The sequence below is a fragment of the Herpailurus yagouaroundi genome, unplaced genomic scaffold, assembly GCF_014898765.1.
Source record: "Herpailurus yagouaroundi ecotype Mexico unplaced genomic scaffold, PumYag 181, whole genome shotgun sequence".
Taxonomy (NCBI): domain Eukaryota; kingdom Metazoa; phylum Chordata; class Mammalia; order Carnivora; family Felidae; genus Herpailurus; species Herpailurus yagouaroundi.
Window position 1 is genome coordinate 26,476,541 of NW_024412412.1, and position 144,179 is coordinate 26,620,719.

General features: G+C 44.9%; 2 long non-coding RNA genes across 2 annotated transcripts; one reads left to right on the top strand and one right to left on the bottom strand.

Annotated features, from left to right (window-relative positions):
- Positions 1-10,577: 10,577 nt before the first annotated feature.
- LOC121039776 (uncharacterized) lies at positions 10,578-106,670 on the top strand. The gene is made up of 4 exons (XR_005794978.1): positions 10,578-10,871; positions 19,202-19,308; positions 61,871-62,018; positions 106,312-106,670. It is a non-coding gene; the product is annotated as an uncharacterized LOC121039776 (long non-coding RNA).
- LOC121039777 (uncharacterized) lies at positions 45,996-57,413 on the bottom strand. Its single transcript, XR_005794979.1, has 2 exons — positions 56,952-57,413; positions 45,996-46,906 (listed from the first exon to the last, which is right to left on the bottom strand). It is a non-coding gene; the product is annotated as an uncharacterized LOC121039777 (long non-coding RNA).
- Positions 106,671-144,179: the final 37,509 nt, after the last annotated feature.

Genomic DNA, 144,179 nt, shown 5'->3' on the forward strand with positions numbered 1-144,179 from the left:
AAAAAACACAGTATATATATATGGTTTGGTACTATGTATGCTGTCAGGCATCCACTGGGGGTCCTGTAATATATCTCCCATGGATAAGGGGAAACTACGTAACTGTATTTTGATTGGCTAGGCAATAACCTGCTTAGCCAATCAGATTGAGCCCCTCTGGGGCAACTCCAGACTAGCCGGAAACCAAACCTCACGATGGGCAAAATTCACGCTGTCAGTGTATCTTGTAGCTAAGGAGGTATCCTGACTACAATTTCTGGCAGGAGCTAATAATGGAAGTGCTTGCTAACAGCGTCATTGATAACGTGCCCCAAGTGAGACTGCTCTTCCATCCGTTAGGGCCAATCTTGCTTCTTCTGTGGCAAAGTAAACTAACTGCCTGGGGCTGATAATCTAAGGAGTGATATCACCTGCCAATATGGCCAAGGGCACAAAAATTTTAAGACTCTCAGTCTAATCCTCTAAGGTATAAGTAGTGATTTGTTTAATGTGGCTCGTGTTCTTACAGCTTAAAATGTCCTGCTCCCGGGGATTCGACAGGAGTTGCTGTTAACACCAGTCTTATTAAATCACTATATGTATACGTGTGTGTGTGTGTGTGTGTGTGTATGTATATATATATATATATATATATATATATATATACATGTATATCTTAATGCATATACTTGAAAAGTTAATAATAGTATGTTAATTCTACTCTTATTATATACAATATAAAATCTATATTACATATAATAGGCAGGACATTTTTAAAGTTGATATCAATGTACATTTATTTATTTAAAAAATAAATATCCCAACTTGAAAACTGAGAGGTTCAACAGTAGTGTCTGCTGATGCCCGTCTGAAACATGTTTCCCCCAGGTGTCTCCATGGCTCACTCTCCAACTTCTTCAGGTTTTCACTCAAAGATCACTTTCTCCCTGATCACACAATCTAAAATTTGAAAGCTTCCCCCACCGCCCAGATTTCATGTTATAGTTATTTCTCATTAGCAGTTAATACTAGTGTCCGGTCCATTTTAAGCGTGTTTTACTGTCTGTCTTTACCCGCTAGACTACAAACTCCACAAGGACAGGGATTTTGTGTAGCTGACATATAGCAGGCAGTCAATAAACATTTGCTCAGGGAACAGAACAGTCCTGTGTTTATTGAAGGTGTGCCATGTTCAAGGCCCCATGCTCTTTTCAATGGAAGATTCAAAGGCCTCTAAGACAGTCTGTGGCTTCCAGGACCTCACTCACCAGTTTGCAAGGAAATGAGAGCTGATGGTATAAAACAGTTACGGCAAGCACCAAACGAATATTCCGGATAGTAATATGAGCAGACTGCAGAGGAGAGAGAGGAGACCAGGAAGGGCGTATGTGGTAAGGGAGGGCACTGTGGGCAAGAGTAGGCCTTGAACTTGACCTAAGAGAAGAGGAAGGTGATAGATAAGGGTAGAAGTGGAAGGGTGTTTTAGGTGGGAACTACCTCCTTCAGTAACTTTGCAGAGAAGACACTCAGCTTTGTGAGTGCAAAAGCCACGAGGGTGGCTCTGATTCATATCCCAGCCATATCTTGGGCTTGTTGCCATCTGGCCATCCTCAAGAAGGTGCACATGCGCCTTACAAGTGTCCTGGTCACCTCCAGGCTAGGCAAGTTATGTAACCGCTTCTTAAAAAAATTTTTTTTTAAATGTTTATTTATTTTTGAGAGAGAGAGACAGAGTGCAAGCAGGGGAGGGGCAGAGAGACAGGGAGACCCGAAATCTGAAACAGGCTCCAGGCTCTGAGCTGTCAGCACAGAGCCTGACACGGGGCTCGAACTCACAAACCATGAGATGATGGCCTGAGCTGAAGCTGGACGCTTAACCCACTGAGCTTAACCCAGGCGTCCCGTGTAACTACTTCTTTTGTCACCAAGGAGAACACTCATGCTTCCCCAGTGCTGGCCTCCTCTGGAGTGAGTGTATTTTAGGATATGGGCGGTCTAATTTAGATAAGCAGTATATACAACACAGGCCAATTAATCCTGAGACTTTATCTCTATTAATGAGTTAAGAATATCTCATTTAAAGGCATTTCTTGGTAGTGAGAAATTCAGCATCATTAAAATTTACAGATAACTAGAGTCTGTTGTTTTTAAAACCAAAGCTTAAAAACCTACTGGGTGCATCACTTGTGGAACTGAATTATAAAAATACAGAGGTGTCCTCAGGGGATAAAGGCTAGTTGGTGAGTGAGTTACTTACTAAATGCCCCCTGGGCTCTGTGAGTTTCTTAGTTGTACTCATTTTAATAGCTTTTTTTTTTTTTTTGTCTCTATCATCATTTTTGGCCTCTGAGGTATCATTTGTTGTGATCAGCTTTTGTTTCTGGTTACTTGTGGACTGGGAATCCAAATGAAATCAGTTATCTTAACTATTATTTTAAAAGAACACAGGCATTGATCGAGGGGCTTGGGAGCTCTTCTCTGAGCAAAACACCTGCCCTTCAGTGCCCAGGTTGTGAGTCATCTCTGTTTTCCATTCAACCCCCATCTCCTCCTCTACAGTAGTCACCCAGAAGCCCCTTTCCTTACATTCTGACTTTGAGCTGTGATCAAGATGAGTGAGATTGTCAGGTGGCTAATTTCTGGACATGTGAACTATTACTATGGTTTGAATCCAAAACACCACAAGGAAATAAGATTGATCCTTTACTGTAACAGCGCTGTCTTCCGTGCCACGTGCCAACTAAGAAATAGATTTGAACAGACAGTTGGTATTGTATGTCTGCTCCTTGGACCTCTAGCATTTCCTATAGTTAATTACCTTATCTACAATATTCTGCAAAAATGATAAGAATTGATCCATCCTAAGGTAACCACTTACCTCGAAGTTACTCTTAGGGAGAGATGGGCTGTGGTCAGGCAGTGGAAGTGAGGTTGGTGGCTGAGCATCCAAGGCCTTTTATAAAAGCACTAAAGAAGATTCTAGCAGCACGGAAGGAGTGAGACCCAAGAGACGCTGTGGTAAGCCAATCATCATAGACACAGGGAGCTTCAGGACGATAGGACGTTCGTACGGACAATGGTTTGGTGAAAGAAGTTGCCACTGGTCAGGTGGCATCCCACAGGACGGCTGCTGCATCCTGGAAGAAGGGAAAATAAAGGCACCATGGGTGTCGGTTATACGTGGTTATCAGCGGGCACAGAGAACGAGTGACCTTGACGCTAGGTTTCCTTCCTGCTGACTTCAGCCAGTTTTGCAAATGGACAGGGAGACAAAGACACGTAGACTTATTTTACAAGGGTTCATGAGAGTTGTCACCCCATCATCGCTATGGAGCATTACCTGACATGACTGCTGTTGAGGTGCGTGCTCAGTGCTTCTGTGCCAACAGTTAAGTAGAGGGGAGGCGTGATTCCAGTCTTCAGAGGGCCCACAGTCAGGAACAGTGACACGGAGATAGAGCCCCCTACTGAGAAAACAACGATAAGGTTGTTGACAAAAAGTCCCATTGTTGATCAGCTTTGGATTTAACTTCTAAAGACTAGCACCCAAATTATTAGCATCAGAATAAATCGTTTTAACAAGGAGACCCAAAATATAATGGCTCAGTTAAGATAAAAGTCGGTTTCTTTTTTCACCTCACAGTCCAGGATGGGTGCTCTAGGTCAGCAAGAATCTTTGTCCATGTGGTGGCTCAGGGACCCAGGTTGCTTCTATCTTACTCTCCATCATCTAAACCATTTGCTTGTCTCTATGTGTTCCAAGTTCAGATTGCAGCCAGCAGGAAGTGGGAAGAATGTGGAGAGGCGTGCTTGCCAGATGTTACAGGCTTGTCTGGAAATGGCACACTTCCTTCTATTGGCCAGAATGTGGTCACATGACCACCCTCCCCTCCAAGGGGCCATACAAGATGCAGTGGCTCCCCGGGCTGCACACCAGCCTCCACTCATCACTGTGAAAACAAGTGGAAGTGGATTCTGGTGAACAACCACCCCATTCTGCTTCACCCTGCATGTTGATCTGGTGGTTCTTTTTCTCTCAACTCTACAATATGTTTGTAGATTTCAACCATTTCCTATCCGTTTATGGTGGTTGTGTATTAACTTTGTTTAGTTTTCTGAAACTTCCTTATATTTTCTTTCTCAAATCCCTCACTATGCCCCGTTTGAAAACATTAAAAAAGTATTTTATGGTCAAGCTTAAAAAAAATGATTTAGACTTTTGTTTTTAGAGCAGTTTTAGGTCATGGCAAAATTGTGGGAAAGGTAGAGATTTCTCATATCACCTTGCATCACCCCCACCCTCCTCTATTACCAATACCCTTCACCAGAGTGATATATTTAAAAAGTCTTTTTAATGTTTTGTTTTGTTTTGTTTTTGAGAGAGAGAAAGAGAGCGTGCCCGCATGCGTGTGGGGCAGGGCAGAGAGAGAGGGAGACAGAATATCCAGAGCAGGCTCTGTGTTGCCATCAAAGCCTGATGTGGGGCTTGAACCCATGAACCATGAGCTCATGATGTGAACCAGTTGGATGCTCAACTGACTGAGCCACCCAGGTGCCCCAAGAGTGTTATATGTTTTACAACTGATGAACTTACATTGACACATAATTACCCACAGTTGATAGTTTACCTGAGGGTTAACTGCTGGTGTTTAGCATTCTATAGATTTGGACAAATGTATAATGACATGTATCCATCATGATGGTGTGTTTCAAGGTAATTTTCACTGCTCAGAAGCCTTGTGTGCTCTACCTACTCATCCCTTCCCTCCCCACCTCCTTCACCCCTGTCAACCACTGACCTTTCTCCTGTCTCCATCGTTTTACCCTTTACAGAACATCATGCAGCCAGCATCATACGGCCTTTTCGGATTGTCTTCTTTCCCTTAGTCATATCCACTGAAGATTCTACCATATTTTTCCATGGCCTGATAGCTGGCCTCCTAGAATGGGTTAGGAATACTTCTTTTTTAGGATTTCCATCTCTGCTTATGTTGCCCACATGTTCTCGCATGCCATCTACTCTACCCATTAAAGCTCTTAGCATATTAATCACATTTAAATTCTCCGTCTGATATTTCCAACATCCCTGCCATGTCTGGTTCTGATGCTTGTTTTGTCTCAATTGGCTTGTCATTTCTTCTTTTTTTTTTAATGTTTATTTTTGAGAGAAGGGGAGCAGGAGTGGGGCAGGGGCAGAGACAGGGGAACAGACGGTCTGAAGTAGGCTCTACGCTGACAGCAGTGAGCCCATGTGGGGCTCGAACTCACGGACCGCGAGATCATGACTTGAGCCGAAGTCGGACGCTCAGCCGACTGAGCCACCCAGGCGCCCCTAGGTCTCAGTCTGTTACTGAGCCTGTGCTAAATTCAAACTGTGCAAGTGTTTTTGGATTTTTTTCTCTTCATCCCCCTATGCCTTAGGGGGGATTGTCTGGAGTGGGCTGCAGTTGGGTATTTTCTTTCTTTCCCTCATGGTTGTTCAGCTCTGATGATATCCCAGTAAGTTAGGCTTTGGTTAACTAGTTTCCCCCTCAGGGCAGGTCTTGTTAAGGAGAACAGAATGCTCTTGCATATTTGAGAATGGTTTTGTTCCCTTTCCACCTTGCAAGAAGCACAAGGGGGTTTTCCCCTGATATTTACTGTGGGAACCTGACCGCGCTGCTTGAGTTAAATTTCATAATTTTGTGAGGGCTCCCCTATGACTCGGTCCCCTGGAGTTTTTAACTTTCCTGTGTTGTCTGCACTGAGTCTCCAGCAACTCCTCCATTTCAGTTCAGGTTTTCCTATCCTGATACTGGTCCCCAGGGCACTTTCTGCTGGCAAGTTTCTGCTCCCGAAAGCCATGACCCCCTGTATTCTCCTGTCTGTCTCCCCAATCTTGGGGGGCAGTGGTTTGCCCTGTGTCCTTCCATGTCTAGCAGATCCAATAAGAGTTGTTAATTTTTCAGTCTGCTCAGCTCTCCAGTTGGTAGAGTGGGGTGGAAACTCCCAAGCTCCTTACAAACAGACCTGGAAACCAGAGAGAGACTGCTTCCGATTTTTAAGAGAGAAAATACACTTTTTAAACTTTAATTTGAATACAGCAGTATTCCTGGGAGAATATTCCAACATTTCTTGAGATACTCGGTGTTGCCAATCCAGGGTTGGAGTTGTCAAGTTTCAAGACTTGGGTAAGAAAAGAGTGACCTATAGAAAAGGAAGAAATTCTAGAGGAGGGAGAGAGGGAAGATTGAGAAGGGAGGGGAATACACAGGGAAAGTATATGAACTCCCCACAAAATAGGATCTCTACAAGAATTTGAGTTTTTATTCTCTAAAAATATTTTTACACTAAAAAATGTATTTATTTATTTTTGAGAGAGAGAGAGAGAGGGAGAGAGAGAGAGAGAGTGAGCATGAGTAAGAGAGGGGCGGAGAGAGAGGAGACACAGAATCTGAAGCAGGCTCCAGGCTCCGAGCCTGACACAGGGCTCAGGCTCGTGAACTGCAAGATCATGATCTGAGCCAAAGTCAGACCCTTACCAATTAAGCCACCCAGGCACCCCTAAAAATTTTTTTAATTGAGACACAGTTGACATATAACATTGTACTGGTTTTAGACGTGCAACATAAGGATTTGATATATGTATATATTGTGAAATGATCAGCACAGTAAGTCTAATTAACATCCATCTTGTTACATACATAGTTATTAAGTGTGTGTTAGGAGATCTTTCAAGATCTCCTCTCATAGCAACTGTCAAATATACAATGTTGCTAATATAGGCATTATGCTGTACATTACATCCCTAGAACTTGTTTATCTTCTGTGGGGAAGTTTGTACCTTCTGATCAGTTTCACCCATTTCACCCACCTTCCCACCTGCCTCTGGGCAACTACCAATTTATTCTCTGTATCTTTCAGTTCATTTTTCAAAATATTCCAGGTAAAAGGAGATCACATAGTATTTGTCTTTCTCTGACCAATTTCACTTAGCATAGTGCCCTCAAGGTCTATCTATGTTGCAGGATTTCCTACCTTTCCTTGGCTGAATAATCCATTCCATTAATCTGTCAGGGCACACTTAGATTGTTTCCACCCCTTGACTATTATAAATAATGCTGCAATCAACACAGAGGTATCTTTTTGAAGTAGTGTTTTTGTTTATTTCAGATAAATATCCAGAAGTGGGGCTGTGGGATGGTGTGGGAGTTCTATTTCCATTTATTTATTTATTTATTTATTTATTTATTTATTTATTTATTTATTTATTTAGAGAGAAAGAAGGAGAGCATGAGCAGGCGAAAAGGGCAGAGAGAGAGAGAGAGAGAGAGAGAGAGAGAGAGAGAGAGAGAGAATTCCAAGCAGGCTCCACACTCAGCATGGAGTCAGATGGGAGTGGGTGGAGGGGGCCTTGATGTCATGACCCTGGGATCATGACCTGGGCCAAAATCAAGATTCGGACACTCAACAGACTGAGCCACCCAGGCACCCCATTTTTAATTTTTTGAGCTTCCCTCTTGCTGCTTCTGCTGCATAACTTACATTATGACCCACAGTACAAAAGGGTTTCCTTTTCTCCACAGCCTTGCCAACACTTGTTATTTTTTGTCTTTTTGATAATAGTCATTCTAACAGGTGTAAGGTAGTATCTCCTTATGGTTTTGGCTTGCATTTCCCTGGTGTTTTGTAATGCTGAGCACCTCTTCATGTGCCTGTTGGCCACTTGTATGTCTTCCTTGGGAAAATGTACATGCAGTTTCTCTGCCTAGTTTTAAATCAGATTGCTTTCTTCCCCCAGTGAGTTGCATGAGTTCCTTACATATTTTGGATATTAACCCCTTACCAGATATGCAAATAGTTTCTCCCATTCGGTAGGTTGCCTTTTCGTTTTTGTTGGTTTCCTTTGCTGTACAGGTTTTTTGATATAATCCCACTTGTTTATTTTTGCTTTGGTTGCCTTGTGTTTTTTTTTTTTTTTTAATTTTAGTTTTCAAAATTTTTTTGATGTTTTTAAAATTTTTATCATTATTTTTTTTTTACATTTGAGAGAGAGAAAGAGAGCGAGCAGGGGAGGGGCAGAGAGATGGAGACAGAATCCGAAGCAGGCTCCAGGCTCTGAGCTGTCAGCATGGAGCCCGACGCAGAGTTGGAACTCACAAGCAGTGAGATTGTGACCGGAGGCAAAGTCAGATGCTTAACTGACTGAGCCACCCAGGCGCCCCTTGTTGCCTTGTTATTATTCTTTTGTCTGCTCGTGCCCCATCTTGGCTGACTCTTCCTTTGTCCTAAAGGCAGGGCACTAGCTGCTTTATTAGCAAAGTAAGATCCATAACACAAATTCAGCAGAAGAATCACGAGGAAAACTGCTTCAGTTTAGGGTTAGAACCACCGTAGTAGTGCTCCTTTTCAGTTTCAACAGAACCCACGTTAATATCATGACAGATATTTAGAAGGATAAGATGACGGTGGGAGATTCCTCCCATATAAACCCAACCTCCCCAAGATTTGGAATCTCAGTTAGAAAAAGGAGATTTCAAAAAACCGGTTTCCCAAAATATTTGCATTCCTAGGTGACAGAGACTGCCTTATTCTCTTCTTTTTTTCTAGGCTCTGACCCCTTGGGAAGAAAAGTATCTTATTTGGAGACTGTTAGTCCTACAGTCCCAAAGGTCCTTGCTCTCTTCTTTGATGGGCTCTTAGAAGCCTTTGGGTTACTTGAATCTTCAAATTAACCCATGTTGTGAGATGTGTAATCAATCAGGGAGATTTTTCAGCGAAGATGCCTTTATGGGAATTGGTTTATCCTTTTTTCCTTTGTCATGCAGCACAATTCAACAGTTCCATTCAGACCTCGCCTAACATACACTCTCACATACGCAGTTCCAAATCAGCCATTTGCCATTTAGCAAGTGTTTTTTTTTTTTTTAATTTTTTTTTCAACGTTTTTATTTATTTTTGGGACAGAGAGAGACAGAGCATGAACGGGGGAGGGGCAGAGAGAGAGGGAGACACAGAATCGGAAACAGGCTCCAGGCTCCGAGCCATCAGCCCAGAGCCCGACGCGGGGCTCGAACTCACAGACCGTGAGATCGTGACCTGGCTGAAGTCGGACGCTTAACCGACTGTGCCACCCAGGCGCCCCAGCAAGTGTTTTGTCCTATCCTTTGATTTGCTTCAGTTACATTTAAAATAGGCTCTACGCTTGCTCAGAAGGTGTGACCAAGTTTCAAGCTCAGCCCCCCTTGGCCTGCTCACAAGGGAAGTTTTGCCGTAAAAGATGAATTGCAAAGTAATAGCTGGGCAGAGCCAAAATAGTCAATGCAATTACCCTTTGGTGCATTTGGGGAGGCTAATGATATTTAAATCAATTTGAGTGAAAAAGAAAAATAAATGTCAAACCAAATACCAAAGTGTGAGTAACCTACTGCGGGATTACTAGAATTACAAGCAGTTCCCTGTGCTCTAAGATTGCTCTGAGAACCATGTCAATATGCTAGTCCCATGGTAATTAAAAAAATCTAAAAAGCCAATACTTATTTTGTCAAAGGCACAAATGTAAATCCAACTTGGACTATGAAAAAATTAACACAAAGTTCTGATTTTGTTCAAACTGTGACAGCAATTATTCTTAAAATAATATTTCTATAAAGAACTTTTTTCTAAAATTCAAAATACTAGACAATCATAATGGAAAGGACTTGAGAAACTATCTAATTCCTTTATTTTAGAGATTTGGAAGCTGTGGCTCATTAAATGGCCAGCCTATGCCTCTTAACTAGCCAATGATATTTAACTTTGCCTCTCTTGATGTCTTTGTCTTAGATATTGTCCCAATTCTCTCTCCTCCATTCTGTTGTAAAAGAGCACGTCCCTCAAAAATTACTGTCAATTTTGGAGAAGGAGGAAGTCTTAAATTTTCTGTATCGTTATGTAAATAAATGTTGAATAAAAGTCCCCTTGGATTAATCACAAAAATGAGTCAACTGAATTCTGCAGAGACATCCAGGCCATAGCATCCGGCCTTTCAGGGAGGCCGGATTGGCAGAAGGACTCCTGTAGGAACTTGCTAAGGGTTCACAAAATATGCAAAAAGACAATCCAACATTGGTGGCCTTAAATACAAGAATACCACAGCCTATAGTATAGGAAGAAAACAAACCAAGAAAAAATAGTATCTACCGTCCTTTAAATAAGAAAGTCAGACCCATACCAGAGAACAGAGATGGAAGAAATTGGAATCCAAAGACAGGAAAATGAGGAAGGACACCAGAAAAATGGATAAGGGAGGTGACATCAAAGATGGCTGGATATTGTCAACAGGCTGGGAGTGAATCAGGCACCGGATCCCAAACTGTCTGAGTCAATGGAGTGGGCCAGCTGGTAAACCTTTTAACCTTTAAGACTACATAGGGAGTAATAGAAATATCTTGGTCTCAAAGTGGAATCCCACCTCTGGCCCTGATTTGTCTTGCTCATTGTATTTGTGTAATATTTATGAACACACTGTGTGCCAGACATAGCTTTAGGTACTAGGCGATAAGGCAATGAATAAGACAGACATAGTGCTTGTTTTCGCCGTCTATCAAGGAGACAGATACCAAACAAATTACTACACAGACAATTAGTTGTGTTTGTGGCGAAAGTCGTGAAAGGAAAACACAGCATACAATGAACATTTATTAAAGGGGCACCTCACTTTGCTTGAAGACAAGGGGGAAATTGTGGTATCGGTTTTTAAAATGGAAACAAAGATCGAGTGGCGGTTGGCTAATTTGCATTTTGCATCTATAGCTGCACCAGCTGTTACTGTTTGGTGATTCAGAGAACATGTAGACCTGACTGTGTGCCCTGGGACCCAGAGATGAGGTTGCCAGAGGTTCCTCAGGGGAAGCCAGAGAACATAGGAGAAGGTGAGCATTTGATGCTTTTGGACAACAAGCAAAGATGAGGCTCCTTCTCACTTCCACTTACAGGCTGTGAGGAAATAGGTTGCTGAATTGGAATCAGGCTGCAATTCATCATGCAGTCAGTGTCTGTCTGACCTCAGTGTTCCCGTTCTGATTCCTGACCTGCATTTTGGTTTCTCTGGTACTGAGGACTGCTGTGCACCCCAGTGTCCTAATTCTCAGATCTGAGAACCCAGTTTCTCCAGACTGTTCCTAGACTTCTGGATATTGCTCACTTGTGTGTTGGATCTTTGCTAGAAAGGATCTGGACTGGACAACGTCTGGGGCTCTTATGAGGTAATAAGCATGTCTTGCTTATCACAAACATGTAGAGTGACCCTTCAGGCTTTGACTTATTTTTGGATTCACGTTCCCATGGTCAACCCTATAGCTCTGCACAATTCCCGACGATGCCCACACCTGTAAGATCAAATGCTAAAGCACCAGCCCTGGCCACCTGAACTGGATTCCTTAGGACCATGACTATGTATGACTTGGCCCATAGTCCTCCAGCCCTGCCCCTAGAATGAGGTCCTGACGAGGCCCCTGCTATGGGTAAAGGCTGGAACATCAGAACTGGTTGACCAGAGTCCACAGGATGCATGTGGAACCATTTCTGTGGTGTCGAATTTCCCTAAAATGTTCCTTGACTCTGAGATACCTATGTATGCAGGCGAGGGTGTTGAAAGACTGAGGCATTCCATCGGATGGTAAGCACAGCAACAGACATCTGAGGCACATGGTCGTCCATATGCTTGCACCGCCTTAAGAGAAATACAGAATGAGGGATGGTATCTCCACACTGTGTGAAACACTGTTTACAACATATCAGATCCTACGTGGAGTGTTGTTCACCATTTTGAGCACGGCATTGAAAAAGGGATTTAGACAGACTGGAAAATGTAATCAGATTAGCAAAAGGGCCCAAGATTATCCCTGCGAACGTAGCTGAGGCTGAAGGAAGTAGGAGGTTGGCCTGAAGGAGAGGAAATAGAGCTGCTTTTCCATGTTAAAAGGCCTTGAACTGTCACGAGGGTGAGCAGAAAAGCAAAAGGAAGACAGATCCTCCAATCAATACAGGCCAAGTTTTCTAATAGTCTAGTTTGACTAGATCTTTGCAGAGATGGGAGCTTCTGCAAGGGGAAGAGCCTCCCCATTGCTGCAGGTGTTCGAGCTCAGAAGGGGCAGTGGTGGGATGGAGTAGAGAGGGTCCAGGCAATGGATGGGACCTTGGATTAGACGATCTTCAAGACTCCTAGTAGCCCTGGGATTCTGATTCTTGACTCTTCTGGTCCGACCCAACAAACTGCCACTCAAACCCTGATTCCAATGTTTTCCTGGGCGTTCCTGACAATCTAGCCAAGGGAGTTTGCCTCTAGAGAAAGTCATGGGCTCTAGAGATACCACGAGCTGAGAGTACAGTGTGAGGGCTGCCCAGGCTCCGGGATGTGCAGTCCAGCCTCCTCTGCTGATGGACCCTGGTCTCCAGGGCCCACACTGAACACCAGAGACTCGTTTGTCATTGGTCCTTTGGATTAAACCCAAATGGACACACACTTTAGGTGTTATTTTTTTTTTTCTTGTATAGGTGTTATTTCTAAATGAGGACTTGTATTCTGTAGAGACTGACACTCTACCCTGTTGAAGTACCTGTCTCCAGCTGAGAAGAGCCACTGTCTACTCTCTTGAAGCGGAAAATATATTTTCTTAAAGGTCATGAGAAGTGGCCTCACATGTGCTGTGCTTCAAATGTGTGTGCAAATTACTGAATCTCTTTAGGCTCACTTTCCTCATCTATAAAATGTTTATTTATTTTCATAGTGGACCCATATTTTTTTTTCCCCCAGGGGTCAGGTTCTGAAATGAGCAAGTAAGCAGAGAACGAAGATAGTTAGGTGTGTCCTTGATGAATTCACTTGAAGCCTGTACTGCATGTCAGAGACCTTTCTCCAAAGGTGATCAAGATAGGCAAAGTCACTGCTTTAATGGGGCCAGCTATTTGGCAGAGGGGGACAGTCCTCACCCTTCTGTGAACATTAAGCATTACTCGCAGACTTAGGAGTAAGAGGGAATGATGAGGAAAGGCCCCTCCAACAGCACCAACAGCACAGCATTTCAGCGGGGATCTGAGTGATAAGAAGGAGCCTCCACGTGAAGATTAAAGGAAAGAGCATCCAGGCAGAGGGGACAGCCGGGATAAAGCTCCTAAGGAGAGAATGAGCCAGAGTAAAGCAGGCTAAGGGGAGGTTGTCCAAACTAAAGCCGGGCGGTTAAGGTGGGGAATTACATCATTCCGGGCTCATTTGTTTTCCAAGTGTGCCAGGAGGGTTCTGAGCAGGGGCAGGATGTGACCGGTACCCTTTTTCAAGCTCTCTCTGGCAGCTGCATGGAGAGGGATGGCAGCGTGGGAGGAAGGAAACACGAAGACCGGGGAGGAAATTTGTAGCAGTGAAGGCAGGAGATGCTGGGAGCTCGGACTTGGGGCGGTGGCGGGGATGGGGGGGTAGCGACAGATGAGTTTATGCTTTGGAGGGCGAGTTGATGGGGGTAACTGAGGGGTTGGATGGGGTGTGGAAGAAAGAAAGGAATCAAGAATAAGTCAAAGATAACCATTATTTGCCACTAAATCCAACGCAGTTGTTTTTTCCTCCAGTGTCCATAATGTTTCTTTAATGGAACACCTGGTGAAGTAGTTGTCTTCTAATTGGGGGCCATATTGTATGGGGGGAAATTTGTATCTCCAAACACTAGAATCCCTCACAGCCTAGGGAGCTGCTCACACTCTGAGAGGCCCCCAGGACATGAGACCAGTGATTTCATGCTTCCTTCATTTCACGCACTGTGGGGCACATGGGCCGTTAAGTGGGATGGCAGGGGTCCCACGGTATCCATGGTATGTAGATTTATTTAAGTTTTCTTTCAGTCTCTCTCTTTCTCTCATTTTAAATTAAGATCAGTTAAATGTGCCTGATGAATATACAGTGACTCCACCATAATGAGGATCACACCTTATGTTCGATCATGTCTTCATTAGGACTCTGAAATCCTTGCTTGGCACATATGTGTTCCTTTCCTTCTTTCCTCACCCTCACCCACCTCTTCCCACCTGCCCCAACCACACTTACCTATTTAAGCATTCGTTGTCTCAGAAATCTGCTCTCAGGTGTTTAATCTTACACAATAATTCACATCAGATCATTAATGAGTGTCCATGATCCTTTCCAAGGTAAAATAAGTAAACCAATAAATCTGTATTTTAACAAATACCTTCTGAAAACACCATGTTTCAATCAAAAGTGGAATTCTAGTAGCGGAAATGTAGGCGTTGTGGGATTGCTGGAGAAGAGGCTTGTGGGTAAGGGGCCTTTCTGTACCTACGTCTCACCCCACAGGAGGCGCCAACGACCACGCTGGCATGGATACAGCAGACATAATAGTCCCCTCAGTCTCTGAGAGCCACGGCCCCCTCTGCCTGGGAGTGCAGAGGAAATGCCCTGGAAAGGAAGGGAGCTGAGTGATGGTTTCTTAGGAGAAATAAAGCCCGGGTGGGAGTGGACGTTTGAGCAGAGCAGGGTAAGTAAGCCGGGCAGACCCGAGGCCCCCAGTGACTAGGCTGAGCCTGTGCGAAGGTCTAGGCTTCCAGCTAACCCCACTGCTACTCTCAGTTAAAACTCAGGCTGACACTTGCATATTTTCTTTCACCATCCTTCCATCCTCACCCAACCCTTGGAGAGAAAAAGCTATTCTTCTGCTTCTGGTGTTAACTCGCTGAGAAGTCGTGCTGTCCGTTCATCTCCTCGTGTGTAGGATGGGACCAACACTCTCGTCCTACTATGCTAGTTGCAAGGATTACATGAAATTCCACACCGTGCTGGCCCAATAGGGGAAGCCAATGGAAGTCAAAGACCCTTTGACTAATTTCTAACAGTTTATTCATTCAATGGCTATTTATTGAGCACGTACTATGTGCTGGGCACTGCTCTGAGTACTACAGAGGTAGCTGTGAACAAGATAAAGTTCCTATCCTTGAAGGGCTGGCATGTTAGCGAGAAGAAAGAGGCAAGGACCAGGTAAGGAAATAAATAACGTAAGCTCAGATTGTCAATGAAGATAATCAAATAGGGCAATGGGGTAGGGGGTCGCAGAAGGGCTTTCTGGCGTGATGAAATCTGCACTCGGATCCATTCATTTCTAGTGCAGAAAGAGTTCCCTCTTGTCTCAGCCTTGTGATTTACTATACCCATTAGCACATTCAAATAAAACTTTGATTAAAATGGAAGCTTAGAGAATATTTTAATTAACTGAATTTTCTAGTCCAAAGAATGTTAACTCTCAAGTACTCTTTTTTTTTTTCTTACATTGTTGTAGAAGGGTGTTTATAAATACTAATGTGTTCGGTTCATGTTCCTGATGGAGCAAATATAGTAGAAAGAAGGGCTAATGAACTAAAAGCCTCTTGTAAGATCTGAAGTCAATTACTGGGATCCTACTTTAGTGCTTCAGATACTGATGTTGTTACAAAGAAAGTTTGAGCCAAATTGGATACTGATTCCAGTTATAACCTAGAAGTGAAGGGGTACCTAAGTGGTTCAGTTGGTTAAGTATCTGACTCTTGATTTCGGCTCAGGTCATGATCTCACACTTGTGAGATTGAGCCCCACATCAGGCCCTGCACTGACAGTGTGGAGCCTGCTTGGGATTCTCTCTCTCTCCCTCTCTCTCTGCCCCTTTCCACACCTGTGAACACACACTCTCTCTCAAAGTAAATAAATAAACATTTAAAAATGAAATGAAATAAAACAAAACGAATCAGTGTTACCTACTTTGTATCTAATAAGCAAGTTATAGGGGCAATCGTGAAATATCTGTGTTCTCCTGGTCCCCTACTTTTGAGTTCTTCATCTTTCTCTTGGTCTTCTTGACTTTATCTCCTCAAGCATCCAGTGAGTTAATATTCTGTTTTGGTTGTCAAATCCATGGTCAAAGAGGCATTTGTGCATAGATTAGAAGAAGTGATGACACTAGCTATTGTATTAGTGTCCCCTTGTTGCTACAATGAAGAACCACAAACTTAGTGGCTTGAAACAATATCAATGTACTCTATTACAGGTGTGGAAGTCAGAAATCTGATATGGGTTGTATGTGGCTAAAGTCAAGGTGCTGGCCAGACTCAGGCTGTGTCCCTATGGAGGCTGGGGGGAGACTTTGCTTCCTTGCTTTTTCCAGGTTCTGAAGCCTGCCGGCATCCCCTGGCCCATGACCCTGCCCTCCATTTTCACAGGCAGCAAGATGGCATCTGCAAATCTTTGACTGAATCTTTCATGGTCCCATCTCCTCCTGTGGTTCTGACCCTGCCTCTTGCCTCCTACCTCTAGCACCCCAGATGATTACACTGGGTTTCCCGGCTAATCCAGGGTCACCATCTCATCTCAAGAGGCTTAATTGAATTTTTGTCCCTTTTCCATGTGAGGTAGCATTGTTATAGGTTCCATTAAGGTGTGGACATCTTGGGTGGTGGAAGTGGTTTCAGGGGCATTATTATTAATAACAATTATTAATTATTAATAATTGATAATAATTATGCCATATGTTATTATATTATAATAATTAATAATTGATTATTATTATATCATATATTATTATGTTATAATAATAATTATTATATCATATATTATTGTGTTATAATAATTAATAATTATTATATCATATATTATATTATAATAATTAATAATTAGATCATATATCATTATGTTATAATAATTAATAATTATTATATCATATATTATATTATTATATTATAATAACTAATAAAATTTATTATTATTATTAACAAATCAGGAGGGATTTGTTAACAGAGGGCAGAGCCAGGATTCATATTCCCATATTTCAGTATTTAAAACCAGTAGAGTTTCCCATGAGTGGTAAAGTGATAAATGTAGTAATTAATACTCCAGAATGGACTCCTTACCAGATCATGTTCCAGACCATGGGTCCCGATTTGGGATTGGAAATCTTAGTGGCTGGATCCAAGTTGCATTTCCATAGCAGGCTTATCAGAAGGCTCAGTAGACGCTGAAGTCCCCAGGGGACACATAGGGTTAAACCCAGGACCAAGCAGAGTTAAGGTGTTTCTGGGGTGACCATAGGGTTCTCTGCATAGTTTTACAAAGGGTACCAGAAGTTCCACTTCTGTCTTTGATCCCTTAGATCCTTGGAGCCCTAGGGAGGCCACCACTTTATAGAGCATTGTGACTGAATTACTACCAGGGAACCATGTGCGGCAGCTGGCTTGCTGAAGACATTGAGCCAAGACAAAGCAGCCCTCCAGTTTCTAGGAAACCTGGATTTTCTCTGTGTCTACGGCCAGTGTAGACCAGCCTGCCAGCTCTGCATCCTCAGGCAGAGGACCCGGAAAAAGGAGCCACCTGCCACGCTGGCATGTTTCATGTGCATGTGCGTGTGTGAAATGACCTTACTTTAGGGATGAAAAAAATACCTCTATGTGCACTTTTAGATAAGAATGGCCCTGTGGTTAGTTATTCAGGCCAAAGTCTCTTCTCTCTTTTTCTTATATAATCAAATCAAATACAGTTTAATCCTGAAACTAGGGAAGAGGCAGTAGGCTAGAAAACTCTTTGGCCAGCTCTCAACTTTGGGAAGAGCTTAAAAAAAAATTCCAGTCTTTCCATTCATTCAAGAATCTCAAGTGTCCTACTTGAATATGCAGCTTTTCATAGATTATAGTGTGCCAGTTCTTTGAAAACATTTGCTTGTCCCCCACCTCCAACGTATTCATTCATAGATTTATTATTGTTTTAATTGATTAATGGACCCTCGTATGTTTACAACGGCTTGAGGTCATAGAGCAGTTTCTGGTCTTATTCAGCTTACGATTTAGAAGGGGAGACCAAAGTGGCTTTGGGTTATAGAACTCTGGGCTCTTGAAGTGAGACTCTTTGATGTTTCTGCCACAGAGGGAAAACTCTGTGAGACAGGATGGTATCTGGCAGTGTAGACACCCAAACGTTTATTGGCCGAAGAATCATAAGACCATTGTTTGGGCCCCAGGGTAGCCCATTGACAAGACATGAGCCCAGGCGGCTCTCTTGGTGATGAAATTTGCTGTAGTGTGGGCTGGAGGCAAGAACAGTTTCTGGATTCGAGATCTTCCCCGGTATCTCATAACACCCTCGGGACCTCAGCCTCCCACCTGGGAGACAAGAGACTCAGATGATGAGCCAGGTTTTTCGTGGTCATTGAGGGAGTCACAGACTAACTCATCCCATGCTGGTAGGAGACAAGCGGATGTAATCTAGAAAATGCTGGGATTGATTGAGAAATACAACCTAGGCCTTGCACAGAGAACAATTTAAGGAGAAATTAGAATATAATACATGTGACTTTTAAAACTTGAAAGAGAACGTAAGCTCATTTTCTCTTGAATCATAAAGTGTTTCAGGGCCTGAGAACTGCTCCCATCCGTTTCTTTTTTTTTTTTTTAATGTTTTATTTATTTTTAAGACAGAGACAGAGCACGAGTGGGGACGGGGCAGAGAGAGAGGGAGACACAGAATCGGAAGCAGGCTCCAGGCTCTGAGCTGTCAGCACAGAGCCCAACACGGGGCTCACACTCACGAACTGTGAGATCATGACCTGAGCCGAAGTCAGACGCTCAACCGACTGAGCCACCCAGGCGCCCTGCTCCCATCCATTTCTGAAAGACCCAGCACCAAGCGCTCCACTTGGTTAAGCCTTTTCCTCCCATGTATAGAACCTAGATCTTAACAGCATTTTCATTATCATCCAAGCCTCAGTGAAGGAAAAACCGAAGCGGCATTTCCAAGTTGACACAGCTCGTTAAATGGAAAGCCAGGAAGAAAGCTCAATGCTGCCTCGTCTCAGGCCCTTTTGTACCTTGTGTCCGTGTGTAACCTTTGTTATGCTGTGCCGTGGGCCTGGCACTGTTCTGGATGCTAAAGATAGAGCAGCGGGCAAGAGCTAGGGAGCTCTCATCTTGGGGGGAAGACAGAACACAAAGGAACGAGAGCACTCCAGGTGGGCACAGGTAGTATGAAGAAAGCAAATTACAAGAAGGTGATACTATAAATCAAAGGGCCAGGCAGGAGTGGGTGGTTTCGACTTGACATCGTCAAAGGCCTCTCTCTGAGTAGATGCTCTTTAGCTGTTCACCGGTGGATTCGTAGACTTACTCAGAAGCCACTTAGGAAACACTGCCGTCCAACACTGGCAGGAGCTGTGCTGTTCTAACCTGTGGAATGTTGTGATTTTTCTAGACACCGTCTGAGCTGAGGCCCGCGTGATGAGAAGTTGCCAACCGCTTGGTTACTCGGGAAAGAGTCGTCCACGCAGAGGGAACAGCGGCCAGAGCAGGGGCCCAGAGGTGAGCACAGTGAAGAGACAAAGTCTGGTGTGGCTGCGGTTCGGGGACCAAGAGAGAGAGTGACACGTGGTGAGGTCAGAAAGGCCGGCAGCGTCCAGAACTGCAGAGGCCTGCAAGCTATGGCAAGGAGGTTGGATTTTATTCTGTTATGCAGTCTAGGGATTTTGGAAGGCCTTGAACAGGGTAGTCACAGGATCCACTGTGTGTTTTTAAAAGCTTGCTCTGGCCGTTGTGTGGATGGTGGATGGGAAGGGGCGATGTGGAACCGGGACGTTGGAGGGAGAGTGCGGGCAGAGAGGAGGGTGGCGTGGACCAGGGAGGCAGAAACGGAGATGCAGATACGTGAAAGCTTTAGGACGTTCGTTGGAGGTGGTGCCGACAGGACCTGCCAACCGAACGTGAAGGAAAGGAGAACTCAAGGAAGCCAGCAACTGTCGAGGCTTGGGGGACAAACAGTCGCTTTGGTGGGGACTGCCAGGTCCGGCAGCTACAGCAACTTTAGGCGGCCCATTAGTCATCTATTTCTTAACATTCTCTCATTTAGCCTAACGTTTGCCTCTATTTGTCTGAATTAAATGAATTTCCGATGTCATGCTCTAGAAACTCTGCTCAGCTTCCTGCCTGTGACTCGTGGACAGGTATTGGTCATTCCTTAATAGCAGCAATGATGTAATAGACTCAGGAAGCTGTGCCCATTTCCCACTGTGAGATGCCCCTCCTGGTCTCTGGTTGTGCCCGGCTTTTCTCTCCCTGTATAGCCCACCATGGGGCATCTATCATGCAGGTGGAGAGGAAGCAAGAGGGCCAGATAGACCAAGAAGACCCACAGGCGGAGAGACAGCTGGGTCATGGACGCCAGCACGTGACCCGCAGGGACCTGGATTGGGTGGTCAGAATTTGGCCTTTTTTCTATTTATGTTGAAGCAAACAGTGCATAGTCAAAGAAAAGAGACTATATGGGATGAGATGATTAGTGAGGAGAAACTTGAAGTGAGGGAAGAAAGCCAGCAGCTGAATGCCTTTCGGGAAAGAGGGGAGGGGATCAGGAGTCCCTGCGCATCCAGTGGGGAGAACCCAGAGCCGAGATCGTTGCCTCGAGGACCAGCAATTGGGAGAACTTGCGTCGATGGACGATACAGGTTAGGACTGTGAAGAGATGTGGGCTTCCCAGGTAGGCAGGTAGCAGAGACCTGGGCTGGAGGCGGAGGGTAGATTTCAAGGAGTGAACAAAGCAGCCCAGCTTTGTTCATCTGTAGTTTTTTCGGCGCCAACTAGAGCAGTCTCTAAAGGCAACTGATCCGAATGCACAAGACCGTATCTGTGGTTTTTCCTCGCTGGTGTTCTTAGTATCATCACAAAGCTGAAAGTTAGCACCTACTCATTAATTTCAATTTGTGAAATGGTAGAGAGCATGGGCAGTGGGGTTAGGGAGCCTGGGTTTGAATCCTGACACTGCCAGCTACAAGCTGTGAATCTGGCCATGTTACTTAAATCCCCTGTGTCTCATTTACCTCATCTTTAAAGTGGGGCAGGGATGGCCCTTGCCACATAGGCTGTTGTCAGGATAAAAGGAGTTAATACGTGTTGAGCCCTTGAAGTAATTCCTGGCACATATTGAGCCCATTGAAATACCATTTCCTAGAGGAAAAGGAACAGAGGAGAAAACGGGGCAATACACTGTAGCCTCTTAGCCGCCCCGCCCCCCTCCGCCTCCTTGTGAGGTGAGGACGAAGCCACGGTGAACCACAGGTGACTTTCATCACGTCATTTTGGCATTCTGGGCCTCCTGCCCAAAGTGGAATACCCACAGCTTTGTCTCTCTGCTACGTTGGAGGAAGGGGAGGGTGGCTACGTTAGTCATTTACACAGCATGTGCAAAATACAACAGCGGTGGCACCCTGTCCACCTGTGCCTCCCAAAAGCATGGCTAAGCCGTTCACCAATCCTGAGACCTAGGCAGGTGGTGGGATCCCTTGAAACGCCTCTGAGAAATAGCCAGAGGCTTTATGGATTGAGAGCTTTGGGAAGAAATCCTGCAGGAGAAACCTCCCATGCCTGACTTTTCCCACTCTTCCCTTCAGTTTATGCCATGTCTCTCCTGAGGAAACAAACTTTAAAGATTATTTTTACTATAATAAGCCAAATTATCAATTCACGAAGGAAAGCAGTCCCTTTCTAATTAGCAACTGTTCACTCCCTCAGCCAAGTAATTGATATCTGATTATTTTCGCCTGGTGGGTGTTGATGGAGAGGGAGTGATTTCCCCTTAGGCTGGACCAGCATCGTGAGCAGCTTCCAGATGGTGGCTTAAGAAACAAAAAAGAACGTACAGGGTAGGCTCACTGGGAGAACGTGTCCCCAGACGAGCCCACCTGAGAAAACGGGAACGGGCCAGACATCCCCACTGGTTCAGAGCAGAGACCATCCCTGGTCACCTGTCAGTCTTCTTGCCGGGAGTCTGTATCTCCACATTAACTTCTATGACTTCGAAAAACTCTCCAGGTCTAGATCCAGAACCCACTGAAGCTACTTTCCCCTTGGCAAAAAGAAACGAGGTAGTGATTTCTTTCCCCTCCTGATAGCAGAAGTAATGACAGTAACAATGAGCGTTGCTTAAAAAGCCTATCTTTAATGATTGACTGAGTGCTTCATTTCATTCAGTTTCATGACCTTGATAGTTAAATAGTTACTTAATGAAGGATTTGTAAGTGCTGTTTCTTCATATTCAGGAAGCTCGGGGGAAAGTATCCTTCAGATGCCCATCTCCAGAGTGAAGTGGAGATAATCTCTGAACAGCCCTTTGGATTATTAGGAAGTCTAATCACAGTCCAGGGACATGGGATTTCAGCACAAGCCTTGAACAAAGCAGTGGATTATGCAGCTAATTATCATCTCACGTGCAAATAAATTCAAGGCGTTCAAATCAGCTTCTGTTCAAAATTGCTGTTTGTTTAACTTAAATAATACCATAAGACTTATTGATTTAAACATCCTATTTTCTAGAAAAGCCTCCGTAGAAATAAAGCCCCGCTTGTCAAGTGAATACCGAGACTAAGAAACATCAAAGGCACACCTTGCCATATGAGATATTTTCTTGGATGAAAAACACATTTGTAGTTTTTTAGAGCTGAAAGGTGATGACCTTTTGGTCCAACCCAGAGAGGTTAAGACCCTGTGCGCCCTAGATCACACAGTTAGTTATGGGCAGTCCCAGAACACGAAAACAAGTTTTCTGGACTGTGGATTCAGGGTTCTTTCTATTTTACTAAGCTGCCTCCTAGGGAACACATTGGAATCACTTGAGTTTAAAAAGTCAACAGAAATATTCAACTTGCTTTACACTTGAGATAGGCATCAAGGAAGAAAAGCCTCTGCCGCTCAGAACCTCACCCCAGATTCCAGGATGGAGCCACTGTTTCAGAATGGGGAGAGGGGGCAGGCAGCCATTTTGGCAAGTCTGGGAGACAAGCTGGCAATGGCTCTAGAAGGTCCTAGTGACCATGAGGGTTTCAGGAAATACTGCTGGCCTTTGACCCACAGATTACAGGAACTGAGTGACAATGTGGAGACCATTCCTTTGGTAGAGCACAAGAGAGGGGAGATGTGTTCTCTTCACGAGGGGAAATCCATAGAAATGTGAGCTCTGTGGGTGTTTTTGTTTAACCACATAGCAAATATTGACTGAGTATTTACTATGTAGAATGCATTGCATCTTTTCATGAAAAGTACTATAGAAGGAGGTAGGGGTGGCTACAGGCAGGGATTTGAGAATAGGGATTGTGGTTAGTATAAAATTCACTTTCCTTAGGGTTCCAGGTCAGGTGCAACACTGGACTCAAAATGAAAATAGGACCACGGCACCTGGTCTTGATGTAACTAAGAGACAAGAGTCTCTTTCCTTTATGTTTTCAATTATATATAAATCACTGAAAAGGAGGAGGAAGGAGCGTGTCATCTATTGCTTAGAATTCCCAGCAACTTCTGGAAATATTCTGCATTCTGTGTGTACTAGACTCAGAGTAAATATTTGTTGAGCAATGATAATGGATTGGTGAACGAATGATTAGCGACATCGTACTTATTTTGACCCTTTGAGGAATTGTGTTGGGTTGGATAATTTTTCCAGTTAACTAAGACTTCTTTCTATAAATGTGAAAATGTGTTTGAACCATGCCATGTGGACATATTTTTAGTGCATCGGTCATGTTTCTTCTTCAGTATATTTTCCTGAACATAATTTTAACTCTTCTGGGAAGTAGCATTAGTTATTTTGCTGTGTGCAACTGTGACTTCGGGGGTCTTGAAATGTGAGCTGTTGGGACCCACCACCACGACCACCACTAGATAGTGATTTTGTTACTCCATCGTTCTTCTGTCTCCTTCCTTCCCTTACTCATCATCATGCATGTGTGCCTACCATGAACCACACATACTTTCGGTACCTGGAAACAACAGTGAACAAGACAGAGGTGGTTGCTTCCCTTACAGAGCTTCCTGTCTAATCTGGAATTCAAACAAACCAAGCAAATACTTCAAGTCCTGGGCAAACTCTATGAAGATAACTGCTAATATAGAGAATATTAGAGAAGTGGGATTCCTACAGTGGGGTGACCTGTGAAGGTCTTGCTGCAGAGGTGGACGATAAGCCATGTCCTGAAGGAGGAGGAAAGCCAACCACGGGGAGAACCGCCATGGGGTCGTTCCTTGCAGCAACCCTTTCCACCCACCTCTCCCTCACTCTCATTGCTGAAGTCTGCCAGAAAATACCAGAAACACATGTTTGTTAAATCATTAATCTCATGTTCACAAAAAACAGACATGTTGCTCTTAAGGGAATTTCAGTCCTTTCTTAGATGAAAATATATAATTTTTAGGACAGGTATTTTATTCACTCTGCGTTTCGCTTTGGAAAGGCATGCAAAGCACTGAGCACCAGGGGGAATAAGAAATGAATAATACATGATCCCCTCTACGTTAGGAATTGTATTAGTCAAGAAAAGCTAGGTGATATGGCAATAACAAGAAATCCCCAAATCTCCACGGCCTGGTGTACTAGTGGTTTATTCCTCACTCACACAATCTCCAGGGAGGATAGGCAGCTCTCCCATAGGTAGCTGTCTTACGAGCAATCGCTTAGGGATCCAGGCTCCTTTTAGCCTGTGATTCTGGCCTTGATCCACAGAAGGTCAAAACAGGACTGGAGGCTCATCAGGTATTATTAAAGACTAGCTTTCTAAAGACCTTCCTGGAAGACGCTTATATTTCTACCCAAGTCCATCAGTCAGAACCCAAACACATAACCTCAAACTAACTTCAAGGGAAACTGGGTGAGGTCTCCCTGTGTGCCCAGAAAGAAGAAATAGGGTTGATGAAGATACAGCTGATCTCCTGTCTAGGAATTTAGTGGCCCAGATTGACCAGAAGACACTTAGGGGACAACTGTCAAAAGCATTAAACAGAAGTGGAAACACAGAGGGGAGCCCATAAAGATGAGATTGATTCATTCTGATTAATCAACACAGGATAAGCAAAGTCTGCTAGAGGAACTGAGTTTGTTCAGGGTCTTAAATGATGACTAGGTATCATCAAAATGGTCGAAATAAAGCAGTGAGTTTAGACAAGGCACAGAAATGTGAAAGTTCGTACCTTCAGAAACACCAAGGGATCTGGCAAGACTGGAGGCAACAAGACTGGAGGGGGAAGAGAAACTAGATTCCCAAGGGTCTTGGATGTTTGGGTGAATAGTTTGCATTTTGTTCCACAGACAAAAGGATGCCATGAAACCTTTTTGAATAGGTAGTAACATAATCAGATTTATGTTATTAAAAGAGATGTTTTCTTTTCCATGTATTTGATTGTTGGCTGAGGTCAGTGGACATCTAAATGACAGATAATGACTCTTCAGTTTCTGCAAGAGTAACACAGGAGAATCAAATGTCTCTATATGACCCACTTTACTGAACTGAGCCAACCCCCTACTGATGGAACTATAATGGGTAAGGGGAGTTGCAGGAGGCATCACTTGTCAGCCTGGCAGAGAACTCTGTCCAAGTGCTGTTGGGAGAACCAGAGCAACTGGAAACTCCACGGTGTAGCTCAGAACCCCAAAATTAGATTTCAGGCAGTTGCAGTGACTCTTTTTGTATGTCGTCTTTGGCATAGCCTTCAACTTGTTTCTCATCAGCTGATGACAGCCTGTAGCTTAATCTTTAACCTAAGAGACAAATATCCATTTCTTCGTGGATTCTCAGTCCTATTGCTGCCCTGAAATATTGATAGTTACATGCACTTCTCTATGACAGCACTTTCCAAACGCATGGAGATTTAGTTGGAGTCCTAACATAGATGAAGTTTCCCTAGTTTCTTTGCAGCTCTTCAACAGAGGTCCCAGCCAATCCCTTTCAGACCCATTTCCCCAATCAAAAGAACGGGTAGAAAACACAGAAACATGAAAATCTTGACTTTTATGTGATCTGTCTTCAGAGACGTTTAAACACACTTCACTTGAGTAGAAGTTGCTGTCGGTCGTCAATCCAAAGGCCGGTCCTTTCCTTACTCCTTGCTGTCAGAGCCCTGGTTTTGTCCAGCTGGCCACTTCTTCCTAACCTGACTCAGGAGCAAACCCAAACTAGTCTGATATAATGACAAAAACTGGACCTCTTGTTAGTGATGGGCTTAAGGTTGACCCAGTTCTGCCCGATGAGGTGTAAGTACAGGCCTACGTGGGGACTTCTTGGAAATAGCACCTTGATTATTTTCCTTCAGTTTTATTGAGATATAATTGACATTCAGTGCTATATAAGTTTAAATGCTCAGCACAATGACCTGACTCACATATATGGCAAAGTAATTACAATAAGTTTAGGTAACATCTATCTTCTCATACAGATACCAAAAAAAAATGTGTTTTCTTCCCTTATGAGCAGCACTTTTAGGATCTACTCTCTCAATAACTTTCAAACACATCATACAACAGTGTTAACTATAGTCGTAATGTTGTACATGACCCCAGTACTTGTTTATCTTATATCTGGAAGTTTATACCTTTGACCACCTTTGTGTCAAGTCCCCCCCCCCCCCCACACCCTGCCTCTGGTAACCACAAATCTGATCTCTTCTTCTATGAGTCTGGGGTTTTTATCTGCTTGTTTGTTTTTTAAATTCCACATATGAGTGAGATCATATAGTATTTACCTATCTCTGTCTGACTTATTTCACTTAGCTCAATGTCCTCAAGGTCCATCCATGTTGTTGCAAATCGCAAGATTTCCTTCTTTTTGTGGCTGAACACCATTTCACTACATAGCTAACTACCTAAACAGACAAATAAATGAATATTATATACATATTCATTATGTATATATGGATATATCTGTTATGTATATTGTTTTCTTCACCCATTCATCTGTCAATGGACTGTCAATGGAAACTTAGGTTATTTCCATGTCTTGGTGTTCTAAATAGCGCTACAACAAACATAGGGGTGCAGATATCTCCTCGACACAGTGATTTCATTTCTTTTGGATATATACCCAGAAGTGAGATTGCTGGATTATATGGCAGTTCTTTTTTTAATTTTTTGAGGACCCTCCATCTTGGTTTTCATAGTGGCTGCAGCATTTTACATCCCCACCAACAGTGCATAAGGGTCCCCTCTCCTTCACAGCCTCGCCAGCATTTGTCGTGTCTTGTCTTTTTTGATAATAAGCATTCTACTAGGTGTGAGGTGGTACCTCATTGTGGTTTTGATTTGCGTTTCCCTGATGATCAGTGATGGTGAGCACCTTTCATGTGCCTGTTGGCCATATGTATGTCTTCTTCGGAAAAATGTCTATTCAGGTCCTTTGCCCATTTTTTATTGGATTATTTTGATTTCTGCTGTTGAGTTATAGGAGTTCTTTATATATTTTGGATATCAACCCTTTACACATACATGGTTCGCAAATATTTTCTCTCATTCTCTAGGTTGTCTTTTCATTTGCCGATCATTTCTTTTGTTGTACAGAAGCTTTTTAGTTTGATGTCCGCGTGTTTATTTTTTATTTCATCACTTGTGCTTTAGATGGCATATCCAAAAAATCATTTCTAGGGTCCATGCGAAGGAGCTTTTTTCCTACGTTTTCTTGTCACTTTGATTTGGAAGAGCGGTAATACCGATCGTTTCTCTTCTTCAATCGGCTGCTGTTGTGTCTGGATGTGACTCCTGGAATAGCAGTCGCCCCCTTACAGCCCCAGGGAAGCCCAGCTGAAGCAATGCCAGTGCCCTGAGAATGGCAGAGCAAGACGACAGGAAGAACATAGGACTCTGGTGGCATTGTGAAGTCATCCACTTTACCGTGCTTATAGGTGTTCTTTACCAAGACTTCTTTTCCATGAGATAATCCATTTTCTTTACTTTTCTAAGCTGGTCACATTGGAGTTTCCTATTCTTTGCAGTAGAAGCACTCTAATCAATAACAATGATAATTTTTTATTATTACTCACCATCCCAGTGAGGAAAGCAGACGGTCAAAGCAGAGCTCCCACATTACAAATGTCTAGGCCATAACGTGATCAGCGCCCCTGGAGCTGTACAAAGCAGGGTCCCGGAAGCAGGCAGGGAGCAAACAGATTCATCTGGGTCACAGAGAGGATTAGTAAGAAAACCAGGGAGAGTCCAGCCAAGATGGAGGCCCCTTAAAGTTTGGCTGGAGTGTGGAGCCAGGCACGCCTGCCTCTGGTTCTTTTTGTCTATAGACTTCAGCCATTTCCCTTAGCATCACAAAGCTTCAGCTTTTCTCATCTGTACAATACGCACCTTGCAGATTATTGTAAGAATACAAAATCACTCCCGGCAAATCATCTAATGTAGTGATTGCAGTGCATACAAGATGGGTATTCAGCAACGGGAAGCTTTTAACTAGAGCAACGATTCACAGACATTTCAGCCTCAGATCTTTGATGGCAATGAAGAACCTCTGGGCCATTTACCTTTCTATTGTCACATGAGACCACAAATTCATAGGACAGAAGGGAAGGGTAGTGTGTTCCATGGAAGAGACACAATTCACAGCCAAGGGCAGCTAGTGAATAATTTCTGCCTGACCTCCGCATCCATACAGCTCCGTCTCATATATATGGATCAGGAAGGATCTTGGGACCATACCTGAGACCTTAGTGTAGTAAGGTGTATAACATGTTGATTTTGATATACTTATATATTACAAAATTATTGCTACCATAGAATTAATTAATACCTCCATCATGCCACATAATTTCTCTGTTGTGGTAAAAACATTGAAGATCTACTCTCTTACAAACTTTCAAATACATAATACAGAATTATTAACTAAAATCACCATGCTCTACATTAAATCCCTAGAGCTTATTCATCTTATAATTGGAAGTTTGTAACCTTTGACCAATATCTCTCCATTCCCCCCCCATTCCCACCCAGCCCTTGATAACCACTATTCTATTCTCTATTTCCTAAGAGTTCAGCTATTTTAGACTCCACATACAAGTGAAATCATACAGTATTTGTCTTTCTCTGTCTTATTTCACTTAGCAAAATGCCCTACATGTCCATCCATGTTGTCGTAAATGGCAGGGTTTCCCTTTTTTCATGGCCAAATAATATTCCGTCACACACACACACACACACACACACACACACACACACACACACACCAATATCTTCTTTATCCATTCATCCATTGACAGACATGAATATTGTCTCTGTATTGTGAATAATGCTGCAACAAACATATGAGTAAACTATAGTAATCCTATTTTCATTTCCTTTGGATATATATATCCTTTGGATATATACCCAGAAGTAGGATTGCTGGGTCATATAGTAGTTCTACTTTTAACCTTCTGAGGAGCCTCCATACTGTTTTCCAGAGTTACTGCACCAATTTAAATTCCCACCAACAGCCCTGAGAACCCATTTTTAAAGCTATATTGCCACCTACAAACTTAGAGCAAAACTCAGTTTGTAAGAGTCATTTCAACTGAGTGCTGTGCTACACACTCCCCATTAATTTTTTTTCATAACTACTTGTTAGCCTCCAGTTTGAGAGAAGGAGAATAAAAAGACCCTGGAATGTTCTTGCTTGGAATGAGAATTGCTCATTAGAACCCCATTTTGTTATAATTGTACAATTCATTATGCTGAGCACTTCATTAGACGCATTGTAAAAATTCTGACAACTTGAATATGTTACATGGAATCTCAAAATGAATCTGATTTAGAGCTTCACTGTTTCTTGAGGGCATTTGCTAATTAATAGAAGTCTGAGAAGCCAGAGGAGTGAGAGTCTCCATATTTTCTTCTAGGGGTCATTATTAGAGATGTGCTTAAAACAACATAGTTTTGAAATAGGAAGCTTTCTTTACAACAGAAAGAAAAAAATAGCCCATAAGCCCGAAATGGTCACAATGAGGCCACATCTGTCTTTACAAATACAAATAGCTCAGAATGGTTTGAAGTTAATACCAAACCAAATCTTTTCATAGTGCGGTGCGGGACTTTTGGGGGAAAGATAGATTGAACATTTTCATTTATTTCCCTGTCCTCTTGAAAGCCTTTGGGGGGCATGAAAGGGGTAGAAACCCATAAGGTCAGAGGAAATTAAGCAGCTGACAGGAACAACAGAATCCTGGATGCTGGAAGCTGGAAAACAAGGGCAGTTGGGTTTGTAAGCCCAAGAAAGGGGAATCTGATGCTGGCAGACTGGGAAGTGAGAAGCAAACCTACTGTCCCTCGCACCCGTCCCCCCAAAACTGGGGATCTGGTAACTGGGGAGTAATGGTGGGGCTCTAAAAGCATCAGCTGACGGTCTGCTTAGGGAGCATTTAGATCCCCAGATCTCTTCTTCCACATTGCCCAGCTGAGGGACTATCCCTCCCCACACTGGCACAGGTCGAGAGGTGTCTACCTTTGGGGAGTGTGAAACAGAGAGCCTCTGGACTGGAAGACTCCAGAAGTAGCTTTGGCAAGAACACCACAATAAAAGAGGCGGGTCAAATGGCCATTTACATATCTAATGATGAGATCCTCCCTCCTGGCCCTCTTAGGCTAAGGAAGTACTGGAGCCAGGCCTGGACCCTGAGCATGAGATTGGGAGGCCCTTGTCTGAGGAACCTGGCCAGCCCAAAGAGAAATACCTCAGGATAATCTTGGAAAGTCCCCAAGAAAACAACCAGTCAGATCAGTGGTTCACCACCACCTAGGCACCTGATAAAGATGCAAAATCTTGGGGGGCACCTGGGTGGCGCAGTCGGTTAAGCGTCCGACTTCAGCCAGGTCACGATCTCACGGTCCGTGAGTTTGAGCCCCGCGTCAGGCTCTGGGCTGATGGCTCAGAGCCTGGAGCCTGTTTCCGATTCTGTGTCTCCCTCTCTCTCTGCCCCTCCCCCGTTCATGCTCTGTCTCTCTCTGTCCCAAAAATAAATAAACGTTGAAAAAAAATTTTTTTAAAAAGATGCAAAATCTTGGGACCCCTGGGTGGCTCAGTCAGTTAAGTGTCGGGCTTTGGCTCAGGTCATGATCTCACAGGTTGTGAGTCCGAGCCCCACATCAGACTCTGTGCTGAAATTGTGTAGCCTGCTTGGGATCTTCTCTCTACTTCTCTCTCTGCTCCTTCCCAGTGAGTGCTCTTGCTCTCTCAAAAATAAATAAATAAACTTAAAAAAAATTTTTTTCATGCAAATTCTTGCACCCTACTCCAGACTTAACAGAATCAGAACCACTAGGGGTGGGGCCCTGAAATCTTAAGACCCTCAAGTACGCACTGAAGTTGAGAACAGCTGCTCTTTAGCAAATTTCATTGTGGATGCAGTTTCCCTTCCTTATAAACATGGACAGTCAAGGATGGGCATATATCAGAAGAAAGACGGAGATGCAAATAAACTGGAAGAAATAACAGTCTTTGAGGAAAAAGAGTCCATGTGGGAAAACTCCAACTGGGGAAAGAACTAACATGAATACTCTTGGAGAGGTAAGAAAAAAATATTTCATCTGTGAAACAGGAAGAGGTAGCTTTTTTTTTAAAGGAGTCCTTTAGGAAACAACAAATATAGGCTTTTAAAAATTTAACAATATGATAGTAGAAATGAAGGATTCAACAAAAAAAAAAGAAAAAGTAAAGCCAAAAGACAAAGAAAATAGGAAGAAGAAAGAAAAATCTAAGGATTAGTGTAGGAGAGTCGTTGAAAATTGCTGGCCTAGGAAGATGAACATCCAACTAATAATAAAAAAAAAATCCAGACGAAGAAGGCAGAGAGAGGAAATACTCAATGAAATAACTGACAGATGTTTCCCAGCATTGAAGAATATAGATTCCCAGACGGAAAGGGCCCACCTGATGCCAGGCCAGTAGGTAAAGATAGATTCTTATCAAGACACATCATTGTCAGATTTCGGAAGTTGGGAATAAAGAGAAGATCCTCAAGAACTAGACACTCACTAAGTATTAAGAAACAAAACTTCTTGGGGTGCCTGGGTGGCTCAGTCAGGTGCCCATCTGACTCTTCATTCCAGCTCCGTCACAATCTCAGGGTTTGTGGGTTCGAGCCCCGCATCAGGCTTTGCACTCACGGCACATGGAGCCCCCTTGGAATTCTCTCCCTCCCCTCTCTCTGCCCCTCCCCCTACTCACACGTGCACTTTCTCTGTCCCTCTCTCAAAATAAATAAATAAACTTAAAAAACAAAAAAGAAACAGAATGTCTCTAAACTTCTCAGGAGCAACAGGGGATCCTGGAGGACATTGGAGCAAGGTTTCGAGAGCCTTAAGGAGGTGATTTCCAAAGTAGAATTCCGTACCCTGGTAGACAACTGATCAAATGTAGGGAGAGAAAAACCATAACCAAATGTATGAAGGCAGAATAAAGACACTTAAAAACAGGCTACGTTTTCTAAGCTCTTGGGTCAAGATGTTACCTTTTGTAGAAAGAATTGGATAGTGGTCGCTGTCGAAGTACCAACTCTCTTTCACAGACGCTTCTCAGAGAAGTGCGTAAAGCAGGGCCTTTGTGATGAGTGCTGTTTTGTCCCTGTACATCTGTTGTCACCTCTCTTCCATCTGTACCCCACCTGCGACCAGAGAGTTCTCTTCCCTGACGACTTGTCTCTCCAGCCTTCCCCTACATCCTGAAGATAGTCAGCAAACTGTTTTGTTCTCAGTGAGGCTTCATCTGGTTTCAGCTCTGGAAGCCAGGAGGGACATGAAGTAGAAACATGGATGAGGGCAGTAAGGAGGCCAGCCCTGGGGTCTTACCTTAAAGCTGCATTTGAAAAAACAGATTTCATATTACTCCACCTAGAAATTTTCAAGGGGCGCCTGGGTGGCTCAGTCGGTTAAGCGTCTGGCTTCGGCTCAAGTCATGATCTCATGGTTCGGGAGATCGAGCCCTGCTTTGGGCTCTGTGCTGACAGTGTTGAGCCTGCTTGGGATTCTCTCGCTACCCCCCCCCCCATCCCGCCTCTGTCCCTCCCTTACTCATGCTTTCTCTCTCTCAAAATAAATAAATGGATAAGCTTCCAACAATGTATTAAAAAATTTTTCAAGATGATTTCATTTACTCTAAACAAGGTTAAGAAAATATTAGTTGTCCCTATCAAATGTTATTTTTATCATTTGTATTTGGGGTGGATGGAAGAAGTGATGGAGTCTGGGGCTGCGGGCCCTCTGTCAGCGCCCACTGCCCTTATATCCTGGGATGATGGCGGGATCCCAGACGGTTTTCACAATAGGTGACCCTGGAGGCTGTTTGGATGTGCCTTCTTGTTCCCAGAAGTGAATCACCTCAGGTCTGGCCAGTTTGAAGTCTGTCTCGGTGAAACTTCCCCATAGAAGCTGCTCCCATCACCTGCCCGGCGGGGCTCCTTAGGGCCCGATTCCGGCAACACTGTTTTTCAAAGAACCATTCTTTATTAAAGAGATTTATTCAAAGATCCCTAGGTTCCCCAGGGCAGGTATTCTGGGTAATAGCACAGTGACATACTCCTTTCTTTCTCAGCTTCATTGGTCTGAACTTGACCATAGGGCCCAGATCCACTGTCTTTCCAGTGAGCTTCTGGTATAGTGGGGTGGTTGAGAGCCTAAGCCTTGGGGTAAGATAAAAATGGGTTCAAATCCCAGCCCTGCAAGCTGTGGCATGGGACAAATTAACCCATCTCAACCAGTGGTTGTAAGGATCAAGAGAGATCATGTATGCAGGGGTTAAGCACATTAAATCCTCAATCAGTGATAGATCATTAATAGCATTAACTAAGGACACTGTAAAATTTCCTCCTAGGAAAGAGCATTGCAGAAATAGTCCCTCTCAGTTGAGGTATTTAGGAAACGAGACAAGAATCCCTAAAATTCCCTCATTTATATTCTCACCTTCTCCTCTCCTTGCTGTCTCCCCCACCCCCGTTGGGCTGGGGTCACATCTACAATCTCAATCAAGTTCAATCTTATCATCAGTTCTAAATACCCCGTAGCCTGAATTATAAGAAAACTGGTACATTAGATGGTTCAAGAAAATTTAAAAGAGAAAGTGAGGACTGGGTGTTGTATGTAAGCCATGAACCGTGGGAATCTACCCCCAAAACCAAGAGCACACTACACACAGTACGTTAGCCAATTTGACAATACATTATATTAAAAAAAAAAACCAACAGCAACAACAATGCAAGGGGAAAAAAAAAAAGAAAGTGAAACACAATATAAAGCTTCCCCCTTTTTTTCGAAAAGTGTTTCCCTAAGACGTGTCTAGCTTTTGCCAGTAGGTAGAGTGATAATAATGATGGCAGGCAGTGTAAGCTGAGGGCTTTGTACGTGCCGAGGTCTTTCCCAAGTTTATTTTCGCAAGTTTTACTAAGATTGTCTTATTTAACCCTCACGGGAATCCTGGGAGAGAAATACATTTGTTATTCTCTTTCTGCAGATTTTAAGAAACCTGGGGCTCGCAGATGCGAACTAACTTAGGAGGAAGCAGACAACTGCTCAGGAAATGGAAGGGTATCCAGACAGCTGGGGTTCCTGAAAGGGTAGCAGTCATTCTCACACAGTAGGGACTGTCACTGACCCCACCTTTCTCATCTTGAATTGTTTCTAGGAAAAGTGTGGGTGATAGTTTTCTTCTTAGCTCCATGTAGCTAGCAGAGAACCTTCTATATGCTCAGGGATATTTCTCTATCCTTTGCCTCAATATACAGAGTTGTGGAACGGGAGCTGGTTCGTGGAGACTTTGAGACAGGCTGCCAGAGCTCAGGACTCCAACTCAGCTCTGTTCATTTCCCCATGTTCCAAATCCTTCCAAGGAAACAACCGGATCTCAGGTTCTCTTGTCTTCCCCAAAGGTGCTGCATAGCAAAAGCAATTATTCCAGCCCCGCCAGCCACGTTCACTTCCACGTTCATGTTTGGTTGGTTTCCATCAATTTTCAGTTCCTTCTTTGTAAAGTTATTCCCAACGGGTACATCAGGAAGAAGTCTGGACTAGATGATCTTCAAAGTCCCAACTAACTTGGCAAGTCTGTTATTCAACTCAATGTTATATAAAAGATAAAGGTATGCATCACAAGTTTTAAGAGAATCCAGAAATGCCATTGCATATTAGTGCTTTCTTGGAATCCCTTTCAGGCATTGACAGTTGGCAGGTCACATTTCCACTAGGCTGTGGAGAAATCAGAACGGAAATGACCTTGTGATGGCCGCAATCGGGCCATTTTGTGGTCAGCTGAGAACTCCCTTTGTTGCCGTCATCTTGCCCAGCCCTGAAGGGTCCATGCAGACTGGCTGGGGATAGGACCACCCTCAGCGGGAACATTATGTGTGGCGCCTGAACTTAGAAATCAAACCCACTGGGCTTCAAGTCTCAGCTGACTCACATTGTCACCTAACCTCAGTTTTTTGTTTTTTGGCTTTTGGTTTTAATCTGAAACATGGAGGTAACGCCATTCTCTTTGAAAGGGCTATGGTGGGAATGGAATGATCCATGTATGGGCCAACAGCTGGCGTAATGCCCATCTTGTGGTAAATACTGCATCACTGGTAACTGTTAGTTATCCATGGCTAACAGAGTCCAACTGCCCTGCCTGTTGTTAAGGCTCCCAGCATCCAGTGCAGGGTAGAGGGGCCACTCTTATGGACATTGAGACTTGGATTTTATCAGCAGTGACCACCATGGATTTGTAAGAACCAAAATGGGAGTACTTAGAGCTATCCCTACTGTCATAAAAAAATCATAATTAATTCTGTAAAATTAAATGTATCATTAACTTGAGTTGCCTATTCTTGTCAGTCATAAAGGATTTTTCTGGCAGGCAAAATTAACCAAGGATGGACCGATTGCTTTAGTGAGGTGAGGGCTCATCACCACAGCAGGTGATGGCTGAAGGGTAGGGCTGTGGACCTCTTAGTTAGAACATAGCACAGGACATGGAAGGACCTGGAAATTGTTTGTGTTGATGACTTTAAGTTTTCTGAGAGCCCAAATGGGCATCACAGGTCTCTAAGCAGCCCTGGAGATTTATCATTTTTGCTTCAGGTTTCTTTGGTCTTGTAGACTACCCATCAAGGAGCAGAATCTAGAAATAAACTTTGCAAACCAGCCCCCTCATTGGTCGACTTTCAGGTTTCCTTTGGCGAGTGTTCTTGAAATGTGGTTCCTGTGTATAACTTTATTCATGCAACTCTCCTGATCCTTGCAGAGGATAGTGGATGCTTCCTAAACATCTCTGTAGCTGCAGAGTCAAGGCAAGGGGACGGCGGTGCTGCTTCCAGATAAGAGCCAGCATTTGCAGAGGGGATGTGCTCCGCCTACAGAAGTAATAAAACGTCCGTGCAAGTAGGGGAGAGGCAGGCAAATGCTGCCAGGCCAGTGCGTTTACTGAATCGAGGCCAATCCCTGGCCACAGAGCACGGTATACTTAGATGCTTCGGTTGGACTGCTTGAGTATTGACCTAGTCTTGCAAACTGACACCCTTCAAAGGAGCGAAAAGAAAAAATAAGTTTGGAGGAACATTTACATAGAGGCTTCCCTTGGGTTCCAGCTGCCCAACTGAATTAGCATCAAACCATTGCCCTGGAACAGGGTCATGAGAATTGGTTTCCCTGGCCTCGCACAATGAGCACAGTCAATGCTGGTGATGCCTGGTTTTCATTTGGGAGAAATTTACATTCGATCCCACCCTCGCCCCCAAACTTCTTTCCTCCTATCCGCTTGACTCTGTCATTCGAAGACCCAAATATTTGCAACAACGCCTCCACTGTTCTTTCCCCTGCTGGCTTGGCTATAAAATTCCCCTCCCTCAGTCTTTCTTCCGTCCCAAGCAAAACCCCCATTCTCGACTTCAGACTGGCATCAATAAGGAGTTTGGAGCGAACGAATTCACACTAACAAGTAAATAGCTGATAAATCCTTGGAGCGATCCTAACACTTTTTGCGAATTCAAGCATCCTGCTTACACACTTTCAGGGTTTAAAAGCTAACCTCTTGAATGGTGGCGTTTCATTCATTAACACCAACAGCAAAAAGGTTTTACGTCTTGAGACTTCCCTTTCTTGTGCTCCTTAATCTGATAGGAAGGGAATGTTGCATCTGGGAATAGCAGATGATACTGGTAACCCTCAAATATTTGGAGATCCACAGTCAGATTAGATGAGAATCACGGAAACCTCTGTATGGACATACCAGGAAAGCCTTCAGTCCCATACAGGGTCCTTGTGTTCCCAGTTCCTATCCTGGGGCCCTCTGAAACAGGAGATCTCAGGAATGGGCTGATGTGACCTTCCCTCACTGCCAAATTAGGAGCTTCTCCTGTCCTTCGAGGGTATGGGGGAAAGGAGTAGCTCGTGTTGATGGAATTTTGATATTTGAATAATAAACAGATTATTACCGTTTACTCTGTTGTTACTATTCTAAATGCTTCAATCCATTCATTCAACATGGAGTGCTTCCTATGTGCCAATATAAATGCTCTTCATTCATTTATTTACCCAATGCTTGACCTCTTATGTCAAGTATTGTTATAAATACCATTCATTCATTCATTCATTCATCCACCACAAGTATTTACTGAGAACCTCTTGTGTGCCAGGCGCCGATCTATGCTCTATAGCAATGAACCAAACAGAGCCTCTGCCTTCATGGACATGACACTCCATGGGACGTCACCAGGCAGTGCACAAACAAATGAGAAAAAATACAGTGTGTCGGATGGTATTAATTCTCATGGAGAAAAAGGAAGCAGTTGAAGGGACAGACAGTGCAGGTGGTAGATGTTGCCATATTTAGCCCTCAGCGGTGAGGTGGCCTTAAATCATCATTGATAATAATGATGACAACAGCTAAGGTTTGGGGTGTCCATAGAAGTGTCTTGCTGTGAGTTCCGTGCTCGCCTAGACTACACCACGAACTTGCTGTAGTGCCTGTGTGAGGAGCAGCAGCAAACTCAAACGCACACTTTTAGGTTTGGTTTAGTTTTTGCTGGATGCACTTTCTTGTTAGCTGTGCATCCAGGCCCATGAACCAAACTCCTGGACCTCTGAGGGAGACCGGCCTGGAGGAGGGAGAGGGGAGGACGGATGACAGCTGGTGAGTCCCGCTGGAAGGTGCCTGTGCTGAAGTGACCTTGCGGCCATCCCTGGGGCAAGGGGAGAGGGGGCAGAGGGACGTATTCTGCTTTTCTTCCTGTCGCTCGGCTTCGGACCTCCTTTCCTTCTGGCCTGGCAGGGTGTTCTCCAGCATTTACTCTGTAAGCCCTTTTCAGCTCACTCTCGGTTGCAGCTTACTGAGATTGTGTGTGACAACGGCAATGAATGCATTCCTGTCCTTATCAAAAAGAAGACAGTTAGGTAACTAATAGGGACACCTGAGAGGGATCGGAAGAGCTCCAATGATGTGTGTCCCTGTTTCTCAAGTTTTCCTGGGGCTGGCCTTTCCAGCGGGACAGAGGGCAGGGCTGGACCCCTGGCTGAAGCCTACGGTGACCTCAGCAAGCCCCTTGTTCTCCTGCTCCTTTGGGAGGTTCTCCATCCTGCTCCTTTGGAGCCGGGGCAAGGCAGGACCACTTAGCATGCAGGTGGCCATTTACACTTTCCAGCCTTGGAAGAGAGAAATCAGCCAGACGGAGGCCCCGGGCCCTCAGCTCTTGTGAGCTGACAACCTGGGATCGGTGAGTTCACTTTGGCATTGAACTTTTAATTTTTTTTTATTGTTTTTATTTTATTTTTGAGAAGGAGAGAGAGAGGAAGCAGGGAGGGGCAGAGAGAGTGGGAGACACAGAATCCGAAGCAGGCTCCAGGCTCCGAGCTGTCAGCCCAGAGCCCGACGCGGGGCTCGAACTCATGAGCCGTGAGATCATGACCTGAGCTGAAGTCAGACGCTTAACTGACTGAGCCACCCAGGTGCCCCGTTGAACTTTTAATCTGAGCATTTTAAGCAGTTCCCAAGGGATCTCCCAGTGGTTACATGAGCATACTCTCTACAACTATTTGTTCAACTATAATCATTTTTCTCTATGCTCCACTTTAATAGCTCTCATGCAAAAGGAAGAGTTGTGGTTATTTTGCCAATGCCATGGTCGAGATGCATCCGCGCCTGGCCAGACCTCCCGGCCGCCCCCGCCCACAGAGAAACCAAAGCTTGGAGATGTGGCATGACTTCCTCTCCGTCACACAGCCAGGCTTTAGGAAAAATCAGCTCTCCTCACTCTGAGAATTTTTTTCTTGCTACCATGCCCCCCCAAGGAATGCCTGACTGTTCCTTACTTATTCATTCCAGTGATTAATTAATGGTAGGGCAAAAAGTTCAAGCCACCAGCATCAAAGGCATGAGAGCTGACATGTGCATCCAGGACATTTGACAGGACCGGGGTCATTGGAAGATCTAGTTTTGGAAGAGCTTGTTTAGACAATTAGGAAAACGTGAACCTAACCTTTGTCTGCAATAAGCAGGGTTGGGAGCTGGTAAGCAGAGTGCAAGGGGATGCTTGGTGGCCTGTTTCAGGACAACCTTGCTTCACAAAATGATGCTTGGAGAGAAATCTGCTGGAAGTAGGGATACATTCCCACTGTCTAGAATTCCTTCATCATGTCTTCTCAAAGATACTGGTTCGGGGTGCCTGGCTGGCTTGGTGATCTCAGGGTTGCAAGTTTGAGCACCACTTTGGGTATAGAGATTATTTAAAAATCTTTTAGGGTGTCTGGGTGGCTCAGTCATTAAAGCATCTGACTCTTGATTTCAGCTCAGGTCATGATCTCATGGTTTGTGAGTTTGGGCCCCACATTGAACTCTCCATCGGGCTATGTGCTGACAGTGCAGAGCCTGCTTGGGATTCTCTCTCACGCTCCCTCGCTCTCTGCCCCTCCCCCACTCGTGTACACGCACATGCGCTCTCTCTCTCTCTCTCAAAAATAAATAAACTTAAAAAAATAGAAAATAAAAATCTTTAAATAAATAGATACTGGTTCTATGGTGGATTACAAATATTTGGAACTCGTAACCTAAATTTTGTTGCTTTTGCCATGCCCAGAATATCCAAAGCACAAAAATTTTTGTTGAATACTGCAGATGAGCTGTGCTAAACTAATACACTGGTGATACATATAAATTTTTAAAAACTTGTAACTGATGTATTAAGCTAAAATTAGTAAGTTCAAATGTAACAGGAGTAAATGTATAGCCATGCATTCTGTTTCCAAAAAATCAACGGGGACAAGGGGGAGAATACTTGTCTTAACAGCAATTCAAATGAAAAAGATCTAAGAACTTCGGTTCACAAGTCAGTAGAAACCAAATGTATGAAGCACATACTAAAGAATTGGTGTGATACTAGGCTGTTTTGAATACTTTCTAGATCAAGTCTGGACATCATGACACTGTGCTCTTAGGTGATTAAACCCCACCTGGAGTATTGGAATTGATAATCAGGTGTCATGTCTTAAGGAGGACATTGATAAGCTAGACTGTGTTCAGAGCACAGAGTGTAGGAGGCTAAAACTAAATGTCACGACATATGATACCTTAAAAGAATTTAGGATGTTTAGCCAGAAGAAACAACCAAAAGCTACATGAAGATTGATCAGATGATACTTTAAACTTCATCCAAATTTTATGACTATGAAGCAACATCCATAATGCACCATCCAAGGACCTGGGATAGTCAAAAGTAGCTTCCAAGCATGGAAGTTCCTGCTCCCTTCACCCAAAAACAAGATTTGGGGTATAAATTAGGATATTCTACAAGCCATTGTTCTCCATAAACAAGGAGTATAAATCATCCTTACCCACAAATAAAGATCAGACATCTGTTATTTTCCCCCAAGTAATCATGTTCTTGTCAGAAATGTCAGTTAACTCCGCCAACAGATATTTTTTATCGCCTCAAATCATTAATAGGAATGTTGACTGCAATATAGGCAATAAAATAAATAAATGAATGTTCCTTCTCTTTTGACAATGATTTATTAATACCTACTCATGGAACAGCTTTTTCTCTTTGGGTATAGGCTTTCAATCACGTATGAGTTTACCAAACCATCGTTCATTCAATGAATACATTTCTACCTGTTTTTAAGGAACTTTATCCAACGCCTGACTCTGTCTGTGAATTCCCCTTACGTGCTAGGATAGAAACACTATGAAAAGAGAAAGAGGTTATTATTGCATGATTTGTTTCTGTGGACTCTCAGATCTTTATTTTCTAAGAAGCCTCAGTTCCTCTGTTTAATATTCAATTCTAGAATTTTGCCAGGAAGTAGCAATCCTCCTGTGTCCTTTTTGAAATTTGGGAGATCGCCTTCCCCATGATGTCTCAGAGATTATGACAAAGGTTCTAGGATCTGCCTCTAAATTCTTCCTGGACGCTGTGAGATCACATCCAGGCCGGGGAGGACAAAACTCATGTAGTAGAGGCAACTTTGTGGGGGCAGACAGGTCCAGTTGGTGGTTATTGCCCAAGGCGCGACCCTGGCAGGATTCTTAAGCCTTATCCAGGCTCCGCAAGAAGTCCTGCTGTCATGCAATGTCAAGGTCAGTCACTGGCCCCAATGAGAAGCGTGGCTGTGTCAGAAGGCTGTATTTCTGATCTGGAGCTAGATGTTTTGCACAATTTCATTACCATCCTAAGCTTTATTTTCCTTATGTGTCTTTGTCTTATTTCATTTTCATTTTAAAAATGTTTTTTTTTTCAACGTTTATTTATTTTTGGGACAGAGAGAGACAGAGCATGAACGGGGGAGGGGCAGAGAGAGAGGGAGACACAGAATCGGAAACAGGCTCCAGGCTCTGAGCCATCAGCCCAGAGCCTGACGGCCTGACGCGGGGCTCGAACTCCCGGAACGCGAGATCGTGACCTGGCTGAAGTCGGACGCTTAACCGACTGCGCCACCCAGGCGCCCCTCATTTTCATTTTAAAGGCTTTTTGCATTAAAGGATAAAATTGAAGAAAAATTGGGGGTGATTCATGACGTTGGCTATTAGCTGCGGGACTTTGAGCAAATTGCTTAACCTTATTTTAAAGTGTTCAACTTAACTTTTTCTTAGGCTAAATTTACACAGTTGTGACTATCTATACTATCTTGGCCCCCTTAGCTTCCCTTTTTGTCAATAGAACCAACCCAATGCACTTACAACTCTTTTTAAAAAAAATTTTTTTTGCCATAGCTTATTTTTCCAGTTTTATTGTGGTATAATTCACATATAACGTTGTATTATTCCGAGGTGTACAACATAATGATTTGATATATGTATATATTGCAAAAACGATGACCACCGTAAGTTTAATTAACATCCATCACCTCACAGCGATAACAAATGTCAGCGAGGATGTGGAGAAGACAGAAGCCTCGGGCGCTGTTAGTGGGAATGTAAGCTGGTGCGGCCACTGTGGAAAATAGTACGGAGGGTCCTCAAAAAATTAAAAACAGAGCTGCCATATGATCCAGCAATCGCACTTCTGGGTATATACCCAGAGGGAACAACACCACTATCTTGAAGAAATATCTACGCACCCCCCCTTCACTGTAGCATTATTTACAATAGCCGAGATAAGGAAACACCTAAGTATCCATCAATAGATGAATGGATACTTGTTGTTGTTTTGTTTTGTCTTGCTTCGTTTTAATTTGTAAGGTTCCATCCTTTAAAATCTCTCTGGACTCACTCTCACAATGCTGTGCCACCAACCCTTTACTCTAGCTTGGATTTTCACCCCCACCTCCCCCTTTGGTCCGTTTCTGAAACCTTGTGTTGTGTTGTGGTTCCCGGGACATCTTTTGTGGGGAATGGGCGTGGGAGATCCTTGTACTTTCTGCCCTACGGTCTCCGGCCATTCACTGTTCATTCCTATCCTGCCCTTTTTCTGACACCCCAACCTAGGCTGGACAACACAACTTCCTAGAGCCAGAAGGTCAGAGAGTGACATTCAACTTGCAGTGATGCAAGTGAGAGCACTTGAAAACTTGTAAAACCTCTAAATGGCTCCCCAAAACAGTCTCAGTCCTAAAATGCAATGTATTTTAAGACAGCATAAATTCAAAAAATGTTTTCAGGGGGAAAAATAGTAAATGTGCATTTGGATTTATAAGGCACCAGATTTCAGAAATACTAAAATGTTAAAAAAAAAAAAGGGTGTCTTAAAATTGGAAAACTCAGTGTTACCTGTTAACATTCTGGAAACTTCCTTGTGTGATGGGTTATTGAACAGGCCAGATTTGGTAGGAGGAAATCAGGAAGTAGCTTTGTGTTCCTCCCTCCACGGTCTCCCTCAGGCCCATTCAGTCGGCTCTCCTGTCCCCATGCCTTGGTGGCATCTCTAGCAGATCTTAGCGTGCCCTGGTCACTTTCAAGCATTAGAAAGTCCAGCACAATCCAATCAAAACTTTGCTCCCTCCATTCAGCAGAAGCTTCTCTGTTCTCTCCAGCCCACCACCTGAGCTCAGGTCTGAGACCTGCCCCTCCGGTGCTCTCTCTGCTACTTCTGGTTACTCCAGAGCCAGGGCCAAGGCCAATGCCAGGGAAAAGGGCCTATGGGTTTGTACTTTTCTCAGCTGTGTACTGCTCCCCCCTTACTGCTAATGTGCACACACTGGAAAATTCCCAGGGGATCCTTTTGTAGGTTCATTAGGTATGCCTCCCTACCACTATCACTCCCCTCACCCCCCAACCCACTCTATTTCAGATGCACACGGATTTTTCAGGAAGACACTACCATCCAGTGGGGGCAATGCATTTTTAGATGGCCTCTTAGGATGCCCCTCAGCTCTGCCTCTCTGCAGTTTGCTCCTGGGCTCCCTTCGTCCAAGCTGGTAGCCCTCTTGGCTGTGGTCCTTTTCAAGCCAGAGCATTGCAAGGCATTCCTACCATTGCCCTCTCTCCTCTCCCAGGCACCTGTAGGGGCTTCAGCCAACCCCTACCTTCAGGCCACTTGAGGGAAGAGTCTAATGACCAGCAAACCCAAAGGCTGTATTTCAAGTTCTCCCAGGAGCCCTCCTGTGTTCGTCCAGCCATAGCACAAGGAAGGCCCTAGAGGTCGGGTAGATCAGCCAGGACCTGGCCAGCAAGTGAGGTGTAAGCACCCCCTTCCTTAAAAGAAAACTCTAATATCCACCATTGGTTCCCTAGGGTCCCTCTTCGCTTCTCCTAGGAGGCTGCGGGGAGGAAGGGGAGGGGCCCCACCTCCATGTTTACAGGTGGGGAAATGGAGATGTTGTGGGGCCACAACTGCAAAGAAATCTTCTTCTCTCCTAAGAGCCACGAGCCATATGCATAGGGGGTTGCTGGGTCTGCTCGGGCTCCCGTAAGTTCAAGGTGGATGTGGCCAGCCCCTCTCTTTAGAAAGTAGATAATACTTTCTAAAAGCCTTTGGAGGCTTTGGCAAAAGCAGGACACAGGAGGCGCTCATCCTACCTGTTACACTTGTTTAATTCAATTGGACAAACTTGGGGTGTGCTGCACGCCAGACGTTGAGCTAAAGCCTGGGATTACAAATGTGAGCAAAACACAATCCACCCCCCTCAGAAGATCAGAGCTCCTGGTAGAACTCAGAATGGACGAACTAACAGAGAGGCAGCGGGTGGGAGTCTAGGGCGCGGTCTCCGAAGCCTGGGTGCCTGGGTTTGAATCGTGACTTTGCCACATTCTAGCTGTCTGGCTGTGGGCAAATTGCTTGAACTCTCCACACCTCCATTTCCCCACCTGTAAAATACAGATAATAGTAGTACCTAGTCCTTGTGATGCGCAGACACGTTCAAATATAAGTGCATAGAACCGAGCCTAGTGGAACCTAGTGGATTTGTTTGTTTGTTTGTTTGTTTTGCATTGAACACAGAACATGTGCTGTCCTGACTGTTCACAAGCTTCAACTAATCGTGGCCTCTGACTCTCCTTCTACTTCCCTTCCAGGTTCGGGCTGCTCCTCTCCTTGTGTTTCTGCCTGTGGTCTCCTTGTAGCCTACGCCCATGTCCTTCAGGTGCCCAGCTCGATGGGACATACTCTACGACCACATGGCTTTCCTTAGAGACTCGCCCCTTGTCTTTGTCACCCGAGCATTTGTTATAACTCCGACTTTCAGAGTATCATAGGCCCCGTGTCCCTTTTAGTGCCTCGCATGGGAACATTTGAGATGCACGTTTCCTCCTTTGAAATCTCCTTTCCAAAAAATAGAAGGAGTTCATGTAATTGTGTCCAGTGTTCCCTTCCAAACACCCCTGGTACGTTCAGTAGTCTTTGTGTGATCCTCACCCACCTGAGAAATCAATGCAGGATAAAAACGGCAAAATTTAGCACAATTAGCTTTCTACAAGCTCTCTGACTAAAAATGACTTTTCAATTCTCTCATATAGTTTCCTAAGTAGTGACTGTAGTAGGATATTAACATGACCCTCTTCCTGCATTGAAATTTGGGTGAGCCCCCAAAGCTGAGAACTCTCCCAAAGAGGGTGCTAGACCATCTGTGTGGGGCTGGCAAAGGAGTGGTCTGAAACTTGCTCTGCCTGCCACCCACTTCAAGAATTTCAAAGAGGAGGCCAGGAACTTATTAGGAAGTCAAAGCAGCCAGTAGCAAGAATTAGCTTGAAGACAGTTGTCAGTAGCTGGGCGTCCCCACCACCCTGTCCTCACCCTGGCTTGGGAGGAAGAGAAAAGTTATCTTCCCTTCAACCTAAGCAAAGTGAGAGAGACTTCAGACACCACTCAGAGAGCTTCACCTGTGTGGCCCGGAATTGGGTGGGTGTAGACTGATGTCTGCCTTCCATCTGGAAAGCCCAAAGAGAAGGTGGGAGGTTGGAATTCCCTTGCCAGGAAGCCGAGTAAAGAGACAAGATGAAAAGGCGAAGGTACCCTAACGTGGGGTATACCAGGGGCGACGGGCATGGGGGGTGCGTGGCCAACTGGGTATGACTGTGACTTCTTTGAAAGAGTTCAAGTTGGAGAGCCCCATGAGGTTAAGCAAGGTGCCGGGGGAAGACCCCCCCCCAGAGAACCCACAAAAATGCTGCACAGGATGAAGAATCAGCCTGACAGCAGATGATAATGGTGACAATCAAGCAAGTCCTTTCTTTCCCGCTTCCCTTCCATTCACTCTCCTCCGGTTCTGGGGTGGCCTGAATCCGACAGGAGGAGTGAAAGTCGTGAGGGAAGCCAATCACGGAGTTGACTTCACCTGGCAGGAAGCGAGGGCTTGTAAATTGTATGCCAAATGGATATCTGGATTGACCTGGACACTTTATTATCTGAAACATGAGGTTTGTTAATCCCACAGCACCTGCCTGGGGTTTCATCCAGGAGCAAAGAAGAAGCAGTCAACTTAGCACAGAGAAAATAGTGTCACTGCCTTCTGCCTGTGCTCTTCTGAGTCCAGCTCGTTTCGTGACACAGTGACTCGGTACTAAGAAAGCAGGTGCACATCCTCTAGGGTCTAGATGGTCTGTAGACATGCAGGATGGTTTGGTTGTGGTCTTGGCCGAGGGCTGCTCACATTAAGAAGTTCCTGTACATTAGGAACCCACCCCAGGGTGATGGTCTTTTGGTTCTGTCTCCTGTTAGTTTCATCCATGTGCTCTGGTCACCCACCGCCATGAATAAAAGGTGCTCCAGGACCGGGGTGAATCCCTCCTGTCACCCTCAGCAAAGAACTGAGCACGTGGGCATGACAGACATAGGAAATATTCGGCAAAAGACTGAGCCCAGGGAGTGAGAGGGAAGCTTAGCCGTCCATCCATCCATCTAGCCAAGGCTAGAGATGGAGGCCTACAATGGGGAGCACCCTGTCCACAGGGTCAGCGCTTCAAGATGGGTGAGTGTGGGAGGGGGCCACGAGAGCAAGCAGGTGATCAAGACCACGGACAGTGGGCATAGTACAAAGAGGATACAGAGAGGAGGGGAAGAACAAGGCAGAGGTGGGGGCTGAGAATGGAAGCAGGGCCCTCGTGTCGGGTTGCCCGACTTAAATAAAAGCCCGGGCCAGTTGGTCTTTTCTTTTGTCTGGTCTTTCCACGCCACAGGATCTGTTGGACAGGGAGGAGTGAGGATCAGTATCTTCAGCATTTGCTACGATGGCCAGTAGGGTCACCCCAGATTAAAGACCATATGGAAATAGATTGTTCTCCATGTGAAACTGAGAGAGAAAGAGAGAGCAAATGTTAGAAATACTAAGATGCAGGGGCGCCCGGGGGGTTCAGTTGGTTGAGCATCCAGCTTCAGTTCAGGTCATGATCTCACGGTTTGTGAGTTTGAGCCCCGCGTCGGGCTCTCTGCTGACAGCTGGGAGCCCGGACCTTGCTTTGGATTCTGTGTCTCCCTATCTCTCTGTGCCTCCCACCCTCCCCCCTCAGAAAGAAATAAAAAATAAAAAAAAAAAAAAAAAAGAAATACTAAGATGCATGAACTATTATCACCAGCAAACAAAGTTATTTAGAAGAAATATCGTAGGCTTTGGGAATGTAAAAGACACTAGAAGTAGCAAATTTACATTACCTGCTTTAAAGAAATATGGCTGAGATATAAATGACTCTAAGGGAAGTCATATAACAACGTAAAACATATTAACATGTAAGTGCATTCAGTCTTTAATTTAATTTTGAGTCAAATAATCGGGTCAAATTTATTCCTTGTGCAGCACATAATTTTAACCTTTTATTACGCAAAGCTGACAATTCCATTTAAATTGTGAGAGTGTGTTCGGCGCAATTAATTTTAATGATATTTACTATTTGCTGCATATTCCTAAAAGGCAAGCACATCTTGAAAAATTTGTTCAAGTTCTTTCAAACCGCTTTCGGATCCCTGTTAGCAAGCAGGAGTCCAGCTCCCATCCACAGAGGCTTTTGAAAAACTGACAGACGCAAGCGCTGGTCTGCGAGGAGTGTCAGAAGCGTGGTTTTCATCTCAACAAATTCACGTGCAAAAGAGGAGGTTCCTGCTGCCACCGAGAGGGCCCCCATCACGGGCACCTCCCAGCTTGGGTCGTGAGCTGATGGGCGGCACCGGAGGTGTTCTTAGAGCAAAACGAAGCAGCCCCCTCCCCAATATTTGAAAGACTAAAGCTCTGGGTGATCGAAATGCCCCAGGTACCACCCCCCACCCCCACCCCCGACCTGACCTCAGACCAGCTGCCAGCAGCTTGAGAAACGGTGCTGGATGTACTTCAGGTCAACAGGTAACGGCATCGATGAATAAATCAAACAAGTTTTCCAAGGGCAAATATTTGCTGCTAGAATTAAGGAGACAGCTGAAATGTATCCCGTGGATCTAAAAGAAAACCTGAAGCCCAGATGGGTGAAATGATTTGCTCAAGATTGAGGAGACAGGGCCGGAGAGGTCTTCCTGAGACCAGACCTGGGAAAGTTATGTTTTTGTTTGATGTACTCTTTTAAAACATCCGGTTCCGAAGTCCAGATTTTTTAAAATTGGGTTTTCTTAAACCGAGGCACGCCTATATTTGTGTTGCCATCAATACCTTAAATGATATGTCCCTGAGTGAAAAATACGGTGAATATTTTTTTCTAGAAATTTCTCTCACTGGCAGCCCAAAACTGTTAGCTCGTCACAAGCCCAAGGCCACTGTAAGAGCCCAGATAGGTGTCCCTGTTGATTTGATCTTCCTGAATCTGGACTTCTCACATGACATGGCATTTCACCCTGGTCGTCAGCTTCCGAATATTCTGAAAACAGAGCAGCAGGCTTTGGAGGCTGGGAGGGGAAGCCTCTGGTCAACACTCCAAAGTGCTTTTCCAAGGAAGGGAGCACCTCTTCTCCTTCCTCCTGCTAGTGTCCACTGGTGTCCCCAAGAGAGGCTGGCCTCAGCACAGAGCCCCAGCAATGTGACCTGCTGAGTGGAAGCAGACCCTGCCCACAGAGATCTGTCAGCTGAGGACGCCGATGGGGATGCCGATGGGGGTGAGGCAGAGTGGAGGTCAACAGAGGAACGACAGCCATCTCTCCGATGACAACTGAGGAGGAATTTGCCTTGTTGAACATTCGAGGCTGGGATCACAGTTCGAAATAAGATTTTTTTTAAGTTTATTTATTATTGAGAGACAGAGAGACACAGCATGAGCAGGGGAGGGGCAGAGAGAGGGAGAGACACAGAATCCAAAGCAGGCTCCAGGCTCTGAGCCGTCAGCACAGCACCTGACGTGGGGCTCGAACCCACGAACTGTGAGATCATGAACTGAGTCGAAGCTGGACGCTTAACCAACTGAGCCACCCAGGCGCCCCTGAAATAAGATTTATGGTTGGGAATTTGCGTCTGGGAGCGTGCAAGCTCAAGGCTGCCACGGGCTTGGCCGTCTGGGCAGGAGAGACCTGGGTGGGCGATGACCACCCCTCCCCCTCCCTGTCCCCGCTGTCTCCCCGCCAATTTACTTTCTCACATTGCTATGCATGATTCATTTCTTTCTTTCCTTTTGTCTTCCTTTCCTTTCCTCCTTCCTTTCTTTCCTTTTGTCAATTCATTTTTCATGCTCAGTTTTACCAGCTATTTAAAACCTGTACTCTTTTAGAAAATATAATACAAACACATGGGCAAATGGAAACCGTGCAAACAGAATGTCACAAAAACTGTCTTCCTACCACGCCTGTCTCCCCAAAGAGCTCCCTTGTGAAGGGCCAATCACTGATACCAGTTTCTGGAGTATGTCTTTCCAGAGATGGCGAGTGCCTATATCAGCACAAGGACCCATCTGTCCGAGTTCTCCGCGGATGTGAGCTCAGGCCGCACCACTACACCTGGCTGTTTCAGGCGTGGTCTTTCTAAAACACCATCCAGGCACCTGGGTGGCTCAGTTGGCTAAGTGTCCAACTCTTGATTTTGGCTCAGGTCATGATCTCACGGCTCTGAAGTTCGAGCCCCACGTCGGGCTCTGTGCTGACAGTACAGAGCCTGCTTGGGATTTTCTCTCTTTCCCTCTCTGTCTCTGCCGCTCCCCTGCTGGTGCGCAGTCTCTGTCTTGAAAATAAATAAACTTGGGGCGCCTGGGTGGCGCAGTCGGTTAAGCGTCCGACTTCAGCCAGGTCACGATCTCGCCGTCCGTGAGTTCGAGCCCCGCGTCAGGCTCTGGGCTGATGGCTCAGAGCCTGGAGCCTGTTTCCCATTCTGTGTCTCCCTCTCTCTCTGCCCCTCCCCCATTCATGCTCTGTCTCTCTCTGTCCCCCAAAAAATAAATAAAAGTTGAAAAAAAAAACTTTAAAAAAAAAGAAAATAAATAAACTTAAAAAAATTAAAACACTATCTTGCTTCAAATACTTTAACAGATTCCCATTCTCGGCAGACCCTGGCCACCTCCTTCCAGCCCAGTGCTCCCTCCCTCCAGCTCCCCACCCCTCCAGGTTTTGGCCTCAGCAGATCTCCAACCCGAGTCTCACTCACTCCTATCAGTTGCTGAGTCTGGAGACCCTTGCTTTCCCTCTTCTGCTTGCCAAATCATTCTCACCTTTAAAGGCTCAGTTCCAGGGGCACCTGGGTGGCTCAGTTGGTTAAGCACCAACTTCACCTCAGGTCATGATCTCATGGTCTGTGGGTTTGAGCCCCACTTCAGGCTCTGTGCTGAAGGCTTAGAGCCTGGAGCCTGCTTCGGGTTCTGTGTCTCCCTCTATCTCTCTGCCCCTCCCCCATTCACTCTCTCTCTCTCTCTCTCTCTCTCTCTCTCTCTCTCTCAAAAATAAATAAATATTAAAAAAAAATTTTAAGGCTCAGTTCCACATGCCACTTATGCTGGGAAGCCATTCCCAAATTTCCCAGTCATGTTGACTGCTTCTCCTTTCCAAGGACCCTCCCTGTCCAGTTCTGTATCCCTCAAGGGGTGGTTCATGTTATTTTCTGAACACTCTTGAGATGCCAAATACTATGGTAAGGACCAGAGAGAACACAAGAAATAACGGTCTCTGTCCTCAAGGAACTTAGGGTCTAGCAGAGAAAAGTAACATGCGACGACAGTGGGATGTGACGAATACAAGATGCTGTCGTGCGGACTGGGCCAAGACCTGTTGGGAAGGTCCCTAAGGAAGGAGAAACCTAAGGCAATGCATGAAGGTCTAGAAGGATGAGCCACATGAGGAGTTATGGAGAATAGGGGAAAGCCAAAATGTCCTCAAGGAGCCATGCCACACAAAGAGAAAGGCATGTGCAAAAGGAGCGCCAGAACTCTGACATCAAAGAGCTCAATCAATATGGCGGGAGACGAGAGCTATGAGGGCAAAGTTTCCTGTAAATTATGAAGTGCTCTTCAAACAATCAGTGTAGGGGTAAGTGACTCAAAAACTCTGGCAGTTGAACATTCATAATCTCTGACTTCCAAGTTGCTGCAGCCTCTGAAGATTTATAGAGGATCTGGGGAAGGCCAAGGATGGTCACTCAACATGATTGCCCTTGAGAACTTAAATCGTGGGTGTTGACAAGGTGCTGCCAGGAAATTTTTGAAGATTAGCATTTCGGTGAATTGCTCTGTATATCCTGGTACGTATTAATAATACTAAGAGCAGTAGGGACTGGCCTCTATTGAGTTCTTACTTTGCTGCCAATACTATTTTAAATGCTTTACACGGTAGAATCTGTTGAACCCCAACCACTTCAAAGGTGGGCAAACTATTACTGTCACCATTTTATAGACAAGGAAACAGAGTCGCAGGACTTGTTCATGATGGAGTGGCGGTTAAAACCCCAGCAGTGTCTCTGAGCCCCTATTCCTACCCACTAGGTACCACTACCGCCCCCTGGCTGCAGTGGGCGGGTGTTTGGGAGAACATGCTGCCAGGCTGGGAACTCAAGACTCGCTGTTTCAGAGAGAATACTGGAAATCAAGGCCAGATGGACGGTAGGCGGAGTGTGCGTGGCCTGCCCTTGGCACCCTGAGGCAGCCACTGTCTGAAAATACCAATTTGGTGAGTTTAATTAACAGCACACTTGCTGTTAATGCCAAGAACAACAGAAGTCCACGGGTGAACGGCTTGGGGGTGAAAATCAGGATGGAGGGGCCTTTGTTGCCACCTTTCAAGCTGCGATGGACAGCAACAGGCAGTGCTGAACATGCCCGGTTTTGGCAGGAGAGTGGTCAAGATTAATTACACAGATGGATCATTTTGCTCAGAACAAGCCGGGGGATGGTTTGATGTAGTGACTTCTGCGACCATAAAATCAGGAGATGTATGGCTATCTCTATGGTAAATGGGGCCCTGAAAAGATTAACCTCACCTAGAAAGTAAAAATGATATGCATGAATTTTACCAGGTGGGGGAAATGCCTCGTGATCCCCACAGATACTGATTTCACACCAAGGATGCTGGAATCAAACGTCAAACTGTGGGAAAGTTTTCTTGAAAGACTGCCTGTGGGGCCGTGGGAGAAGTGTGCGATTCTATGTGCAGAAGATTAGAAGTTGATGTCAAATGCCTTGAAAAGATCCCTGAATATATAAGCCTTAAGGAGGAAGGGGGGCTTGAGGGTTCTGTTTATTTTACAGTCGAGATATATCTTCAAAGCGAACGCCTTTCAATGCCTTCGGTGCAGCTGTTGGCTTTGGGACCTGCCTTCTCTCCTAGGGCGGGGTGAGAGTGAGGTCAGCTGGGGGTTGTAGGCCAAGCTCTTGTTCTCGGGGTCCTCACACCCCCCTGCCTCATCAGCCTCGCTGGCTGGTCCTAAGCGTGGGCAGCCTTTCTGCAAGCGATGTGGGGACCACTCTAGGGAGGCGGCTGGTGGGAGGCTGGAAGAGCTCGGCATTTCCAGTGCGAAGACAGGTGTTCAAGTCACGGCTCTGCTACTGGCTAGTGACGTGATGTAGGGTGAATCAACGTCTCTAAGCCTCACTTTATTCATTGGGGAAATGGGATAATAATCCCCCCCAGGGATGTTGTAAAGCTTGAGGTCGTATATATGAGAGAGAGTGCCATGAAATGCCAGCCCCTGTGGTTAGCAGGATTTTAAGGCAAAAGTTACCTGATGTCCTTCTTCTACCTCTAGACCCTTACGTACCCCTTTCGTTTTGTTTAGTTATTTTCACTAATTCTTATTGCACTATAATACGCATAAATTTGCCATTGCGGCCATTTTTTAGTGTACAAGTCACGGGCGTTAGGTACATTCGCAATATTGTATAGCCATCGCCACTACCCATTTCCAGAACTTTTTCATCATCCCAACCTGTGGCTCTGTACCCCTTAAATAAATACTCCACATTCTCCACTCCCTTCAGCCCCTGATAACCTCTATTCTATTTTCTGCCTCTGTGAATATGCCTATTCTGGGTATTTCCTAAAAATGTGGAATCATGTGAAACGTGTCCTTTTGTGTTTGGCTTATTTCACTTAGCACGATGTTTTTAAGTTTCGTGCATACCGTCCACGTATTGAAATGTCCCTTTTAAAAGCTGAAGAATATTTCACGTAGACATTAAGCACATCTTGTTTACGTCTTCACCTGTTGGTTGTCATTTTCACCTTTGGGCCATTGAGCGTGATGTTGCCATGAGCATTCATGCACAAGTAACTGAGGTCCCGCCTTCAGTTCTTTTGGATAAGGATCTATAAGTTTAATTGCTGGATCACATGGTAGTTCTATGTCTAACTCTTTGAGGAACTGTCAGAACGTTTTCCACAGTGGCTGCACCGTTTCTCATCTCTGTCAGCAACGTACAAGGGTTCCAGGTTCTCCACATCCCCACTAGCACTTGCTTTCCTTTTTCTAAATAATAGCCATCTTAATGGGGGGAAGTGTTAACCTGATCTGTTTTTTTTTTTTAAGTTTATTTTTATTTTTGACAGAGACAGAGTGCGAGCATGAGCTGGGGAGGGGCAGAGAGAGAGGGAGACCCAGAATCCAAAGCAGGCTCCAGGCTCCGAGCTGTCAGCACAGAGCCCGACTCAGGGCTCGAACTCACGAACTGTGAGATCATGACCTGGGCCGAAGTCAGATGCTCAACCGACTGAGCCACCCAGGCGCCCCGGAACCCGATCTGTTTTGAAGGGTATCGGTTACATCTCCATGGTGTGAGAACCCCCAGAGTAACATTTGTTGGCCTACCTGGACCTCTGGCGTATCAGGGAGCATGCTTGGAATCAGAGGACCGATTTGCATGAATTTTTATCCAAAGCAGAATGGTTTTCCGGGGAGAACTTAGGAGAAGGACTTGGGGCCGTGGTCACTTGACAATTCTATTCATTGATTCTCCATGCGTTCCTTTTTTCACTCATTCATTTATTCCACGAACATTTATTGAATGTTTATTTTGGTGGCAGTGGGCAGGAATGCTGTAGCAACCACATTGGAGAACAGCGCTTGAAAGGGAGCTTAAGAATCTTCTTGACCAAACACTTACCCCATTCAGCAATGTTTCCTAAAACTGGAGAGATGGTTTAGGGCTCAGGTTTCCAGGTCAGTGATAAGGCAGGAATGAATGATATAGCCCAAACCTGGAAGAGAAACTCCTCTACCTGGTGGGAGAATGGGTTTAAAACAAGGGCAGAGATTGGTCAGGAAGCTCGCTTTTCCAACAGCTGGCTAAACAGTGCAGTCACTTGATCAGGTGGTGAGATTTGAATGCAATAAAACAAGCGTCAAGAAAACCCGATTAGATAAGCCCCAAGTACTCGCACAGTCCTTACACTATGATAACCTCCCACTAAAATGTCACATACAGGCTGTGTGTGATGGGAAACTCTGCTGACTTGGAATTGGAAAGCCAGGCAGGAGGGTGAGTACTTGATTTCAATCTGGGAAAATTCCAGAGAGCTGAATTCAGGGGATTTATGAACACCATCTTATCCACACAATTGGATTTCATCAACAAGCACAGACTCATTTTCTAGCTCAAACTGGGACATTTCAACTATATTAAAGGGCAAAGAGAGAGAAACAGTGGTCAGAAGGCAGTTCACAGAATTAGTTACCTCCTACGTGTTTATTTTGCTCTGGTGAATGTTCCAGCCTCAGGAGTCCAAAAATAAACTGGATTCACAGGCAGCCTCATTTCCTAAAAGTCACATTGTCTAGATCCTGGGTGCCCTCCAGAGCCACACAGAGAAGCAAGATTAACCTCATCTACTTCCTTCAGGGGGAGAGCAGCATTTTCTCAGATCTGGGTGGAGATCCGTAAGAAGAAGAGCTTCCCAGTCTTGGTGAACATCACCGCATAGCCAAGAAGCCAGTTGGAAAGGAGACTAAATACGATTACACTGACCTTTCCGTAACGTGGACACCAAAAACTCCAGTTTCCATTCCATCTGTATCCGTGGTGCGCTAGACCTCGTTCAATATTTTACTACCATTGTTAGGTACATGGAAGTGCTTCGCGGAAGTAATTAATGCCTTAATATAGGCAAAGTCTTCTGGCATAGGACAAGGAGGTTCAGAATTATTCTGGTGGGTGTTGCAACATCTGTAGTTGGGTCCAGCTTCTGGTGCTCATATGGCAGGGTGCCAGGATTTGGAAAGGAAGCAGAACGCTGGAGACTAACAGTAACGCGGCAGCCTCATTTCGTGAAGAGAATTTCACTGGTGCTTGAGACCCCACCGCTCCCTCTCTGCTCCTGAGGGCCTTCTCTTTGTGACTCTGGGCCCTAATGGGAAACCCTCCCTGACTCTGACCTCTTCTCTTTGTAGCCTGACTTAGCAACCTCAAGAGGGTCCCCCCATGTTCTCCGCCTGGCTTCCCACTGTAACCCCCACCGACATCGAAATATTCAACCCCAGCCCTTAGCGTCGTCCTGTCTCAGATTAACCCCACCAAACTGGCTCAGCAAGAGAGCCTCAACTCCTTCAACATATTTTAGAAAGCTCTGTAACACCACAGCATTTTAAAAGAAGGGGTGAGGCACCAGGTAAGCTTAAAATGAACTTGAACACAATCCGACCACAAAGGGTCCAGCTAACTGAGATTATAGTCCCGGAATGAATGTGGGATTCAATACCGTTACTAAAGGAGGTATGGAAAACAGAAGCTATGCAGACAACTCTCTGAAAGGGATTGTTGAGAGAATTTTAACAAGTTCTTGTTCAGTTTCCCTTTTTTAATGTTGTATTTCTTTTTGAGAGAGTGCATGCGAAGGGGAGGGGCAGAGAAAGAGGGAGGCAGAGAATCCAAAGTGAGTGAGGCTGGGTTCAAACTCGGGGCTTGAACGCGGGGCTCGAACTCACAAACTGTGAGATCCTGACCTGGGTCGAAGTCAGATGCTCAACCGACTGGGCCACCCAGGCGCCCCCAATTTTTGTTTAGTTTTATTGAGATAGAACAGACATATGACACTCTATTCGTTTTAGGTGTGCAGCACATTGATTTGATACATGCATATATGACAAAATGATTGCCATAATAAGTTGACATTCATCATCTCACATATTCAAAATTATTTTCTTGTGATGAGAGCTTTTAAGATCTACTCTCTCAGAAACTTTTCAAATACAAAATAGAGTATAATCACCATGCTGTACATTACATCCCTGGGACTTATTTAACTTTTAACTGGACATTTGTACCTTTTGGCCCCCTTCCCCCAATTCCCCCCCTCCACACACACACACACACACACACACACACTGCCCCTGCCTCTCTGAGGGAATCTCTCGGGAATGGGGGAGGAGATTGGACAAGGTGACCTTCCAACTGTGGGATCGGTTGTTGGCGATAATGATGGGTGGGAACGGTCCTAGGGACTCTCTGTCTGCCACTTTTTAGTCACATGGGACAGATGGGGACCAGATCGCTGAAACATCATGTGTGCAAACTGAGGACAGACAGCGATAATTTTGAGAAAGACCATGCATGTGTCCTAGTCTCAAGGAGCGACCATTCTGGTCTAGAGGTACGACCAACACTCAGTAAGCACAGGCATACAGGCAAGTTTGGGGCTACCCTCTTTACCGACATAGACACTTTTCTTCTTCTGTTCCCAGAATTTGGTCTGCACTATAGCAATGTACAGGCCTCTCTGGGCCTGGAAAACCAAGCCTGGTGACAGCAAATGACCAATGCACATCCTGGAAGTGTCCAGGACATTCAGAGAGGTACCTGATCCTAGTCCGTGTAGACCAGGCGCACATGAGGGAAGCCTTGCCATGCAGTGACTGAGGATTCTAACCCTTGCTTTGTGCCTGCGTAGGGCATGTTAAGGGCTAGGGGGACTTTCCTCCCTGGGTTTATGTTTCCATGAGGAGGGAGCTACTTTTAAGGTACCTTAGTTACATCCAACCCTCGGGCTTCGCAGGAAGTCAGCTGTCTGGTCGGTGTGTTAGGAGAAGAATCTCGGTCTTTGTGGCTCAGCTCTTCCTGGCTCCTTCCTGCTCCAGATCTGCCTGCAGACAGGGGGGATCCATCCTGGTGCTCCTTTGCCTGCAGAGGGGCCCATCCCCATGGGGGAGGACTGCTGAGCTCTCATCTGCTTGGGCATTTCAGGGACATCCCTTAGGCTACAGATCTACATTTGCACTGAGTAGCCATCTTATTCGTAATAAAGCCAACCTGTGGCTCTCCTGCCGTTGACTGTATCTTTCTCCCTATGGGTTTTGAGCTCAGATGGAGAAACTGGGTGTTATGTATGAGCCCTCCTGCCAGTTCCCAGCCAGCTTCAACAAAACCCCTTACCCTTCTCTTATCCTAACCGTCCTCCAACGCACACGATTTCTCCCTCCTGCTTTAGTGTTCCCAAAGTCTGTTCTCTTCCTCTCCAGGTTCCAGGCCCCTAACACATCAAGCGAGATTAGCTGGCACGAAAGGACTCTTGGCTTCCTTCCACCGAGGGGAAAGTTATCAGTGACGAGGTGGCTTGGATCATGCCCTTGCTCGGATAATGTGGGCATGCCTTCTCCACCACGTGCAGAGATGCACTGAGCCCCTGCTCTGTGAAAGACCCCAGGGCTCTCAAGAGCCACCTTCTTGTCAGGGATGTCCTCATTTCTTTCTTTTTTTTTATTTTTTAATATGAAATTTATTGTCAAATTGGTTTCCATATGACACCCAGTGCTCATCCCAACAGGTGCCCTCCTCAATGCCCATCACCCACTTTCCCCTCCCTCCCACCCCCCCCCCACCAACCCTCAGTTTGTTCTCTGTATTTAAGAGTCTCTTATGGTTTGCCTCTTTCCCTCTGTTTGTAACTATTTTTCCCCTTCCCCTCCCCCATGGTCATCTGCTAAGTTTCTCAGGATCCACATAAGAGTGAAAACATACGGTATCTGTCTTTCTCTGTCTGGCTTATTTCACTTAGCATAACACTCTCCAATTCCCTCCACGTTGCTACAAAAGGCCATATTTCATTCTTTCTCATTGCCACATAGTATTCCATTGGGTATATAAACCTCAATTTCTTTATCCATTCATCAGTTGATGGACACTTAGGCTCTTTCCATAATTTGGCTATTGTTGAAAGTGCTGCTATAAACATTGGGGTACAAGTGCCCCTATGCATCAGCACTCCTGTATCCCTTGGGTGAATTCCTAGCAGTGCTATTGCTGGGTCATAGGGTAGATCTATTTTTAACTTTTTGAGGAAACTTCACACTGTTTTCCAGAGCGGCTGCACCAGTTTGCATTCCCACCAACAGTGCAAGAGGGTGCCCATTTCTCCACAGCCTCGCCAGCATCTATAGTCTCCTGATTTGTTCATTTTAGCCTCATTTCTATTCAAGATTCCTGGGGCCATTTGCCTCAACTGCAACACCAGGAGCCCTGCACTGCCAAGCGGTATTGGCTGGTCATTTATAAAACAGCAGCGTTTTCTGGCACAAAATGAACCATCAGGAAAACAAGACTGTCTCTGAAATCAGGTCAATGTCAGGTCAGATAAGCACAGCCTGGAATTTTCAAGTATCTGCTGTAGCTGGTCCCACAATCTTGTCTCTTTGGTGCACAAGCCTGGGAACACTGATGATTTTCTGACAGTTGCCAGGACCCGGGGCTCTGTGAAAGATAGGACATGAATGTGGAGTATTTCCCCCGTGGTGGTGGCAAAGGAGAAGTCATTCCCTCATATGTGGTTCCTGCTGCCCGTGATTGCACTCAGAGCAATCAGCTGCCAGAGCCCAAGGGGGGCCCAGAAAGGGGCTCTAACTTAGCTCTCCTTGCTCTCCAGCACCGAGAATTTCTGAGGGCCTTCATCATCTATTCATTGAAGTTCGAATAGAACCTCATTTAAGGGATCCCACAGGGTTGCCAGGTGCACACATGGGAGAGGGTGATGACACCTGGAGTTGTACAGCGCACAACCAGGGAGGCATGTGCAATGGCCCTGGGGCCATCTCGGGAAGTCTGGTGGCTAACAAGCACATCCCTAGAGAGTGGCTTTGTGGGACAATTTTGCCACAGTCTGGACTTACCATTCATTTCAGAGGTTTGCCCACCTCATTTGTGAGAAGAATCGAGGTCCTCTTGGGGAAGGACCCACCTTAGCTATGCTCACAGAGGCTGCTGTGATTAAAAATATCAACTACCCCGGCTACTCAGAGTGGACAACCTGAGACAGGTATAGTGGACACTCACTCGATGAGGCTCCTAGCTCTGTGGTCGACGATCCCTCTTTCTGACCGCCCTATCTTTACAGAGGAAGAGAAAACATGTCTAAGTCCCTGCCATTGCTGAGCGCCACAGGGCTGGAGGCAGTCTCTCTTGGGTGATTTTATACTTCTTGCTTTGATTCCCTGCATATGACTTTCATGGTTTAACTTATAGAGTAGAGACCTTAATTCCAAATTATTCTGGGTAAATTTGAGAGACCCGCTTTCTCCCAACCTGCAAATACGGAGATGCTACCGAAGATTCCAAGCACCTCTGCCCCCTCCCCTGCTCACTGACTCACGAACACAGCATGTCCTGTCCCCATCGCCTGCATTTAGGGGTGTTATTCCCTCCTTCCAGCCCCTGCATTCTTGTATCCATAGATCAAGGGCCACTTCCCACAGGAAGCCTTTTCTGACCACCCCACCCCCCTTACTGATCTCTCGTCTTCCGAAACTCTATAGCACTTTGAGATAATGGAGCAAAATTTAGCCCTAAATTGGATATTGGTTAGTATTGATCTCTGTCACTTCCCATATGTTCTATTTCACCAACTAGGCTCTAAGCCGCTTAAGAGTAGAAAGTGTATTTCATATTTCTTCAGCCTCCCCACCATGTCTAGCACATGGAGAACATATGGAAGTATTAGGTGCAAAGATGCATATTAAATGGCTCTCTGCATCTCCAGATATCACCATATTTTCTAGGCACCTCAAATCCCCTTCCTCCAGGAGATCTTTCCCGACCACTGTGGCTCACGCTGATTTCTTCTGCCACTCCTGACCACCCATTATCGTCTGAGTCACGCGTTCTCACTCAGTTCTGCCTGATGTATCCTCTGGCTTAAGGTATGAGAGTCCCATCTGCACGACTGCAGTGGGGTTTGGGTGATGTTAGCTCCCAGATGAGGTGGCAGCAGTCAAGGTGTTGTATCAGGGTCTGACTCCCACAGGTCAGGCCGTAAACTTTTACTCCAGGTTGCGTGTAACAATTTGTAGCATAATAAGATCTGCGAGATTCTTCCGTTAGCAGAAATTTTGCCAATGGCTCTTTTCCCAAAGACGGCCCAGAGGCCCGCCTATGCTAAGGGAAAATAGCTCTCCGGGAGAAAATCACTCCACACCCCAAAATGCGTTGGATGTGGTTCAGCATTTTTCAGGAACTTGGCTTAGCATTTGGAATCCCGAGGCTGCCGTTTTCACCTTCAGGCTGATGGCCCACCTTGTTTGTGCAGAATAGTCCAGGTAATTCGTCAGAGGACAGCAACCTTCCTCCCTCTGGTCCTGAAATGATGCTAGGAGGCCCTTCGATCTGTCCGTCCTTTATCAGGTGCAGCCGTCACTGGGTTCTGCAAATTAAGGCTCTGTGCTCGGGGCCCCGGCCAACTTGAGACCTTTAGTACATTTAACTTCCAAAATTCTCCCTTCGGTTTCTGTCACTTATGGTATATTACTTAATTCTTATCTATACCTTTTGGGTAGTGATTGTAATGCAACTAAACAGGTGCCATAATGTACTCCTCCAAGGGGCCTGCTTTTCTGTAATGATAAAGAGATCCGCTGCGTTCTGGCTTAATCATATGAGCTTCAATTTGTGGGCTGCCTCCAGACGCAGGGAGAAGGGTATAAATATGCAGCATTGCTCATGTTCATTTTACCTTAGCTCATTCTTGCCCATTTCATTATTCGATTTCGGAAAATCAGGAGCATTTAATGGTGTCAAGGGCACAGCCGGGAAACCGCAAAGAGACTCTAATGACTTAGGAGGAAGAGGCAAGTCCAGAGGTAACAAAGGATGCTTCTAGAAGCTTCACCATAGCTCAACATAGTGTACTACAAACCCAGAAGGAAGGACTAATGAAAGAAAGCAACGCACACTTGATTAAAGCCACAGTTTGCCGAGAGTGGAAGAAAGGGCTAACGAGGGATAAAATCCACTGTTGAGTCTAAAATGCATGTACATTTGCCTATGAAATTCAGCTGTGCCCGGAAGCACGTGCCTCGGTCTCCAGAGTCACAGGGTAGCGCTTGTTGCTTTAAGAGACAGCTGCCAGCCGGTGAGACACCATTGCCCAGGACCAGTCTTGGTGGAGTCTGGGAGAGACCCACTCAGGAAGGTCTGCGGCAGGGCCCCCATCCAGACACCAGGAGGCTCTGGGGCAGATGGTTCGTAAACCGCATTTCAAGAAACTCTGGAGCAGATGACTCCAGGATTTTCCAGCTGTGTATAATATACACACAATCTCTAAACATTCAATTCTTTGTATATCTTATACATTCATCCCCTCTGTGCACACAAGCAGAGAGAGACTATGTACCATCTGTCTCTCCTCTGTGTATAAGGATTCCGTGGGTGCTTCATTTATTATAGAACAACTGAATTTTATAAGTTTCCGGTAAAGCCAAATAAATACGGTGTATAGACTTGAGTATTTTCTTTCCTCGCTTGGACGAGAAGAATTTAATTTATAAAGGACAACCAGAATCACAAACACCGCTCCGCGTCTGAGAACTCAACACGGAAGTGTCTCTGCACTCAACTTCAGGCACTGTTTCCAAAGGACTCGGGGACCTTGTCTTGACTGTCCTTGTCTTTCCTTTTAGCGTCGAACCTGCATTTTTTCCTCCAGAGTCTGATGCCCAGTGGAGGCTTCGGGGATCTAGAAGCTGTTACTCCAGAGCCTTGCCCGGCCTTGGCCAAGTGGAAAGGACATCTTCTCCTCTGTTAACTCGACATCTTCAGGAATGGCAGGTGAGTCTGAACTCATGAATTGATAGTGAGTGCTCTGTAAAGTCTGACCAAAGGAGTGGGTACAGAAGGACCCTGGGGCCCTCTGTGTGCTCCAAACGAGGAACTGTGATCTGGGTCGCTAGGGGGTAGGATGGGGTCACTTTTGTACCACCTCTTTGCCAGTCCAATCCTGAGTTTTCTCCTTCAAAAGCCTACTCTTTTAATACACAATTTTAGAACTGGACAAGAATTTAGAGGTTTCATGAATAAAGGTTAGAAGTCCAGTCTCCTGATTCCAAATTCTGTGTTCTGTGTTCTTCATAAGCATTATCCATACTGGTGCGGGTGGGACCTTTGGAGGCTGGCTGCATGGGACCCCCTGGGTCCCATTATGACAGGGGCCTACTCCTGTTCTAGCAGAGGCCTTTTCTAGCGAATCCGGCCACGCTTTGCTAACAGAAGTGATTTGAGGTTGAGTACGAGAAAAGAGCAACCCCAGACCAGGTTGTTGAGGGTTCTGAGGGGAGAGCATGCCTTGACTACCCCCATGTCCTTATTTCTGAATTTTGAAGCCTTTGGTAGCTTCTCAGTAATGCCCTGCACTTTTCAGATTCCCCGTCCCCCTTTCCTTTTATTTTCCCCACAGCTTTGCAGAAGTATATTTGGCAAATAGAATTGTATATATTGGAATTGTATATATGTTCGAATGTGATGATTTTGAAATACCTCCACATTATGAAATGATCACCAACCAACATATACACTACCTCACATAGTTACTTTGTGTGTGTGTGTGTGTGTGTGTGTGTGTGTGTTATGATCACTTAAGATTTTCTCTCTTAGCGAATTTAAAGTATATAACACAGTATTAGAAACTACAGTCACTGTGCCATCGATTGGGTCCTCAGCAGCTCTTCATCTTGTAACTGGAAGTTTGTAGCCTTTGACCAGCGTCTCCCCATTTCGCCCTGTTCACGCAACCACTATTCTGCGCTCTGGTTCTAGGAGTTTGACTTCGTTATCAGAGTCAAATAATTATTTATTCGCTATATAACAACAATACTTATTATTATCATATATATAATAAATATATAATAGAGTTATCTGCATATTATATATTTATACCCTAAATATGTAATACAATTAATTCTATAATTAAATAATTACTATTTTTTAGATTCTACATGTAACTGATACCATGCCATCAGACATGTCTTTCTCTGTCTGGCTTACTTCACTTAGCCCTCTAGTTTCATCTGTGTTGTCACAAATGGTAGGATTTGCTTCTTTTTTAAGGCTGAATTTTAGAACCACATTTTCTCGATCCATTCATCCATAGCTAGATACTTGCGTTGCTTCTGTACCTTTGCTAGTGTGAATTATGCTGCGACGAACCTGAGACTGTAGATCTATCTTCAGAATAGTGATTTCATTTTGTTTGGGCAAATGCCTGGAGGTGGGATTGCTGGATCACATGCAAGTTTTATTTTTAGTTTTTCGAGGAACCTCCATACTGTTTTCCATAGTAGCTGCACCAATTTACATTCTCATTTAAGTCTTTAATCCATCTGAAGTTCATTTTTGTGCATGAGGTAAATGGCATTCCAAGCCTTTGGTAGCTTATCAGAGACGCCCTGCTCTAGTTGGATTCTTCCGTGTCCTAACTCAATGTATAGATTTGTCAAATCTGCCAATTCTAAGGCTATATGTGCTCATGAACCAACATATAACAGCCCTTACCCCCTGTGAGAGGTATGCTTCTTCTTCCGGTTGGGAGCAATTGTCCCTAGAGCTCTTGCTGTATACCATTATGATTCATTGATTTTACTTTGGTGGTGGGGATAGGAAGTAGGGGGAGAAGAGGGAGATTGAATAAAATGGGAGTAAATACATTCATCACCAATGTTCAACTTCCTTGCTTTCAGACAGGCTGATTCAGTGGTCAGAATCTAGGTGATAAGAGTGGGGAGTAGCATGAAAGAAAAGGGAAGGGCAACTCATTATCAGTGGATGAAGTTGAGAGAACCAATGAATTATTGGGTAGTAATTCTGTTCTCATAGCATTTCTGTTGCATTGTTTCATTATAAAGAAGAATCAATAAAAAGATGACACTCAAGGTTTTTAATTTAGTGAATCTCATCTAGGACCAAATACACCTGACAGTAGCCTGACTTCTTAAAATGCAAACACTGTGCTCAGATTTATTAATTTTTATGGTATGAATATTTAAATAAGCCTATCCCAATGGAATCATTCTACACAGAGCTAATGCACTTACATTTTTAATGAAATGAGTAGTCAACCATTAAAAATAAAATATTGATATGAATTATTAGACTAATTGATTGGGGAAGAAGTTATTGTGCAAGCAATCGGAGATTTAAGAAAAATGAATAGAAATCAAACGACCCAATTATTGTCAGCCCTTGGCCTTAAGGAAGTCTATTCAATATATCTCTTTTCGTTATGAACAATCGCTTTTTAAAATGTCTAAAGAAAATTATCACTGTAAATCAAGCCTCAGGTAGGAAATGAGTCAAAAAGTAATATGATCTTCACAGCAGTACTTAACTGCTTAGGTCCTGCTATAAAATATGGGGGTGGGGAATTGAAGTAATTTTCTGTTATTCAGGCTCCAGACCTGCTTTTTCCCGGACTCCACATAAATACAGCAACTGAAACTAAAAATAAGTCTGCCTTGGATTTGAAGTCATCTGTGTGCTTATCAAGATGTGAACAAATGTAATTTTTATTTAGAAAAATTTTTCATGCTTCTTTCTTTCTTTATTTATTTGGGGAGAGAGAGAGAGAGCGTGCACACACACCTATGCAAGCAAGGGAGACAGAGGGAGAGAGGGAGAGAAAGAATCCCAACAGGCTCCATGCGGTCAGTACAGAGCCTGACGTGGGGCTCGATCCCACAAACCTTGATATCACAAGCTGAGCCAAGATCGAAAGTAGGAAGCTCAGCCGAGAGCTCAGCTCAGTGCCCCACATGTGTAATTTTCAAAGTCACTTTAAAGAGAGTTTAAAAATCTCCCAGAATTTTTTTAAGTAGAAGAATTACTGTTTAAAGCAAACTCTGCCGGTCTTTCTTCTAAGTATGATTTCTGTGTTGGATTGCCTTAATGTGAGGCATACTTTTCTTTCAGTCAAAGGTTTAGGCTTGACTAATGAAGACGGCTCAGTTCTCAAATTCTTTCTAGCAGCTGCATCTCTAAATGAAGAGCCCGGATTTCACCGCCACCGCACATTTTTTTTTGCTGACCAATGAATTCCTAACTTATGTTCGGTTAGGAGTCAGTTGATAAACAGAAAAGGCAGCAGAAAGAGCTATAACCCATTCATGAAAAGACTGAGTTCAGATTTCCTGCTGAATACCTCTCCCGGGGAAGCTCAGTGAGGAACGTGAGCATCGATTTCACAAAACAGGAGGACCTTCAGTGTATCAGTGGCACGATAGGTGCCAGAAGCTCAAAGAACAATAGCAAAAGATGGAGAAAGTGAGCTGTTGGCATTTTGCGGATGGGAACAGAGATCTTGGAGAAATGAGAAAACTAGGATATCAGAGGGAAAATGGAGTGATGCCCTGGGGGAGTGGGGGATGCAGCACAGGGGTGAGGGGATGTGGTGAGGGAAGCAAAAAAGGTGGACCGAGTGAAGAAGAAACAGTGGAGACCTTGGCGATTAGTGTCATTTAGTGCACTGCTTCTCATGAATACAACTCTCCTGCAGGTCTTGTTAAAATGCAGATTTCGCGGGAGTAGTTCTGGGCCAGGCCTCCATTTGCTTTTCTACCAAGTTTCCAGAAGATGCTGATGCTGCTGGTCCAGATCACACTTGAGTAATGAGATTAGAGGATCCCAGTTTCATCTGTTGGAACATGAAGGATGTCTGTCCTCACGAATGATTTATTTATTAAGTGCCTGCTGTGTGCCCCGCAATCTGCTAGGGACCCCGAAGCGCTGAAAAGAAGATGAGAACCCCCTTGTGCGGGAACCTAGAATCTTACAGAGGAGATAAGACATGCAAGCGTAAAGCCACTCGTGTGAAACAGAGGAGACTGTGTTCGAAAGCCTACCTGTGACCGGAAGGCATCCCGAGGAGAGACACCCATCTGGGCACGGTGGTGCTCCGGCAGAAATGAGGGGTGATAAGCTTACACTGAAATAAACACAGATCAGAAGGGTTGGAATGCAGGTGCAAAGAACCACAGAGACCCCTGTGGGGCCTTAACCCACCCCAACTCCTTAATACTAACACTTAACAGAGTGAGCATCTCTGGGGTTGAAAAGGCTAATTGCTGTGGCTACATCTGAGCTCAGCTGAAAAGGCAGGTGTCTCCTAGAGTCTCCAGCGCACCCAGCAAATTACCGGTCACGGTAATGGCCATGCAGTAAGTGATTGACTCATTGTCAGAGCCCTTAGTGAACCACAGAGCAGCTACCGTGGCTGTTCTAACGTGCCCTACTGTAGACATCGGGGCTCCAGAGATGAAAAACAAAAATAGATTCCCATTGTAACAGTGGAAGAAAAATATAAATAATGATTGTGGCGTGGCAGTGTGTTTAAGGCATTTTCTTCTTAATTGCTTTTGCTATTGAATGAGACAACAAAAAAAATGGAAATAACGTTTTCCTTCTAGCTGTCTTCTTAGAAGAGCAACCACGCCTTTGTGTTCAGTTTCAGACTCTGGATTTCTGAGGGCTTGCAGAAGCGAACCTTGTGCACTTTTTAGAAGATCCGACCCACCCGGGGTTAGGCTGGAGTTGCCAGAGGAGGAGTACCTCTTCTGCACACATGTCCTGGAGCTAAATCACAGCGGTCACACCATGTAACATGGTGATATCACATGGGCATGTTGATAACTCAGCCAAGGCCAGGAGCAATGAATATGTCTGGGCAGGGGAAGAAGCCTTCATCCAGGAAGGGCCATCATTTGGGCTAAGCCTCCAAGGATGAGGAGGAAGTTGCAGGTGGCACAGGGCTAAGGTGTTCTGGAAGAAGGCGGTGGCTTCTGCAGAGAGCCCCGGTGAAACCCCTGTGTTGGGAGGATGCCGAACTCAGGTTTAGTGCAACCTGGGGCCCTGAGGGGCAGTGGTGGGAGGTGAGAATGGAAAGGTAGACCAAGGCCAAGCTAAGAGAGATCCCGAACATCAGGCAGGAGAGTTCAGAACTCATCCTTCTCAGATGGTGGTGACTACTCAGGACGTTCCCATCTTGCTTGGATAATATATGACTATACACGCATAAGGCCGGCAATTGACTTTGTGGTGCTGTTACTAACCTGCCGTGTGGTTCTCGTCAATGGGCAACTTCCCTGACCCTGTTTTTCCCCCGTTGCGCTCAGGCTGGTGCTCGTTCTGGCACAGCAAACTCACAGTATCTCCTGTGTGTTTCCTGTGTTTCCGTCACACACATTATCTACCTAATCCTCCAACGGTCTGGGGGAAGAGGCTGTGTTATCAGCCCCTTTGCAGTCGAAGAAACAAATGCTCAAGGTATTTAAGTCGTTGACCGAAAGACACACATGGCTACTAATTAGCAAAGCTTCAATCCAAACTCCTCACCTATACTCCTGCAACACCCCACACCCCCAAGATGGCCATTTTTAATAATTATCATTTCAAAGAAAACGTCAACCTCAAAATCATTTCAAGGTAGCTTTAGGGCATGACCTCACGGTCCGCACAGTCCTAAGAAATATGGAATCATCTGATGCTGGCCTACAAACACCTTATAAATCACTTGGCTCACTCTTCTCTCGTTACACAGGAGGAGCCTGGACCGCAGCCAGGCTGGGGAGAACACCCAAAGTCACACAGCTTGTCCTAGTGAGAGTTGCCCTATGATGTTTTAAGGTGGCTCAAATACAGGGTTTTGAATCGGGCCTCTGATAAATATAGTTTAGGATTTTTTGCACTCATTTTCTATTCCTTACACTTGAGAGCCCTGGTCTCGCTTTCTTTATAATCCCCCATTTCACAATGGCATTGAGAATAAGTACCCTGGGGCCTTGGAGACACCTGGGGTCAGACAGGCATTCTCGAAGCTGATTGACAGCTGCTGACAAAGATCTGGGTTCTGATGTTTTCTGGGAGGAGACGTAGGCCTGTGTTGCTTCAAGAAAAATGTTAGAAATTTTCTCCTGATGAAAATGGATGTGATAGTCCTTAAGAGAAAAAATGGTGATATTAAGTCTTAAAATGTGCCGGAAAAATGAAGACCTAAACAGCCTCAAGACTCTTAAAAACTATTTATACTTTTTAATTTAGCAACTCGTTTCTAGGAATGCATTTTAAGGAAATAATCGGAAATTTCCAGAGATACGTGAACATGGATGTTCATCTTACCATTACTTATAAAAATTAAAAAAATAATAATAATAAAGCTACAAATGACTTAGCTGGTCAACTTCAGGGCAGTGCCCAAAACATAGAATCTTATGAAGCCATTAAAATATTAGTTAGATATGGCTTCAATGGCATGAGGAAATGCCTATTATGCAGTCTTAAGTGGGAAGAAAGGTTGAAATAATACAGGTAGCACGATCTTAACGATGTAAAAAAACTACATAGAAAGTGGAAAATACACCAAAATGCTAAGGTTTCTCTATAGGAGGGGTAGAATGATGAGATTAAAAGTGATTTTACCCTTTTCCCTAAATTGATCATAGTTTTCCAAGTTTTAAATGAGAATGAGTTCGTTTTGTAATTAAGAAGCAATCTTTCTAAAAAGAATCAGAGAAAGTCTTGTGTAAATAGAAAATATGATCTCTCATGAGGCACCTTTCTTATCTCCCATTTGAAGCTGTTCTCCTACGTGACATATAGCTGTGTGTGTCGACTCACAATGGACAAGGTAGTTTCAGCAATACTGGAGATTGGCTGTGAAGGCCATTTCCAGAGTTGTGACTTACAAAAGGAGACCGTCTTCCAAGGTGGAAGACCTGGGGTCTGGTTCAAGTCCGGGTGCATGGATCTGAAGAAGTAACTTCCTAATAAATACCTCAGAATGGGAGAGAGGGGCCAGTGATGGGCAGGTATCTTGCCTTAAGATTGAAGTGATCCTCACTGGAGAAATAAAAGTCCTTCCCCAAACCCTAGTTTTTGCTCTAAGAAGAACCTCAGAGATGAACTAGTCAGCCCCCTCATTTCTTCCCTGGCTTTATTGAGATGTCATTGACCTACACCATTGTGTACGTTTAAAGTGTGTGACATGTTGACTTGATACATTTACATTTGCAAAATGACTACCAACCACCATGGCGTCAGCTAACACCTCCATCCCGTCAAACGCCACATGTTATAGCTGAGAAAACTGAGTCCAAGGAGACTGAATGACTCTCAAGGTCACACAATGAGTGACCAAGACTCCAAGCACCTAGTCCTGTTTGTTTCCACTGTTCAAGGCTGCCTCCCTAGCTTTGAAATAAGTGTCTGCGTGCTTTAAATAGGCATCTGCAGTTTATTATTAAAATGGAAACTGTGAGTCGCCACTGTTCCCCTACGTGATCCCAACAACAAGCCTGGGATGCCAAAGACGTCCAGTGCCAGTTGAAATCACACTCCCGCCACTCTCAGCCAATTTAGTTCTGAAATGGTTAGATTCCTGATGCCCCGAACCAGAATGGCAAAAACTCCAGAGGTTGGCAGAGTGTCCAGGATCTGTGGGGGTAATCCGCATTTCTGGAATTCGTGAAGGAGAAAGGGAGAACAGCGTCCAACAAACGTACCATTTTCAGAAACTTGGTTCCGCGCCCTGGCATAATGGGGATGTTCTTAGCCCACTTTGTGGAGATTGCTCGACTCTGTCCTGGCATGGGGAATAGACCACAAGGAGATGGCTGCCTCTGGAAATAGAACAGTGAAGAGAAGTTGGGATCTATGATGATGGCAAGGAGCCCCAGTAAGCAGAACAAACCACAGACAAAGGCAGACAATCCTATTAGGATGGAAATGTGGAATGTGGAATGTGGCAGAAGGGAAAATGGGCTGGGGATGGGAGCCAGCTGAAGTCAAAGCGAAATCCCCTCTGACCGAGGACCCACCTCACTCCTTCAGGGGAAGTGGGAGCGCTTTTAGCTTTCTAAGCTTTCAGACCCGGGACTGGGGATCTCAACATCAGACTCTTGCACTTTTTGCATTGAATGCTGCCCTGCCTTTCCTTGTTCCTGCATGTGCCTACTTTATTCTAGCTCTGTTAGTGCTTGGGATCCCCAAGCAACCACGGTAATGCCTGGAAGCGATGTCTTGTTGGTGGAGACGACACCACAGATGTGTCGATGGTGACCAAGAGGATAAGCAGTCAGAGAGCAGGAAAGAGTCTCTTCCACGTTTCAAGGCACAGAGTAACCCAGAGGTGATATTAGAGGTCATCAATATTTTCAACTACCACGAGGAAAACTTGCCAGTTGCCTTTATGTTCTGTCTGAGGAATGGAAAGGAACAGAGACACTCAGGATTGCAAGAATTATACTAAAGAGTACTCGCAGTAACACTCAACAGGGATTTGTAAGAATCAATTAAAAGGAAAATATGAATTTAGTATTTGTTATATCGTATGGACTACATGCTGGATGATTCGGCGTCATATAAGTAAAGAGAACGTTTCTGCCCTCAGTGGCTTTTGACACGAGGAACAACAGAAAGTAAACAATTATTTGTAAGTGTGATGAGTATCACATGGGGAAGTACAACATACTCTGGGGTCATATAACGATGTATGCATATTTGGGGGAGGGATCCAGATTAAATGCAATACTACGCATAAAGTGCTTAGAATGGTCTCTGTCACACGGTAGTGCTCAGTAAGTTGTAGCTGTCATTTCTGTCATTACTGGTATGCTTCAAGGGACAATACCCTTTTGGACTTTTGAGCTGGGAAGGAAAGTGTATGACCTCCATGCTAGTCATTCATCTGTTCATTTACCATACTTTTTTAAAAGTTTAGGAGGGAGGTCCTATATTCAGTGATAGAAATACAACAATAGTTAAGAATCCTTACCCTTGAGGGGCTCAAATTCTCGTAGGGAAGAAAGACATAAACAAATAATTATAGAATGGTGCAACAAGAAATATATTCTGTAGCACAAAGAACGGCACGTTCAGGTCTGTCTCTCGGGGTCCAAGAAACCTACCCTCAATAAGGGAAGGGGGTTGGGTCTGGAAGGATAAGTAGTTGTTCTCAAGGAGCCCTTGTTCTATAACCAGTTCTTTCCTGGGTATGGGAAGCTTTTATTTTTGTGTTTCTATGTCCATATTTGATCTCTCGGTTCAATCACCTGAGGCATTGCCAAAAAAACACAAAAAAACAATGTTGGAAAGGGTTCATTGCCAGGCTATAGCTACAGAATTGTTGGCCATGAGAATAAATTTAGAACAGACACATTTCTTATAGAGAAATTTACTTCCAAAATAACCATAGAATGGACCATCTCCACAAGGACCATGACTCAGAAAAAGTGAGATTCAATCAAAGTCTCAAAGAATACTCCAATGATCTGTGTATCCAAGGTGAGAAACTTCTGCCTCCCGATCCCTGGGACAGTCATCAAGTGTTGGCAAGAGAGTGAGGCCACTTTCCAAGCTGTTGTCCCCGGGGCAGAACCCTGTCCTCTCTGTGCGCTCCCTGCCCGGGCACAGAGCCTCAGCGTCCTGTCTGAAGTGTCCCACAAGGGGATAGAGGAGAAAAGAATGAACTCAAAGAAGGTTCCAAAGTCCTTCGCAGAGAGAGGCTGTGATGGCTTTGTTCCTTTAAGCCAGTCTGTGGCTGAGAGACCGAGGCCCTCCCCACTCCGCAGCCCTTTCTCTGCCAGGAGCTCGGGCCAAGTCAGAAGCGGAGCCCAGACTCCGCCAAGTTGACTGATGGCCCAGAGAAGCACAAACCATCTGATGTCTTTATATGGGTTCCTGCGTGGACCCCTCATGTAAAAAATACTGTAACTGGGTTTGGCAGGTCCACGCCCGTGGAGAGTTTTCTGGTGGGTGACCCTGTGGGTCACGTCACACAGCAGAAGGGAAAGTAACCTCCTGCTAACTCTAGCTGGTGCAGCAATCAACTGGAGAAGAGTCAAACTTGTCTCTTTCCCAATTCATATCCAAAATAAACAAGCAAACAAATACAACTCCCGAGAAACAGGAAGAAAGGAAATGACCTTGCTCCTAAGGAGAAGAAGGATGGTAAGGATAGCTATTCCCCAAGCATTTTACTCTCAGGTCCTCCAATCTTGACCAAATCTGTCCCAAAGCACCCCCTCCCTTCCACCCCAGCCACTATTCAGAGAGAAGGCCCACTCACCAGGAAAAGGAGACTCGATGGGCATTTATTTTTTTAACTCCCAAGAACACTCAGCAGCCTGATCTAACTATGAGGTTTCAGAAACCAATAAATTTGGTATTTCACATGCCCACACTCTGACTCAGGGAAAAAAGAACCCAGAAGAATCTGTTCTAGAAAGGCTTCTCTGAAGAAGCACCAAGACTGCTCAGGGGCTACAACATCTCTATCATAAGAGGCTTCAAAAGTCAGAAGCAATTAAAGTAGAAAAGAAGGGGACCATCCTGTGGGGGAAAAATATACCCAGACTCCTTCTTTCAGTAAAGATCTGGACAGTGACTACAACATGGAAAGTGAGGAGCGTTCCTCTATTTGTTCCTACTTTTAGCTTAATGGTACCCAAGGAGTGCAGACTCAGAGATAAAAGGACAAGCAAACTCCCTCTGGAAATTCCATGCCGAGCCAGAAGAGCTGGAGGATTTAGGAAGGATTTTCATCAGGATATTCACAGTGGTTATCTCCATGCTGCAAGATTTTATGGATTTTCCCTTCCTTTTTATATCTTTCTTGATTGTTTGAAATTTCTCTTTATAATAAAGCCGAACTATATTATAATCAGGTACAAAATAAAATACACATCATCGTGTCTTATGCCTCTTTTCAGAGACCTCAGTAAAACTACAATGAGGGAATAAACTCAAAATGGTGGAGGTAGTTGTAGGAGGGATCCCAACACGTCTTCAGTGGAGGTGAAGAGAATAAAAGCCCATTGATGGATAATCAGATCGAAGAAGCCACATTCCGACAGATGAAACACAATAGTCGGTCAAGTTAAGGGTAGAAAAGCCATTGTAATTATGTACAGGAGCCCCACAAAGATACGAGACTCCAAAAAGCAAGCAATTGAGCCTTATATACCATCCTGAGCTAAGGAAAGGGAGAGGGGGTCTGGGCGCTTCAAAAGGCAAGAAGGCAGATCACAGGAAGATGAGACAAGGAAATATGTGGTAAAGAAACGTTGCCCTGCCACACAGGGCTCCTCCAAGGGACAAATCAAAGCACACCTAGTGGAGGGTCCAAAATATCACTACGAGTAGGGCAATAAAATAACCACAGTCACAACAATAGAGAGCAAGTACCCATCTCCGGAAAAACACCTCCTGAAGGGCCAGGCCCTGGACAGTGTGTGACCCTCCTTTCATATAGCAGTGCTCACAGGTGCAGAGCACACAACAAGCTTTTAAAACACATAAGGGACAGAAAACTAGCCAAAAGGATGAAATGGACGAATTCTCCTCAAAAGAAATCCCAGGAAGTAGCGACAGCTCACGAATTGATCAAAACTGATTTAAGCAATGTCACTGAACAAGAATTTAGAATAACAGTTGTAAAATTAATTGCTGGGCTTGAAAAAAAAGCATAGAGGACAGCAGAGAATCTATTGCTACAGAGATCAAGGGACTAAAAAAATAGTCATGATGAATTTAAAAATGCTATAAATGAGGTGCAGAATAAAATGGAGGCAGCCACAGCGCAGATTGAAGAGGCAGAGGGGAGAATAGGTGAATTAGAAGATAAAATTATGGAAAAAGAAGAAGCTGAGAAAAAAAGAGATTAAAAAATCCAGGAGTAGGGCACCTGGGTGGCTCAGTCGGTTAAGCGTCCGACTTCGGCTCAGGTCATGATCTCACGGTTTGTGAGTTCTAACCTCGCGTCGGGCTCTGTGCTGACAGCTTGGAGCCTGGAGCCTGCTTCCTATTCTGTGTCTCCGTCTCTCTCTGCCCTTCGCCCACTTGTGCTCTGTCTCTCTCTGTCTATCAAAAATACATAAATGTAAAAATGTATGTATATATAAAAAAAAATCCAGAAGCATGACGGGAGAATTAGAGAACTAAGTGATGCAATCAAACGGAACACTATCCGTATCATAGGAATTCCAGAAGAAGAAGAGAGAGAGAAAGGGACTGAAGGTGTACTTGAACAAATCATAGCTGAGAACTTCCCCCACCTGGGGAAGGAAACAGGCACTGAAATCCAAGAGGCACAAAGAAGCCACGTTCCAGAATGGTGGTGAGGGTGGAGGGGTGGGATTGCAGAGATCACCGAAATTGTCTGTAGAAGAATTGGCCAGTTGGTGGCACTCCACACTCTCCTCCCCTGGATGGCCAGACGCCAGGCAAATATCAGAGCTCCCTTCTCTACAGATGTCGAATGTTCTTTCTGAAAATTAAGGCTTCTGAATCCCTAACTACTCCCCTGCTTTTGACATTTGATAGCTTTCTAGCCAGAATCCTTTTTCTGCTCACACCAAAGTGAAGCCTGCCCATCAACCAGCCCCACCAAATGGTCGCATGGTATTCGGACGCTGATGGATTTAATGAAGGAAATCCGTTTCACTTAAAGGCACAGGACATGCTGCATGACATTGGGCCCCATAGTATATTATCAGCCCAGTGCCTGCCTCAATATGTAGGGAAAGAATTGATTAAGGTATTAGTCATTTCAGTTTATATTAACATAAAGTTTATTGGTTACTAACCTTGAGAATCAGCCTACTAGAACACAGAAGACTTAAATATGGTTATAAAAAATATACCAGGATCAACCTTGACAGTGTAAAAACATATTCCAGATGTCAGAAAATGAGAAGGACACAGAGAAAAGAAAAGTAGAGCGCTTACGTCTTCATCCAATTTAGCTGGGAATCAAGAGGCACTTTCTATGTAAAGTGGTACAGCTATTATGGAAAACTAGTATGGAAGTTCCTCAAAAAATTAAAAATAGAACTACCGTATGACCCAGTAATCCCACTTCAGCGTATCTTTCCAAAGGAAACAAAATCACTATCTTGAAAAGGTATCTATACTCTGTGTGCACGGCAGCATTATTTATCACAGCCAAGATATGGAAATAACCTATGTGTCTTTTGGAAGATGAATGGATAAAGAAAATGTGATATATATATACAATATATATACATATATATGTATATATGTATGTATATGTATGTATGTATGTATGTATATGTATGTGATATATATACATATATATGTATATACATATTTGAATATTATTAAGTTTTTAATCTTAATATTGAATATTACTCAGCCATTAAAAAAAAGAAAGATATTCTGCCACTTGGGACAACATGGATGAAACTTGAGAGCATTCTGTTAAATAAGTCAGAGAAAGACAAATAGTACATAGTCTTACATGTAGAATCTAAAAAAAAAAAAAAAGAAAGAAATATGGAGTAGAATGGTGAATGGTGGTTGCCAGAGCTTGGGGAGTCAAGGAAATGGCTAGATGTTGGTCCAAGGATACAAACTTTTAATTATAAGAGGACTGCATTCCGGGGATCTAACATATAGCATGGTGAGGATAATTAACAATACCATACTGTATACTTCAAAGTTGCTAAAAGCGTAGATCTTGTTTTTTAAGGTTTATCTATTTATTTTGAGAGAGCGAGGGAGATAGAGAGCCAGGATGGGAGGGGCAGAGAGAGAGGGAGACAGACAGAGAATTCCAGGATCTCCAGGGTCAGTGCAGAGCTCAACCCGGAGCCTGAACTCAATAACTGTGAGACCATGACCTGAGCCAAAATGTACGCTTAACCGCCTGAGCCACCCGGGTGCCCCTAAGAGAGTAGATCTTAAGTGTTCTCCACACAAAGAAAAAGTAACTACGTGAAAAGTGAAGATGAATATATTAACCAATCTTATTGTGGTGATCATTTCATACTGTGTATGTATACCAGATCATGATGTTGTATACCTTAAATTTACAGTTGTCTATTATAGCTCAATAAAGTTGGGGAAAAAAGAGGTACTTTCTAAAGTTGATGGGATATAAAAATATATGTTTACAATATTAGTCAGAGGTACAACGGACATGAATAGTAGGATAAAAATAATCACAAAAAATTGGGGAGAGGAGAGGAAAAAGTGCATTAAATCCTCTGAATGATTAGACCATGTCTTAAATTAATAAGTCAAGAAGCGGGGCGCCTGGGTGGCGCAGTCGGTTAAGCGTCCGACTTCAGCCAGGTCACGATCTCGCGGTCCGTGAGTTCGAGCCCCGCGTCGGGCTCTGGGCTGATGGCTCAGAGCCTGGAGCCTGTTTCCGATTCTGTGTCTCCCTCTCTCTCTGCCCCTCCCCTGTTCATGCTCTGTCTCTCTCTGTCCCAAAAATAAATAAATGTTGAAAAAAAATTAAAAAAAAAAAATAAGTCAAGAAGCGTGTGTAAATTTAAAGTCAGGCTGGTAGCCACCAGAATTAAGAGCAGAAAGCATTCACTTCTGGAAACTAGGGTAGGCCCTAAGAAGCGTGGGTGGTCAATTGTAGCTTCTTTTTATAAGACCCTTCTTTCTTTCTTTCCTTCCTTCCTTCCTTCCTTCCTTCCTTCCTTCCTTCCTTCCTTCCTTCCTCCCTCCCTCCCTCCCTCCCTCCCTTTCTTCCTTCTTTTCCTTTTTTTCAATGTTCATAATAAACATTAGGAGGGAAATGAGAGGGGAAAGAAAGAACAGAAGGAAAGATGGGTGAGGGAGGGAAGGGAAAAGAGAGAGAGAGAGAGAGAAAAGAAAATGCCAAATGCTATCAGGATGTTACCTCTCACCATATCTTACCACTGATGTTCTATTAATACAAACCAGCACAGGTATCAGATGGTATAAAATCAGTCTGATGGTTTTGGTTGATTTTTCCTTCTCCTTCTGAGAAGGATTGGACTCTCTGACAGTCAGTCACTGCTTTTAAGTTGAGGCATGAGGTGCTGCAGACCCCAAGTCCAATGAAGCCTTGTGCCCCGGACTGGCTCCCTCCCTCTCCTAGTTGGTCACTGAGGGTCAGCCTCTTCTTGACCCTGCCTCCTTCAGATTCACCCAGCGAGGACCCGGGACTCTGCCTCAGCCTTCAGCTTCTCATCTTGTTTGCCTTTACACCAGGCTCTTCATCCTGGCCTTGTCCCTCTTCATTTTGGCCTCCAATCCACTCAACCCAAGGTTGATCCATGGCTCCGAGAGTAGAGTGTTCTTGTTTAGCACAGATGACCCAGGAGATGAGGGACCCAAGAAAACTCACTAGCAAGGAAGGCTGTGCACTGGCACCAAGAATCATGCAGTGTTTAGGAGATACAGTGTAGGCTTTGGGCTGCTGAGCTGGGCTGCTCACATCCTGGATCTGCTGCTAACTGTATCACCTTGGCCAGAAATTTGGCTTCTCTGAGCTTCTCTTTCTTTTTTTTTTTTTAATGTTTTTTTAAACGTTTATTTATTTTGAGACAGAGAGATATAGAGCATGAAGGGGGCAGGTCAGAGAGAGAGGAAGACACAGAATCTGAAACAGGCTTCAGGCTCTGAGCTGTCAGCACAGAGCCCGACACGGGGCTGGAACTCACGGACCGTGAGATCATGACCTGAGCCGAAGTCGGACGCTTAACCGACTGAGCCACCCAGGTGCCCCTGAGCTCCTCTTTCTTACCTGTAAGGTGGGGATAGTATCATCCTGGCACGCACAGCTTGACTGAGAGGAAGAAAGGACGCACGTAAAAGGACTCACACTGCTGATCTGCCATAGGTGCATAATGTTAGATCCTCTCCCACATCTAAGTCTCCTGTCTTCCTGCTTCCCTTTCTCTGCCTTATAGATGGGTGGACACAAAGTGAAAACCAACCAAACGCTCTGCAGAGATCACATCTAGGTTAGGAAACACCAGGACGGATAGTAATTCTGTTGCTTTGCTACAAGTCTCTGTGACAGCTGGCAGCTCACTTTCCTTGGGGGGAAAAGTCCCTCTTTCAAGCAGCTCACCCTGAAGTTTGAGGAGACATCTGGGGCCACAAGATCCATTAGGACTTTGGGTCATAATATTTTTAAATACTATTAGGATTGGTAAGACCCCAGAGGTAATCCGGTCACCAGTCATCATGGAGGGGGAAGTAACTTGAGATTTAGAGAAGTTGCCTAGTTTAATATCACACACCAGCTAGACTGAATTCCCACTCACTGCTCTCCTGAATGGAAAGATACTCTGAGAAATTTGTGTTTCTGTGTCAAAAGAATGTAAGTTGTGCAATAAAATGCAGTCGTAACTATGATCAGTATGGAAAAGATAAGTGATGGAAAAGCTCTAAACTAGAATAAGAGGACATTCATTTTTAGAACATTTTTTAAATGTGAATATATTTAATGAGGCTATAATTAAATGCCACTATACGTCAAAGGAAAATGTTGCCTGGGCACCAAAAAAGAAAGAAGGATGACAGACGATAGATGCTGATAGATAGTGAGTTTATTAAACAGTATCTATTAAATGCAATAGATGTAATACATCCCAAACAGAAGCAACCAGAAAGCCCATTGCTTAGTGTTTTAAAAGCATGGCTGAAAATCTACAGCAAAATTTACATAAGAAAGTTAAATAATTTCTTGAGTTTTCTTGCATCTGATGAGTTAGTATGTTAGTATATACACATTTTTTTTTTCATGGAGTGGATTAGGACTCATGGGCTGGAAGACCATTTAGATAGGATACCATTATGATAAATATAATTATCAGAAAATGGCGTATTGTGAGTTGCCAAGACAGTCTTGATAGTTTGGGTGTAGACTGGTCAATATTAGCATGGTTACAGGCTGTGATCTTGTGATCTGGTTTGTGTTGATGTCTGACTTTTTATGAAACTTAGTAAGGCAACATTTATAAGGACATAGAACTAATGCCTATTCATTACATTAATTTCCAGAAATTGCTTAGTCATAAAAGGTTAGCGCTGGAAACCGTCAGGGAGGTAATAATTAACACTAGCACTGGATATGCTTCTGTGGCCTGAACTGCTTGCAGTTCGATGAGTTGAGGAATCCTCTTGAAGCATGGATACCATATTCTGCTGTATTTCGTGGAGTTTGGGTTGGATCATTTTAGGTGGTCTTGGTTGAGAGGGTTTTTTGAGTGGTTGACGGCAACTGACTTGTTCGTATGACCCAAGGAAAACTCTCCACACCAACCCACAAAAAAATAGACCATTGAAAAGCTTGGAATCTTTCTCTTCAAGAATGTCCGTGAGTTATGTTTCTCTACATTTCAGTCTAAAAATGTAAGTTGCAATTCACTCATTTATCAAGAAATTAACCTCTAAGAAACTCACTTTGTGGAGGAATTATCTGGCTCACTTACCTACCCTGGAATACGTTTCCCAGAAAGAAAAGCCATAGCCTGAACTTCACTCTCAAAATTGTAGATTGGAAAACTGGACTCCAAAAAGGGTATTTCAAGCTTAATGAAAATGAAGTAACTCTGTTGAATTTGCTTTTGTCAATTAAGTTTAATAGGATAAAGGGAGCACTATAGACTGATATTATTGAATTGTAGGGCAAAATAGCAGTAAAAGCTAAGCATGACAATATGGAAGTACCAGAATTATAACAGGGCAAATATTCTATATGTGTTTGGAGAACCAAATAGAGGACTAAACATGGACATTTTGGTATGGAAGAAAAGGTGTCAGATACCCAGATTTATATTAAAGACAAAAATAGTTTATAAAAAGAAAGTTTTGCTCTATTATTAAATACCTCTTTCTCTCAATTTGCATTTTTATGAATATAAAATATGAGCAATGTTACACATATTTATGGATAACCTGTATGCATTAAAGTTCAATAGAAAATAAAGCCTGTGTGCTAACTGTTCTCAAATCCAGTCCACTTTGCTCATTTCTGCAACCTGCCTGCTCTATAGGTATGCATCTTTCAACCCCTAGTCTGAGGGTCCCTGAACCTGAGGGAAGACTAGTTTCTGCACAACATGTGACTGACGCTGAAGTCTAAATATCTGAGTTCAGAAGCAGAAACTCGGGGCATGGCCACTACATGGGCGAGCATCTGTGGTCTGTGCCACACGAAGCTGTGTCCGTAATGCTGAGTGCCATGGACATTCAGAGACTGTAGCTGACCACTAAAAGTCTTTAGCTCCCTCCCCCTGTGCCCGGCCTCGGAACCAGGACGGAGCATCAGCTCCTTTGGACTGAGCTAGCCCCGAGCCGCGGGAATACTTTTTGAATGAGACACGGAGGCTCTCAAGAGGCAGATACTTGACTTCCTGTTAATAGGCCAAGTCAGGGCCTAAGTGATTGATTGAAACAATAAAGGACAGATTAATTTATATTTTTATTTTTAGTACATCTCAGCAATAGAATTGGACGATCCCTAACCCTTGATTTGTGGCACACTGCCATCATTGGCCAAGGCATGGTTTCTTTTCGCGTCTGGGTGAATGCATTTATTTAATTATTCACAGTGATGAATGTATTCATTCTCCAAGTTCCATACTGAAGACTGCTAAGCAGTGAAACGAACCCGACTCAGATGAGATGTAAGAAAAGGGAGTGTAGACAGGATGGCCGACATTTACCGAGCATCTCCTCCTTGTCAGGCACTAGGCTGGGCCCTTTGGAAACTTTAGCTTTGTAATTTTCCCAAAGGCGTCCCTGGCAAGCCGAGGCAAGCCAACAGCAGCCCAGCTCGTCCTTCCTCCCCATGGCACTTTCCCACTACTGCAGACTGGTCAGGAATAGAATCCCTGTGAGTGACAAGAACATTTCAGGGGTGGCTGGGCGGTTTGGGAGTGGGTAGTTTTCAATTTTCACGGCTGAACTTGAAAATCTCATTAAAACAGCTTTTTGTCGCTATTTGCTGAGTTTAAATCAGCAATGATTCAGCAAGTAAGCAGACACAGCAGGTTGCCTCTCTTGGCAGGTATAATAAGGGACCTACAAAGTACGCGCGCGCGAGAGAAAAATGTGGTTTCAGAGCGAGCATGTGAGCCCCTTTGTAAGAATTGTCTTCTGTAAATCCTAGCTGATCTTTATATGTGGACAACTCTGAGAGGGAAAGAAGGCTCCTTCTTCTCCCCCATCGTTGGCAATGTTTGCACTGGCAGCAGTATCGGATGGGTGGATTGCTAGCAAGTTTGGAAATGTCTGTTAGTGTCTGATGCAACTGATGTCCTGAATAACATTATTTAAAAAAAAAAAAAAAATGTTCTGGACCAGAAGAAATCTCTCTTAGATTTAGAGCTGCTCTCAGTCCCCTAGGTGGTCCTTACCTAGGGTTTTAAAAGGTTTTCTTCGCATGTGGCTAGAAGAACCACGAGGAAATACTGCAGTGGCCCCATATTTATTGCATGTCTGCTAGGGACAAGGGACCGTGAGGGGTGCTGCTGAGTCAGGCAGGGGCCTCCCTCAAGCGGCTTTCAAGCTAATGATGAAAGGAGGGCAGGACCCTGCAAATTGTAATTCAAGGTGGAAAGAAAGAAGGGTCATTAGAAGTGCAAGGCAGGGACAAGAGGAAATATGAGGAAATCTCAAAGCCATATATAAAGCCATGTATAAGGAGAGCAAGAGGTCACCCCTGCCAGGCCCCTCAGTGGTACGACCTCTCCCTGACCTTGACCTTCCTTTGCAACTTCAGCCACATCCTCAGAGCTCCGACCAAGTCAGCAGGAGCCCACTTCTGCCTGTCTTCCTCCTTTCCCCCTCCCTCCTCTCCCTCCCCAGCAGCCTGGTTCTCTGCATAGTGAGGACTAAATTACTAAATGGCCAGAATGACTAAATTATAATGACCCAACCAATTTGCTTCTTCGAGGTCTATCTCCAGGTCTATCTCCAGGAGCGGCACTCTGTCGCTCCATGGCAGGCGGGTGGGAAGACATTTGGGGACTTGGAATTGTAAGTTCTTCGAAGAGCCCCTAAAGGCACGGAGTCCAGCCTCCTACCATGTGCACGGAAACTTCCTAAATCACCCCTGACAAGCCCTGTATCTTGGCAGCCCCCAATCCCTCCTGCCCGCAGGTGACACAGACACCAGTCTTACGCGTGTCTTTATTTCAGGTCTCTACCCTGGTAGCATTCAAGAGGATAAGGTCTGAATGGAGGGCACAAGGCCCCTCTTCAGCCCCCGGGGCAGCGGGGGAGGGGGGCGAGAGTGTCCCAGGGTCAGGGAGCCTTTGCCCAGGCGGCAGGGAGAACAAGCCGCTACTCAGCCAGGGCCGGCTGTTTACATCAGGGACACGGGCGCTCCACACCGGCCGCCCGGACCGCGCGGGGAAGCGGCTGACAGCCGGCGGGGGGGATAATGTGGTCATTCAAGCCCTCCAGCCGCTGGCGCCGCGCATGCGCATATGCTCTCGGCGCGCCCAGCGGGGCGAGGAGGAAGCCAGAAGGCAGAAAGCACAAGCGGGAGGCCGCCCTTTGGGCTGCTCTTAGGGCAACTGCAAGGGCGGCGGTCCGGTCGGGCTCAGCTCCCAGCGGCGCCGAGACCCCGGCTGCCAGGGAACGTGAACTTTTGTTACCTGACCTGCCTAAGTCTATAATGAGGCTAGTTAAACATTTCTAGCATTTCCAAATACTCATGGTTTCCCCCCAGTGAGCTGCCTGCTAAGAAAGGGTGGACAGACCCAATACCCTCAAATCAGTTTGGATGCAGTACCACCTTTTTTTTTTTTTTTTTCCTGTGAAGATGAGCTGGGTCAGTGATTCTGTGATATCCTGATAAGAGTCCTGGATGAGGGATTAGGCTTCAGGTCTATTCCCAGCCTTACGACCATGTCCGTGACCCTGGAGCAGTTATGTAACTGTTCCCGGCTTCTGTGTCCTCACCCTTAAAATGGACATCATAACAATTGTCCAACCTACTTCACAGGGTGGCTGAAAGGATGAAATGAGAAAACAGCCGTAAATCAGGTTATACACGAGAGACCAATAAGGCCTCGAGACCAGGGGTGGGCGAGGTTTCCCACCAAGCACTGGGTAGTAGATACTTTAAGCTTTGTGTATCATGCAAGGTCTCTGTTATTTGTTCTTCTTTGTGGATTTTTTTTTTTTTTTTTTTACAGCCCTTTAAAAATGTAAAAATCATTTCAGCTCACCGGTTGCACAAAAACACACCCAGGGCAGGGTTTAGAGCACAGGCTATAATTTGCCAACCTCTGCTCGAGACAAAGCACAGGTGAGGGCTGGAGGTAAGGTCTGCCTTCCAGTGGTTGTGAGAAATCAAAATCAAAATACTAATAAATAAATGATATATCAATAGTCTATGAATATAACTAAATACACGTATCCATTGTATTTTCTGACTTGGGGCCTCCAGTAGTGAAATTACTTGTATCCCAGCCCTAAGGCCATCTTATTCAAGAGCCGCTAGAATATCTTGCTATTTACTGAGCTCTTCCTGGCCTAGACCACAGCATCCATGCTGACTTGCTTAGTAGTCTTAAAGCAGAGGCCAGCCTTCAGCCTCCACTTGGCCTAAGAGGTTCATTGGGCCCTCGTCCCAAGGAAACCCTGTGCAAACCATCCTCCCTCCCTAGCCAGTGCTGCCTGGGCATGTCTCCTACAGGAAAAATGGGGTGATGAGCTTTATTTGGGAGGTAACCACTACCCGTATAAGAAGCAGTTAATGTTGCTTGTGACAATTGGCACACTTTGATGACAATGCATTGTTAAGTTGTGTCATTATTTCTCCTATGATGCCCTAATGACATAAACTGGCTTTATCACTCTCATTTGCAAAGAGGAGACCATTTAAACATAAGTACTCAAGGCGCTACAATCCACTTTCATGGTTGGGTGGAACAATGGTTTCTCGGTCTTTCTGCCTCCCATCGAGGCATCAGTTCCCTGCTTGCCCTTGCATGCCTCTTTCCTCTTTCCTTATCCTCACTCCTTGTTTGAAGATATTAGAAAAGCTGCAGGATGAAGCCTGGGTGAGAACGGCAGAGAGCAAAGAATGTTTCATTCTCTTCCCTTCCGAAGAATTTCCAAATTAAGATGGCAGGCCAGTATCATTATCTAGACCAGAATTATGAAAGCAGCCAGGTTGCAGAGAAAAAGGCAGTGTTGACCTAATATTTCTTGCTTTAGTTGGTCCTTTGTGGAAATATGAGAAAGTAAGCGCAATACTTTAGAACCAGTTTCTGAGCCAGCAAGCACCTCGTACTTTCTTTTGACAGAGCGAGGTGTGGAAAGCCAGAAAGGGTGTGAGCTTCTCAAGAACATGACCGGTGTTCAGAACTGAGACCAGCACTGCAGTCCCTGACTCTGTTTGGACCACCGTCTACCATACCCTGCTGTTTCCCAGGGTGTCAGCTGCCCTGACAGTCACATCCCTACAAAGTTACCCCTCATGTGTGTCCTTTCAGCGTTATGACCTCAGGGGGTCTTTTCCCACTTCAGATGAGGATGTCTATCATTTCTAATTTGACACAATGTCCTCCCTCTGACTATTTCGTTTTGTTAGCGCATAGGGCCAAAAGTTCAACGCTACTTTTTTTAGCAGTGTGCAGAGTAAAGCCCTCCTCTGCAGGAGAAAGTTCCAGTCTTCGAACATAGACCATCACAAACATAGACCAAGGGTCTTATAAATGCCTGGCCCTGGTCACAAGAGGGAGAGTATAGGTGGCTTAGGACGAGCCTGGCATCCTCTGGGGCAGAACAACCCACGGTGCCCATTGAGGAGATGGCTGTCCTCTGCACCATTTTCAGGTGTGAAGGAAAATACTTCAGAAGTGAAAAGCACGTACAGGGAAGAGAAGGGATGGCATGCCGCACTTGCCCTGAGAAACAGCTGACTTTCTTCTTCCGACTTCCTATTCCCCATACTCCCATAGAGAAGACAGGTAAAAACACATCGGAGGGAAAGGTAGCTTGTCGAAACGTCTCACGGCTCCCACTAACGTCAGGGTAAAATCCAAACTTATCGGTATGGCAGACAAGGTCCTCCGTGACTTTACCTCAGTCTTCCCTTCCAATACCCAACTTCTTCATTCCCCACACATTCCACCAGCCTTGGAGAACTGTTGGTCACTTCTCAAATGCACCGTGTTCTTTTTTTTTTTTTTTTTTTTTTAATCTTTTTGCTTTTGCCTGTGCTTTTGCCTGTGCCTGGAAGGCCCTTTTTCTTTTTGTCCCCTGAAGAACTGCTACTCATCCTTCAAGACCCGGTTCAAATAGTCCTCGTGAAGCCTTTCTTGACTCGCACAGGCAAAATTATTTCTTTTCTCTTTTCTCCGTTAAGGTCTTGTGCAACTTCTATGATGAGACACGTGGCTCTCCGAGAGTTATTTATTTATGTGTTTATCTCCTCCATTCATCTGTGAGCTTCTTATCCATAGGGCCTATGACTATTATTATCCTCTGAGCCTACCCCATGCCTGGCCATCATAGTTTCTAAGAAATGTTGAGTGAGTGAATGAATGACCTGGAACTAAGTCTTGTAAGGCCTTGATGACCCAGCAAACTGATACAATCTCAGCTCTCGGTGGTACCCACTGTGGGGTGCTCAACATGGTCCATTAGAGTAGAAAATATTAGAACTCCTATTTATATTTATGTTTGTCAATAGTTAACAATAAGTGTAAGCTTTTCCGATATTTCGTACGGACTGTGAGTAGCACATGTATTTAATTTCTAAACAAATATGTACATTAAGAATAAGGTATGCATGGGGTGCCTGGGTGACTCAGTCAGTCAAGCATCCAAGTGTTGGTTCCAGCTCAGGTTACGATCTCACAGTCTGTGAGTTCAAGCCCCGCATCAGGCTCTGTGCTGACAGCTCAGAGCCTGCTTGGTATTCTTTCTCTCTGCCCTCCCCTGCTTGCTCTCTCTCTCTCTCTTTCTCTCACTCTCAAAATAAGTAAATTTAAAGATTTAAGAGCAGGGTATGCATTGAAAGGATTAGAAGCCACTGTTTTAAGCAATGGGAAGTCATTGAAAAATTCCAAACAGGGATGAGCAAGGAAAACACAAGTGTGTCGGAGAATTGATCCTGTAGACTGGAGGGAAGTAGGGCCACCAATCAATATGGAAAGCATGACAGTGGCCCGCATGGAAGAGATAAGAGGCTAGACCAGTATAGGAACCGTAGAAATGAGGAAAACAGGAAAGGCCTGCTAAAGCATTACTATCATCTGCATTATCACCACTATATCATATTGGCTAATAGTAAGCAGAAAGAGTCAGAGCCCCACAGGGACCCTAAAATGTAGCCAGAAGCCGAGAGAGCAGGTAGAACTGGAAGGGGAAGATAAATACTTTGCCCCAGGGTTAGATTCTATAAAGTGACACTCGAAAAAAAAAATTTTTTTTTCCTCCACTTGTTTGAAGGGGCCATAAATAAGGGCCACCCATCAGGCCTGTCCAATCCCAGATGGGGCTTCTAATAAAGACTATTTATAGCCTCAGGCGGTTGCAGCAACATTGCGCAATTGCGTGCGGGACAGCCCGTCTGAGCTGCTGCTGGGTGAGTGACCGACTTTTGGCTGCTTCCTGTTGGCTTAGGAAAGAACAGAAGAAGGTGGGTTTGTTTGTCATTTGAGCAACCTGCTGTTGCCATGCCTGTGTCTGACTGTCTCCCTTTAAACATTAACCATCTCTTAAAACGTTTGTGTTTAGTGCCCAAGGCCAAGAGGGCCCCAAGAGAAAGGAGAGGAGGAGAGGACAGGAAAAGGGATGGGGGGCGGTGGTTGTGCCCTACATCAATAATTTATCCATTCCATTCCCAAACATTTGTGAAATGTCCACTGTGACCGTGGACCACCCGAGTCCCAGGGGTCGAGAGCTGAGTAGAACATGACTCCCGTCCTCAGAGACTCACAGTCTAGCAGAGGAGATAGGTGAGTGAACACAAAAGGAAAAAAAAAAAGAGAAGGGATAAACCCCGCATTGTCCCTGTGCCTCTACCCTGCATGTACATTTGCCAGAGAAGGTTTGAGGGGAAAGAGGGAGGAAGCCGTCAGAGACCGGAAGCTTTCCAGGGTCTTTGAATCTAGGGCAGCGGTTCTCAAACTTCAGTGCACAACAAGTGACCTACCTAGGAGAATTGTTTAAAAGACGGCTTCTGGTTCAGCAAGTCGCCTTCGGGGGCTCTGGGGAGGGCCCAGGGCTCTCTACTAGCCCAGCTCCCTGAGAGAATTCAGATTTAGGTGGTCCGTGGCCACCAGGGCAAAAGCCTGGGTCTAGAGCTGCCTGCCATGAAGCTAGTCCCCCTGAGGCTGATGGGAGAAACTGGAAGAAGAAAGAAATAGGGAGCATTCGAGACCATGAACAGCAGAAAATGGGAAAAAGGAAATCCGTATGGAGGGGAGAGAAAGGAAATGACTCTGTAAGGAGAAGTGAGTGAATATGACCGGGAGCCGGGGGTCACGCAGATGATTGGGGACCACGATGTTTGGTCTTTGTCGTGTGAACCGGATGACTTACCTAAACAAGCACCGGGTGACGGACAGAGCCTTGGGCATGAAGAGCCCCGGTGGACCCAGCCTCTACTTTTTCTTCCAGATGCCCCGGCCACACATGGCTCCTGCTCAAACGGTGAGGCTGGATAAAGCCATGGGCCGCTCTAGAGAAGATGCACTAACTTGACACTATCTTCAGTAACTTCCCTGGTCCTTGACAGATCTGTCTAGCTGCACCCACCCTCACAGTTCCCGGGTCAAGTCTACCCCAGAGCAGCGTCCAGTTCACTACCCGGGAAGCCTGTAGTGGACCAACCTACGTGACGATTGCGTGACGATTGCATGCTGATGGCCACCAGCCACTCTCTCCAGTGCTCTACAGATATCACTCCTCATTCTGATTGTGTCAAGATTGTTCTCTTTCTTGAGCTGGTTTCGGGCTGGGATCGGAGCCCCTGGGGTGTGGTCGGTCCGACCCTAGGACCATTTGCTTCTTCTGTGGCATCAGATAGGATGCCCCGGTTTATCCTGGCACCGTGCCTAAAGCGAACTTTCCCTCACCTCTCTCCCAAGGGATGTCTCCTTCCTCATTCTTTAAGCTCCTGCTCGGTGTTACCTTCTCTGTGACCTTCCTTAGTCATTCCCTTTCCCAGCGGAAGTCCTTACCAGACAGACTCTTTGTTCAGGTGTGCCCCACCCATTCGACTACAAGTTCCAGGGATCTGGTCTCACGGGAGTCGGGAGTTTCTAGAGCTTAATGGTTAAGAACTCAGGCCGACCTGAGCTAGACGTTCAGCACTGCCACCACACCTACCAGTGTGACCTCAGGCAAAGGACTTCATTGTCCTAAGTCTCGGTTTCCTTGCCTATAAAATGGGCAAACAATTGCACTTAACGTCGAGGTTAGAGGAGCTAATCCTTGGCCCAGCTCCTCCAATGTCACAGCCTTCCATAAATGTCACTGCTCATTGCTCCTATTGATGGCCTTACTTTTAATGTAATCCCCACGGACTTAGTACGGAGTGGATGTTTAATGATGTTTACTGAATTAGCAATTAAAATATGTATCCTTCTCACTGGAACTGTCGATTGGTACATTTTAAGGAGTGGGCCACTCAGCATTTCCCCCTAATTCTTCAATATTTGGTGGAGTGTCCTCTGCACAAGGATTGGTTTCAAGTGCAATTATCTGAGTAAGCTCAGGCAGGCTCTTGTACCCACTCTTCTCTTGCGCTCCTCGCTCTTCCGTTTCCAGCCTTGCACTTGCTGTCCTGCTTCTGAAGGAATAAATCAGACAACGGTGGCTATCTATAAGTACCTTAAACTGAGTCTGAGGTCTCTAGAGGAAAAGAGCTGCAGAATGCTATCAAATCGGCGATAAATGTTCGATTTCTGCTTCTCCTACTGTCAATATCCACCTCGCAAGGTAAAACAGGAAGGGCTAATAATCCCCGTAGTCCTTTTTAATTTCAATAGCCTGTGGTCCCCTTTTGTGCACAGCTGGGTTTTTAGGCTCAAAAGAGGGAAAGCAATTTTTGAAAACAAACACAATGTAATGACTCGTTCTGTCTCTCTGCTATGGATAATCTCAGAGAGAAAGTTAAGTCCGACTCTACAGCTTGCCCCGTCTGCCACTGGTCTTTGCTACTGGCTTGGAATTACTAGGGGCTATTGGCACGGCCGAGCTAAACGTCCGGACACTTGGGTGAGGTCCCTTCGAGTTCAGAAGTTCTTAGGAGAGTTAGCAAGGGTGGATGAGCTCAGAATGAATCAAGACGTTCCTAGAGATCTTAATCAAATAATCAAAGGTTAAATACGAGGAGGAAACATCATAAAAGCAGGTAAAAAGCAGGTAATGAAGAATCTGTTAGCTTTCTTTCCTCTCCAAGAGAAGCGATGAGCCCCATCCATGACGTGGAGGCTGAAGGTGGGCAATGCGTTCAGTCTGCCCCCAGCCCTGGGATCCCTGAGCCAAAGAGGACCCTTGAGGGTATGGGAGGAACCCCGTCCCCCACCCCACCGACAGCTGGGCCCGGGTATAGCCCTTTGTCCTGTCTCTTCCTCCCTCTCCCATCCAGTATGGCCCACTTGGAGTGCATCCTTCCTCTGGGCCATGTTTTCCATACTCTTTTAATCCATTCTCCTTTTGAAAAGCATTTAAAAAAAATTTTTTTTCAACACTTATTTATTTTTGGGACAGAGAGAGACAGCATGAACGGGGGAGGGGCAGAGAGAGAGGGAGACACAGAATTGGAAACAGGCTCCAGGGTCTGAGCCATCAGCCCAGAGCCCGACGCGGGGCTCAAACCCACGGACGGCGAGATCGTGACCTGGCTGAAGTCGGACGCTTAACCGACTGCGCCACCCAGGCGCCCCATTGAAAAGCATTTTTAAAAAAAAATTCTCATATATACCCCCTCCCCAGAGGTTGTGAGAGGCACCCACTGGGCCCGAGCCTGTCCTACCCACCACCTCTTTGGTACGGTCAGTGCCAGCTCTGGTTCCTTCTTCTCACCCTTCTCTATTGATTGCTGGTGACTGATCACTGGTGAGCTTTCGAATCCAGACATTGTGCAGTCAAACGTTTCTTATGCATCATCTATGCGCCATTAAGCACTGTGCAAGCCCAGAGGCTACCATGATGCATGAAACAAAGGCCCTGCCTTCAGGAAGCACCAGGAAGATCCATGAACAATTTCAAACTGCTCGGCCACTATCTAAAACTAGGTTCAGAGTCCTATGGGGCCTAGAAAAAAAAGGGGACTAGATTTGCCTTGGGGTGCCAGGGTAGATTTTGCAGGCAGGGGAAGAAAAAGGGAAGAGAACACAGGCAGAGTGTGTCGAGGGGCGGGGTTTGGAGGAAGCATCCCCAAATGCTTGTGGGGAGTCGGAATGCAATACTCAAGGGCTGGAAAGTGATTGGCCATGATGTCGGGAGGTTGGGTCACTGTCAGATGTGAAGAGAAGTTGAACCATTTTGTCCTGACCCTGTTGGCAATGGTCTAATAATCACATAACTCAGCAAGGAGCTGGAAATTAATATGAACTTTAGGTCTTCCACTCTAAAACCACCTGTCCACCTAGCCTCCTAGGGGTGGTCATCAGAGGTTAAACCTGAGAAGGGAACAGTGGGAGAAACGTCTCCGAAGCAGCCAGTGGGTGTGCTCTTGACCAGCGAAGTTGCTGTAGAAAGTAGGTGTCTAATTATCCTAAATCTTTAGCTCACCGATTTAAACTGTCCAAGCACCAAACTTGTTTGCTGCGCTCCTAGAATGGAATCAGATCAGCTTCCTACATGGTATCGCCATATTATAGTGAGAGGTGATAAGTAATAGGATTTCTGTGCAAGTGCTTTGTAACAGACAGGGTGTTCTACAAATACATTGATAATCAGTATTGCAGTTTTCTAGATCCCTACTCAGATAGCCTTCTCAGAGGAAGTTGTTCCCTTCAGTGTAACAGGCAACTTTAAGGCAGAAACAGAGCACAATGAAAGGGAATGGACCCAGTCAATCGGATCAGCCAAATCAAATTTGGTGATCATTAATATTGTTCTTGTTGTTTAGAATAACCTGAAGGCAGCAAACATAAAGCATATTTTGTGGATCTCTAGCTTTTTGGCATGTTCCTTGGGGTTAAACTGGCTTCTTTAAAAGCAGAACTTCTCAGAGCCTTGAATATGCAAATGAGCACCACGAATTCAAAAACAGGTTTTATACCCAGTATCTCCCAAGTTGATTTGACTACCGTACCCCCTCCTACTTCCTGGCCCACACTGCCTGAATCCACTCTATATTTCTAGAGGAAAATGCCCGTGCTTGGGGTGGGGGGAGGGGGAGTTGGAGGTAGCCTGTGAGGCCACAGTAGGGGATCCAGCCATCCAGGGCCATCAGCTCTGCTCCCTGCTCCCTACTGGGGAGTCTCCCTTCCTGTTCTTCACTAAGACCTGTCCCGCTCCCCCCACCCCAGTCATACCTCCCACTCACATCCCCTTACCAGCCCTGTCTGCGAGCTTCACCCCTAACTCCTGATTGTTCCCATTCCTTGATATTTTCAGCCCCGGCCCTGAGCTTAGGACAAGAACGCAGCAAGAAGGCCCAGGCTACAGCATGAATAGTCTCTCATTTCTGGAACACCATCCTGTGAAATATTATTTCCTTTTCTCACATTTAAAAACTTGGGGGGCTGGGGAGCAGAGGGATTCTTTCGGGATTCCTCCAGTTCACATCGTTAATAATTCTTTGTGTTAATTTCGTGTGTGTTCTCTGAGGTTTGATCTGCTTTTCCGTCTTCGTGTGTTATCTTACTTGTTTTTATTTCTGACATTTGGTTTTTCTTCACATGGAAGCAAGAAGAGACCTTAATTCGGTTTTGCTTTCATGCTTAGTATTCATAACGTGATTCTTTTTTAAATATGATTGTTTTTTTCCAGAATGACATGACAGAATGCTCTTCGCAGGTGGTTATGGTGAGGACAGCTGCATTGAACAGGAACACATTCCCTTGTTTTTACTGGAAAGAACTACATTTTCCTGATCCGGTCCTTTGAATTTTGGCCTCTGGGCCTCTCTGCCCCTCAAGGGATCCTCCTGAGCTCTCTCTCTCTCTCTCTCTCTCTCTCTCTCTCTCTCTCTTTGTAAGGCAAGAAGCAGATATCTGAAACCACCTGATCAATTCTGAAAATTAAATCTCAAGCCCTCCATTTGAATGAGAGACCATCCTCCAGCTTCAGGCTTTACCTCAATCAGTATTAGGTTTTATTCAAGGGAAAAATGTGCTCCTGGTTCCCTCTCCTTCCACTAAAATTTTTGGTTACTTTTGGGAGCCTCATTTTACTCCAAATAATACAATTTCTTCAACTCCCGTGTGCTCTAGGCTTAAATTTCCATCTGTTTACAGAAGAAGAAAAAAATCTCTTTCTCAAGGGCTTATGAGCTTGTCAAATTTTGCCTGTCCAGAAATAAATCACATCACCCTCTTCCACTCCATCCCTCCCCTGCTGTCCTTAGTCAAGATGTGCAACAGCCTCTATGCAGCCAAACAAGTCAGACCCCCCAGCCCTTACATGCCTCCCTGCTTCTCCATTCCATCCATCGAATCTGATCTAACCTACATGTTCTCGGTATGAATCAATAACTCCTCTGGCCTGCACTTTGTTCTCTTCCTTCTGCCCTTGCCTGCTCTCGTCCCCTCTTTTCTGGACAGCTGAGTAATCTCTTTGGGTGGTCTTCTAATGAGGACTTCCCTCCTTCTAAACCCATGCCCTGCCCAGCAGCATGACAGGTAGTCAGCAGTGAGCACCGCCACCCCACCCAGAACCCACTGCTGGGTGCTGACCCCACGTCCTCAGCAATGGATCAAGATGCCACTATAGCAACTCAAGCCTTCACGAGGCAGAGTGTAGGTCGCTGTGGCTCTGAGCCAAGTGGTTCTCACTACTGCTTCACCTACCCACCCAAAACTATAGGGACCTTCCAACAAAGGGCCCATGGCCACATTCCCTTGGGTCTGTTCCCTTCGCTCTAGACAATGTGGCAGGCTCTCACCCTCTTTTAGTTTCCCCAATCTATCATCTTTGCTTCATCCCAAGAACTTCCCATTCTGCCTATCCTCCAATGAGCAGTGGCCCAGCTGGACTCTCTGGACGTTGCCTCTTGGCTCACCTTGGTATTATGGTCTACTAGTCACAGGCAAGTCCCAGACGGCCCAGGTGATTGGGACACCACAAACCAGTCCAGTGGTGGGACACCACAAACCAAACCAGTCCCAGCACTGTGGCCTTCTACTGGTCGAGAAGGGGTTGGGATGGGACTCCCAGTGTTGATGCTGAAGACTGAGGTTTGAGACATAAACCTCCCTGGCAACCTCATAGAGTCCACGACAAATATTTCTAGTTTGTTCATTCATTGATTCATGTATAGAGAGAGGCTACTAAGTACCAGATACATTACGTAATATTGACAATATGGCACAGAGGGTGTCAGACTGGGTCCCTGTTCATGGCATCTCTATTCTACTTTTGGAAGGACAGAGACAACTTTAGCATCAGTAATTGTCAGCGGCTTTAAAGTCTGAAGACAGTTAAGATGTTCACAATGGGAAGGGCTATTCTAGACAAGATACTCAAGGAGTTAACCTCTGAGAAATTACATTGAAGCAAATATCTGAATGATAAGAAGCCAAAAAATCAACGTTGGTGGGTCAAGGGATCAGCAAAAGTAAAAAGCCCTAAAGTAGGGATGAACTTGGACGAGTCTGAGGAACAAAAGAAGAGTGTGGCTGCGCTTGGTGAACAAAGAAGTGAGTGAGAGGATTTGAAATCAAACAGGAAGACACGGACCAGATCATGTCAGCCCTTGGTAAGTTTGCATAAGATGTTTGCATTTGCCCCTGACAGCAATGCTCACCCAGAAACAGAGCAATGCTAGAGGCCATGGTGACAGAGCATCCAGGTTCTGGCTCATCACACAGGGAGTGGAGACAGGTCCTGAGGAAGTGAGTCATTGCTGAGTTTCTTGCTTGTCCACAGCCGGGGGATGGTATCTGGGTGGGACACCCAAGGCCAAGGGCTAGTGAGGAGTTCAAAGGAAAAGGAAGCTAAATAGATTCAAGAAGAGAAAGTACAGACCCGCTGTTCTTTCTTAAGTGCTAGTAGAGACGCGGGTGTGGGAAGGTAGATAGAGAGTCCCAGGGTTCATGGAAGCTAGAGATGCGAACTCTAAGACAGTGTCACTACAGCCTCGAGAGACTGCGGGTTGTGGGTTGCAACAATGGAGCCAGATTAGAGAAGCAAAGACACTCACACTTAACCCTAGCCAGCCTTGGACATACCAAACCATTCATTCTCAGCTCTGCTCTCCTGCACAGTGGGTGCCCTGGAACAACGCGCACAGTTCTGTAAAATGACGCGCAACAATTGTGCCCTGATCTTCATGCAGCGCGGGCCCCAGAAGTGCCCAGCATACGGATAGTATAAATCCCAACTCCGGGCAAAATGGCCCCCTTGACCTTTTTAATGGCCTAAGAAGCAGATCTCCCTTGAGAAGGGCCTCTTCTTTTCACGATTGTTCTTTCTCCTGCATGATAGTATTACCTTTGCTAATATGCAATGGTTAAAAAAAAAAAAAAGAAGAAGAAAAAGCAACCCTATGAAATAGAAGGTACTTTGAAAGCGTTCAGACTGCTCCGTTCTCTGACAAGCCCTGCTGCCTTGGCCAACAGTGAGGCTTTAGAATAAAATTAGGGCTGTATGAAGGATGAATGGGTCCAGTCTGTCTCCTGCAGAGCTCTGCAGTGTAGATGGGGCCAGAGTCGTCACTTGGTTCCTAAGCTTTAATAGAGCGTCTTTCATTCAAAGATCCCGGGACACTTCACAGCTGCTAAAATGATCCTAAGCAAATATTTGTAGCTACACAGCACAGGTGGGAATATGGAGGCACTGAGAAGAAAAATAACTGACCAAAGACCCCAAGGGTCAACTGTGGAGGTAGGACCAGAATCCAGGACCTGAGCCAATTCAGAGCTCTATCTGCAGGATCGGGCCTAGAAAAAACGACTGGGATTTCATGATTGAGATGAGTTATCATCAGACAAATTTGGGGGTCCACAATAACAACCAGTCATGAGCCAGCTGCTTCCTAATCCAGTGTCGCTTTGGGACATGTGCATGATGCCTTGGTGACCCGCAGCTCTAAGTGGTTAGGGCTTTAATAATTCAAGCTTTCTAATTAGATTGACAGTCTCTGTTAGAGTGAGCATAGGCAGTGAAGTGTATTCTGTGTTCTTGACAAATACACTTTATAGCTTCAATTAAACCCATTTCCTATGTACTGGGGCCAAAAAGGCCACTATACAAAACAGCCACATGGCCATATCACCAAGATAAGGGTAAACAGAGTACAATCCATTTGTGTGAGCTGCAGGCTGGGGTCTGAGTCGGGAGGCCAGAGTGAAGACTGAAGAGTGCTATGGTCTGAATGTTTGTGTCCCTCCAAAATTCCTATGTTGAAGTCCTAACCCCCAAAGTTGATGGTTTTAGGAGGCGGGGGGGGGGGGGGTCTTTGGGATGATTAGATCATGGGGGTAGAGCTCTCATGAATGGGATTAGTGTTCTTATAAAAGAGACCCTAGAGAGCTCTTCAGCCCCTTCTTCCATGTGAGGCTATAACGGGAAATCTGCGGTCTGGAAGACGGCCCTCACCCCATCATGCTGGCACCCTGATCTTGGACTTACAGCCTTCAGAACTGTGAGCAGTAAATTTCTGTCTATTATAAGCCACCCAGCCTGTGGTATTTTGTCAAAGCAGCCCAAACGGACCAAGACGAAGAATATACGTTGATATGGTCGCTCAGGAGGGACACTGCCCCATTCTTGCTGCCGTTGACCTTAAAAGAAACAAAACATTGACACAATGTGGAGTCATAACTTGGGGTCCTCAGACCTCTTTCTCTCAACTGACCTCACTGGAGTTGAGCAGCTGAAAGACAGACAAGGCAGGAAAGATTTGGGAGCAACAGCAGGAAAGAGAGAAAATAAGGGTTCCAAGACTCATGATGGGCTACCACCAGGAGGACTTGTCTCCACCCATTTGGTCCACAGAGATTGGTTTGTCCTGGGGCTTCTCCCAAGGGTCAGATCTCAGTTGAGATCTTCCTAAATAACAGGATCTCAGTGGAGCTTCGGAGCCCAGAGGAAGGTGAGGCATGGCTGTGGGAGGAGGTCAGGGGCCATTTTGGCATGACTGAGTGGTGGTTTCAAATTCTAATTCGGACTCTTCCCTTTACTAGCCGTGGGATCTTGACCAAGTGACTACATCTCTTTGTGCCTTCTGGGCACAAATAGTGCGTATTGGACAGGGTTGTGAAACAAGAAGTTGATAGAGTGAAGCACGTAGAAGAGAGCTTGGTGTGCAGTAAGAACTCAAAAAATATCAACCATTATAATTAACTGTTACATAACAAATTCAAGGTACCCCAGAGCTTATTAGATTTCTGGCTCCTCTTCGAAGAAGATCCAATTCATTCTTGGGTCCAATTTAACTTCGGAGTTACACAGAAGACTTTTTTCTAAAGTTAAGAGCTTTAACCAAAAGACCACCTTTGTTGGCAGGTAAGAAAGGAAGACTGGGGAGTGCCCTCACCCCTGACGTTTTGCTCAGATCAGCCAAGTCTGGCCCTGGATAAAACTGAGAGACAGGCCAAATTTACTTACATGAAGCAGCCTCCTTCTAGTGCCCCATCACGCTGGGTCCACCCGGGATCCATGACCCTGGGAGCCCCGAGGGCAGGGACATCGGTGGCAGCCACTGCCAGCAATCAACCAACAGGCTTACAGTGGGTTGGGCAGCAAGGACCAGCTCCAGTGGGGTTACCCATCGCTTGGGGCTGGTGAGAGGAGAGAGGAAGAGACGCAGCGTGTAAGGGGGTGCACCTCAGTACTAGGATTTGTCTGAGCAGGTCTCGGGCAACCGAAAAGCATTTGCATACTGGAAAGGGCCACCCAAATGTGCAGGCGTGTTATTATATAATTGTTACCACTTTTCATTCAAAAGCCAATTGTTAGCATCTACCTAGTGGGCAATAGAGTGAAGGAAACCGAAGAGATCGGGGTTTGCACCACCTCTGTGTCTGACACACGTGTGACCTCAGGCAGGTGCCTTTCAGAGCCTGACTCTCCTCTCTGAAACCTTAAAGGGCAGGGTCTCTGATGAGCGGAATGTGATAATGTAGAGTGCCTGGCCCATAGCAGACAGAGTCAACCAACGTGGCTTTTCCCTTCTTTGTGGTGAAGACACGGGGTACTTTTTCCATGGAAATGGAACTTCATAAAACTAGAAAACAAGACTGTGGCCCCAGGGAAGGTTTTAGTAGTGAATTATTTTCGTAGCATCTTTTTTTTCCTCCAAGATCCTGCAGAGAGGGAATATCTATTTCAGCGTGGTTCAGACTTTAGCAGCCATTGCTCACAAAGAGCGGGGTTTGGGAATGTTTCCAATACGCGGAGCTCTTTCATCGACCTGGGTCCCGTCTCTACAGACTCAGCCCAGTGGAAGCTGGTGGGTGCTGAAAAGGCAGAAGAAGCTTGCCAGGGAGGCTAAGGGCTGCAGGAGTCTCCGTGCCAGGCGTGGTGTGTCGGCTGGAATGCTTCCTGCGGCGATCAGTGCCTGCGGAAGACAAACCCCACCAGCCGGGGACCACAGAGGGGTGTCCGGGCACCGTGGGAGCATTCCACTCAAGCCCACTTGACGTGACCGGCCCTCCTCATGGCTTTTCATGGCTCCCTTTACTTGGACTGCTTCCAAGCCTCCAGCTGGGCTCGTCTAGGAGCTGGGAAGCTCTGTGTATGGGATCTCCAACATCCCTGAGGCCAAGGCCAGGCATCTGTCGGACATGGGGATGGGAGTTGGTGAAGGTGGCATAGATTTATTAGTCCACAATCAGCTCGATGGACATGTCTCTGTGCCCTGATCTTGTTCCCTCCCGCGTCAGTTGTACTAACACCACCACCCCATGGACAGACCGACTCACTACAGATGGCATTGGTTTGGTTTTTGTTAGTAAGTACTTTTCTCTGGGCAAATGAACTTTCCTGACATCCACTTCAAACTTCTAGGCTCACGGGAGTGCCAATAAGGAAACACAGCCCAAGAAAAATATCCTTAGGGAATGTGAGCAGATCAGACCCATAGTCCTAGAGATTATGTGTGCATATAAATATACATACATGGGTTTATTTTTACATATGAAATATATATGAGATATGAGATACATGTCTATACATACGAGATTCGTGTTGTGTGCGTGAATGAGCTCCAGCTAGTTAGTATTCAACACATTTATTTTTATTTACTTTTTAAAAAATTCTTTTAAATGTTTATTTTTGAGAGAGAGAGAGAGAGAGAGAGTGCACGCCAGCAAGGGATGGGCAGAGAGAGAGAGAGACAGACAGAATTTGAAGCAGGCTCCAGGCTCCAAGCTGTCAGCCCAGAGACTGACATGGGGCTCAAACCCACAAACTGTGAGATCATGTTCTGAGCTGAAGTCAGAGACTTAACTCACTGAGCCACCCAGGCACCCCTATTTTTATTTTATTTACTTAAGTTAAATAAAATACTCACATAAGGATTTAAATAAATATTTATTGGAATACATGATATAAATATTACATATTTATTCCTGGGCCATCTCTAGGTCAACCTGGAGATGCTCCTTTCTGCCTTTCACGTACTTCTTAGGCTTCATACTTTACGATCTCTGCCTCCTCCCCAATGTATATTTTCACTTGATTTCGTCGGGATAAAGATCGCTCAGCCTCTGGGCCTCAGGATGCTTATCAGTAAATAAAGCTAATGGGTATTAGAAACAGACAGAGAACAGCTAGCCCAGGCTTGGTCTGAGCAGGCACTCAATGAATCATGGGGGTGGATGTGAGGCTGGTGGTGATGAGGCAACAATGGCTTTTGGGGAGCTATAGACTTAGAGAGTTCGACGTGCCCAAGGGCAATGACATTCAGGAAGACCCCATAGTCCTTGCCCTCTATTTAGTCCAGTGAGTTAACTACTCAGAGCCTGGGAGCTTGATTCCCAAGTGTCCCCACTGCTGGTGGCTTTTCGGTGTTGTGAAAACACAGAAGATGGAGAGGCAAAGCCATATCTGAAGTCTGGTTCTTTCACAAAGGATGGAGTGATCTGGAGGTGGTGGGTCCTCTCAGTGTTTCTGGATGTCTAATCAGAATGCTCCCCCTTAGGGTCCCTTGTAGCTGGGACAGGTTGCAGACACCTTAAACAGGATTTTATTACGATAGCGAGAACACACAATGAAGGCTCTCGTTTCATTCACTCTCCACTTGTGCACCAGGGAGCTCGGAGTGGAGCTTAGAGGGTAGGATACAGCACAAGAAGCCCTGTTCAGCATCCAGTCCTCTCCGCTTGGCTGGAGGTGAGAGGCTACCAGGCCAGATAAATGCAGTCTGCTCACCAGCCCAGGGCAGCATGAATCCGTTGGCCCAGAACCCACACACTGGAGCCCGAAGGTGTAGGTTCCTGACCCTCTGGGACACGTGAACTTGTCTAAGGCCAAGACTCTACCGTGACTTGGTTTCCTCATCTGTCAAGTGAGGAGGTTGACCTTAGTGATCCCTAAGTTCCCTTTCACAGTTAACATTCTCTAATCCTCAATTTTAAAAATATAGAAAGTTTGCATTTAACTTTCTATATGTGCCCAGTGTACTAGAGCTGTTATAACAATGACACAGAGAGTCCAAAACAGCAGAAAATCCAGTGTTTATGTTCAATTCAGAAATTCAGATTGACCATCCTCTGAGTCATATTAAAATATTGATTGTTTTGTAGAGAACTCAGTGGGTCTGGGGAGACAAATAATGAATGCTAATGATGGTTTGCAGCCAGCCAAGTGAGGACGAAATATGTGCCAGAGAGATAAGAAGGAGTCATTTACCGGCTTGACAATTAGCTATGGAGGGCCTGCACCCAGCCCTAATCCTGCGAGAGCATACTTCTAGAATTTAGTGTGTATTCCACTCACAGTGCATCTAAGATGCGGATTCTGGTTCCGCAGGTCTGGGTAGAGCCCAAGACTCTGCATTCCTACTACGCTCCCGGGGGGAAATCCAGGAATATGTGTGCGTGCAGCCAAACGGGTGTCCTATGAGCTCTTCTCCTGGGCGTTGGATGAGGGGGTCCAGATTTTAAAGGCGGTCATGGTTCTGAGGATGGAGACAGCCCCGAATGGCAGAGGGGGAGGCACCGCTTTCTCAGAAAAGGAGGGCCAAACCAGTCTGAGAATAGAATGTAGCTGTGGTTAAAAGTGTTTACAGATAATTAGAAGTATCTGTTATGGGAAAGAGATGGAGAGAAAGGGGGCTTTACGGGCACAGGAGCTGAATGCCATGGTGATGGCAGTGCTATTAAAAAGCAGGCATGGCTGAGACACGGAGCCCCTCAGCTCAGGGCTCTGGCCTTTCTGTCCTTTGAATTGAGGTTTGCCTTTGACTTCATGGAATGATTTTCTTCTGGTGCCACAGCAGCCATTTCATTGCAAGATGGATTGCAATGTGAACTGATCTTTTTCCATTTCGGGTCCCAAACCGCAGCGCAATTAGTTTCTAAATAAATGTCAGCGGCTTCTGGGGGAGGCTCTGAATGCGAGGCTGGAATGAAGTGGCCAGCCACAGACAGTGTCTACGTTGGCCGTGCCCCCTGAAAGGGCTCGGGATTCTGACTGCACCCTCTGCACTTAGACAACCTGTATTTCCAGAGAGGTGCTGCTGAGCCCTCTGTACACGTTTTTGATGCAGACTAGTTTAAACGACAGAAAGAAGATGGAGTTTGCCTGGAAGGTTGACACATTTTTTTTTTTTGTTAATGTTTCTTTAGTTTTGAGAGAGAGAGAGAAGCAGAGTGCAAGTAGGCGAGGGGCAGAGAGAGAGGGAGACACAGAATCCGAAGCGGGCTCTGGGCTCTGAGCCGTCAGCACAGAGCCCGACGCGGGGTTCAAACCCCGGAACCGTGAGATCATAACCTGAGCCGAAGCCAGATGCTTAACTGACTGAGCCACCCAGGCGCCCCAGACACATGTTTTAAGGTAAACACAGGACACCTCTGCCACAAAACAGTTGTGTGGGCTTCCATGAACTCATGATCTTTTTATCTTGACAGACTCTGATCACATGTGGAGAGGACTGTCCACACCCGCTGTCCTTTGATCTGAGTGAGGACAGATGTTAGAGGTTGAATCGCATCCCCTAAAATTCAGCTGTTGAGGTCCTGACTCCCGGTATCTCAGAGCTGACCTAGTTGGGGAATAGGGTCCCTGTGGCTGTAACTGGTTAGACGAAGTCACCCCAGAGTAGGGTGGACTCCTGATCTCATCTGACTGGTGGCCTCATACAAAGGGTGAATTTGGACACAGATGTACACGTAGGGAGAATGCCACGTGAAGACGAGGGCAAGCATCAGGATGAAGCGTCATCTACCAGCCAAGGACACCACAGACGCTAGGGGAGAGGTGTGGGACAGGCTCTCCCTCACAGCCACAGAAGAAGCCGATTCTGCTGATGCCTTGACCTCAGGCTTCCAGTCTCCAGAAATGTAAGAGGACCCACTTATGTTGTTGAGGCCACCCGGTTTGCGGTGCTCTTTTCACATCAGCTCAAGGGTGGTTATACAAGAGACTGATAATAAAGTTAAGTATCAATAAAATTATACAGTTATATGTATGGCCTTGGAAAAAATCTTTTAACCTCTGTAAGACGAAGCAGCTGGAACAAGTAGTTAATGAAATCCCTTGCATCCTGTGGTTCCCTGAGATTCTGATATATTGGTCCTCTCAGTGCCATTTGATGGATAGCCCCTGCCAATGAGAGCGGAGAAGTGACAGGTGCACCCAGAGGAGGCCGAGCGCAAGTGCAGGAGACGGAGCTTAAACCATCAAGTGACCAGGCAGAGGCTTAAGCCTGTGGGCATCTCAGATGCTAAACAGAGACTGGACCATGCCTGGGACAGCGGGATCCTGGTAGCAGAGGGCAGTCTCTGCAGAAAGCTAGGATGACTTAGGCAGAGCGGGCCATGGCCCCCGGCTCCTCCTCCTGCACGCAGGGCAATCTGGAAGCAGCAGTTAGGAGTCAGGCGAAGAGATCAAGTCCCTGGGTTTCTGGCCTCCAGCATTGGCAGTCAGCAAACCAAAGTAGGCAACCTCACGACTGTTTGGGAATATCTGTTGAACGAGGCCCTTGGGAAGTCGACAGGTGGGAAGCCAGAGTCATCATAATCTGGGTATGAAAAGACACGGGACCTCCTGTTGCAGTCACTGGCGGATGACATATGAGCGTTTGGGTTACATGTTCACCTGTGACTGGGACAGAACAGGGACCGGTCTATGCTGTTCATTGCTGATTTCCCTAGTCAGTCCCTTGCATGCTGTAAACCCTCAGTTTGTTGCATGATAGGACAGCAAAGGGGGAATTTGTTCCAGGAATCGAGAAAATAATTAGTCAATTCAGTAATGAGGGCCATGTTACCCTTCTTGGCTCAACTTTAATTAGCTGTTTGTCTGAATTAGTTGTATTGTCATCGTTACATTGATTATGTTATTTAGTGCCTGTTGGTGAAAAATAGCACGTGGGACCACAGAGCTTAGCTTAGCAATTCAAGAATTTCGGTTGGAGAGGCGGAGTTAAGCTTTTCCATGTTACCGGTCAATAAATATTAACTGACCCGTGTGTGCAGAGCACTGTGCTGGGCACGTGTGATCAAGGTGCATGTCACATATAAAGTGGCCAATGATTATTCAAAATAATACCGTAAGTAGAATCCCACAGTTCCTGAGCAACCCTCGTTTTCTCTGTTTTTGTACTTAGGCTTTCTCCCCTTCCAGAAATGTCCTACCTTATAAGATGTCTCTCCTCCGACCAGGCCTATTTCTTCAATTACTTTATCTACCAGTTTCCTCCAGATCTGCGGAATGGGAACATCTTTTCCTTTTTTTTTTTTGTAATTTTTTTTACGTTTTATTTATTTATTTATTTTTCTGAGAGACAGACCGAGCCGGGGAGGGGCAGAGAGAGAGAGAGGGAGAGAGAGAATTCCAAGCAGGCCCCACGCTGCCAGCACACAGCCTGCTGTGGGGCTCAAACCCATGAAACCGTGAGATCGTGACCTGAGCCGAAACCAAGGGTCAGATGCTCAACCCACTGAGCCACCCAGGCACCCCAACATCTTTTCCTTTTTATGCCCATAACTCTTTCCTTACAAGTCTCTCAAAGAACATATGTTTTGCCTTGTATGTTAACCAATCACCATTGTCTTATCTCTCTTACTAACTTATATGTTCCCTCATGCAGCATGTTCCATAGTGTTCTCCCAAAAGTCGTGTCCACTCTGAACCTCAGGACGTAACCCTATTTTCTATTTTTTTAAACAAAAATTTTATTTATTTATTTATTTATTTATTTTGATTTTTTAAAATGTTTATTTATTTTTGAGAGAGAGAGAGAGATAGAGAGCACGAACAGGGGAGGGGCAGAGAGAGAGAGGGAGACCCAGAATCCAAATCAGGCTCCAGGCTCCGAGCTGTCCGCACAGAGCCCGACGCAGGGCTCGAACTCACGGACCGCGAGATCATGACCTGAGCCGAAGTCCAACACTTAACCAACCGAGCTACCCAGGTGCCCCCCAGATCTTTTAAAATCATATTCACGTTAGTTAACATGGAGTGTAGCATTGGTTTCAGGAGTAGAATTCAAGACTTATTTTGTATTTTTTTTCTTAATTTGAGTATAGTTGACGCACGATGTTACATTAACTTCAGGCGTTCAACATAGCAATTCCACATGTATACATTATGCTGTGCTCCCCACAAGTGTAGCCACCATATGTCACCACACCGAGCTGTTACGGTACCACTGACCATATTCCCTGTGCTGTACCTTTTATTCTCGTGACATTCATTCCATGACTGGAAGCCCCCAGCTCCCTCTCCCCGTGGCCATTTTGCCCATCACCACACCACCTCCTTCCCTCTGACAGCCATCAGTTTCTTCTCTATTTATAGGTCTGATTCTGACCTTGAGGATATAGGGTCTTTGCAGATGTAATTAGTTACGGATCTTGAGAGCATCCTGGCTTTAGGGAGGGCCCTAAGTCCAATGACTGATGCCCTTGTAAGAGAAAGGAGAAGGAGGTCGGCACACAGAGGGACACTGAGAGAGAGGGCCATGTGAAGAGGGGGGCACAGATTGGAGGTATTTTGCCGGGAGCCAAGGAATGCGTGGGCCCACCAGAAGCTGAGGTACAGGGCAAGGAAGGAGTCTCCCGGAGGGCCTCTGGAGGAGGCATGGCCCTGCTGCCTCTTGATTTCAGACCTCTGGCTTCCAGACCTGAGAGAGGATACATTTCTGCCGATTCAAGCCACCCAATTTACTGTAGCATGTTCTGGCAGCACAAGGGAAGGGATGCATCCGAGTATAAAGCATGATTTCCCTTTGTATCCCCTCCAACTTGCTCATAAGCATTTACGAAAATACGACCTTCGCACGTCATTCATCTTTGTTTCTTTGTTTGTTTGTTGCCGTTGGGACTCAAAAAGCACTAGTGTCAATCAATCATTCAGCCATCAAGGACCAGGCAAAGTCAAATTATATTAATTAGTTGTTTTTTCCCCCGATGCGAGTCCTGGGGGGATACCTGTGCCTTTTGTGTACAAGGGAGCAGAGCAAAAGTACTTAGGTTGGGTATGAGCATTGGCCCTGCTAAGTCCAAATATGCGAAGTAGGCCCCTCGCCATTGGAGGGAGCCCCATACTCCTAGTGAGAGGGGGCTCTGGGAGAATCTAGGACCACTCTCTGTGGCCCTCAGTAAATCCAGTTTCTGGATTCCTCGCTGGCTCTTCAAAGGGCGTATGGACAAGATGAGGTGTCCCAAACAATCACACAAAGTGCACCCAGGAATCTGGAGCCAAGGATGACCTTATGTCCAAGTAGAAAAGACTTGGTCACCATTTGAATGCACCTGCCTAAGAGGCCTCCCAGTGGGCACAGGCTTTGGAAGTCAGGATCAGGTATTCATGCCTTTGTGTTCAACATTGGTTACCCAACTCACCTGTCCCTTTTTTTTTTTAATGTTTATTTATTTATTTTTGAAAGAGAGACAGAGAGAGCAAGGGTGAGCAAAGGAGGGGCAGAGAGAGAGGGACAGAAGATCCAAAGCAAGCTCTGCACTAACAACAAAGAGCCCGACGTGGGGCTCGAACGCACAAAGTGTGAAATCACGGCCTGACCCAAAGTTGGATGCTTAACCGACTGAGCCACCCAGGCGCCCCCCACAACCCCCCTGTCCCTAATGCACAGGCACCTTTGGGAGATCTGCTCAGATGAGTAAACTTGAGCCCGGAGATGTGAAATAACTTACTCAAGGTCGCACAACCAGTCCATGGTGTTGGGTCTCAAGCCCAGGCTGCTAGCCCAAACCAGTCCTGCTTTTCAAAGGGCCCCTCTGCTTCATCAAAGGCATGAGCGCTTAGGAGCGTGCTAGTTATAGGAGGGGGAAGGGACGGCAAAGGGGAGGGCAGCTACTGAAGATCAACCTCACCATTTCTGCCACATACGGGTCCTCTCTGGATACAAAAAGGCCGTTTAAAGCAAAGTGGTTTAGAAATTCCATGGTAGCTGAACGCATTCGCTAAGCAAGCCACCTAGTGACTGTTTCCTGCCCTGAGAACACCTCACACGTTCCCTCAGATCTTTGTGCTGGAAGCAGGATGTGACTGTCCCCAAGTTCTCTTTGCTGAGTCTTTCCCAGGTGTCCTGGTCAACCATCATCACGAGGTTTTACATTGAGCTGAAGGGGTAGGAGCAAGTCCGTTTCAATGAGAACATGCAGAGGCCAAATGCACCCTTCCAGAACGTCCTGCTTCTATTACTTTGCTCATTTGGATTTAAATGTTCTGTCCTTGTCAAGCTTTTTCCCATTCATAATTATTTGTGTGATGGGTACAATGTTATTATTCTATTATGACTCACAAACCATGGCCAAATCACTATTTCAATTGATATTGCTTATGAATTATTACATCAATTGCTCTGCAATTCCATAACAATGCCTTTAGCCCAGTCCCTCAAGAATTAAAAAAAGGGGAAGAAAAAAAAAAGACCCGGCAAGGTTTCAGTCCGGAACCCGCCAGCCCAGGGCTGTTCCTCGGACTTCCTGCCTCAGTGGTATTTCCTGGAGTCACAGGTTATTTAATGCTTACATGGTGACATCTGATCTTTCTTTCTATTGTCCCCCAGCGGCCAGTGGAGCTCTCTCATTCAGACACAAGCTCCCGTGAAAGCAAAGAGAAGGCAGTTTCGCCGCAGGGCACCCCACAGCTGTGCTTTCTAGTATTTGCCCAAATGGCTTCCTCCAGTAACAGCGATCACCAAAGCTCTCTGTGTTGAGTAAGTAAGCTTCATTTTAACCACGCCTGGCTCTGAGTGTTGTAGCCCTCTAAGTTATTGTAGAACAGTACCCGCACATGCGTTTCTCAGCCCAGACACCCTGATATGGGAGGGTGCCCTCACCAGCATGGATCGCTGGCAGTTTGGTTGGGAAGGATGAGGCAGTTGTTCAAGGGGGGCTGGAGGTGCAACCTGTCATGCCGTTTAAAAAGCAGCCTTTATTTATTTTTCAATTTTTTTAAATGTTTATTTATTTTTGAGACAGAGAGAGACAGAGCCTGAGCAGGGGAGGGGCAGAGAGAGAGGGAGACACAGAATCCGAAACAGGCTCCGGGCTCCGAGCCGTCAGCACAGAGCCGGACGCGGGGCTCGAACTCACGGACCGTGAGATCATCACCTGAGCCGAAGTTGGACGCTCAACCGTCTGAGGCACCCAGGCGCCCCAGAAGCAGACTTTTTTTAAATATGCGTTGATTCCTGGCAAACTGGACTCTACAGGTGGATCTGAGTCCCTTGCCCACTGTTAGGGTCTGGAGGGTAGCCATTTGCTCTGCCAAGTTCATGACCAGGTCTTTGGAGGCACTTGTTGAAAAATCCTATGTTTCGGGGTTTGTGGGGAAAGCAGAAGTATTCTATCCCTTTTAGAGAAACCATCTCATGGGCCAGACTCTGTAGCAACGTATCTTATTGATGTGTAGAGTGCGACGGGTTTCATCTCCACTCACGCATTTCCTTTCGACCACCTACGGCAGAGCAATTCAGGAGAAAGACAGAGGTGGAGGAAGGAACCAGCCCTCCCACACCGAGTTCCTGGTGCCTCCTGAGTGTCCACTGCCTAAAAGGGACTGATTGGTAAGGGCAAAAAAGGACAACGGGTGATAAAGGTAAAAGGAGGCTGATCCCGGCTGAGCAAGCCAACGATCCTAAACCTCTGACCCGCCCATGTCATCTCGGGAGGGGCACAGCACTGGCACTAGGTTGTAGTAGCAGGTGGATGTCCCAGGAGACTGCACTATGTTTGGCTCTCACTCAAGGGAGCACCAGGGTCGGGGAGTCCCTCAGTGTTTCCCACTCCTCCAGGGGCCATATCATGAGCGGTATGCCTCCCTGGGTGGTAAGATTCATGCCAACTGATGATATCACACCCCAAGAGTTGTTAAAAGACCATGATGTCAGCTGTTAGTGGCCACACTCCCATTGTCCAATCCAACTAAAAGCCTTTGTTTTCATACGTGGAAACTCAAGAGTGTTCACAGAGGCAGTTCTCACTGTCTGACTCCTGGGCGAGGAAGGATTCTCCAGGGGACCGCAGACTCATTTCTCATAGGACAGTGGGAATTGCTTATCATTTTGCACCATCAAAATCCTTCTTACTCCAGTATCATTCCCATTGATATGTACCTCTGACTTGAAATGGCTCATGTTGAAATCAAAAATGAAACAGGGCTGCCTGGGTGGCTCAGTCGGTTGAGCGTCGGACTTCGGCTCAGGTCATGATCTCTCAGCTTGTGAGTTCGAGCCCCGCGTCAGGCTCTGTGGTGGCAGCAGCTCGGAGCCTGGAGCCTGCTTTGGATTCTGTGTCCCTGTCTTGCTCTGGTCCTCCCCCGCTCACGCTCTCTCTCTCTCTCTGTCAAGAATAAATAAAACATTTTAAAGAAATGAAACAAAAACTTCCCTGACCTTAATTCCCATCCAACCATGGCTCATCTGTTTCCCCTTATAGTAAAATTCCTCCAAAATTACATGTTATCACCATCTCTATCTTCTCACTTCCCACTCTCTCCCAGCCACCTTCTTCACCCCTACCCCCATGAGAGTGGGACCACTGACCTCCTCTTACTTAACCCAGAAGTCCATTCTTTGATCCATCTTACAAAAAAGAAAAACAAAAACAACAGCAGCTATTGTCACAGTTGACTCCTCCCTCCTCCTTAAAGTTTTTTTTCTCTGGGGTCCCGTGACACCTCGTTTTCTCAGTTTTCCTCCTGTCACACTATTGCTTTCTCCTACTCTCTTCCTGATTGCCCTGTTAATGTTAGACACCCCAGGATCCAACCTCTGGATCTCTTCTGTCCTCTCGCCTTTCTTTCCCTTTGCCCTCCAACAGCCCTGGCTTGTTTCTATCTCAGGAACTTTGCACGTTGCTATTCCTTCTGCCTGGAATGCTTTTCCCTCAGACCACCACATAATGAACGCAGCACTGATTAGGTCTCGGCTTCAGCATCACGTCTGGAGACAGACCTTATATGACCACACAAGTTTAAAGCAGCTCTTAAATCCAGTGCCCTCTTCTCCTTACACAGTTTGTTTTCCACACGTCAACAAACATCCTCTACTTGAAATCATCTCTTTATTTGCTCATGGTTATTTTTGTCTCCCACTAGACCGTAGGACAGCACTCTGGCCTGTCCTGTTCACTGCAGTTTCCCTAACCTACACTCATATCTTCTTCATATTGTGTTCTCAATAAATATTTGTTGTGTGAGTAAATGCTCCCACTGTAATACGTTCTATACTGTATCACTTCTTCTGACGTGAGCCAACGTGGTTTCTAAAGGCACAGGAGAAGTACCTAGATCAATTTTTTTTAAGTTTATTTATTTTTGAGAGAGAAAGTTAGAGACAGAGTGTGAGTGGGAGGGAGGAGGGGGCAGGGGAGGGAGACACAGAATCGAAGCAGGATCCAGGCTCTGAGCTGTCAGCCCAGAGCCTGATGTGGGGCTCGAACTCATGAATCAAACCGTGAGATCGTGACCTGAGCCGAAGTCAGACACCCAACCGACTGAGCCACCCAGGAGTCCTGATCCATTTTTTTTTTTTTAGTAATTTGGATTCTTGGGCCCCATTGTAGGCTTTATTGCTGTGCCATTGAAGGCATCCTGATCTTTAGAGTCCAGCAGTGGCACGAGTAGAGGACAGCATTTAGGTTGATGGCATTTGGATTCAGTGGTCTTGTGAGTCCTTTGTTTCATCAGACTAAAAATTCTTGAAACCACCAGATTGCAGTTGGTGGAAGCGGAGAGGGGATGGAGAAGCTGAACCCTGTGGCATGAGCCCATCCGACTGCTGAAAGTCAAGGTCCAGTCTGACCCACTTGGGTAGCTGAGTGATTCTGTGACTCACCAGGGCGCCCATTAGCTTAAGGAAACCTCTTTCCCTCACATGTCCTTGAGCTCCATGATCCAGAACCCCTTTGCCTTCCAAGCCAGCAGCCACGATTTCAGTTTGAATTAATCACAATTAAGGCATTTTAATTTGAATTCAATGTATTAAAATTAAAATGAAATAAAATTAAGAATTTCATCCTGGAGTCTCACTGGCCACATTTCAAGTACTCACGGACCACATGAGCTGGTGGCCGCAGTATTGCACAATGTCCTTCCATCATTGCAGAAAGTTCTTTGGGGCAGAGCTGGTCTAGAAAATGGGTTCCTGGGGCAGTTAGGGCATCTACCTGCTCATGTTACCGCCTTGAATGCCAGTCTTGTCAGTCCTCAGTGCAACTGAGCTGTATCTTGGTTAAGCAATAGGTCTCGTGAGGCCTGGGAATCTCAGTTGAGCAGGTAAGAAGCTGATGAAAACAGCTTGTAAAACCCTGTGCCAGCAGACTTGCCCACACACAGAGGAGACGCACATTTTCAAGAGACCTACCATTGTTGCCTCAGAGGACCTGGAGGAGAGCACATCTCTGGACCTGGGAATGTCTTTCTCCTAGCTTGCTCTCCTTGAACTCTGAGTCCAGGGTCACTCAAGGGAATATCATCAGGATTTGTTATGGAACTGTCTCTCGGGTTACATTCTCTATGTAGAATGTGAGATTGTCCATCACGTTAAGGCAGGGGAAATAACTTATGCTTTTATATTGTCTCCCCTCAGCATTTCACATACAGATGATAAACACTAGCACTTAGTCTAACTTGCATTATAATTAGTTCTGTACATAGTTCTCTTTGTTTGCTCATGAGGCTCTCAAGGGCAAGGATAATATCTTATTCCCTTCCCTGCAGCATTACTATGCATAATGCATAATTGTTTTTATATGTATATTCATTAGGCTGAGTGGATAGTTGGACGAATGGATGGATGAATGATTGGACGGATGGATGGACTGACTCAGACCCGCAACTGATAGAAAATGCCATGTTTCAGTAATAACCTTTCTGGCGATATATCATTTCTCGTCTTGGGACGTCAGAGGAATTAAGCATTGTTCTTGCTTCTGAAGATGGGGAGACCTATCCTCCAAGTCAACAATGAGTGGATAAACGAGGGAGATCTTTTCTAATGTCATCAGAGCCTTCTCTTGGCATTTCATCAGAAAAGCCATTTACTTTTCCTTCTCTCTAGTAGACAGCCCAGAAGAGCAAATGTAGCTCAAAAATTGTGTATGTGCCACATGAAACATTCAGATTCCCGGAGCATTTGTTGTTTCTCTTTTGAAACCCCAGTCTCGAATGCGGATTATAGACTGTTGACCATTCCACCCTCACATCTTGTCTCTGAGGGAGAAGAGGACGAGGCTGCATGTAGCACAGCACGAGGCACATGAGATCACAAAACCGGACACGGGTCAGCTCTTAGCCACCCAGTGTCCCAGGGCACATTGATTCTCTCCCGGTTGTCTGCTCGTGTCCGTGAGGCTGGGACTCTAACGGGAAATCCGATAGTGCTTATTTGGGACAACACGAACAGACCGTTTCTCCCTCTAGCATCCTGCTTCGTGTATTGGTTGTTTTTCCTCTTTTGTAAACCTCTCTGGTTATAAAAATAATTCATTTTCATTATGGAAATACAGAAAGGTACAAAAGGATTACAGAAAAGTAGAGGGAAAACTAAAAATGCTGGAGCCCTGCCACCCTGAGTTCACTGCTGCTTATAATTTACTCTGTTTCCTTCTCATCCTGTATCTATACATGTATGACACAAATACATACAGCTGTATCTTTTTTGGGATAATTGAATCATGTTCACACTTTATTTGGTTTTGATATTTAACAACACATTACTAAAAGTGTATCTCCATGCCATTAAATATTTTTCAATGCAAAGTGGTATATAGTAAAAAAAAATAATAATAATCCTTTTCCCCTCCCCCAGATGTATAGGCTATAACTTGACATGCTATTTAGGAGGGATGTTTACAGTTTTAAGTTCCTATATTAAAAAAGAAGAAAGGCTGGGGCACCTGGGTGGCTCAGTAGGTTAAGCATCTGACTTTGGCTTCAGGTCAGGTCATGATCTCACAGTTCATGACCTTGAACCACGCTTCAGGTGAGCTCGAGCCCAGCTCTGCACTCCTCTCTCTCTCTCTCTCTCTCTCTCTCTCTCTCTGCCCCCCCCATGGGAATTCTCTCTCTCTCCCTCTCTCTCTGCCCCTCACTCACTCATGCTCGCTCTCTCTCTCTCTCTCTCTCTCTCTCTCTCTCTCTCTCAAAAATAAATAAATAAGGGGCACCTGAGTGGCTCAGTCCATTAAGCATCCAACTTCGACTCAGGTCATGATGTTGCAGTTCATGGGTTCAAGCACCACATCTGGCTTTGTGCTGACAGCTCAGAGCCTGAAGCCTGCTTTGGATTATGTGTCTCCTTCTCTTTCTGCCCCTTCCCTGCTCACACACACACACACTCTCTCTCTGTGTGTCTCTCAGAAATAAATAAATGTTAAAATAAATAAATAATAAATAAAGTACACTGAACTTCATAGTTTAAAAAAAAAAGAAAGAAGAAAGGGTAAAAATTAATAGGTTAAACATCTAATTTAAGAGGTTAAAAGAGGAATAACAGAATTAACAAAGTTCCAAACAGGAAATTAAAGTCATCAACACAGAAATGCTTTAGATTTTTCTCTTGTATCTTTTTTCCATTCTGTGCTTCGAACCTTTTGATCCTTATGTTTTAGCTGTGTTTCTTGTTAAAAGAGCTTTTAACTAGATATTTTAAATCCAGTCTGCCATCTTTGACTTTTAATTTTTTTTTAATGTTATTTATTTTTGAGAGAGAGAGAGACAGAGCTCAAGTGGGAGAGGGGCAGAGAGACAGAGAGACACAGAATCTGAAGCAGGCTGCAGGCTTTGACTGTCAGCACAGAGCTCAACTTGGGGCTCGAACTCAGGAGCCGTGAGATCATGACCTGAGCTGAAGTCATATGCTTAACCAGCTGAGTCACCAGGTACCCCCATCTTTGACTTGTAACAGAGGCATTTAGTGGGTCTTCATTTAAACAGAATCACTGAAATATTTTCTTTCTTTATCTTATGTTGTGTTCCATAACTATCTCCAGATCTCCTCTCATATTTCGTCTTCTTTGAGGCTGATTTCCTCTCATTTATTCCTACTACTTTGTAAGTTATAAATGTACTTCTCTTCTAGAGCTTATCCAGGACTGTTGACAAGCATGCTTCACTTATATTCTAAATTTAATTAATAAGTTTCCTTCCTTCTGCACATTCTAGTGACATTAGAGCACTTTAACCCAGTTATCCCTTCCAATTTCTCTGCTATTGGTCCTGTGTATTTCATTTCTATTGCCATTGTTTTATACGGTCAATATTTTTTGGATTCACTCATACATTTGCCACTTTCTTGGCTCATTATGCCATTTTTCCTCTCAATATTTATACACAAGATAACTTCCCTCCACTTCAAACAAGTCCTTGGAATTTCTTTTCATCACAGACTGTTTTTTCTTGCCCCAAAATGCCTTTACTTCATTCTTGTTCTTGAACGGTATTTTCCCTGTACATGTGGTTTGAGATTGGTAGCTACTTTCTCCCAGCATATTAAAAATGTTTCCACTGTCTTCCAGCACCCGTGGCTGCTATGAAGAAGTCAGTTGTAAATCTGTTATTCCTTTGTAAGTAATCGATCTTTGCCTGCTCTTTAGATTTTCCCTGGCTTTCGGGTTTGAGCCCTATCTGGGTGTACATTTCCTTCTTTCTTTCTCTTTTTCCCTCTTTTGCAAATCCTGCTTGGGTTCCTTGAGATGCTTAATTCTGAGGGTTGGAGTCTTTTGTCAATTCTGATCATTTCTTTTTATTTCTCTGTGAAATAGACAAACTGCTGGTCTGCCTTCCAGTTTTCTAATCATTCCTTCAGCTGTGCTAAGCCTCTCTGAAACCATCCATTGAGGCTTACAGAAACCGTCATAATGTTTTTCATTTCTAGAAGTTCTGGGTGGATAGTTTCTTAAATCTGCTTGAAAATTTTTGTAATTTTTTTTGTCCCTCGCCTATATGAATACAGCCGGTTATGGGCTGAAATGTGTCTCCTCACATTAATCTATCTAAATCCTAACCCCCAGTGCCTCAGAATGGGCCAAGTGTATTTGGAGGTGGGCGCTTTATTCTTTTTTTTAAGTTTATTTACTTATTTTGAGAGAGAGAGAGTGCACACAAACAGGGAAGGGGCAGAGAGAGAGAGAGAGAGAGAGAGACAGAATCCCAAGCAGGCTCTGTGCTGACAGCACAGGGCCCAACGTGGAGCTTGTACTCACAACCGTGAGATCATGACCTGAGCCGAAATCAGGAGTTGGACACCCAACTGACTGAGCCACCCAGCGCCTCTGGGGATGAGCCCTTGACAGAGGCAATTAAGGTTAAATGAGATCATGGGGATGGGTTCTAATCCAAAATGACTCGTGCCCTTATGAGAAGAGGAGATTAGGACAGAGACATACACAGAGGAAAGACTATGTGCAGTCAGCGAGAAGATGGCCATCTACAAGTCCAGGAGAGACCCCTCAGAAGAAGCTAATCCTACTGACACCTTGATCTTGGATTTCTAGCCTCTAGCACTGTGAGCAAATAAATATCTATTGTTTAAGCCTCCAAGTATGTAGTACCTTGTTATGGAGGCCCTGGAAAACTAATACAGACCCTCGATGTTTTTCCTTTAGATGTAGTTTAAACTACTTGTTTTATATTCCTTGGCTGATAATCTAATATCTGAGACCTTTCAGAAGCTGAATCCCATCTGTTGTTTTTTTCTGCCCCAGTGGTATTATGCTTGTGGAGCCTGGTATCTTTGTGAGTTTTGTGATCTGTGCTGGTGAGCTCATGTTTTTTGAAAGTTTTCTCAATGGAAATTCTTCGAGATAAATCTGAGAGGCTTCACTTTTCCTAGTGCCATGAGACTAGGGCTGTTTCCAGGCCAGAAGTGCCCCACCCATTTTCAACTTGAGTTTCTCGGGACTACTCAGGTAGTGTGATTTGAAGCTGGAAAATTACACAATGGTCTTGTGTTTATGAATAATCAAGGCGGAGATTTTGTTTCCTTCCTCAAGTGCTAAGATTGAAGGAAGGCGATATGCCTTGCTGTTTGGGGAGTGCTGGTGGTGGGGAAGGGGCTAGCATATATCTAACTCATGCTTACATTAAAGATACAACCCACTGGGGTCGCAGTTTTCTAGGTGAAGGTCTACTCGATTCTGTGATTTGTGAAGGCCCAGGCATTTTCTCCTGTGGCCGGGCCACTGGAGCTTGACAAACCTTGCAGGATGAAAGTCATATAGTGTCTCGGTACCATGTTTCAGGAAGCAATGTACGTAAAGTCCTTGTCCACGCATTTAATGTCTTGAGCCTGAACTCTCGCTTCACACAATCACCGGATTCTTTGGAGATCACGCATCCCTACCATCATCTCTCTAATCGCCTTTTCTCTGTTTTCTACACCCTCCTTTGCAAAAGTAAATAGAAGAGCCATCTGTCTTGGAAGATATCCTGGCTATACTGTCTTCTTTCAGAAAGTGCTAGAACTAACGGCAAAATTCAAAGACATAACATAACCCAAAGCTGTGCGGAGAGAGGGCCAAAATTCTTGCATTTGCCACATCCCTAAAGGAGAGCCTGCCAACTCTTTTTTCAGGAGGATTGTTTGTTTGAAAAGCCTGACCCAGCATAGGAAATGGATCTCTTGCCTGGAGGCATTTTGAAGCATCATAACATAAGGCAGGTGGCTGAAAAGTGTCAACCCGCTTACCTGGCACTGCCTTTGGCTTCCCTGAATGCAGAGTTGGCCTCAATCTCCCAGCTGCTCACAGAAAGCCTATGGCATCCAGCAGAGGGTGAGGGAGGTGTAAACCTTGATGAGTTAGTGGGCCCCAAGCAAAACTCTGACTGAGACACACTCTACTCCATCTGATGATTCTGTGGTTTTATGTAAACCTTCCAGTGTGATTTATGATTAGCTTTTTATTTTCTTCCTTTGAAGGTTGTCTTATCCAGGGAAGTCATAGGAACGGCATGACCCAAAGACCAATAGCCCCTCTTACTCAGGCTCATTGCCGACCAAAGCAATTTGTGCAGGTTTAAAAAAGAGTCCAGACAATAGGCACATCGACATACCTAATGACCTTCCTCATTTAGCTGTTGTGGCTGGACCCCTTTAGACAGCCTCAGGCAATCACAGGAGAAACTAAGCACATTTTCAAAGTCAAGTCTACAAAAGCCTGGAGTCTGGGTACTCCCCTTGGGCAAGGGCAGAAGTCAGCTATCCCCCCTTTTATTACCAGCCCTCAGTGCCCCATGTTTTCAACAGAATAAATCAGGCCGTTAAACTCTACTTGCTTAATGGAAAGTAAAAGGCATAGAGGCTAAATATTACTTACGAGATGAAAAATCAGCTAGTACTGAGGAAACGTTTAAGATGAGAGCATTCTTTTTCTATTCATGAAAGTGGTCACGTGGAAATCAAGCTTAGGTTTAATATGAGCCTCAAGAGTCTAGAAAACTTCACAGGTATTCTTTTTTTTTTTTTTTTTAATTTTTTTTTTCAACGTTTATTTATTTTTGGGACAGAGAGAGACAGAGCATGAACAGGGGAGGGGCAGAGAGAGAGGGAGACACAGAATCGGAAACAGGCTCCAGGCTCTGAGCCATCAGCCCAGAGCCCGACGCGGGGCTCGAACTCACGGACCGCGAGATCGTGACCTGGCTGAAGTCGGACGCTTAACTGACTGCGCCACCCAGGCGCCCCTTCACAGGTATTCTTCAACAAATGAAGAACTGATACATCTGACAACAGATGATGGAATAAAATGCTGCCTGTCTCTTTCCCTTTCTGGAAATGATATCTTACAACCCCCAAACCGTTCTGGAAACTCTCTGGAACTGTCTGAGTCAGAGTAACAAGAGGAAGGAAGACTAACAATCAGACCAGCACTTGTCACTCGATAAATATTGACTCTCCAGATCTAAAGCAGGATACTGAAGTCCCTCAAAGTAAATAAAAGAACTCCATAAAACCCGACCAAGAGTGCTAGACTGGGGGCCATTAAGTTTAAATTCCTGGAGAGAACACAGAAGAAAGAAGGCCATTTCTATAGTGGTGTTCTAAAGTTTGCCACTTCCGAGTGGTAGGGACATGTGGGGGTCCTAGGATGGAACCCTAGGCCAGAGCTACCAGGGCCTTCTAAGACCCCCACCCCAGCCCTGCTCACCACAAAAGAGAGGAAAGCCAAAAACTTGAAGTAGGAAGGTATTCAGAGCAGGAAGCCTAGAACATTTGTGCAGAAAACCTAAACAATGGTAATTATAAATAAATGTGAAAGCTATGCTTCATAACCTAAGGATATGATTAAAGCAAGCAGTGCTTCGAGGAAAATTTGTAGGCTTAAGCAGTCAGCATTACTAAATAAAAAAATAATAATTGAAACAATGAATTCATTATTCAACTCAAGACGTTTGAAAAAGAGCACAAGGTAATTACAGAAAGCAAAAGGAAGGAATGAATAATGATGAGAGTTGAAATGAGTAAATTTTGGAAACTTAGATAGTTGGCAGAAAAAAAAATGAATCTGAAATAGAATGCTTTTTAAACAAAATAGATAAACCCTTAATAGCCCCCTTCCCCTAGGTGGAAGGACAAAATGCAAATACAGAAAATTGGAAAGGAGAATCAGGAAGGAACGCAAAGATGGAGGAAATCTAAAGAAAATTCTATGTTCAACCTTAAGCAAACGAATGTGAAAACCTAAAGAGTATATGAAGCTGAGACATTGTCTGGCTGCCAGGCCCACATAGTTTCACATGAGAATTATTTTAAATCTTTAAGACATAGAGCGTTCTAATACTTTAAGAACTTTTCTGGGAAAGGAAAGCAAATGCTTCCAAAGTCCTCTCCTCTAAAGCCAGCATAGTCCTGATACCAAAGCTTGGCAGTGATGGTGAATCATGCACACATAGAACTCACAAAAACAGCAGGTCGGTTTTACTAATAAATCTAATGCAAAAATCTTAAATTAAATACTGATATGTTCCTTGGGATTTTCTTTCTTGCAACTGACACACTGTCTAACCTCTCCCTGACCGGAGGGGGAAAGGCAGCCCTATAACACAAGAAAGAAACCATTAAACGATCTCAACAATACAGAGGGGCACTGTGGGAAAACTGACTCTTGAGCCTGACCTCTGGGTCAGAGTCGGTGTTCAAAGCACTGGGTGGGAGAATATTGACTCAGAATCAAGAGGTGGACTGTAGGTTGCTGGGTTTTCCAAGTCACAGAAAAGCTGGGGACTGAGATGGCTCACAAACCCAGACATTGACTCTGTTTTCTCCAGCCAAGTAGATGTTTCTTTTGTGAAGGTGGATGTTCCGTTTAGGCAAATTCGTCCAACGTGATGACGCGAGCCTGTGCTACAGTTCTACTTCCTGTCTGAAATTTCAGTAGGCTCTGAAGGGGGTCACTGAGAAGCCCAACCCCATAGATGAGAGAAGCAGAATGTGAGCTCTGAGGAAGGGGGGGTGGGGATTCTGCAGAAGAATAAAAATGGAGTTCGTGAAGGGCAAGGAGAGACACGGCAGTCAGAAAGAAACCCAGTCACGACCGCTGGTGGCTGACAAGGCCTGCACCAGTGTGAGATTAGAGCCGAAGTCATTAAATGGTCTCCTGGATGCCTGGCTGACTGTGCTCTGTTTAATCCTCTTAGGCAAACGGGCCCTTCTTACCAGGCCTTGGACAGAGGCTCACACCGATTCGGGCCTGAAGTGCCGGCCAACTTTGGAAATTAGAGCAGGTATTGTGTGCGCGCTGGGAGTAAGTACATGAGTTGGTTTGTGAGGTGTGGAAAGCCAATTTGCTAATGGCACAGTCTTCCATGTAACTCCAGCCAAGCAGAAAGCAATGTAGGAAAAACAATCTTCAAGACAAGTATTCAGTGAGGTTTCACGGGAGCCAAGGAAGAATAACAACTCCAACCGCTACCTTCTCTCGGACTCTCTCTGGCCGACCAGGCCCCTGAGGGGAGGAAGAGGAGAGGTCACTCTAGTGCATGGCCTGTGGGTCTTAGAGATTGAAACTGACCTTTTGAGGGAACAGGGCCAGGAGCTAGAGGCCGGCAGAGATTCCTGAGACGGGCTCCTCTGCTTTCCAGAGGATTCCTGTCTCAGCTCAGTGAGCCACAGCAAGCTGCTGATGGGTGGTCAAATGTCAGAAAATGGGTTGAAAGTCAGTCTGGGTGTGAGACAAGACTTTCAGTTGATAGAGTATGTGGAGATCTTCCTGAGTCATTTCCTTCCTAATTAGCTGTAAAAAGAAGGGACAAAGGTCAGCTTTTAATTTAGATTTGCCACCTGAAAGGTTATAAAACAATGTTACCCAAAAGAAACGTAATGCATCAGGGTGCCTGGGTGGCTCAGCCAGTCAAGCGTCAGATTCTTGGTTTCAGCTCAGGTCATGATCTCACAGTTTCATGGGTTCGAGCCCTGCATCAGGCTCTGCTTGGGGTTCTCCCGCTCTCCCTCTGTCCCCAGCTCATGCTGTCTCTCTCTCAAAATAAATAAAGAAACTTAAAAAAACAAAACAAAACAGAAATGTAATGCATCAAATGGAGTTTTAAGTTTTTAAGTAGCCACATTAAGAGGTTAAAGGGGGCGCCTGGGTGAATCAGTTGGTCGGGCATCTGACTCCTGATCTCCACGCAGGTCATGATCTCACTGTTTGTGAGATTGAGCACCACGTTGGGCTCTGTGCAGACAGCACAGAGCCTGCTTGGAATTCTCTCTCTCTCTCTCTCTCTCTCTCTTTCTCCCTCTCTCTCTCCCCCTCCCCCACCAGCAATCTCTCCCTCTTTCTCTCAAAATAAATAAACTTTTTTTAAAAAAAGAGGTGAAGGAATATGAACTTTGGGTGCTAACAAAGTTACTGTGAGTTCATCAACGGTAACAAACGTACCATTCTGGTGTGGGGTAGCCATAGTGGGGGAAACGGTTGTGTGTGGGGACAGGAAGTAGTTAGGAACTTTCTCCTCAATTTTGTTGTGAATCTAAAATTGCTCTAAAACAGAAGTCTATTCTCTAAGAAGTAAAAGGGAATAGAAAAAAAATCAATTTTAATAATTGATTTTATTTAACCAAAACATTATCCCTTCAACATGTACTTGATATAAAATCATACTAATGAGATATTTTACATTATACTTTCATCTTAAGCCTTTGAATTCAGCACATCTCAATTCTGAGTAGCCACTCTGAAGTACTTAAAAGCCACATGCGCGGGCACCTAGGTGGCTCAGTCGGTTAAGCGTCCAACTTCAGCCTACATCATGATCTCGCCGCTCCTGACTTCGAGCCCCGCATCAGGCTCTGTGCGGACAGCTCAGAGCCTGGAGCCTGTTTCAGATTCTGTGTCTCCCTGTCTCTCTGCCCCTCCCCCGCTCATGCTCTCTCTCTCTCTCTCTCTCTCTCTCTTTCAAAAATAAATGAACGTTAAAAAAAAAAAAGCCACATGTGGTTGGTGGCTACCGTATGAGACAATGCTGTGTTGGCCGTAAAGGATTTCATCACACGGCCCCTGCATTCTGGGAGCTTGCACACGTGCATTGTTATCCTCTAGCCCGTGAAATGGTGGCAGGAGACGGGGAAGGGGCAATGGAGAGATTACCTGTTAGGAACCCCCTGGAGAGAGATGGGAACTTCCCCAGTGTTTAGTGCCAAGTGTTAGTACCGGGTGGGTTTTACAAAGCTCTCTCCTCTTCTCGGGTTCTGGTTAACTGATTTACCACCCAACCAACCCAATCAGAATGAATTCCTGATGGCTCAACAAAACAGATTCCACTGCAGCAACTGGACCCACCCAAATTCACGTACCTCCTCTTACGGTATTTGCAAGGTGTCCATTCGGCCTGGATTTAGGGGAACAGCACGGGGCAAGAAAAGAATGAAACTGGCTCTCGGGGTCATCTCTGTAATTGACTTAACTTAAGGATGCTGCAAACACCTAACCAGGACCAAAACCAGTAGGGGACTCCTTCAGGTACACTACCCTTGACAGACCTGAGCAAGGTTTGGCCAAAACCTCCACAGTTTAGGGGTGGAACTTTTTGAAATGCCTCATTGGTTCACATACTGCCAGCTCCCCCAAGGGACGGCTGCTGCTGACTCACCTGAGCCAGGCCTGGCTCTAATGCCTGGTCCGTGAGCTTGACCAACACTCGCTGCCCATTCATCTCCAGACCCGCTCATGCCCAGGTCCCTTCAGATGCTCTTGTCTGCTTCACCGGCCTTAACTTCCTGCTCGACTTTGCTTTCCGGATTCTGCAGTGTCTCAAGTGTGGGCACAAGTTCGTCTTTGCCACAAGGACCCTGGGGAGCCCTCACCCACGAGGCTTCGGGCCTTTCCTGCCTCCTCACCCCCCACTCAGGAGGAGAGCCATTTGGATGCGGTGGACCCCCGGGCTAACCCCTGCCCCCAGCGTCTTGGAGAGACAAGGCCTCTCTGCTCCTGTGACCCACTGTATCTCCAGCTCCAGGAGAGCTGTGGCCCCTGCTATACCCAAGCTAAAGTGCTAATTTCAGAACATTCAAATTCTATATTGGCAAATTACCAACCTTCAGCACCGGAAATGCATTATCAACTTTCCTTCAGTATTGATATTGCACAAATACCTATGTCCTAAGACTTTTTCTGTCTGTGGGATCTGGGAATTCTATCAGACTACTATGTGATGACTTTCTTTGTACCTTCTGTCCCCCCCTGCCCCCCCCGTGCCAACAAGTTAAAGAGGATAGATACTCCCCAGAAGATTTTCAACTATTACTCAAATGGCCTTTTCTCTGCAGTCATTTTCTTCTTTTCTGATATTAAAAGCTCCACTGCTTTTGAATTTACATGGCTGACCTGTCCTGAGGTCTGTGACATAAAGAAAGAGTTTGCAGCCTGGAAAGTGCATTTCATTCTTCCATTCCTTCTTGAGGGTGTTTGGTGTTCTGGAAGGGGTCCATAGAGCCAGTGAGTTGCACAGCTCCAGAGACAATTGGGTTTGGCCAGCGGACTGACCTGTACCCTTTGCTCCTTCCAGCACACCAGGGGAGAGACAGCCGCTTCCCTTTGAGGGTTTCTCCACGGCCAGGCTGGCAGCCATGACTGTGTCCCATTCTTTCTCATAGCCATCATATGCTCAACTTTCTACCGTGACTTGGGGCAAGCAGCCTCCTCATGTTTGGCTTGGGTTGCCCGCCTGTTAGTAAAATGAGAAGGGACCAGAGCAAACTGTCACCTGACAGATCTTGTCAGCAGCCCTTTGAGTGCAAACCAAGGTCAACCCTCAAGCGGAAAGGAAATGAAGATGCCAAGATGGAATTCTACCCACCCAACCGAGTCAGAGCTCAGCAGGTCTACGCTGTGTGCTGTCTCTGCCACACCCTGGGATACATTTTGTTGTTGGGTCCCACTGGTGGTGAAGGATGGGGAGAAACTGATGTGTGCACGGGCATGAATGAGGTTGTGCAGAGTATCTGTCTGTACTTCCCAGAACATGCGCTCCATTCGGATTTCCTGAGCATAAGCCTGGGGGGCGTATAAAGAGTTCTACTGTCTCCCCCACTCCGTAAAAATCCATCAGTCTTTACTCAATTCCAACTAAAGAAACATTTTGAAATGGAAATCCTGAGCCCTTTCTATTGTTCTGAATCAGATGATCCTCAGGGCTGCGATGCCCCAGCCTTCCACTAGGGGAGAGTCTAACGCAGCTCAGGCAGCAGGAGGAGCCGGTACTGAAGAGGCTGAATTGGCAAAAAAAAAATTGGATGTGTGTGTGTGTGTGTGTGTGTGTGTGTGTGTGTCTTCTGACTGGAAATACAACTCTTTTCTGTATACTGGCTCCAATATGATTTTGTGGCTAGATTTAATTTTGGTGAACGTTACAGCTCCTTTGTTTTGTAATCCAAAAAGCTCAAAACGCTTTCTCTGTAACACCGGCTTGCTTTTGTTTTTGTTTTTCCCCCGTTTCTATTATCAAATAATACATATAATCTTCTCTTCTTCCTGGCACTGAGCCTGGCACTCCACATAGTCAAACAAGTGGGTGGGCTCGTTTCTCCTTAGCGTTGGCTTGGGGTCCATGTCAAAGGAGCCCTGTGTCTGCCATGACTCTCTGAAAACTATGGCTTCTCATTCAGCCTGAGCAGCAGAGTCAGGCTAAGCCACTGAATGCCAAATCTACTTTGCACACTTACCACCTGCCCTGTATTAAATATAGTTAAGAAGAAATGGGGGCATCCTTGCTCTTGAATAATTTCTTTCTTTCTTTCTCTCTGTCTCTTTTTTTTTTTTTTTTTACAGGTTGAAAACCAATGAGTAACATGTAGCTGTTTCTAGGACTGTGAAATACTCTATTCCAATGGTAGGAGGTGTAGAGCTGGAGAAAGAGCCTCACTCTAGAGCCAGAAGTTGTGTTTGAATCCTCACAATTGGTCCAAGGTTCTCGGTCTAACATAACCCCTCAGGCTTCAGTTTCCAACAACTAGATAAGGATAATAATGTCCATGTGCTGTGATTTTTAGGAAGATGATAAAGATACTCGTGTGAAAAGACATAGCACAATGCCCAGCACATAGTAGGTGTTCCGTCCATTACTTTCCTCCCCGTGGTCAAGAAGCTTCTTTGCCATCTGCTAGGTTCTAAAGAAATCTCTCTCTAATGCTATTTTTCCTTAGATTGTTTATTGGCCTGTTCTCTTGATCAGTGTATGATAAAGACGCTCTTGCACAGAGAAATGGGGAATGGGCAAATTGATAAGAGAAAGCCATCTGTTAGGAACAGAGAGCATGATGTAGTTGTAATCAAAATGGATTAAAACCGCTTCCCAAACCAGGTGGCCAACAGTATGCTATCCCTGCCAGAGTCCCACCTGCATTTCTGCCCATCAATTTCTGGGCGTGTTCCAGAACATGGCGCCACCCCCTAGAGCTGTGCCTTCATCCACTCTGATTCTGGGACTTCAACCTCATTCCAAGATGATAGATGTGGCAGTGCTTTGGTAGATGGTATTAAATTGAGGCTTTCCTTCCATAGAACCAAATTATAATTTTGCACATTCTTTTGGAAGCTCCCAGGATTTGATAAATGACTCCATGAACATCTACATCCAACATTTCAACACCCTCGGGATCCTGTTTTACAGGCTACAAAATCCCCAACAACAAGATAGACTCAAATTTAAGATTTATTTCACTCTGCCTTCTTGGCTTCCCAGTTGGTACAAGACACGCATTCCAATGGAAACACATTACCAAGCATGGTTAAGCTGCATATAGCTTTATTACCTCGGTTCAGCTACATTTTGGATAAGTAGGTTTTTTTTGTGGATGGGCCTGGGAACTTTGCCATGATGTATAATTCTGTAACTATGGGATGTGAGGCCCTCATTCTAAAGAACTGGCTTCCCGACTTACTTCCAGAATTTACCTTCTTGTAAATTGGGAACAGCCAGTTCTCTTGTAAATGACTAGAACCAGAACTATAATTCAGATAAGTAAGAGCATTTCTAAATGACAGGAGGACCTGCAGGAAACATATTTGTAAGAGGGGCTGATGTGCCACAGGAAGACAAGCAAGGACACACTTTGGTTTTTAGACCATGAGTCAAGGTCAGAGAACAAGGTGACTGAATATCGGACGCCGTACTTCAGGCCGGGCCCATGGACCAATGCCCACATCTTAGAGAAAAAGAGAAGGAAAAAAACCAGAGAAAGCGCTCACAGCTATAGTGCATTGGAAATGCTTTCTGCACTGGAGGCAGGACAGTAGCAGGGACATGAGTGCTTCCGGTGGGGGCAGAGTGGAGCCGGTGACATCAGCAGCCCCCTTGACACCGACGTCCATGCATCCACGTAAGATGTCGCCACTGAGAGCGGGAACAGGAAAGAATACAGACGTCATTCTTAGAGTCATCAGGAAGGACCGGGGAGCACAGGGCAACGCATGAGCACTTCTATAATGATGGGAAAGGATGTGAGGCATCTGGAAATGCCAGATAAATCTGTTGTGAGGGTGGCTGGGACCATAGGTTTTTACCTCCAAACTGATACGGACTAGGAAACAATTGTACGTTAAAGGTGATGTTGAACTGTGTGTATATGTAATATATACAGTCAAACCTTGGATTGTGAGTCACTTGTTCTGCAAGTGTTCCACAAGATGAGCAAACATCTCTAATAAACTTTAACTTGATAAATGAGCCATGTCTTGCAATACGGGCAGTATGTGACGCCCAACGTCACATGATCACGACTCAGCCAAGAGTTCTTTTTTTTTTTTTTAATATAGTGTATTGTCAAATTGGCTTCCATACAATACCCAGTGCTCATCCCAATAGGTGCTCTCCTCAATGCCCATCACACATTTTCCCTTCTCCCCCACCCCCCATCAACCCTCAGTTTGTTCTCTGTATTTAAGAGTCTCTTATGGTTTGCCTCTTTCCCTCTGTTTGTAACTATTTTTCCCCCTTCCCTTCCCCCATGGTCTTCTGTTAAGTTTCTCAGGATCCACATATGAGTGAAAACATATGGTATCTGTCTTTCTCTGCCTGACTTATTTCACTTAGCATAATACCCTCCAGTTCCATCCACATTGCTACAAATGGCACGATTTCATTCTTTCTCATTGTCAAGTAGTATTCCATTGTATATATAAACCACAACTTCTTTATCCATTCGTCAGTTGATGGGCATTTGGGCTCTTTCCATGATTTGGCTATTGTCGAAAGTGCTGCTATCAGCATTGGGATACAAGTGCCCCTATGGCATCAGCACTCCTGTATCCCTTGGGTAAATTCTTAGCAGTGCTCTTGCTGGGTCATAGGGTAGATCTATTTTTAATTTTTTGAGGCACCTCCACACTGTTTTCCAGAGCGGCTGCACCAGTTTGCATTCCCACCAACAGTGCAAGAGGGTTCCCGTTTCTCCACATCCTCTCCAGCATCTGTAGTCTCCTGATTTGTTCATTTTGGCCACTCTGGCGTGAGGTGGTATCTGTGTGTGGTTTTGATTTGTATTTCCTTGATGAGGAGCAACATTGAGCATCTTTTCATGTGTCTTGAGCCAACAGTTCTTGAAATTCACTTTGATATACAAGTGCTTTGGATGACAAGCACATTTCCGGAATGAATTATGCTTGCAAACCAAGGTTTTACTGTATATGTATATGTATATTACATGTGTCACACATATATGTATATATTTATGTATATATGCACACACTTACAAATATACATATACATATTAGTTATACACATATATACCTACATATATGTATATACCCCGTTGACTCTTGAACAACATGGGTTTGAACAGCACGAGGCCACTAATATGAGGATTTTTCTCAATAAATGCATCCAGTACTGCAAATGTATTTTGTCTTTCTTATGGTTATCTTAATAACATTTTCTTTTCTCTAGCTTTATTGTAAGAATACAGTACATAATTCATATAGCATACAAAATGTGTGTTAACAGACCGTCAATGTCATTGATGAGGCTTCCTGTCAACAGCAGGCACTTGGTAGTTAAGTTTGGGGGAGAGTCAAAAGTTATAGGCTGATTTTTGAACTGCCAGAGGGTTAGAGCCCCGCCCCCAGTGTTGTTCAAGGATCAACTGTGTATACATACATACACTTACTCATATATCTATGACGTAGCTGGTTGGAGCCGGACATTAACGTTGAAGAGTCCAGCAAGTAAGGAAAGAAAAGGCACCTGATATCTTCAGACGCGAAGGAGGGGGCGGGTGCAGACAACACAGTCCGCCACAAGGTGCCTTGTCCCTGGCGCTCTCTCCCCACCTCCCGAGTCCTCACTTTTTTTTCTACTCTTCTGGCTCTCGAGTCCAGCTTTCTCGGGGAGGCTGCCTCTTCCCCGGGCGCTCTTTCAATTTTACATCTCTCATTGCTTACACCAGTATCTGACTGAGTCTCTGAGTCTGCTGTCTCGAGTAGGATTTCCCGAAGGATTTCCACAAAATACAGTCGTGAGCATGTTGTGCAAACTGTGCGTATGCAAACAGTTACTAAAGAACAGAGACCGGGCATGTACCTGTGCCTGCACCCGGAAAGTGTCCCAACAAATATTTGCTGCATGAGTAGATGGCCAAGTATGGGGAACTCAACTTAAATCTAAAAATAAATGTCTGTCATTACAGAACGTCAGCCCTTAAAATGTTAAAAAGCATTGAGGATGAACCTTGACCTCAATCTCACGCCTTATACAGCAACTAACTCCACAGGAATCACGGGCCTAAATGTAAAACTATGACTCTATACTGTATTTGAGCAGATTTAAATGTAAAAACAAAACTATAAAACTTTCAGAACACATAAGATAAAACCTTCAGGACAGAGGGCCAGGTGAAAGGTTATTGGACATGACACCAGAAGCCTAATCCATAAAAGAAAAAGTAAGTTGGACCTTATCAAACTGAAAGCTTTTGTGCTGCAAAAGACCCAGTTAAGAGAAAGAAAAGGCAACCTACAGCCTGAGAGAAAATATTTGCAAAGCACATGCCTGACAAAGGACTGGGCCTAGAAACATAAAGAACTCTGAAACTCAACAGTAATAAAGCAAAACAAAAATGCAAGCATAAAATGAACAAAAGACACGAACAGACATTTCACCAAAGATGAGATACAGATGAATAATAAGCACATAAAAAGGATGTTCAACATCATTAGCCATTAGGGAACTGCAGATGAAAATCACAATGAGATGTCACTACATACCTATTAGAAGAGCTAAAATAAAAACAATAATGTTGGAGAAAGCGCAGAGACACGGGACGTCTCCTAATTCCCTTGTGAGCATATAAAATGGGACGCCAGCCATTTCTTTTATAATTAAACACACAACTACCATACAACCAAACAATTACATTTGGGGGCATTTATCTTGGAGAAATGGAAATTTACGTCTGTACAAAAACCTGTGCACAAATGTTCATAGCATCTTTATCCACAGCCCCAAACTGGGAACAACCCGGATATTCTTCACTGGGTGAATGGTTAAACTAATCGTCCCTCCCATGGAATATTAATTATTCAGCAATGTAAGAGAGCAAACTATTGATACATGCAACAACCTAGACCAAACTTAAGATTTATTATGCTGAGTGAAAGAAAGGCAATCTCAAAAGGTTACAGGCTGTGTGATTCCATTTATATAACATTCTTGAAATGACAAAATTGTAAGGGTAAAGAACAGATCAGTGGTTTCCAGAGGAAAGATGGCGGGGGCTGGGGGGTGGTGTATGAATACCAAGGGAGAGCATAAGAGAGTCCCTTGGCACTGAGGGAAGAGTTCTGTATCTTGATTGTGGTCATGGTTACACAAATCTATACAGGTCATAAAATTACATAGAACTACACACACACACACACACACACACACACACACAAATAAATAAATGCATGTAAAAAGTGAAACAGTGAATAAGGCCTATAGTCTGGTTAATAACAGTGTTCCAATGTCAATTTCCTGGTTGGCATTGCACTACAGCTATATAAATGTATTTATGAGGGAAACTGGGTGAAGGATACATGGGATTACTTGTCCCAGTTTGAAACTTCCTGTGACTCTGTAATTAGTTCAAAACAGAAAGTTTAAAAAAATAATTTAGGGGCGCCTGGGTGGCGCCGTCGGTTAAGCGTCCGACTTCAGCCAGGTCACGATCTCGCGGTCCGGGAGTTCGAGCCCCGCGTCCGGCTCTGGGCTGATGGCTCGGAGCCTGGAGCCTGTTTCCGATTCTGTGTCTCCCTCTCTCTCTGCTCCTCCCCTGCTCATGCTCTGTCTCTCTCTGTCTCAAAAAAAAAACAAAAAACAAAACAAAAAAAACATTAAAAAAAAATAATTTAAAACGTCCAAGAAAAGATTTTAACCATGAGACCCTTTGTTCCTGCAGCATCGGTAGGATTCGTGTTCTACAGAACAGACGCTGAGATACACATGTCACAGAAACTGGGTTCTGAACCAGCTATCATTGTCCTCATTGCTCTGATAGAGAGAGAACAGACCTGTTAGACTTCACCTCCATCAGTGACCAAACTTTCCCCAAAATGTTGTGTCACAGAGTTGGTTTTGTTTGAGAAGGTTTTCTAGGAAAGTTGTATTTTGATTCATCTTTCTTTCTTTCTTTCTTTCTTTCTTTGGCTCAACCTATCCTATCCTATCAGGTTTCTGCCCCAATATGCGTCAATCTGTGACAAGTGCTCATGCCTCATTCTCAGAACCTAATGGAATGTGACATAGGTGGCAGGTCAGGAGAGTGACAGCCAAGAATCTGGAGGAAACGGATTCATTGTTGTATAACTGCCAAGTCTCGGAAGGTATTCTGACATGAACAGAAGCCATGAATGGATCTGGAAGAAAGAAGTGATTGTTCCTTGGTGCGGCAGATCCGTGTGCCCACCGGGATTGGTATCTTTATCCCAGTTGACGCACAGCCGAAAGCAGTGGTTCTTAAGCTTCAGTGCCCATGAGAATCACCTCTAGGGGCTGTGTTACTGCTCTCTTACATCAGAATTTGGGGGGAGGACCTCACCAGGTGACACTGATACGGGAGTTTCTGGGACCACGCTTGTTTCTACAGTATCACTTTGTTTTTTTAAGTTTATTTACTTATTTTGAGAGAGGGTGACAGAGATCGCCCGTGCACACAAGCAGGGGAGGGGCAGAGAGAGAGGGAGAGAGAGAGAATCCCAAGCTGTCAGCACAGAGCCAGATGCGGAGCTCAAACTCACGAACCTTGAGATCATGACCTGAGCCAAAACCCGACTGAGCCACCCAGGCACCCCTCTACAGTATCACTTTTTAAAAATTCATTTTAGTTGAGAGGCTTGTTCCTTTCAATTCATATAACATAAAGTATTTAAAACTAATAACTTCTACCCACTCACACTAGCACATATATTTACCAAATGATTTTTTTTAATATCCTTGCAAATCACTCGGAAACAAATCAGTGCATGGGTGTGTGTGTGTGTAGAAAAATAAAGCATAATAATCACTCCCAACCTTATGGAACCTCATCAGCATTTGTGATATTCCCAGGGTTCTGGGAAATAAAGAGATTTTTGTTTCGTTTTGTTTGCTTTGCTTAATCATAGTCAAGGAATTATTAGAGACAGTTTGAACATTACCTTTACGAGCTCTGCAAAAGCCTTTGTGACAGCTTTGGAAAGCGATTTTTTTAATTGACCAAAAAGAAATCCTAACAAATGAGTCTGATACAGTTGCTAACGGTTTGCTATTGGATATTCTGGCTTATCTTTAGAAGCCCCACTGGAGCCATAAGGGAAGGACAGCACAGCTTTGTGAAAATGGAACAAAAGCTCAATTAGTGATTCAAGGTCATATAACAGAGATGGTCCCAGTAAAGCACACTCCTGGACGTGCCCCGGATGCCTTGCTGTGGGTTTCCTTCACTGGACAATGGTGATCCATTTTGCCCTGTGTTTCCCAAAGTGACTGTAAACAATACAGCAAAATGTAAAAAAAAAAAAAAAAAAAAAAAATCAGAGCATTTTATAGCCGTTCCAGCCACCCTTCCCAATAAGAAGGTTTCTGAGTTTCTCTGGGTCCTGTGATTTTATTGTGTTGATCTAGATTAGTGATCTCCAAAATGAGGTGTCCAGCATTGATCCACTGGGATGCAGTAGAAAAGGTTAGAACGTTCATGTATATTTAGTTTTATTTAAAAAATAAAGAAGATTAACCTAACCAACACTGATATGCATGTTGGAATTGGTACCCTCACTTAGTCTGTATGTCTCAAACCCGGTCATGGAGCCCCTGTGGTATCCCCAATATCCTCAAAAAAGAATGGAGACTCTTTGATCGAGGAGGTTGATGACAGTCCCAACCTGGCAGGTCACTGAGAGATATTGCAGCAGACATGTCCCTGGCTACATGGATTTGTGGATCATGTCATCTAGACTTAAGTAAACTTATCCTCACAAAGTGAATAAGTGGCTTAAAACGACACTTTCAAGGAGTTGCCTATGTCTTTACCACAGAAAGCTTGCCTAGAAATGTCCCAACAACCCAAATAGCCAATTGAAGGTAATAATAATGCAAGCACGAGAATATCAAGACCACGGGAGAGCTGATCCTTTTCCCCACTCCCCAAGGGAATTCTTCATCTGCCCACATCATGGGGTATTTTAAAAATCAGATATTACCTACTGGATTTGAAAAGACATTGGTCAATCTGGTAGAAAGTGCTCTTTGAGGAGACGTGTGTTATGAAAAGAACAATTTGAAAGGGGATATTTGGAAACATCTCCAAGTCTATGTGATTTTGTTTTTACCTGAAAAAAAAAAAATCTGTGTGTCACCCATAAAAACTCCCATATCAGTACACTTGGAGAGACTATCAAAAATCTGTTGAAAATTCTCCAAGAGTTTTAGTGGATTTTGAACCTATTGATTAAAAGCATAAAAGTGAAATAACTTGTGATGATTTAGGAAGAGCCACCAACTGACGTCGGAGAAGATAAAATTTACTAGCAGAATTTAAACAAAAACCTTCGCATAACCAGTGGAATGGAATGAAAATGAGCCTTTAAACAGCCATTTCTTCCATCTGGTTCTGTGTGTCTTTTTCAGCTGCTATAAGCAATAAAGCCAAAAAAGAGAGAGACAGAGAGAGAGACAGAGAGAGAGAGAGAACTATACCTATAACCTGAATTAAAATTGGTGTATCACAAGTACTAAATCATTTTATTTTAAAATAATGAAATATATTTAATAATACCATTCTCATCAAAAGCTATTATTAATAAGTTATAGAGTGAGGGCAAAGTTTTGTTAATTTGTCAATAAAGTACCTTAAATATATATAGAAGGGGTGCCTGGGTGGCTCCTTTGGTTAAGCGTCTGACTTTGGCTTGGGTTATGATCCTGCAGTTCGTGAGTTGAAGCCCCACATCGACTTGGCTCTCCACTCTCAGCTCAGAGCGTGCTTCAGATCCTGTCTCTCTCTCTCTGCTCCTCCCCTGCTCATGTGCCTGCCTTTCTCTCTCTCTCAAAAATCAATAAACATTAAAAAAATTAGATATACACAGAAAGAGATTATAAATATGACCTTTGTCTCAAACTTTTAAAATTTTGATGTATATTTTATAATGGATAACACATATACTTCAATAGTATCTACATATTTTAAAACTTTCTCTCTCTCTGCTTATCCATTTTTGTGCGTGGTATAAACAGTCAAAAGTCTGAAGACCACTGATTTATTTATTTTTTATTTTTTTAATGTTTATTTATTTTTGAGAGAGAGAGAAACAGGGGAGGAGCAGAGAGAGAGAGACACAGAATCGGAAGCAGGCTCCAGGTTCTGAGCTGTCAGCACAGAGCCCGAAGCAGGGGTTGAACTCACGGACTATGAGATCATGACCTGAGCCAAAGTTGGATGCTTAACTGACTGAGCCACCCAGGGGCCCCTGAAGACCACCGATTTAAATAAGAGTGAAAACGACATGTGGAAAAATCCAGGAGATGCTAAATGAATCAATATGATGATAATGTCAGCCCGAGAGTAAAAGGCCCAGAGAGGGACCCATGGGTGTGAATTGCAGGAAGGGCTGGGGCAGACTGGCCTTGTTCTTAGTCTGTTTGTCCACCTGCCCTGCTGTGCGGGAGAGATGGCGAAGGGAAGGGTCACTCCTGTGTGAGAAAGACTTTGGAACATGTTACCACGTGACATTCAGTGCCTTGCAATTTCTGCTTCGATGCCTTTTCAAGAGTCTGCATGACTTTTCCATGCTCTTAGGAGAACTGACTTGTAGTTCTGTTTGGGTCACACCGATGACCTAAGAGTGTCATGATGAGACCTGCCACCTCCAGGTAACAGAGGTGTCATTGCCCATGTCTTTACCTCAGAAAACTCTGGCCCCAAAACCCAAAAAGTCAGAGTATAGCTCAGCAGACTGATCATAGGAACAAACTTATTAGCCTAATAATTGCCAACTTAGTGAATACGCATACACACAGAAACATAAATTTCTAAATATGAAATTTGTAACTTGTTCCTCGTCAAAACTGTTTGGGAAAGAAATGACAACTTCAAAGATGTATCAGCTCAGGCTATGAGAGCAAAATGCAAAAACATACAGATTTAGAATGCAGTTGCAGTTGGAGATTTGGAAGTGGGATGGGAGAAGGGAATCCGCGGCTTCCCTGAGAGCAAACGTGATCTGGAAATAATAAATGTGGGGTGCCTCTTGCCCTGTCACCTCACTAGAGGCCCCAGAATTACACCAGACCTCTTCCAACAACCGGGACCACATAAGCAGAGAGCCCACCTCCAGCTGCCTGTGGAAGTGCCCATGGACCTGTCCGGTATAACCCCGGAGACATACAGACTTTTAAAAATGACACAGGTGGGCAAGGAGCTCTTCAAGGTAGAAGGAAGGTGGGCAGAAAGGGATGCCCAAAGTGGAACACGTGTTAAGGAATCTTAGATGTGGTATTTTAAGGTGATAGCATTGAGATATCAAGATTCTCAAGTCTTTGGAAAGTTTTCAAGGAATCAGGAGTAGAGAAAGACCTTACGAATTATATAAAAACCTACATGGGCTCATGAGGAGTGTCCATGAGCAATAGGCTAGAAATCAAGATATTAAAAAACATTTCTGGGGTGCCTGGGTGGCTCAGTCAGTTAAGTGTCCGACTTCGGCTCAGGTCATGATCTCACAGTTGGCGAGTTCGAGCCCCACATTGGGCTCGACGGCTCGGAGCTGGATTCTGCTTTGGATTCTGTCTCTCTCTCTCTCTCTCTCTCTCTCTCTCAGAAATAAATAAACATTAAACAATTAAAAAAAGAAGAAGAAACGTTTCTAATCATAAATGTTTTGAAAATAAAATTGCACCTTTAGGTGTTGCGGCCTCTACGACTCTTTGCAAAACAAGGCACACACTGGGTGCCTTCAGGTTGACCATTAGTCAGCTCAGGTCACCACCACAAAGTGCCACAACTTGGGTGGCCTCAACAATAGAAGCTTATTTTCTCACAACTTAGGTGGCTAGATGTCTGAGATCAAAGTGTGGATAGAGTTGGTTCCTTCTGAGTGCTGTGTGGTATTAAAAAACAAAATTCAACTGGACAAATTTTATTTTATTGTTTTTTAATGTTTGCTTATTTTTGAGAGAAAGACAGAACATGAGTGGGGAGAACATGAGAGAGAGAAGCAGGCTCTAGGCTCTGGGCTGTCAGCACAGACCCTGATGTGGGGCTCGAACTCACAAACTGCAAGATCATGACCTGAGCCAAAGTCAGATGCTCAACCCACTGAGCCACCCAGGAACCCTTAGGCTGAATAAATTTTAAAGATCTTATTGGATTTATTCACCAAGTCATGAATCAGGCAGCACCCAGTCTAACAGACAGAAAGCAGGTCTGAGCAACTATCCAAAAGGAAAGACTTTTCTAGGCAGAAGGGAGCAGGAACAAGGAAGTTATACCAGGCAAAAACAGGCTGGTTATTGCAAGGTTTTAGGGGGTGACAGGGATCTATCATGTTACCTAACTAATGCTCATTAAGCAATTTGTGATCAACTGATTTAAGATTCCATTTCTGGAGAGCCAAAACTGTAATAAAGTTAAGTCTTGGTTTGGTGATGTGGGGCTTAACGTAAGCAACTCCATTTGGTGCCGTTGTCTTGTTTTTAATAGAAGGATCTGTTTCGTGCTCCTCTCCTAGCTTCTGATGGTTTACTGGCAATCTTTGGTGTTCCTGGTAGATGGGATTCCACCTGTGTCTTCACATCATCTTCCCTCCGTGCATGTCTGTCTCTGTGCCCAAATTTCCACCTTGTATAAGGACACCAGTCATATTGAATTAGGGGCCTATTCCAGAATGACCTCATTTTAACTAATTACATTTGTAATGACCTTATGTCCAAATAAAGTCATATTCTAAGATACTGGGGGCTAGGATTTCAATATATCAATTTGGGGTGCGGGGGACACAGTTCAATCCTTGCCAACCATGATTACCTAAAAACAATGTGGCTTTGGTCAAGGGCTGGGCCTTACAAAGTTTGCAGGTCTACGTCACCATCAGCGAATCACATCTGCCCTTAACTGCCCCATATGCAAGCTCCCTCCTGTACTCGAGTGTGAGACTCCACGGCTAGAAACTGACCAGAAATCTTCTGAGGTGAGAATCAGTTATATAATTTACATTCCTGTCTCTGTCCCTAGCCATGCCTTCCCATGGCTGGTTTCTCCTTTCCATATGTCATACCCTTTGCTCTTCTAAAACTACAGATAAAACATTTCAGACAAGGCAACATTTCAGAATATCTGTACCGTCTGTGAAGTATCTTCCCAAGTGAACAGTGAAAGGAGGCACTCTAAAGGTCTTATTTTAATATGATTTTCATTCTGAACATACCAAAAGTGGGATTTTTTAAAAAAATTCTTTCCCTTTACTTGCTGTCATTTTCAATATGAATAAAGAAGTTGTCCTTACCTCAGGGCAGGATGCTTTCCTTCAGAATATAGTGTCTAGAAATATAACACTTAGGCAATCGTAAATCCTTAGTGTAGGTGATAAACAGAAAGTATTCTGTTCCATTTCATGACCTGTGAGGATGAAAATCTTTCACAACCATCAAGTATTGCTTTTGGTATTCATGGGAATGAGTAGTGGTTTGAATAATGAGGAAGGCCCTGGAAACAACCAGCAAGCTCCAGGAGCGAGGGGAGGTGAACTCAGCTTCTGTGTATAATTTCCAGCTAGAAATTACAAGTAGAAAACGTGAATTGAACTGAAATTTCTGAATTCAAAAAAGGCTTCCGGGAACAGTAAAATAATGCAGTCTGAACCCAATCCAGAGCCAGCAGAACTATAAGCCTCTGGATGAGTGGAAGATACTTTAAAAATATGTTTATGTCTAAAACTTTGAAGGGGGGCGCCTGGGTGGCGCAGTCGGTTAAGCGTCCGACTTCAGCCAGGTCACGATCTCGCGGTCCGTGAGTTCGAGCCCCGCGTCGGGCTCTGGGCTGATGGCTCAGAGCCTGGAGCCTGTTTCCGATTCTGTGTCTCCCTCTCTCTCTGCCCCTCCCCCGTTCATGCTCTGTCTCTGTCCCAAAAATAAATAAAAAACGTTGAAAAAAAAAATTAAAACTTTGAAGGACTCTCTAGAGAGACAGGGTGAGTAATGGTCACAGGGTATGACCTTTATCAAAGAGAAAAGCCATTCTGTATGTGTCTGACCAAAGACTGTGACCATTTGGCAGGCATCACACGGGTGGTGAATCTGCCCATCCAGTCCTCTCCCAACCTTCTGATTCTATGTGTTTCTGAATTCCGGCCGGTGAAGACATTCATAGTCCCAAAGATGGCATGAGCCTGGGTCATAAATCCAAAGTCTTTACCTTTTCTAGCTCTGCACTGAAGTATTCAGTTCGGGAAGAGAAAACGGTGGGGCCCCCCCCCCCCCCAGGGAGAGGGGGGTGGCAATTTAAAAAAAAAATGTATTGTGTACCTATACTAAATGGGACGAACTGTTTATCATTTCCACAGGTGAAGTACGATGGTCTACCCCAGAGACAAACTCTTAGGTCCATCTTTTGGAGGATAAAAGGAGTTCAAGCATATTTTTAAAACATATTTAGGTATTATGAATTAGAGAATTTCCATTTGGTCCAGTATTAGAATGGGCATAAACACCTGTATGGTTCCTACAATAAAAGGCAGCTTTTGTCACTGCTCCCTAGATAAGTCAACCCCACAGAAGGGACAGAAGGTCACCCATTCAGTGTGCCATTTGAAACCAAGAGGGAAGGTGGCAAGTGTTAATTATCTCCCGCCCAATGATTGGCCTAGTCTATGGATAAGCCAACCCACTTCTTTAAAAAAAAAAATGGTAAACTATACATATGTGAAATATACATAATCTAAAACTTACCCATGAACTTTCAGCCATTTTTAAATGTACAATTCAGTGACATTAAGTACATTCAGCAATATTGTGCAGCCATCACCACCACCCACTTCCCAAACATTGCCATCGTCCCAAACAGAAACTCTCCACTTTCTCTTAAATCCAGAAGAAATAAGTGTGCAAATTGTCTTGCTCTCTCCTCTCTGACTCCAAGCAGTGCTTCAGTCCTGAGGTGTCTTCTACCAAGAAACAGTGTGCTGAGAGCAGGTAGTGACCGTTGTAACTACACAACGGTCCTAGCTCAGGTTGCATGACCTTCATGGGAACAGGGCCCGGGCTGTTCTGTGCCGAAGGGGAGGACACACTCAGACCCGCCACCAGTGATCTTCCAGGAGCGCTGCCTCCTCCACATGGCCCACTCGTTATATGCTGAGATGAACACTCGATTAATTTTAACGACATCATAAACTAGATAACGGAAAATGAAATGACCCAGTCTGCTTTCACTCTTAGGGGTTAACGACAATGGACACACGATAAACAAATAGTGTTAAGGCTAAAAAATAACTCCTTTCTCTTGGTCATCTGTCTGGATTGGGCTTTTAAAGCTCCAGTGGCCTTCTTTATTTAGAAGGCGGCCGTAAACCTCCGAAATCAGAACGGACAGAGCAAGAGAGCCAGAGAAGCTGGCTTTCTTCTCCCACAACTAACACTGCTTCTGCCTCTAGGGTGATGACGGGGTTATGGGCAGCACAACTTCTTTTCAGGCCTCCTTCTAGAATACACAACCAGCTCTGACAAGATCCCAGTTCTATCTGTATCACTGCCACCTGGGATCTGCTCATCTTCAGGTACTCAAGATCATCTAATACAACCCTCGCATATTTGTTTTTCTTTGGTGGGTCCTCTGCTGGGATAATATCCTAGGTCCATTTCATTCATCTCTAGAGGATAAACTGAGTTGCTGAGGCTTGTGAGTTATAGTCCTCATTACTAATGGGGAAACTGAGGCTTGCTGCCTTAAGTGACTGACACTAAAATAACCAGTTAGCTAAAACCCCAAATCTTACCTCCTGGCCAATCCAGTGGTGTCCTCTTTCCCATAGGTAGAGCATCAGGAGACCCAAACTCGAGTCTAACAATAATGAGAACCAGCAGAGGCAGTAAGCCGGGAGCTGGAGACCATGGAACCAGAAACCGAACACTCTGAATAATAGAATTCCAGAATTAGAAACAACCTTAAAGATTGGTTTAGCCTAGTGAGCCCCAAGCAATTTGTGCTGGTTAAGATGCATATCCCTCAGTTCTTCCCTAACCTGTTCATTCAGAATTTCTTGGAGGTGGAATCCAGAAACCTGCATTTTTCAAACAGCTTCACAGGTTATTCTGGTGCTGATCCAGGTCTGGGAAACAGTGACCGCATTGATCCAACCTACCGTAGATGTGTCCGAAAGCACTATGGGACAATCCCCTCTTGTTCTGAACTTGTCCCCTGTGAGTGCAGCCTGAGATGGCATGAGCATTTTCCATGACAAATCATAGTGGGGAATCATCCCTGAATTTGGGGTCAACAAATATTCTCAAGTCCTTTCTTTACTCATGAACTACTATCATATTTATTCTAGAATCTCTCAAGGCACAACACAGGGATGAGACTTGAAAAATGAAGCATGATGTAAGCCCAGTCATTTCCTCTGTCCTCCTTTCTTATGTCCATCTTCCATTATGAAAATCAGTGGTGTTTCCATCTCACCATGGGTATCAAGTTGTAACACAAACAGGAAATAAGCCTCATTCTGTAGCAAGGCTCATATGTCAATTCAATTGAACAGATATTTAATGAACAAGTAAGTCAGCTAATCATTTAAATGCTAGGTACCTAATGTATAAATACACAACTCCAACACAAGATAAAACTGATATTTACCACAAGAGAGATGCAAAGTGTTATGCATGTTCAAAGAAGGCAAAGACCACACCTTGTTGAGGGTCGGCTGAGGATAGAGAGGGTCCTTTTTGGGAGATTTTCCATTTGAGCTGGAGCTTCAAATACCATTGACATAGATGGGCTAGGGAAGGCATTTCGTGTATAGAAAATCTTCTAAGCCAAGTATTGAATATAGGAAGTATCTGTGCTGAGAGTGGGGGTGGTCATAGCATAATCAATTTTAAGGCTAAAAAAAAGTGGGTTAAGGCTAGTGCATGGAGGGCCTTCTACCTAAAGAATTTAGATTTCATTTTCCAGAACTGGGGACTCCTTAAAGGTCCTAGAGCAGAGGAATGGCCATGTGGGACAGGCTGAAGCTAGGGGAGATTGGAGTCAGCGGTTCTTGTCAAGAGGTAAAAGGTAATAAAATATTTATAAATCCAAACAGCTGGAAACAGCCTGTATGAGTTTCCTATGGTTGCTGTAACAAATTACCACAAATTGTATGGCTCAAAACCACAGGCATTTATTCTCTTGCAGTTCTGGAGGTCAGAAGTCCAAAATCTGTTTCACTGGACCAAAATCTAGGTGGTGCCAGGGGACAATTGGTTTCCTGTCTTTTCTAGCTCCTAGAGCTGTATTTATTGGTTCCTTGGCTCTTGGCCCCTTCTGAAACGAGTATATGTTACTTTTATGATTAAAAGAAAGAAGGGAGAAACCAAGAGGGCCAGAAGTAGGGCGGTGAAGATGAAAGGGAGGGACTGCTGTAAGCTGAATTGCAGAGACCAAGTTTCTAAGATGTGCCAACCGGTTCGATATTAGGAGTGATAGTGAAAGGAAGAGGACTCCCAGGCTTGCAGCCTGGGTGACAGAGAATGGCCAGACATCTGCAGGAGTAGCTAGTTTGGGGAAGGTGAGGTTTCTTTCTAATATGTGTGTCCTTCTAGGCAAGCCCCCTAGTACTTGGCATTTATGCTGTGTGACGTGAAACTTCCAGAACTTCCATCCAATCAGTCACTAGGCGGAAATCTTTTAAACAACCAAGACCCTTCAGCAGTTTGGAATTTCCACTTCAAAGGCTCCTCTGTTTCAGCATTCGCAGAGACCTAACCTTGGCGCCTGGCTCTAATGAGATGTGGCAGTGCCTTTGCTCCAGCTGCTCGTCAGCCTTGGCAGCCCTGAGATAGATCACCTGGAAAGTTCTGCTGGAGTTCTGCTCAGAGGTGGAGGCAGGAAGGAACGGTTGACAGTGGTCTACTGGGACCAGAACCAGGATTTTTCCTCCTGCCGGATGAACAGCTTCTGCCCTGTCCCTCTCTGCTCCCACACCAGGCTGGAACAGCCTACCTCGCCTCCTAAGGTCCCTCCTGTAGCAACAGTGGTTGAGGAAGCAAGTGAGTGATAGGGTTCAAAGGAACCTATCTCCCTAAAATGTGCCGCTTTGGCAAGTGGACTGTTCTGAGCTGAAAGCGATCAAGATCCAACAGATGGAAGAACCACTTTCGCCTCTCCCTTAACTGCCTAAAAGAATTTAAATAGAGTCCGGGTCCAAGAAGAGATCTATCACCAGAGATAACTACAAAGAATACCGGCAAGGTGTGGAAAGCTTTCGGGGAGCTCAGCTCCACAGAATCTGGAGGTCAAATTCCTCTGCGTCTCATTGTCTCTGAGTGGCATGGCAACTCTTTGTTTACCAAACATGTGCTCTTTCCAACTTCCTGTGAACTGTCTGCCTCCTCTTTGAAGTCCCAACCCCCTACCCCTTTCTCCTTAGCTCAGAACAGTGTATAAGCATCATTGCCTGACTGCCTATGGGTCTCATTTTCTTAGGAGACCCCCATACATATGTAATTAAATTTGTTTTCTCCTGTTAATTTGTCCCACATTAAATGTAATTATTAGACCAGCCAAAGAACCAAGAAGGGTGCAGGAAAATTTTCTCCTCCCGTATACAGTCATAACAGGCCTATCGAGAGAGGCCCAAGAGGGGAATGATAGCAGAGGAGAGGAGGCCTGTAGGTACAGAGTGCCCATTTCTGATTTCCGTGGGAAATGTTTTTGCAAAAAAAGCCCTAGACTGAAAGGCGAATAGACCAGATCCCTCCATAGTTATTAGCTCTGCACAAGGAAACTGTGAAAGACCTTTCCTTCCCTGGACCTCCATTGTACTGGATTCTCTGCACTCCCTCTAAGTCCAGCATTCTGGCCGGCGAGTAGGATTCCTCTGGAGATGAAAACGTAAATGTTCACAGTCTCTTCTCAAAGTGTATTTTGGTAGCAGGTGTGTAGTAGACTGAAGAATGGTCCCCGACCCTCCCTGGAACCTATAGAATAAGTCTCTTTGCACCTGCGATCGAGCATCTTGAGACGGGTGAGGAAGATTACCATGGATTACCCATAGGCACCCTAAATGCTGTTCTAAATGTGTTTACAAGAGAGAAGCAGAGGAAAATTTCACGCACACCACACGTGCACACACGCACACGAGAGAGGGTGGTGTGAAGACGGAGTAGGGAGCGATTCATCGATGTTGGCCCTGAAGACTGGAGGACGAGGCCACAGTCAGGGAATGCTGCTAGAAGCTGGAAGAGACAAAGAACGGTGATTTTATTTTTTCAGCTAGTGATTTCAGACTGTGAAAAGACACATTTCTGTTGGTTTAAGCGTCCAGGTTTGCGGCTATTTGTTACAGCAGCCACGGTACATTAACCTAAGGTTCAAGGACACCTTGCACCCCGCCCCGTGCGTCCTAGAGAAGCACACCCTGCCTGCTGCCAGGCTAGCCTGGGGACTCTTCTCCTGAAAGATTCCTGCACGCTGTGATAGAAAGAGCAATGAGAAAAGAGCCAAAAGACCCACACGGCTTTGAGCAAGTCATTCCATTTATGTGAACAATGGTTCCCCAATCCGATGAGAGCAGGAACCAAATTTCATTTCTCTTTGTCCCTCGGTGGCTCCAACAATGTCAGGCACATCCGTGGTACACACCGAGTGGTTTTTGAATGGATCCTATGCTAATCATTATTTTCCTCCCTACTCACTTCACAAGGTTGCTTGTTGAGGGGCCTATGGTAGAAACATAAAAGTATTTTGAAAGTTGCAATGCAGTAAACAAAAGTTAGGTATTATTAACTGAGAGACATATGTCTCTCTGAACTGCATTACTTGGAATGAGCAAGTTACAGGTGGGACCAGGCTGGCCGGGAGCCACATTTCCTACACACATCCAGAGAGAAAAAGAGTTGCTCAGGGGGCTAGACCGAATTGGAACCCAGAGGCTCTTCCTATGAAGGTGAGGAGAACATCTTTTTTAATGAGCTGAGCGGCTGTGCAGCCTGCATTTGAATCTGCCAAATTGCTCTACCCCTGTACATGGTGGGGGATGGGAAGATGAGACTCTAAGGAGCTGTGTTTGGGAGGCCAAGTTTGGGAGGATGTGGATACATGCGATATAGTAAAAAAAAATATATATCTGGTCTTTGTTCCAAGTTCCTAGCACAGAGCTTTAAAAATCTTGAATATTTTGAGTGATAGGGGTGCATTTTGTTATTTATAATAAGCTCTCTTTGAACATACCTAAGTTTAAGCCAATAGGGTGACTCGGGTGGGACCTTAAATAGTTTCAAGAAGCGGCTGCCATACCAGAAAGATCAGGCATGTCATTAGAGGGTTGGCACATTCAGCCCTAACCCCCGATCACCAGGGAGCAGAGAGGGACTGGAGATGGAGGTCAATCACGTAGTTAACGATATAATCAATGATACTTATGTCATGAAACCCCAGTAAAAGCTCTGCACACCAAAGTTCAAGGAGGCTTCCTGGTAGTGAACATATTGATGTTCACTGGGAGGGTGATGTGCCCTGACTCCACAGGGACAGAACCTCCTGCTCTGGGGGCACTTTTAGAGCTCATCCCGTGTCTCTCCATCTGGCTGCTCATTGGTATCCTTTAGAATGAAACAGTGAGAGGAAGCATAGCACTTACCCACATTCTGTGAGTTGTTCTAGCAAACCAACAATCTGGAAAACATTATGGGAAGCTCCAAACTTGTAGCCCAGTCAGACAGAAGTGCAGGTAGCTTGAGAACCACACCTGCGACTGGCATCCGAAGTAAGGGCAGTCTTATGGAAGACCTTGCCTTGTGTGTGTGCGTGTGTGTGTGTGTGTGTAACTTTTTAAAAATTTTATTTTAATTCCAGTATAGTTAACATACAGTATTATGTTCGTTTCAGGTATTAAATACAGTGATTCAACAATTCTATACATTACTCAGTGATCATCATGATAAATGTATTCCTAATCTCCATCACCTATTTCATCCATTCCCCCCCTCCCCCATCTACCTCCCCTCTGGTAACTATCAATTTGTTCTCTATAGCTGATTGTCTGTCTTATGGTTTGCCTCTTGTTTTCTTGGTTCACTTGTTTTGTTTCTTAAATCCCCCATATGAGAGAAATCATATGGTATGTGTCGCTCTCTGGCTGACATATTTCAACTAGCATTGTGCTCTCCAAATCCATCCATGTTGCTGCAAATGCTAAGATTTCATTCATTTTGATGGCTGAGTAATATTCCATTGTATATATGCCATGTTTTCTTTAGCCATTCGTCTATCAATGGACACTTGAGTTGCTTCCATAATTTGGCTACTGTTGATAGTGCTGCTATAAACATTGGGGTGCATGTGCCCTTTCAAATCAGCATTTTTGTATCCTTTGGATAAATACCTAGTAGTGCAATTGCTGGGTCGTAGGGCAGTTCTATTTTTAATATTTTTAGGAACCTCCATACTGTTTTCCAGAGTGGCTGCACCAGCTTGCATTCCCACCGGCAGTGCAAAAGAGATCCTCTTTCTCTGCATCCTTGCCAACAACTGCTGTTGCCCGAGTTGTTAATTCTGGCCAGTCTGACAGGTGTGAAGAGATAGTTCACTGTGGTTTTGATTTGTATTTGCCTGATGGAGAGTGATGTTGAGTATCTTTTCATGTGTTTGTTGACCGTATGTATGTCTTCTTTGAAGAAATGTTTATTCATGTCTTCTGCCCAGTTTTTAATTGGGTTATTTAATGTTTTGGTGTCGAGTTGTATAAGTTCTTGTGTGTATTTTGGATACTAACCCTTTATTGGATATGTCATTTTGCAAATATCTTCTCTCATCAGCAGGTTGCCTTTTAGTTTTGTTAATGATTTCTCTTGCTGTGCAGAAGCTTTTTATTTTGCTGTAGTCTCAATAATTTATATTTGCTTTTGTTCCCTCGTCTCAGGAGACATATCTACAAAAATGGTGCTACTTCTAAATGTCCAAGAAATTGCTGCCTGTGCTCTCTTCACATTTAGGCCCTTAATCCATTTTGAATTTATTTTCGTGTATGGTATAAGAAGGTGGTCCAGTTTTATTCTTTTGCTTGTAGCTGTCCAGTTTTCCCAACACCGTTTGTTGAAGAGACGCGTTTTCCCGTTGCATATTCTTGCCTCCTTTGCCAAAGATTAATTGACCTTATAATCATAGGTTTATTTTTGGGTTCTCTATTCTGTTCCATTGATGTGTGTGTCTGTTTTTATGACAGTACTGTATTATTTTGATTACTATAGCTTTATAGTATATCTTGAAATCTGGGATGGCGATAACTTCAG